Source organism: Musa acuminata, chromosome BXJ2-9 (genome assembly GCF_036884655.1).
Source record: "Musa acuminata AAA Group cultivar baxijiao chromosome BXJ2-9, Cavendish_Baxijiao_AAA, whole genome shotgun sequence".
Lineage (NCBI taxonomy): Eukaryota > Viridiplantae > Streptophyta > Magnoliopsida > Zingiberales > Musaceae > Musa > Musa acuminata.
In genome coordinates this window covers 6,585,390-6,706,465 of record NC_088346.1, presented here as the reverse complement: position 1 = coordinate 6,706,465, position 121,076 = coordinate 6,585,390, and the positions used below count along the sequence as shown (strand labels likewise).

Genomic DNA, 121,076 nt, shown 5'->3' with positions numbered 1-121,076 from the left:
GTCAAACAACCCAATCTAAAAGAGTTACCACACAAGCCTACTGTCCTCCATCTTAGCTCGTGGCTGTGTGTAAGGTCATGGTAACACCACAAAGCTTTGGTTTATGAGATCATGTTGAGCTCTCAGAGCAAGTCATTCTAATGTATTGTGTTGCCACGGATTGGAAGATGTATATATATATCACAAGATGTGCTAACCTTCAGCAAAAGTAGACCAGTGGTTGGTGAAAGAAGTTTAATGTACCAGCACAAATGCCAAAGGTCAGAGAGAAACAAACTTGTAAACCTTACAAATGTTAAATCCAGGCATGGTGTACCTGAAATAATAACAGGTTACTTGTAAACCTTACACAAACATTCATAGAACAGAGGGATGTAGAAAACATCATCGATAAGTATCCTCGCTGGAGGTTTATGAGGTACTTTTGGAAAAGTTCAAATGCTAAACATCATGCAGGAAAGGGCTACTCTTAATTTTTGGTTTTGTCTATTTCTATCAAACCCAACTAGGGATATGTAAAAGGAAATATGGCCAACTCAAAATTTATGGTCATTCATTATATATGGGGCATGTGTCATCTCTACAGCAATTCAGTATTCAAACAACCAGAGGCATGGGTGCTTCTGGATCTGTCCATACTAGATTCATGAGAGTATGCAATAAACATTGTCAAATGACTAGATCTGTTTATGCTTGTTAGTAGAGTGTCTAAATGGGAAGTTCCTCTCGATCAAAACAGAAAAATTTAGATCCTAGTCCTACACAATTAACATGCTCAAAGTGATAGATAACTTTATAGGTTCTGACCTTCATGCAACCCCCATAAAAATTTATAAGAAAACTTTGTCAAAGCAAGAGACAAGACATGTGAGATGGATTGCAAAGTAAGGGCCAAGGGCTAATCATGAATGACCTCACAGTAGTGTAGTTGTGGAATAGCAAGAAAGAGGAAACTGGAGTAGTAACTCCTGCTGCTATAAACAATCAAGCATTGTGTACTCGAGCTTGCAGTAACTTCACCTTTGCTTCTCGATCATATTGAATTGCTTGGCTGGACAGTGAAGTGACGCAATAACCGTACTGCTGCATGATCCTTGTCGTCTGATGCGGCATGATATGATCCACGCTGAACGTACTTTCTGCGAGAACTGTCGGTAGGAATTGACTAATCTTAGACTGATGTCATATAAATGCAACTTTCAATTTCCATGGCATTTGCATATATTCCTTCTCATAATATTTTCATCACATAATACAGTTATTATTGGTGACAAATAGAAATAGGATAGACATGTGATGGAACTTCCACTAGCAAAGTAAATGATGAAATTTTGGCAACAGATTAGAACAAGTTAGAGAGATAGGTCCAGGGGAAAAAGAAGCACTTTTATATTGCACTTGGAGCAGAAGACATGGCAAGAACAATAACTAGAGTTGGTGGTCCAGGATAAAGTGGTGTAGATATGATATCCTGAACACCCAACAACGACGTTAGGGGCACAAAAGCCAGTTTCTGCACACACTAATGCTACAGATGATGATAACCTTGATAATAACCCACCCACACTGATGCTTGCTCATGCAATAATTGTCATCAATTAGAAGAGATGTCACTTTTACTTCTTTATCAACTTAGAGTTGGGCATTCTCTACTTACTTTATGCAGAACAACAGAGCACTCTTCTTTGTATGCAAGCTAACATAGATCACTTTCAAAGAACATTTCTTCGGTATAAATAAATCACTAGAGGATGTCATGTTCATTGCATGCTTATGGTTGAAATCGAGTCAATAAAGTTCTCAAAGGCATTAATTTGAAGTATTTTTGATGAGGATAAGGTTAGACCATGCTGCACATGCATGCAACTTTCTATACTCTCTTTTGAATTAGCTAACATTTGCATGTTTATATATATATATATATATATATATATATATATATATATATATATATATATATATATATATATATATATATATATATATATATATATATATATATATATATATATGTTGTCATGCTAAAGAATGCTGTCATGCTCATGCCAACAATTATCATATTTGTTAAAGAAAAACATTATCATATTTTTCCTAGAAATCCCATGCATTCACCTTAATATTTTCATCCCAACCACAATGTTTTTTTTATGCATGTAATTTTAAACCACCAAACTCTTTGACCATATCTAGCCTAAAAAATATCTTCCAAAATTTTGCTTTTATTCTCAGGGGCACATGATGATCACATAAAAGCCTGATGTCTCCCTCTATTTTAACTATCTAGCTTTGAACAATATCTTCGTCAATGTCTCCTTATAAAAATAATATACCTAACATAGATAAAAAAATTTACTTTGTAGAAATTTATTTTTCATTCATCTTAATTATACTCATCCATTTTTATCATACTATTACCTAAATTATATTTTATTTACTTTGGCCAACAAAAAAATATCTATGTATGAAATGTGTAGAATTTTTCAAAATTTTGAAAATCTAACTAATTAGTAAATGAATCCAAGTCAAAGATTTACTTCCTTGGAGCTGTGTAGAAATACTAGGCCTGAAAACTGTACTTTATTTATTGAAAAGAAAAACACAAAAATCCATGTATTTATTTACCTCATATATCAAAAACTTCACAATCCATACAAAAAATATTATTAGATACATTAATAAGAAAAAATATGATTAAAATTATCTCTTTTAAGAATACAAGATGTAACAAAATTTAGAATAATATCGGCATCTATTAAGGTACACCTGGGATCAACTGGAAAGTAATTTTTTTCATCACTATGTTGCACAAAGTAATCGAATTGTTCTTGTACCTTTTGTCGTTTCTGTGGACTATATACTTGAATCTTTCATGTCAAGAAAGAAAAGATGGCATCTCAACGAGATTGCACGAGTTGTTGAAAGTGGAGATAAAGTATAAGTGTAATAAAGCATTCTTAATTACTAGAACTTGCTTCCCTTTTTTCTCAAGAATTATACACAATTTATATCAGCTTACCTCCACATATAACCCTCATGCCCCAAACCTCCTTAACTTTCATCTAATCGGATAATTGATAAGTCGAATAATAATAAAATTTTAAACCAACTAAAAACTTATGAGGAATCCAGTAGATAAGATCCCGATCAGTGCAGAATATACGGAGGATCAACCTATGCTCTCTTAATCTGTACTATCAACTGTCAATCTATGTTCCTATAAAGTTTACCATACGAAAAGTTCTGTTTTTTCTTCTCACTCACTCTTAGCAATATAGTAATGCTTATACTTACACCTCAAAAAGAACCTAACTTAGTGCTGCAAAATAAACCCCTCATAATTATGAGTTTATTTAATTATACACTGATGCGGTCTACACCTGCTCAAGCCGCAACCTCGGTGACGGTACGGCTTGGTTCAGGGGTTCGGATGACGAGGATCCATGGCAGAGCTTCTTGACGTCTTTTGGGAGAAGCGTTGCCGGCAGTCCGATCGGGGCGTTGTCTGGAGAAACGGCTCGACTCAGCGCCGAGGTGAAGTGATCGCTGTGTACCTGCACAAAGGTCAGACCGTATCTTCGGCCCGACCCCTCCGACGGTCTAATCAGTGGATGTGAATGGGATTTTTCGTCTCCAGCCCCCCCTAGCGCTTTAGGGCTCTCGACTCTTTATAGTTTGGGCCTGATACTACCTGATGTTCCCGCCTGTCAGAGCAGGGTCGTGCCTCTGACTGGACGTGACGTCGCCATTAGGGTCGCGTGGCGGACCATCCTATCACAGGGTATGGGCGGCCTCGATCGTCGCCTTCTGCATTTGGGTGAATCGTGCATGATATGGGCGACGGGGCGGTTGACTGAGAGCGGGTGACATTGGAGACGTCGGTTCGGCGTTAATGCCCGCTCACTCGGGCAGAGTGTGGGCCACGCGCGGGTGGCGCCGTGTCACGTCGTGTCACCATTACTGCCTGAGGGAAGTCACTTTGGTTGACCAGCCACAGGATGGCTGGCGTCATCGTCCATATCCCCGTTGACTCTGCAGTGACTCCCCTATCACTTCCCCCCCCCCCATGCGGAGGTGCGTTGCATCGGTTTTTCGGAGTTTCGTGGATGACGGGCGCCCTCGTGTAACGTTCGAACAGCCAATCCGTAAGTCAAGAAGCGAACTGGAGCGGCTCGGGGTATGTTTGAGCCGGCGAGTCGCGAGTCGGAGGTCGGACCGGAGCGACTTGTAACATGACTGGGTCGCCGAGCCGCAAGTCGGGAAATGAACTGGGGCGGCTCGGGGCGTGTTTGGACTGACGAGTCGCAAGTCGGAGATCGAACTGGAGCGACTCGTAACATGATGAGGTTGCCGAGCCGCAAGTCAAGAAATGAACTGGGGCGGCTCAGGGCATGTTTGGACTGACGAGTCGCAAGTCGGAGATTGAACTGGAGCGACTCGTAACATGACTGGGTTGCCGAGCCGCAAGTCGGGAAATGAACTGGGGCGGCTCGGGGCGTGTTTGGACTGACGAGTCGCAAGTCGGAGATTGAACTGGAGCGACTCGTAACATGACTGGGTTGCCGAGCTGCAAGTCGGGAAATGAACTGGGGCGGCTCGGGGCGTGTTTGGACTGACGAGTCGCAAGTCGGAGATTGAACTGAAGCGACTCGTAACATGACTGGGTTACCGAGCCGCAAGTCAGGAAATGAACTGGGGCGGCTCGGGGCGTGTTTGGACTGACGAGTCGCAAGCTGCCCCGCGTTAGCGCTGTGCTTAAGACGTAAGTTGGTTGGATCGCAGCATTGTACCTGGGAGACGTTTTGCTTTGTCGTCTTCCAAGGGCAGGGGCACGGATGCCTTAAGTTGTGGCAGTGGGTGTACGGCGCTGCACGCCACGTGGCGCTCCGAGGGTGGGGGGGTGGCGTAGCTCTTGGGGATCAGGTGCTTCTGGGCGGGATCTCCGAAATCGGTCAATCTGGGATTCTGAGGCGCGTTGCTGGCTTCGAGGGCCGTGATTTACTTTTCCTTCCTCGGGAAGCTCGACTGTCGCCCTTGGCCTATTATACATGAACTTTCCCCAGAGGGGTTCCCTTGTTATCGCTTGGTTGCTGTCATTTTGTTCGGCCGCCGCTGCTCTCTGTTTGCTCTATCCCTCGACTTAGGCCTTTCCCCATCGTATTGAGGTTAGGATGTCTCCGTCTTCCTCCTCCTCTTCTTCATCCTCTACCTCTTCTTCCGAGGGTCCCGGTGTTGGGCATCTGTCTCCGGGGAACGTCCCCCTAGAAGTGGGGGGGAGTTCTGCCCTGCTTGAGAGGCTCAAGCAGTGGCATGACGTGGACTCGGTGGTGACGGAGGAGCTTCTGGGAGAGCTTCAGGCTCGCTATTGTATCCCGGAGGGTTATAACCTATCCGCACCCCGTCCGGGTCAGCGCCCGTACGACCAGTTTCCCCATGGGTTCGGGCTGACTGCGGGTGCCCTAGAGGCGGGGTTATGGTTCCCGCTCCATCCCGTGATCGGGGACTGCCTCCGTAAGTGGGGTATATCGCCGTCTCAGATGGCGCCAAATTCCTGGCGTTATTTAGTCGCCTTCCTTGGTGAGTGTCGGGCGGCCGGGATAGAACCGTCCAGGGATCTATTTCTGGCCTGCTTTCGACTGTGTCGGGGTCGGGGCGGCTATTACTTGGCCGCGCATAGTGGGTTCAAGATCAGCGGCGCCCCTTCCAATAATAAAGGCTGGAAGAGCCGCTTTTTCTTCGTCAGTTGCGATCGGGGGTGGGGCTTCAGCACTGGGTGGACCTCCCGCTCTGTCGACAATGTCCTTCCGTTGCTTTCTGGCAGGGAGTCAACGGAGGTGGATCGTCTGAGGAGCATTCTGTCTTCTTCTCGGGCAATCGGAGAGATGACCGAGGAGTGGCTGGCCAACGCGGGGTTGAGCCCGGTTGCCGGGGATATGGTTGTCTTTATGCTGCATATAATTTTTTCTCGAGCCGTCTGACCAACCGGGTTTTCTTTTGCAAAAATGGTGGACCTTCAATCTGTGAAGAAGGCGTCTCAGACCCGATCCAGGGTGGCCCCGTCTCAGAGTGGCGACGGCTCGGGAGCCGTCCCGAAAAGGGGTGCATCGGAGGGCGACCCGGGTTCTCCGGACGCGAGGCGTCCTGCCAAGAAACTGAAGACCGCAGTCAGGAAGGTGTCCGCGAGGTCGGCTGCTCGTGAATGCAATCCTGCGGGAGGCGCTCCGCCGGGTGAGGCCTCAGAGGTTGCCAAAGGCAAGGAGGGGGTTGGGTCAGTTGGCGGGGATCCCGCCCCAAGGGCTTCTTTGCGCCCGAAATCGATGCGAGACCTATGCCGCGTCGGTGGGTCGGTCGGCGAGGAGTACCGGACTCCGGGCATGACCACCCTTCCTACTGGTGCGGCGGGAACTCCCTATGTTCCTCGGTGGTCCGCCCTTAAAGCGGACAGCCGTGTATGGGCTGATGGGTCGACGACCCCCAAGAGTTCATCCGGGGTGCGCTGCACCCGATGTTGGCCAAGGAGCTTTACGGCCTGACCTCGGAGGCGTTGGCGGATCGGGCGGCCAAATCCCTGGTCTGGGTGATTACCGGCACTTTCCTTCCGTTCCTTGGCTACCTCCTGTGGGTTTTGACGTTAGATCTTGGTGCAGGGCCAACATTATGCCATGGCTTTGATCGACCGGGCCCTTGATGCGGGGCGGGTGATCGAGCGACAATCGAGCGCCTTCGCCGCGCTGCGCCTCGAGAACGAAGAGATGAGGCGGTCGTCTGGCCCGGAGGTTGTAGCAGCCGCTGAACAGCGCGCCTCGGCTTTGGAGGAGGAGGTGAGGCGCCTGAAGGCTGAGTTGGAGGAGAGCCAGGCTCGCGCCCGAACGCTGGACGACGAACTGCAGACGCTCTCCAACGATATTGAGTCCGCTCGGTCTTCGGCTTGGGCGGCTGAGGAGGCCCTGAAGGAAGAGCAGCGAGCACTGCCCGAGCGGCTGGAGAGAGGGGTTGTCGAGTATAAGGCGTCCTCGGGGTTTGAGCGTGGCCTGGTAAGGTCAGGGCGGGTGACGTATGAATTCGGCTATCGGGTGGCCTGCGCTCGCGCCCGATCGATTCATCCGGAGTGGGAGCTGGAGCCGGACCCTTTTGCCGACCACCCTGCGGACGATGGTGTGGACATGCCGGCAAGCGTTCCCTTCGACGACGGGCCCGAGACGCCTCCTCCGTGTTGATCTGTATTTCACCTTTTTGCTTTTTGGTCGGGTCGGCTTTTGGTCTTTGTATTGCCTTCCCATTGTACGGACAGATCTCTTATATTGGAGATGGTTCATTATGTCAACCGTTGCATGAGTTTCTTGTGATACATGCCTTTGTTTGATTTTTCTTTACGGGTAGAACTTCTTCAGATTTGCCGCATTCCAGGTCCTCGGTAGGTGGTTTCCCTCCATAGTTTCGAGTCGGTAGGTTCCTTCTCGGACCATATCGTAGACTCTATATGGGCCTTCCCAGTTGGGTGCGAGCTTGCCTCCCGCTCGGGTCGGGTCAGTTACCTCTGCCTTACGGAGGACGAGGTCTCTGATCTTGATTGGTCGGGGGCGGACTCTTTGATTGTATATTCGCGCCACGGCCTTTTTATAGGCTAGGGTGCGCAGGTGGGCCCCGGCCCTCCTTTCTTCGAGGAGGTCTAAGTGCGCTCTCAGGCCTTCCTCAGAATCTTCTTGTTTGTAACTCGAGACACGAAAGGTTGGGAACACCATTTCGGGTGGGAGGACCGCCTCGGTCCTGAATGCAAGGCTGAATGGGGATTCACCTAAAGCCGTCTTCGGGGTTGTCCGCATTGCCCATAGAACGCTCGGCAACTCGTCTACCCAGGTTCCGTGCGCGCCCGAGATTCTCCTTCTGAGGCCCTCTAGAATCGCCCGATTCATTACCTCGGCTTGTTCGTTGGTCTGGGGGTGTGCTACCGAGATGAATCTCAATTGTATTCCATACGATGAGCAGTAAGCTTTAAACTTGGTGTTGTTGAATTGGGTCCCATTGTCGGTGATAATGGCTTTCGGGATCCCGAACCGAGTGATGATGATATTCCATGTAAAGCTTTGAATTTGCTTCTCAGTGATGGAGGCCAAGGGTTCGACTTCAACCCATTTTGTGAAATAATCGACCCCGACGATGAGAAAACGTCGTTGCCCTGAAGCCGGAGGAAAGGGGCCGAGGAGGTCGAGTCCCCATTGGGCGAAGGGCCAAGCGATTTCCATCGGGGTGAGAGGGACCGCCGGATGGTGTTGCAGCCGGGCGTGCTTTTGGCACTGTTGACATTGTTGCACGTATGATGCAGCGTCTCGGCGCATCGTTGGCCAGTAGTATCCTTGTCGGAGGGTCTTGAAGGCCAAGGTTCGACCTCCGATGTGTTCCCCACAACTTCCCTCGTGAAGCTCGGCGAGGACGGTGCTGGCCTCGGGCGGTGCGAGGCAGAGCAAGAGGGGCTGTGAGAAACCTCTGCAGGCATGTGTTCGCCTCAGTTGTCTTGCTGTCGTCGGGTCGTCGAGCTCCGTCCCATCCTTTTTGAGGCGGAGTATCTCCTCCATCCAGTTGGGCGGGGTTTGAATCTTGACGACTCCGCAGGATGGTATGGTTGGCGCCGCCATGGGCTCGGTCACGGAGGTTTCTTCTAAACCCCGTGCGGAGGCCGCTTTTGCTAGAGCGTCGGCCGATGCGTTCTGGGCCTGGGGTATTTGAGTGATCGAGAACCGACTGAAGAGACGGGCGAGCCGCTGCGTTTCTGCCAGGTATGATGCCATTGTGGGGTCCCGGGCCTCGTAGCTCCCATTCACGTGTCCTGTCACCAGTTGAGAGTCGTTGAATACCTCGAGGTTGTCTACCTGCATCTCCAGGGCGAGGCGTAGGCCATGTAGTAGCGCCTCGTACTCGACTTCGTTGTTAGTGGCTTGTAATTGCAGCCGGACGGACCTCTCGTAGGTTTCTCCGGTAGGGCTTCTGAGGACGAGTCTGACTCCGGCTGCGCCGATGATGGCCGAGCCGTCGACGTGCAGGGTCCACGCGAGGTTGGTATCTTTCGGCCCATCTGCACAATCCTCGGGCGTTAGTTCAGAGATGAAGTCGGCCAGTACCTGGGCTTTAATGGCGCTCCGAGGAGAGTATTGGATGTCGAACTCGCCGAGCTCGACCGACCACCGTAACATGCGGCCTGACACGTCGAACTTGGATAGGATTTGCTGCAGCGGCTGGTCAGTGATAACTTTGATTGTGTGGGACTGGAAGTATGGGCGCAGCTTTCGCGCTGTCTTTACTAACGCCAGAGCCAGCTTTTCGATTGGGGGGTACCGCGCCTCGGCTCCGGCGAGGACGTGGCTGACGTAATATATAGGCTGCTGCTTCCGCGGTGCTTCTCGGACCAGTACCGAGCTGACTACTCGTGTTGACGCCGCTAGGTAAAGGCCCAGGGTTTCTCCTGGCTCAGGGGAAGCGAGTCGGGGCAGGCGGGTAAGGTACGTCTTTAGGTCTTCAAAAGCTCCTTCGCACTCGGGGGTCCAGGCAAAGTTGTATTCTCCTGGTCTTTTGCTGCCATGTGGATTTGGTTGTAGCCCGAGTATGCATCCAAAAATGTGAGGAGTTCATAACCCGAGGTGGCGTCGACTAACGGATCTATCCTCGGGAGCGGGTAGTAGTCTTTGGGACACGCCCGGTTGAGATTAGTATAGTCAACGCACATTCGCCAGCTTCCATTAGGCTTCTTAACAAGGACTACATTCGACAGTCATTGGGGGTACTTTACTTCGGAAATGAATCCGACCTCTGTTAGTCGGTCGACTTCTTCGCTGATCGCCTTCTGTCAGTCAGGGGCGAACTTCCGTGGCCTCTGCTTCACAGGCTTGGCCTCGGGGTTGATGTTGAGCTGGTGTTCGGCTACCGCCCGATCGATCCCTGGCATTTCCTTAGGCGACCATGCGAATATGTCGGCGTTTTTCCTCAGGAACTCGATGAGCTGGAGCTGGTTTTCTTTGGGTTGGGCCGCGCCGATTTTCATAGTCTGACCTGGCCGGTCTCCCTTTAGTGGCACCTCGGTAAGCTGTTCCGGGGGTTCGAGGTGCGTTGGTGCTGAGGCCTCTTCTCGGGGATCTGGAATGTGGGGGCGTACCCTCTTCGGGAGGGAGATCGCGGTAAGGTAGCACCTTCTTGACTCCCCTGGGTCGCTTCGTGATTCTCCGACCCCTGCCGAGGTGGGAAACTTGATGGCTCGGTGGTAGGTTGAGACCACCGCCTTCAGCTTGTTAAGCGTTGGGCAGCCAAGGATGACGTTGTAAGCCGAGGGCAGGTTGACCACCATGAACGTAGTCATTATTGTCTTGGTCCTTGGTTCCTCCCCAATAGTGACAGGGAGTGTGGTGGTGCCGAGCAGGGAGATTGAGTCTCCGGTGAATCCCGTGAGTGCCGAGCTCATGGGGATGAGGTCCTCGGTGGGCAAGTCGAGCTTCTTGAAGGCGTCGAGGTACAGGATGTCGACGGAGCTCCCAGTGTTGACCATTACCCTCTTTACCCGAGCGTTGGCGATTTGGATGGAGATTACCAGAGCGTCGTCATGATGGGAACGTTCCTCTTCCCCGGTCCCAAAAGAGATTTCGGGCTCTAGCTCGGGTCGGGGGCGTTTCTCGATCAAGCTCCGGGCGTAGGATTTCCTTGCACTCGAGCTGCTGCCGCCCGCCGCCGGTCCTCCGATGATGACATCGATCTGCCTTTCGACGGACATCCGGGGACGCGGGGTTGCTTCTCGAGGTTCCTTGAGATAACGGCCGAGGTACCCCCTTCTGATCAGCTCCTCAATCTGGTTCTGGAGGTCGTGGCAGTCCTCTGTGTCGTGGCCATGGTCTCGGTGGAACCTGCAGTATTTCGACCGATTTTTGTAAGTAGCTTTCATGGGATTGGGAGGTCGCAAAAGACCTTTCTCCCTGATCTGGAGGAAGATCTCGGTACGAGGTGTGTTGAGTGGGAGGGGTGGAGGCCTCGGGAGCCTCTGCTCGGGGTGGTCGAGCCTCCGACGGGATTGCGGTTTGGCCGACGAGGTGGCGACTCGGGGTTGCTCGATCCGCGGTTTCTTCCCGACCGTGCGTCTTCCTGCCGCCAATGCTTCGCCGGCGACGTATTGGCTGGCACGATGGAGCATCTCGGGGATAGTGGCCGGCGGCTTCTCAATTAGTGACCAGAAGAATCTCGAGGGTTTCAGCCCCGTCAGGAATACCTGCATGATCAGAGAAGGGTGAGTAACCGGGTACCCGCGGATCTCCGTGGCGAAGCGCGTTACGAACTGCGCGAGTGTCTCCTCCTCGTGCTGCGATAGCGCGAACAGGGCGACTATGGAGGGTTGAGGTCGCACGCTGGTAAGGAAGTTTTGTTCGAACTCCTTGGCGAACTGGTCGAAAGATGCGATTGAGGATTGGCGCAGCCGGCTGAACCATGCGCGTGCTGGTCCTCTGAAGGTGGTCGGAAATGTACGGCACATTAGCGCGTCGGACGTGCCATAAAGGGCCATCTCAGTCCTGAACGCGGCGACGTGCTCCGCTGGGTCGGAGCTGCCATCGTATGTTTCCAAAGCCGGCACCCGAAAGTTGAGGGGAATTGGTTTTGCTTGTATTTCCTAGACAAAAGGGGATCCGCCCGAGGGGCCCTCGCCCGACTCGCCACGTGACTTCTGGAGTTCACGTCGGAATTCGTCCAGGCGGCGGTTGACTCGTGAGAATTGTACCTTAACGAAGCTGTCAGCTGAGTCGGATGATACGGTGTCGGGCTCGGAGTGGCGTCGCGTGGCTCGGGAGGGTGCGGGAGAATCGCGCGCGGGCGAACTCTCGCAGTGGGTGGCCCCGTCTCGGGTTTCACCGGTTGCGTCTTGTCCCGAGCTCAGCCTTTGTTGCATTGGGTCGGCGGGGGCGTCTGTCAGTCGCCTGACTTCCGGAATAAGTGGGACAACGGTCTGCATTATCTCCGCCATTTCCTGTACTTGCTTAGCGAGGGCGAAAAATGCCTCGGGCGGCACAGCCGGGGGGCCGACCGTGGGTAATGGGGGTGGCATCCCTAAGTCGTTGAACAGGCGCCAATAACGATCCGGCGTCGACGTTGGCATTTCTCTATCTCCGCGGGCAGCGGACTCGACGGGGTTATCATGAGGATCGCTCGACATTCGGGCCCTTCCTCTAGCGCCAAGCTGATGCGGTCTACACCTGCTCAAGCTGCAACCTCGGTGACGGTACGGCTCGGTTCAGGGGTCCGGATGTCGAGGATCCATGGCAGAGCTTCTTGACGTCTTTTGGAAGAAGCGTTGGTGGCAGTCCGGTCGGGGCGTTGTCTGGAGAAACGGCTCGACTCAGCGCCGAGGTGGAGTGATCGCCGTGTACCTGCACAAAGGTCGGACCGTATCTTCGGCCCGACCCCTCCGACGGTCTAATCAGTGGATGTGAAGGGGATTTTTCGTCTCCAGCCCCCCCTGGCGCTTTAGGGCTCTCGACTCTTTATAGTTTGGGCCTGATACTACCTGATGTTCCCGCCAGTCAGAGCAGGGTCATGCCTTTGACTGGACATGACGTTGCCATTAGGGTCGCGTGACGGACCATCCTGTCGCAGGGTATGGGCAGCCTCGGTTGTTGCCTTCTGCATTTGGGTGAATCGTGCAGGATATGGGCGACGGGGCGGTTGACTGAGAGCGGGTGACGTTGGAGATGTCGGTTCGGCGTTAATGCCCACTCACTCGGGCAGAGTGTGGGCCACGCGCGGGTGGCGTCGTGTCACGTCGTGTTACCATTCCTGCCTGAGGGAAGTTAATTTGGTTGACCTGCCACAGGATGGCTGGCGTCACCGTCCGTATCCCCGTTGACTCTACAGTGACTCCCCTATCATACACTCAACTCAATACTAAACATTACTTTCTATCACTTTACTGGCTCAGCTGCCATCAGTGCAAGTCGTAAGACTTCCTTCCTTATCGAAGTACACTAGTAATGCTCAACACCGACTTTTGCGTGAAAGAGTAGCTAAGCTTTTATTGAATGCGGGGAAGAACCTTAAATGACATCTGCCCTTCACCATGATATATATGAACAAAAGAGGAAGCAACATGTACACAACGAAAGCACTTTTTTATGAAACAAAGAAAGAGAGGTTGAATAGCCCATGGAAGCAAAAGCCAATAACATGAAGAGGCCAACGTGTAATGAAGACAAACATACCTGCATTATCTTGTGGAATTAAATAACAAGTTCATGCCCCCGTGTGCTGCCAAGACAAGTAGTCCTTCAAACCAGGAGGAATAAAGTGGTTTGTACCCATTTTTGTATTACACCATGCTTTGCAGCAACCCTTCATTCATCAAACAAGGACTCCAAGAGGAGCCTTCCGATACTTTAGTTGATCAGCATAAACCTAACACTCGAATCACATGAAAAAAGTTGATTGACAATATCAAAGCAATATAAAACAAGAAGTCTTTTTGAATGTCAATGTCTGGTTACTCTCTCGTTAAAAATGAAGCCTAGATATTTTGAACAATTTCGATGAAACAAAATTGATAAATCAATTAGTCCATCAAGCTCGAATCATGATATTTGATATCAAACTATTCCTAGTATTTATGTATGGTGAGAAGGCAGGAAAAAACTATTCGTTGATAAAATCAGATGATTTGTTATGATATGGAATCATCATTTGACTACGCGTACCACGTTAAGATTTGATATATTAGATATATCATTGATCTCGTATTCTTGTCTTGCTCCTCGTCAATCCCTCAACAAGTGAAACTTACCCGGCATCCAGAAACTTCCAATCTAATTAGAATAAACCTAACACCAACTTACGAGATTAATGCCAAACATTGGGATCAAGATTGGAAAATTTGATACAAAGTATACCAACAAGGTACGTGTTTTTACAGACAGATACATACATCATGCTGCAAAATTCCCTTTAAGCACACATTGGGACCACAAGTAAATAGAGTGTAATTTATGTAAAATTTTCTAATGATCATCTAAACAAATATACAGGCATAACTTAAAGCAAAACTAGCTATGGTTTGGAACTGAATTAATTAGATCATATATACTAATCTAACCAATTAATCATTTGCTATTTTATTTGATTTTTAATCCAATAAATTAACAAACTTATCCAGGCTTGCAAAAGATGAGAGTATTGGATAACTCTTTTAATCGTCAAATTCTTAATTCTTTTTAATATTTTGATTTGATTAATGTTAATTAGTCTTTAAAAAACCTGATTCTTATAAACAGGATGGTGTTTGTGTCATAACATCTTTGTAATCTAGTTAATAAGGATACGATTCACGAAAATAATTTATGAAGGACAAAGTGTAAAAAGGTGAAACCTTTATGTTAAAAAGGTGAAACCTTTATGTGACCTATCAAGTTAATAAATTGATCCCCTTTTGTAAGTAACTATTAAATCCATGTAATTAAAAGATATGGACAGTATTACCTCTATATTTTTCTTCCTTTTTCCGATCCCCGCGGGCCATAAAAAAAAAAAAGTGAAGCGTGGCGCAACCTGATTCGCCGCTGTCACTGTCTCGTCCGTCCCCGACACCGTCCTGGGATCCATGCGATCGCGTCCGATCCCCAGAAGCCGTCGGTGACCGCACGCACCGAGGTCCTCCCACACGTGCAAGCCCATCTGAACTCCCCGCCGAGTCGTCGCCGAATCCCCCTCCACCGACCCGACGCAACCCACGCCTCACCAGCCTTCGTCCCACTTTCCGCAGCGCATCTCCCCGCCTCCGATCTCGACCGTTTGCGGCTCATCCGACGGTTGCTGCGGCTCACGTACGGGTCAGGCCCACGTTCCGCTAACGTGCTCCGTGGTCGTGACCCTGACCTGCGCGCCTTTCCCCTTGGCTATTTAAGCTGGAAGAGCAGTTCGCCGCCTTCCAAGCTCGAGTCCTCCGTTCCGTTCCAGATAAATCCGGTTCGGTTCTTTTTCTCCGTGGGGCTCGACCGCTTCCATCACGCTCTCGGAAGGATGGCGTTCGTCGACGCCGACAAGCTCAGTTACGAGATCTTCTCCGTCCTCGAGAGCAAGTTCCTCTTCGGCCTCGACGACCCCAACAAGCTCTTCTTCCCCACCTCCTCCTACTCCTCAGCTGGCGCCTCCCCCCGGACCGCCGCAGGTGCCCGAGGAAGGATCCGGATCCTGTCCATCGACGGCGGCGGCAGCCCCTCCGATGCCCTCCTCGCCGCGGTCGCCCTCGCCCGGCTCGAGTCCTCCCTCCGTCACCGTTCCGGCGACCCATCCGCCCGCGTTGCCTACATGTTCGACGTCGCGGCCGGCTCCGGCGCCGGCGGCGTCCTCGTCGCGATGCTCTTTACCAGTGACCACGACGGTCGGCCCTTGTTCTCCGCAACCGACGCCCTGCACCTCCTCCTCTCCGAGAGCCGCCGCCGCGGGCGCGGCTTCTCCTCCGGGAGGGGCCTATTCCGTGGGATGTTCCGTCGACCCGGGAGATTCTTCCGTCGGATCTTCGGCGACGCGACGCTGAGGGACACCGTCAAGCCGGTGCTCATCCCGTGCTACGACCTCGCCACGGGGGCGCCGTTCCTCTTCTCGCGGGCTGACGCGGTAGAGGCAGACGGGTACGACTTCCGGATGTGGGAAGTGTGCGCGGCCACGTGCGCCGACGCATCCACCGCGGCGGTCGATCTGCGGTCGGTGGACGGGCGGACGCGCGTCACCGCGGTGGGCGCCGGGGTGGCGATGGCCAACCCTGTGGCCGCGGCCATCACGCACGTCCTCCACAACAAGCCGGAGTTCCCGTTCGCGGCCGGGGTGGAAGACCTCATGGTGGTGTCTCTCGGCGCTTCCGCCCCCGCGCCAGCCGCACCGGGTGCCGCTGAGCTCGTCAGGATCGCTGGCGAGGGCTTCGCCGACAAGGTACGGATTCCGGACTCCCCCATCTCCTTTCTCCCGCCCGCTGCTAAAAGTTTCTTTTCCTCTTTCTTCGAGACATTTTCTAGCCCTAATCAATTGTCGGTAGAAAACGTATCCTGACCGTACATTCTCACAATCATCTATGATCAAATATTTTGACGGTTCAGATTAACTCATCAAAAGCCGTGGCTTTTGTGATCATCGTCAGGTGGATCAAGCGGTGGCGACGGCATTCGGACACCGTAGAGCAAGCAATTACCTGCGCATACAGGTAAACCTTCGACTTCCGTGAGCAAACTATACCTACTGTTGGGGTAAACAACTTTATGTCGTGGCCTCGGGACTGACGTGGCTTGTTCTGGATCCGAATGGCGGGAATCCCCTGGGAGATTCCTCGGAACAGCAGAGGTCGCCGACCCGCTGGTCAATTTGGCCGAGGAGAGGGGTCGTCGTTTTCTCCGGGAAAGGGCTCCCCGCCTGTATGTCCGGCGAGACACGCCTCGTCTTCATTCCTGCACACAGGTCGGGTCGGAAGCTCGGCCCGACCCCTCCGACGATCAAGTTAGTGATGTGGAGGAGAGTGCTCTCTCCTTTTTTCCTTTTCTCCTGTATCTTTAGAACGCGAGGGTATTTATAAGGGGTTTGAGTGTTACCGGATGCACCTGCCCACTGGGAGCAGGGTCGTACCCCCTGATGACGTTTGACATTGTTGTTGGCATGTCATGAGGAGGCAAGTTTGAGCGGTCGTTGATGGGCCTCGGTTGGCGTTCCAGCCCATGCTAGCCAGGCGTTGTCAGCCTGTCAAAGACACGAGGCGTCAGCTGATGTCACGAGGGTCTTGTCGTAATTATTGCCCTTTATCACCTATAATAACGTGGTTATAGCCACAGCCGATGGATAGCCTCTACATGACACCGCATTCATGTCGGAAAATTGTACGCCAAAGACGACGAGCTCGAAGAGCTCGGTGGAGGCAGCAGAACGCGTTCTGTCATAGCGACACGTGGAGTCGCTGCTCTTCAGAGGGCGAGGAAAGATCTCGGAGCGGACCAACGGTGACGAGCTCGACCGGTTCACGGAGGAGCTCGTAAAGGAGGAGGAGTGGAGGAAGAAGGGCCCGATCCCGACGGTGGTGCTAAAGCAAGTGATGACGCCGCGAACGTCGTCAGCGACGACCGCGACTACGATCACCGTTACCACGACTATTTCTACGAGCACAACATCGACATGATGGAGACGGTGGAGTCGAGATAGCTGCTTGTGCATAGACTGTTGTGGGTTCTAAAATGTGTGTTTTCCTTAGCGGAGGGTATGACGTGGGAAATCAATTCAAGCTTGGAAATTGTTCGCTAAATTATTAACGCCGTAGAAATGTGAATTTGGATCTCTCATATTAATTGTGTTTGGAATTCAAGATGGACACTATTTTACCTTCGAACTTATGATTCCCAATTATATGTGATCATCTAAATGATTTTTGGAACATAATGGCTTTCTTTGGAAAAAATCAACATATGATAGCATTAAGAAGCAATCTAAAACCCAAGTATAATCGAGCGTTGGAGTCAAAATAGCACTCGTTTGACCAATGTGATGTAGTTGCATTATTGAAGGGTTTAACCTCTGAACTACGATGAGGCTGACTTCTCACTCGAGTTGATGATGAACACGTCACTGAGAGTGAAGTGACAAGACTGGTGCAACTCTAGGTTTGGCAAGACGAGCCACGGCCCACTGCATGAGCGCCAAGGAAACTTCCTCCGAGTTGCCTTTTACCTTTCGTCAACCTGTGGTCGTCTCAGATCCCACAGCGAATAAACCACAGGTGCAAATCCAACATGTAGAGGGGCATGAAACAAACAGTCCCAAGGAGAATCTGCATCTCTGATGATACTCTAATGAACCTCCCACTGGATACGGAGCAACAGCTCATCCTGTGTTGGCTCAACATGGCATAAGAAGAGCTCGGTGTCCGTGTTTAGTTTGTCACCCACTTGGAAGAAACAGTCTCCATGATTTACGGTTATGAAGATTACAAGGTGGCTGAAGCTTTTGGATTCCTTTGGTGTACTAATAGATTCACATCTTCCTGCAGCTATATAGTTTTTTTTGAGACAACTAATTTCCTTCTCCATTTCTGCACTGATCTTATACTGTAAACGTGTGATATATATATATATACAGAGAGAGAGAGAGAGAGAGAGCATGTACGAGATCTGTATCTTTCTACAGGTAATAGTGCTCTAACAATGTCTTCTTTGATAATATCTGTACGGGAGTTCATCATGCAGACAGATAGTGTGAGCTAGTGCTGCATGCATGGCAACGATAAATCAATATGGTGCTGCAAACTAATACTAGTTACTTATACATTTCCCAGAAGAGTTATTCTGAACATATGATGATTGCATTCATGTATCAGTGCTCATCAACTATATTTAAGCAAAAGAATAATAGTTGTTTTGCATATGGTCTCTTCTTGGACCATTATGGCTGCATGATATGGCTGGTCATCAGGTCATGACCTTCTCCAAGAACAACACCCATCTAAACTGCTAAACCATAAATCTGACAGCTTTTTTTTTTTTTCCTTTTTTGAGATCAAATCAAGGAATCAGCTGAAACATCAAAATTGAGTAGGTAATTGTTATCACACATCAATAAAGAATGGGAGGAGTAAGATGTGTGTGATTCAAGGGTCCACTAAGACATGAAGCAAGAGATATGCAGCAATGAAATGTGTGTGTGGGTGCGTTATGCGATTATGTTGTGTTTGATATTAGCACATCTGACCTAAACAGGAGTCTTAGTTAAAATATGAAACAGAGACCATGCACCATAAAAGTTTGGTGAATAGGACAAGGATGCATGGCTGCTCATCACATGGATAAATGTGTGTGAAACCTAACAAATCATAATCGATGAACTTGTTGGTGGCACCAGAGAAATAGTAAATTTGAGCTAATATAAAATATTTAGTTAAAAAATTTGTATTACTATAAGTCCACCTCCAAAAGGAGATTAACTGAATCTTTATATATATATATATATATATATATATATATATATATATATATATATATATATATATATATATATATATATTTATTTATTTATGAGTGTGATTAATATGAAATATGCTGTGCTAACAGCTCATGATGTGTTCTAAACAATGAAGTGCAGATAGCAATGACAGGTTGCTGCATCTGGGAAGTAGTAACCATCTATCTACATATACTTACAAACAAACACACAAATGTTATTAATCTGAATTATGTTGTGTTAATAGCTCATGATGTGTTCTCTAGAGTGATGCACAGACAAAAATAAGAGGTTGTTGAAGAAATTTCTTGGTAACTTACTTTAATTTCTTAACAGGTATTTGTTGCTGGCATCTGGAAAGTAGTAGTAACCTTATGCTAAAATAAAGATTCAGTCAGACAATGCTATTACTGTGGGTTAACCTCTTAAAAGAGGTGAAGACAGTGCTATTACTCCCATTGTTAACACAGCTCATGATGTGTAATAAAGAATGATGCACATATAACAATGGGAGTTTGCTCAAGAACATTCTTGGTAATTACTTTCTTAACTATATATATATAATGATGTGCAGATGACAATGGGAGGTTGCTGAAGAACTTTCTTGGTAACTTACCTTGAGTCAACTCTGGTCTCTAAGATTCCACAGCTGATACCCACAAGAGTAAGACAAATCTATTTGTGTGATCCAATGCACAAGAAAGGATCTGTACCTCTACTTGTTGGTTTTGTTTCTTCCTATGCTGTGGTAGCATCTCTGGGGATTTGCACTATTGTCCTTGGATGTGTAGTTTAACAGCTTAAGATTTAGTGCCAAAGGTAGGGTTAGGGATGAATGCAACCCTTGTCAGTCCCTTCCATAGTGGCTAATCAGAACACTAGTCATTGTTAGATTTTTGATGTTTTTTACATAATAAGTGTCATATTTTAGCATTGTCCTGTACAATTGTCTTCTTTGTCTTCATATACAGACAAATTTATTTATGACAAAAAAAATACTTTTTAGTCTGTCCCTAGTCAATCTGGTGTCAAGATAAGGGTTAGAAGTTCAAGTCCTATAAGAATCTAGCATGCATATTATATAATGTTTGAACGGAAGGAATAAATAAAAAAATAATAATCAAGTTCATTTCTAATTTTCTTTAAGAACTTGTACATGGCAATGAGAATTCATAATACCCCAACTATTTGGAGGTCAAAAGCTTTATACAAAACAATACACCACTGATTTCTGCTTTAAAAAAATAAGAGCATCAATGCATCATCCAAGAGTACAATAACGACAACAAAAATCATAAAGATCCATGTTCCATTGATTAACAGTAACCTAACACAACCCTTCATCTTTATCTTTTTCACTACGATCTTGGGAATTAAATCAACAAGAATAAACAAGCCAACAAAAATGCATCATCCAACAGTATGCAGATTAAATCAACAAAAATCAATGTGCAAACATAATACCTAGTCCATGCTAAATATTTGAGCATGTAACCCATTCCGGGTGATTAGTAGAATGTTGTACACTCGTTCAGTCTCATAAGAGCAAGCCAAATCTTGAATGAGCTTTACCTTTTGGCGCACACTCATTTCCCATAAGATATTTTACCTGAAAGGAGGAAATCTGCTAAGAGAATCAGATGCTTGTCTTTTACATCTTTGGATTCTACTAATTATCGTCAAATGTTGATTGTTGTGAATTTCTGTCTTAAATGAGGCCTGATTGTTTTTGGAGTATAGTCATGTTACTTTTTTGGATATATATTGGCAGTAAATATCTTAGGTGGTTTTCTGAGAAATTGGTGTCTATTACTTTCTGTACATTCAGAAAGTGTTCCTGGTATCATGTGTATCTTTATCTATGAGCACCAGTACTTTATCAATATGAATTACCTGAGAGACTCTTTTGAATAACTTAGTCTATAACTTGTCATGACAATCTTTGATTGTTAAAAATTCAAATGGCTTAAAAATGAGAAACAGAATAATTTTAAGTTTCACTTGGATGTTGTTGTTGCATTATTGGTGGTCACATGGGTTGTTTAAGTCGCCAGTGGAATTGAATTACTGATAGAGAATCCTTGTGCTTAGTCGGTGAACTGTAGGTTCTTTGCGGGTTATTGAAGTCAAACGTGTGGTTACTTATACCACTTATTACCCACCTTTAACATGTACATGTTAACCAAACTGCATAGCTATTGCTGAGTTGGGACACCATGGACATGTTAACCAAACTACACAGGTAATGCTTGGTTGGGACATCATTGTTATTATTGACTACTGAGAATGGTCATTAATGTAGTTTCAACAAGTTTCAACTTGCTTAACTGGAAGAAGAAGCTTGCCAAATCTAGACGATTGTCCACGACTTCCTAGGAAATGCAGACTCTGTGCATTGTTCTAGCATTAGAATGGAACTCTTTCTGGTTTGAATTTTGTCCGGCTAATGTGGTCCCAAGCTAAGAGGATTTCAATCTGTAACGGGGAAAATTGAAGTCATGTAAATTTTCTTCTCTGGATAGGGCTCAATTATATCTGCTTCTGTTGTTAGTCAGACAGGAACCTTTGGCCCTTTTCCTGTCTGATCAATTCCGAAGAGTTTCTTTGATGTGATGAAATATATTCCGATCTTTTAAGTCCATATATATGTACCTGTGATATGTTTTCTCTGGCTGCAATACAACCTACACAATCTTCTCTGGAACAAACATTTTTTCTCTAGAGGAATTGTTATTCCCTCCAACCTGGCCTTATTACATATTGTTGATTGCAACTATTAAGACATCACTGCATTCCATCAGAATATATATATATATATATATATATATATATAAAGATTCACTAGAAAAGGATGGCAGCAGAAGGCCTCTGTGTTGGATCGTACGACGACGCACAGTCACACCCGCACACTGGAGCTGCTCATTGAACTGGTCAAAGTACTCTGTGAAGCCAGCTTCAGAGGGCACACGCCGGGTGGCCTCAAGGGCGCTAAGACTCTCCATTCGGCATTGGCTCACAAAGCCGAGGGGGCGTGTGCACGGTTCCCCTATTCCTTGCTGGCCCAAGCCAAGTTGGGCTCGAGAGCTGTGGCAGAGGAGGAGCAAGCAAAGAGAGAAAGAGAGGACAATGGAGGTGGCCATGGCTTAGTGTTCTCCAGAAGGAACGGTGAGAGAGTGGTGAAGGGGAGTGCAGAAGTGGGAGGGCATTTATAATGGGTTCCTTTAGAGGGTTGTGTGGAGTTTGGTTGGGAGGTCACGAGGCTTCGCATGGGTTCTCGTGTCGCCGCATGCAAACGACTGGTTTGAAAGGGAAGCACAGATGCTTGGGTTTGGTAGGAAGGGGACGATTTCGGTTGAGAGGCCAACTGCATGCTGCGAAGAAAATGTGCAGCAGAGATATCTTACTTGGTTTCCAAAATGTGGAAATGATTAGTGGAACCTTTCATTTAATCTATTTCTCATTAGTTTATCGCTTAGCTATTCAATATTAATGTTTGATCTGAGATCATAAATGCTGTCATTAAAGCCAGCAGCTCTGCCACAGCTCTCGAGCCCAGCTTGGCTTGGGCTAGCAAGGAATAGGGGAACCTGGCGTGTGAGCCAATGCCGAATGGAGAGTCTTAGCGCCCTTGAGGCCACCCGGCGTGTGCCCTCTGAAGCTTCACAGAGTACTTTGACCAGTTCAATGAGCAGCTCCAGTGTGCGGGTGTGGCTGTGCGTCGTCGTACGATCCAACCCAGAGGCCTTCTGTTGTCATCCTTTTCTACTGAATCTTTATATATGTATGTATATATATATATACATATATATATATATATGTATATATATGTATATGTATGTATATGTACATATACATATACATACATATACATATATATATACATACATATACATATATATACATATATATACATATATATACATATATATACATATATATATATATACATATATATATATATATACATATATATATATATATATATATATATATATATATTCTGATGGATATATATATATATCCGTAACGTAACGGGAGAAGTCCTGTAGCAGAATGCACATCAAGAAAACTTTAGGTCATCGTTCAACAAATTGTTAACAGTAAAAGACAGGCACATCTTTATTACAAATTACAAAACATATTTCTTGTTTTTCCTTCAACAACAAAATCCTGTTTATATTAAGTGGGTAAAAGAGCAGCATAAGCAAAGTGAACTCATAAATGAATTCACACATTGGAATAACATATATTCATAAGAAAGTTTGTACATGGCTATTCATCATCCAATTAGATCCCATCTATATTGTTCTGTTTTCTAGCTTTGCACTTACTGTCATGATTTAAAAACATAGTTCGTGTATTGATTTAAATGTTCCGACATACTTTGTCTAAAAACTGTTCCATACTGCAACAATAACAAACAACGCTGTACTGGTGACTCTAACCCGACCCAATCTAAAAAATTCATCAATGCAAACACAGTTCACAGGTTTGTTTCAGCTTTAGGAAATTTCCAACAGAACAGAACTAGTTCAATTATTATAATTTAAAATCGAACTGTACAAACCATATAAAAGAAACTGAAGCCAAAATAAGGTTGTTCAGTTTAGTTGGGTTTATTTTAGTCAGTCTACAATGTACCTTATATCTTTTAGATAATATGCTATATAAAACCATGATAGAAATGAATTATGTTGCACTCATTATTATAGAATATATATTCAGTACATCACACAATATACCTATTACATTTATGAAATTGGAATATACCACTTTTACCTATTTTATTCAATGTTATTTGTGCAGTTTGGTTCAGTTGAACCATTTTCTAAACCAAAAAAGAGAATCAAACCAACAACTTGTCAGTCTCGGCTAAGCAAAACAGATCAAGCCCATCACCAAAGAGCTACATAACAGAACCTTATGGGTTGATTCATTCAGGGTTTTTGGTTTGACTATTTCGTTTGCACTTCCTTTATTAGTTTTCTAATTGCATATATATACACCAAGAAAGATTGTTTTGGCAAAGCTGTCTCTTTTTTTTTTAATTTTGAAAGAGAGAAAATCTAAAATATTTGAATACAACAAGAAAATGCATTATATGCAGAAGCGTTCAAACCGGTCAATTAAATCACCATGGCATTTGTCATTGGCTGCTCTATAATCGGCGAATAAGGATAGCGAAAAGCATCAGGTTTTCTTTCAAGGACGGCGCAGAATGATCGAACTCACGGACCTTCGGAATGAAGAGTGGCTCGGCAAACAGAATCTGCCCTTCGTCTCCGACCTCCCATCCAAGGTCAGTGTAAAGAACATGGCGAAGCAAGTCTTCCATCGCATCCCAGTCTCTGATGAATCCCCTCACCACCGGATCCACTGTCACCTCCTCAATCATAGACGCGTCACCCCCGTCTCCATCCTCCACCATGCGCTTCATCTTGGTCGGCATTATCTGTTAAAATTCGCAAAGCAGAGAGCAAAACAAGCAACGATCCTCAAGAAAAACCTACTGAAAGCCGCTAACAACAACGAATCAGAGTTCATCATAAAGAGGATTTTCTCGTTCATTTTTCTGTTACCAAGGCGGGATCTTGATCGGGTGAAGCGAAGCCAGCTTTAAGGAGCTTCGATCCGGCGTCGACCACCACTGCCTCCATGGATGGAGAAGAGGCGGAGCGCGGGAAATCCCAAACTCTGAGCCTGTTCGAAGCGTATCGATCTCAGCAGCGAAACCCTAAAGTCCTTAGCAGGTCTCCGACGTCTGTGAAACGCGCCCTCCCGGTGGCCGTGCGAGTGCATTTCCCCTTGACGCTATATTACCTGGACGAACCATTTTATATATATATCCTTGACAAGTTAGCAAATGGCATCCTTGCCCTGTAAATTTGAACATAAGTCCCTCTAAATCCTGAGGTCCCCTATATATTTCTAACATGGGTTGATGTTTGTATTCTTTACGTACGGTGGTATATATATATATATATATATATATATATATATAATAATAATAATTTTATTAAAAGTAAAATAATATATTACATTGCACGACATATACATGACATTGATTTGAGACATATTATGCACTAGTCAACTCGGATATCTGGAAAAAATATTTTATAATAAATTTTTAATAATTAAATTAATACGAATGTAATTGATATATTGAGAATAAATATAATATATTCCACTATTAATGATACTTGCTAATAAATTTAAAAAATATATTAAAGTCTAGTACTTCTAAAATATTATTTAATGCTTTCACAAAAAATATATATAAATAATAATTTATAAAATATATAAATATTTTTTTATAATTATTGTATCATTTGAATTTTTGAGAGTTTCTTTTTGGTTTAGCGTGTGTGTATATATATATATATACTTATTTATTTATTTTATTTATATTTATATATATATATAAGACGGCCTCTACATTATGGGCCGGATTGGTCCGGCCCAATGAATACCAAAACTGTTCCTGTCGTCATCTTTCCTTCTCGATCAACGCGTACGAAGACGAGGAGCGATAAATCTGCGTCGACTCCGTCTCTCCCACGAAATCCTCCCCATTCCACGCGCGGAAGAATTCCCGGTGCGTTCTAAACCGATCAAAGAAGGCGACGCATTGATTTGCTGATTTTCCGGCGATCGCTTCTCTCCGTTGGGGCCAGGTGCTTCGATGATTCTTCTTTTTTGTTTTGGTTCGTGTTTTGTCATCCTGTCCTGCAAAGGATTTAGGGTTTTTCTTGCGTTTATTTACTCTGTGCTGCTTAAGCGCACGGAATCCAGTCGGATTTGATATTAATCCGCGAAATTTGGAAGATAATCTCAGCTTTATCCGTTTGGTTGTTTCAGGAAAAGGAAAAACAGATGTTTTTGCTCGTTTTTAGCTCGGAGGAAGATTTTCGCGTCGTTTTCTACTCTGTTCTTCTAAAAATTGTGTTTTTTTTGTTGCTACGAAACCTTTATTTTACGTATCACGAGGGAGCAAAGAAAAACCCTCTCTAGTATAGATTTTATGAGCCAATATATGTTATAAGATATTTGATGCCATGAAAAGTTTCTAATTTATTTCCAAGCAGGATCCTTTCTTGATTTTTTTATGAATCTTTTGAATTGCTTTATACACTTAGTTATTAATCCTAAAACCCTAATAACAGTTCTTAATAAATAGAGATTAGTAGTGCTAAAATCTAAATAAGGACTATTATATGAAAACAGTGATTAACAATCTACTGTTAACAGTAGTTAAAGGAAAGAAAAGATACCGACAGTGAAAAGTGGGAAAGGAGAGGATGGAGGTGATGGAGGAACTTTTGAATGATGGTGAAGCCAGTGACGAAGGAAGCTATGGACGACGGCAGTGGAAGCTGCAGGCGGTGATGTCATCGGCAGAGGAAGCTATGGTCCTCTCCCTCGACGATGGAAGGAGTTGCACATGAAAGCAGCTGCTGCGGAGGGAATTGCACATGAAAGCTAGGCCTTCGGATCCGTCCTTCGGCGACAGAGGAAGCGTCGGTCCTGTGCAGCGGCAGAGGAGGTGGCGGCTATGCACGAAGTAGGGTTTATGGCTCAAGGTTGTGTGGGGGAGTGGGACAGGGGGGCGACGGATGGGGGCTTGCGTGCGTAACTTTAGTAACATTACGTAGCTTAGTTTAATCGAACCAAGTAATTTACTGTTCAACTGAACCAGACATAATATTCTAATTCGGTTACTTTGTTTCAACCAGGCGCTCGCTTGAGGTGTCTGGTGCCTGGGTTCAAGCGAGTGCCTAGGCGGCGCTTCATTGAAGCGTGCTGCATGATCGAGGCTTGAGGCGCTCGGGCCTCACCTCACCCGAGTGCTCGGGCGCCTATTTAAACCCTTGGATAGAGCTGCAACAACATTTCTAATGACAATGAATTAGGACCTTTAATTGATGGTGAATTTCTAAGACCAAAGGCTCGAGTGACGTAAACTTGCTCACTAGGGTAAGATGATCTACTTGAGAACCTAAATTGGCAGGAGCTCTGTGCACTGAACCACACTATTAGAAGATGAACCTTAGTATCATGATAAGGTTGTTTCTTTGCAATTTAGATTTATATTGATCCCCCACAATCCCTGTATTAGCCGGAGCCTTACGTATTGGGTTGCACATTTCATTTTTTTTATGCACTTAAGCTTCATCTGACATAGTTATGGATCCTTCGTGATTGCCCATGACGGACAGTGATCATAAGGGACTACCTTTAATTTGCTGATTCCATATTATCAGGTTCTAGATATGAAGGTGTGCTTAATATGCAGATATATTTAGTTAGTGTTCCCTTTTAGATTATTTGCAGATGGGCTCATCTTCTTGGTAGAGTAATTGCAATATGAGATTAATTTGAATATGACAGTTATGCTGTGTGCTTTTCTTTTATACTCTAGTTAAAGTAATTTTTTTTACCTGTTCTGTAAAACTAGGCCTATGGTTTTTGTAATTTGTTTTTCTATATTGTCATTTTACCATCATTTGCAGGATAAAGGTGTCTAATGGACAGTACAATTTTAACTTTTCCAAGGACTAACAGATTTGTTGGCACTCGTACCATTGACCATTCCCTGGGACTTTGTGCTCTTAATTTATCAAGATATAACATATGCTATTTGCCTAAAGGTACTTGTACCTCCTGTTTTTATGAATTCTCAGTTTCTATCAGTAGGAAAGTTTTTTGCTCGTGGTTACTGACATATTTCTTTGATTTGTTAAAACCTTTAAGAATAACTTGGATTTTTTAATATTTAAACAATTTCTGCATTTTAGTGAAATGAGGCTGTGAAGCAAGAATTTAAGTAAAATGATCACTTTATGTACTTGTCTTTTATAAGTTATGCAGTGCCTCTGACATTGACAATTGGTGATCATACAGGATTGAAAGGTTGAATTGTTAGGAGTGCAATGAAATCTTATAAGCTTTCTGAGCTTACTCATACTGAGGTTGATTCTCTCAAGGCTCGCCCTCGTATTGATTTCTCATCCATTTTTAGTGTGGTAAGTTTGATAATGAATTTGTTGGACCTTTAAGTGGTAAAGCTACTATGAAAATTATATTGCACTTTTTATGGGTAGGTAAACCCAATCGTGGATGATGTACGGTGCAGAGGAGATGCTGCAGTAATAGAGTCAGTGATTCCTACATATGCTTCTAAATATTGTATAGAATTTTTCATTTGAACAACTAATGAAGTTATCAGTTGTTCAGAAGTCCAAAATCTCTTTTTCTTTTCTTGATCCAGTTATACGGCAAAATTTGACAAAGTTGTACTTGACAAAGTAGTTGAGCTTGTTTCTGATCTTCCGGTTCCAGAGGTAGGTTGGTTTTAACAGTAATCCAATGAGAATTATAACATGCTGTGAATTCTTCTTTTTGAGCTGACTGTAGAATGATAAATTTTGTCTTCAAATTTAGTTGCTGTATTACTATTTTTGAACAAGTATGCATTTGACATTTTTGGTTGTGTCTATCACTTATCAACTTTAGGGCAGGTGATCATTGCTACCAGGGTTTTTCTTTCAGGTTATTTCCAAATTGTTAAAAGTCTTTTCAATTCAAATATGTTTCATAACTGTTATGTTGCATTTTCTCAGTAACCTTTTATGATACATTTGGTCTAGACGTTATCAGTTCAAGGGCTTTAGCATAATCATTGTGGTTAGTTATCTGTTATTGTGCCATTAAGTTTCTTAAGAGATTTCAGGATCTTTTTTATTAGAGACCATGTCAATATCAGACTTTGTAAAAAGTTGTGGGAAATTGCTCTCATTAGCAATGTGGTTGTATTAGTCATATCTTTAGTTAAAGAAAACTTGTATTTTTGTTGTCATCTATTTGTACTTGCGTCAACCAATACATGTTAATGTTTGTGTATTGTTGTGTGATTGTTAAGCTTGATCCAGCTGTAAGGAAAGCATTTGATGTGGCATATGCCAATATTTATGCATTTCATGATGCTCAAAGGGTTCCTGAGAAGGATATTGAGAATATGACAGTAAGCAAATGACTTGTAGTATTCTTTATTTTGTCACCAAGTTTTTCTTGCTCTCATTAACTGGTTTTGGATGTAATGATTATGCATAGGGAGTTCGGTGCAAAAGGATAGCAAGGTGCATCGGCGCTGTAGGGCTTTATGTTCCAGGGGGTACTGCAGTCTTACCCTCAACTGCTCTCATGCTTTCAGTGGTATGCTCATCTATTCCTAGGGATGGCTGTGGCGGTTCAGTCATGGTTATGTTGAGTTTTGATGCATGATGGTGAACAGATATGGTTGACTTTTGATTTCTTCCGTGCACCAGCCCGCACATATTGCCGGGTGCAAAACTATTGTTCTTGCAACTCCGCCAAGTCGTGATGGTAGCATTTGCAAGGTAGCCTTCTACAAGAACCTTGGCCCCACATTGAGATGTAGTTGAATCCATTATGTTTGCTGCAGGAAGTACTTTATTGTGCCAAGAAAGCCGGTGTAACTCACATTCTAAAAGCTGGGGGAGCTCAGGTTCAAGGATTTTGAGCACCCTTTTTTGCTCTGCAAATGGCTTTTCTTGTGCTTTGACTAATTTCTATCTGTTATATCTTCAGGCAGTCTCAGCAATGGCTTGGGGAACTCCATCTTGCCCAAAGGTACAAAATTCCAGTATGCAGTGGTGGTTACTTTATGAATTATTTTCTTTTATATGTTTGAGGAAAATATACCAACAGCAGTTGGTTGTCTTGTAAAATTAGTAACTGTAAATTCTAGGATTACTGGGCTTATGTTATTACAGCTTATCTTCTATTATTCTGTAATCATCCATGTGAGTACTTTTTTGCATCAAAGAGCAAACACTTCTTGTTGCATTCTTTGTATTTGTTAGGTGCACAATGCATAAATATTTCTTAATGAGCTCATTTTCCAGTATCTCTTTCGGTCATTGTGAGCTTCTTTTCATTTTGAATAAAAACTTTGTTGTGGGGCCTTCCATTATCTAACCATCATCTGCAATTACTCCAAATCCAAATGTCTGGTTTTGAATGAAACCAAAGACAGCTGTCAGTACTTATTCTACCATGCATAAATGATATCAAATGTGCTTAAATATATGTCATCTTCTTTTGATGGTTTATAATCTCCCTGTTGATGGTACCATAACTATCCATCAAAATCTCCTTATTTGACGTTGATCATCTGCTTCAACTCAATTTCAGTGTTGGTTACAATTGACTGGCCATATACTTAATATCTGAACCTTTAATGGTTTCTTGCAGGTTGAAAAAATTTTTGGCCCAGGAAATCAATATGTTACTGCTGCGAAAATGATTCTCCAGGTATGATTATGATTCCTTAGCTTCCCTTATGCTTTAATTCTTTACTCTCTGTCCTTGGTTCCACATATTTTTCCTCTTTTAATTTTACAATCTTTAGGTTGTATTTGCTTGCACTATGATGACTCTGTCCAGAGATACACCACGGAGATCAGGGCCCAATTAGAATAAGTAGAGAACTAGTCTTGGTCAAATGGGAAGAAAAGCCTGCTATATGTTTAATTGTATCAGCAGAAAAAGTACCTTTTAGTAAAAAGCCGAGATAGAACAAGAGTTAACTATGGAAAGAGAACAGAATATAGATGAGAAAGATGCGTAGGAACTAGGAACAACCATCATCTTTAGTATCATATGTACATGTCAAATGGAAAGAAAAGCTTGCTATATGGTTGCTCTCATTAGCAGAAAAAATAAATTTTAGGTAACAAGTCAAGATAGAACATATATATATATATATATATATATATATATATATATATATATATATATATATGTGTGTGTGTGTGTGTGTGTGTGTGTGTGTGTATACATATATATACACACACACTTATACAGAGTTGTAGAAGTTAAGAAATAAAATCACCACTAGAAATCTTCATTGTTTTCTTCAGCTAGATCCTTTTTTTCAATATTTTGAATCCTTAAGGACTCTTTCTAACTGAGGGCTGACATTTTGTGGACAAAGAACCACTAGAACCATATTGTAAATTTTTGTCAACTGTAACAGAATTCTTATTACTACCCAACTTTTTCTCATTTTAGAAGTCCTATTGTAACACTAATGCTTGTCATCTACTTTTTATAGATTTGACATCATTTTGACTCCTGGATACAATCAAAATATCATCTATTAGTTGTATTTAACATGGATTTTAAATAAAACTATTTTTTTCTTAATCTAAATTGCTAAAACTAGCCCTGACTAAGAACCTGGCAGCATCATACTATCACTGTTAATGAAAGGATTTGATTATGGAACACGTAAGAATTGTTGTGTAATAGTCTTCTTCTCCTGATTCTATTTTCAATCTATTTAGATAAACTTTTTTAAAATGTTGTAGCTTCTATTTTGATTTCCCAAGATATCGTGTTGTTTCTTCTCTTAAAATGGTTCTTTAGATTTGTGGTTGGACATATCCTCCTAATCATAAGAGCAGAGATTTGGTGCTACAATATTTCAGTTTCCGGTGGATCCGCAGAGCCTTCCAATTTGTTGGTCCGAGATTAACCTGCTTTTTGGTGTACTTCTCTTTTCCTGCAGAACAGTGAAGCAATGGTTTCCATTGACATGCCTGCTGGCCCTTCAGAGGTTCTGGTCATTGCTGACAAGCATGCCAATCCTGTTCATGTAGCTGCAGATCTCCTATCTCAGGTCTTTACTCTGTTTGCACTTGTATTGCTCAATTGATTAGCATGTGTTTGATGGAGAATATTCTTTTTATTTCTTGTGTTGTTACTTTCTTATGCGAGCTAATTAGGTAGTGGGCATCTATTATCTGGAATAAGGCTCCAGAAAATCCCAAGTCAAAGACGTTGACGAATGTAGTCAATTCTAAGACCAGCAAACCAAAAATATATTAAATTTATATGAATTCACTTTTCAAATTGATGCTCTGTAGGTCTTTAGTTGCAAGGTTTTAAGCATCAGTCAGATTAGCATATGCCGTCTAGTATTTTCCAACCTGACCAACTGCCAGTATCAAAACGCTTAGGTTGATACTAGTACATATGTTATTCATTTATCTATTATTTTATTTAATGATTCTGGGTTGTATAGGTCCATAAATAGCCTGGTTTACTGGTACTGTATGGTCCAATATGTTTCCAAAATAGGTATCAAACTGACATTTAAAACTTTCTTGGTTTGATGTTCTTATTTCTTTTTGTACTCTACTAAATTTACAGGCAGAACATGGTCCAGATAGTCAGGTGGTTCTTGTTGTTGCCGGAGATGGAGTGGATATTGATGCTATCCAGGCTGAAGTTAGCAACCAATGTGCTAGCCTTCCCAGAGGAGAGTATGCTTCAAAAGCACTGAGTCATAGCTTTGTTGTGTTTGCCAGAGACATGGTTGAGGTTGGTTCTGAATACCTGCTTGTGCATGCCACATGGTTTCAACCAGACTAGAGGTTCTAAATCCATTACTAATGCAACGACATATATATACTAAATTAAGTTAACTAGTCTACTTCATAGTGCCTATGGGCTTATTTCTAGGTGCAGTTGAAGTTTCAAGGATATTGCTGAAGTTTTTGGTATTATATTGAACCTATTAGTATTGAACTTATCATCTGAAGTGATTGGAAATATGGGCCTGAGCATATTTAGCTTAATACCAGAGTCCTGGCAATCCGCTGGATCTGTATACAATATTGTGCTCTATGCTCTGGGCTGTGGTTTATTTACAGCAGAAGCATCAGTTTACACTGGATTGCTAAATTGTGTAGTTCTAGCTCCTTTTGTTTGCTTGTGAAAGAACCAAAAAACATTGTATTTTGCAGGCAATTTCCTTCTCGAACTTGTATGCTCCTGAGCATTTGATCATCAACGTCAAGGATGCGGAAAGGTGGGAGGGTCTCATTGAGAATGCTGGTAATTTGCTATGGTTATAACCATTGTTTCAACATGTTAGAGACAGAAGTTCTGTTTTACTCTCTTTGGAGCGTATTGTTATTATCACACAGTCCTCCAATCAATTGAAACTCATCTGTTGGAAAGCATCATTTACAGTTAAAATTTGTTGAGGACAATAAATTCTTTGCTAAAATTGTCTAGTAACTTCTGTGGATCACTGCAGGCTCAGTCTTTTTAGGACAATGGACACCGGAGAGCGTTGGTGATTATGCTAGCGGCACCAACCATGTCCTTCCCACATATGGATATGCACGTATGTACAGTGGGGTGTCACTAAACTCATTTCTCAAATACATAACTGTGCAGTCCTTAACCGAGGAAGGTCTCAAAAACATTGGACCGCATGTGGCAAAGATGGCAGAAGTCGAAGGGCTGGAGGCTCACAAGAGAGCTGTTACCCTTCGGCTGCAGGAAATCGAAGCTGCCCCCCGCTTAGTTGACATAATGCAGGTCCAAAATGCTCTGGGAACTTATAAAATCATAGGCTCCTCCATTTGAGTTGGTACGTTGAAGCACAACTTATCTCGGTCAATGTTTGGGTTTCTGAACTGAGCAGGTTGTTTCTTGAAGACCTTTACCATTTTGCATCATTCATAATCTGCTAAAAGGTCAAGCTGTCGGGGGTCGTCTTTCTTCAGTGCCCACAAGCAGCTCAAAGTGGGGAGTGCATAAACCAGTCAGCTCATTTTTACGTGCAAAAACTACATCCTCAGATACATTCATCCTCCGGTTTATGCTTGCAGAACCTAATTAAGTTGTGTTCTCACTGTTGTGCAACATTTTGAAGTTCACAATCGCTTATCCCAACGAACAAATGGAAAAGACAAGCCAATAACCAAATGGATAGGGCATTGCTGCTCGTATTCACATCATCTTATGTGGCAGTAGACATGCTGTTGAACTTGTGGTGTTTGCTACGTAAGCCATCCTTTCATTTTACTGTTCTAATATGCAAGAAACTCTTTTCTGGTTGATATATGCAACATTGTTGATTGTTTTAGTCTAAAGTAATATTTGAACTTGTGCAGACCTCGAGTTTCTCATGAATTCATTGTTGTCCTGTACATCTTATTATATGTGTGATTTGTCACATGCTTAAGATTCGAGTCTATGGTTTGTTTATGGAGAAACATCATCGACAAAGAACTCATGTAGGAAAACCACAAAATTCTTGCTCTGGATATTGGATTTAATTGAACTAGACATAACTAGTCAAATTTGGTTAGAGGGTTGTGCCCACAGCTAGTAGTTTTTAATTTGAGATGTTGGATAGCCAGATCCTCCACTCCTGAAGGCTGCCATGAATCGGAGCTGCCATCGAGATCTCTTGGAGATTTGATAATGACTAATAAGAAAACTTAAAAAGTCTTGAATGCAAAAGGGTATCAGATTGAAGGTCAAACAACCCAATCTAAAAGTTTTACCACAGTAGCTTACCGTCCTCCATCTTAGCTCGTGGCTCTGTGTAAGATCATGGTAACACCACAAAGCTTTGTTTTATGAGATCATGTTGAGCTCTCAGAGCAAGTCATTATAATGTATTGTGTTGCCACGGATTGGAAGATGTATGATCAAGTTAAAATACAAAAGCATATATATATGTATGTATATATATATATATATGTATATATATATATATGTATATATATATATATATGTATATATATATATATATGTATATATATATATATGTATATATATATATATTTATATTTATATTTATATTTATATGTATGTATGTATCACAAGATGTGCTAACCTTCAGGAAAGTAGAGCAGTGGTAGGTGAATGAAGTTTAAAGTACCAGCACAAATGCCAAAGGTTAGTGAGAAACTCTTCTGATGCTTTGAACTGATGTTTACTGCAGGCATGGTGTACCTGAAATAATAACAGGTTACTTGTAAACCTTACACAAACATTCATAGAACAGAGGGATGTAGAAAACATCATCGATAAGTATCCTCGCTGGAGGTTTATGAGGTACTTTTGGAAAACTTCAAATGCTAAACATCATGCAGGAAAGGACTACTCTTAATTTTTGGTTTTGTCTATTTCTATCAAACCCAACTAGGGATATGTAAAACGAAATATGGCCAACTCAAAATTTATGGTCATTCATTATATATGGGGCATGTGTCATCTCTACAGCAATTCAGTATTCAAACAACCAGACGCATGGTGCTTCTGGATCTGTCCATACTAGTTTCATAAGAGTATGCAATAAACACTGTCAAATGACTAGATTTGTTTATGCTTGTTATTAGTAGAGTGTCTAAATGGGAAGTTCCTCTCGATCAAAACAGAAAAATCTAGATCCTAGTCCTACACAATTAACATGCTCAAAGTGATAGATAACTTTATAGGTTCTGACCTTCATGCAACCCCCATAAAAATTTATAAGAAAACTTTGTCAAAGCAAGAGACAAGACATGTGAGATGGATTGCAAAGGGCGAAGGGCTAATCATGAATGATCTCACAGTAGTGTAGTTGTGGAATAGCAAGAAAGAGGAAACTGGAGTAGTAACTCCTGCTGCTATAAACAATCAAGCATGGTGTACTCAAGCTTGCAGTAACCTCACCTTTGCTTCTCGATCATATTGAATTGCTTGGCTGGACAGTGAAGTGACGCAATAACTGTACTGCTGCATGATCCTTGTCGTCTGATGCGGCATGATATGATCCACGCTGAACGTACTTTCTGCGAGAACTGTCGGTAGGAATTGAATAATCTTAGACTGATGTCATATAAATGCAACTTTCAATTTCCATGGCATTTGCATATATTCCTTCTCATAATATTTTCATCACATAATACAGTTATTATTGGTGACAAATAGAAATAGGATAGACATGTGATTGAACTTCCACTAGCAAAGTAAATGATGAAATTTTGGCAACAGATTAGAACAAGTTAAAGAGATAGGTCCAGGGGAAAAAGAAGCACTTTTATATTGCACTTGGAGCAGAAGACATAGGAAGAACAATAACTAGAGTTGGTGGTCCAGGATAAAGTGGTGTAGATATGATATCCTGAACACCCAACAACGACGTTAGGGGCACAAAAGCCAGTTTCTGCACACACTAATGCTACAGATGATGATAACCTTGATAATAACCCACCCACACTGATGCTTGCTCATGCAACAATTGTCATCAATTAGAAGAGATGTCACTTTTACTTCTCAATCAACTTAGAGTTGGCCATTCTCTACTTACTTTATGCAGAACAACAGAGCACTCTTCTTTGTATGCAAGCTAACATAGATCACTTTCAAAGAACATTTCTTGGGTATAAATAAATCACTAGAGGATGTCATGTTCATTGCATGCTTATGGTTGAAATTGAGTCAATAAAGTTCTCAATGGCATTAATTTGAAGTATTTTTGATGAGGATAAGGTTAGACCATGCTGCACATGCATGCAACTTTCTATACTCTCTTTTGAATTATCTAACATTTGCATGTTTCTTTATATATATATATATATATATATATATATATATATATATATATATATATATATATATATATATATATATAAGAGAAAGTTGGGTTGCTGCAATTGTTATTCAACTATGTTCAAGTATATTTGAAGCCAACCCACTAAAGTTGATATCAGCCAGAGCTACTACCTACTTGACCTGATCAAGCTTGAAGCCTTTGGTACAGTTCACATCATAGAGAATAATAAAAGAGTAATCAAGTCACCGGCGCAAGCTGGTAATTAAGCTGATAACATTTATAAATGATGCTGTAACATAGCCAGGAAAATGCCAACTAAAGAATGCTGTCATGCTCATGCCAACAATTATCATATTTGTGAAAGAAAAAAATTATCATATTTTTCCTAGAAATCCCATGCATTCACCTTAATATTTTCATCCCAACCACAATGTTTTTTTTTATGCATATCATTTTAAACCACCTAACTCTTTGACCATATCTAGCCTAACAAATATCTTCCAAAATTTTACTTTTATTCTCAGGGGCACATGATGATCAAATAAAAGTCTAGTGTCTCCCTCTATTTTAACTATCTAGCTTTCATTTTATGAACAATATCTTCGTCAATGTCTCCTTATAAAAATAATATACCTAATATAGATAAAAAAAATTACTTTATAGGAATTTATTTTTCATTCATCTTAATTATACTCATTCATTTTTATCATACTATTACCTAAATTATATTTTATTTACTTTGGCCAACAAAAAATATCTATGTATGAAATGTGTAGAATTTTTCAAAATTTTGAAAATCTAACTAATTAGTAAATGAATACAAGTCAAAGATTTACTTCTTTGGAGCTGTGTAGAAATACTAGGCCTGGAAACTGTACTTTATTTATTGAAAAGAAAAACACAAAAATCCATGTCTTTATTTACCTCATATATCAAAAACTTCACAATCCATACAAACAATATTATCAGATACATTAATAAGAAAAAATATGGTTAAAATTATCTCTTTTAAGATGTAACAATATATGATGAAAAGTAATTTTTTTCATCACAATGTTGCACAAAGTAATCAAATTGTTCTTGTACCTTTTGTCGTTTCTGTGGACTATATAGTTGAATCTTTCGTGTCAAGAAAGAAAAGATGACATCTCAACGAGATTGCACGAGTTGTTGAAAGTAGAGATACAGTAAAGTGTAATAAAGCATTCTTAATTACTACAACTTGCTTCCCTTTTTTTCTCAAGAATTATACACAATTTATATCTGCTTACCTCCACATATAATCCTCATGCCCCAAACTCCTTAATTTTCATCTAATCGGATCATTGATACGCGGAATAATAATAAAAACTTATGAGGAATCCAGTAGATAAGATCCCGAACAGTGCAGAATATGAGGATCAACCTACGCTCTCGTACTATCAATTGTCAATCTATGTTCCTATAAAGTTTACCACACGAAAAGTTCTGTTTTTTCTTCTCACTTACTCTTGAGCAATATAGTAATACTTATACTTACACCTAAAAAAGAACCCAACTTAGTGCTGCAAAATAAGCCCCTCATAATTATGAGTTTATTTAATTCTACACTCAACTCAATACTAAACATTACTTTCTATCACTTTACTAGCTCAGCTGCCATCAGTGCAAGTCATAAGACTGACTTCCTTATCGAAGAACACTAGTAATGCTCAACACCGACCTTTGCGTGAAAGAGTAGCTAAGCTTTTATTGAATGCGGGGAAGAACCTTAAATGACATCTGCTCTTCACCATGATATATATGAACAAAAGAGGAAGCACAGTTTCATGTCAACATGTACACAACGAAAGCACTTTTTTATGAAAGAAAGAAAGAGAGGTTGAATAGCCCATGAAAGAAAAAGCCAATAACATAAAGAGGCCAACGTGTAATGAAGACAAACATACCTGCATTATCTTGTGGAATTAAATAACAAGTCCATGCCTCCGTGTGCTGCCAAGACAAGTAGTCCTTCAAACCAGGAGGAATAAAGTGGTTGGTACCCATTTTTGTATTACACCATGCTTTGCACCAACCCTTCATTCATCAAACAAGGACTCCACAAGAGTAGCCTTCCGAGACTTTAGTTGATCAGCATAAACCTAACACTCAGATGAAAAAAGTTGATTGACGGCATATAAAACAAGAAGTCTTTTTGAATAACTATGTCGGGTTAGTCTAACGTTAAAAATGAAGTTCAAATATTTTGATCAACGATTTCGATCAAACAAAATTAATAAATTAATTAGCACATTCGGATCATGATATTTGGTATCAAAACCATCCTGGTATTTAGGCATAGTGAAATCAAGGCTCGAGTAAGAAAGAACTATGCTGGATGAAATGAGATGATTTGTACCAAGTTACATGATTTGACTAAGTCTTACATGTACCAAGTTAAGGTTTGAGATTATAAATGTATCATTGATCTCGTATTCTTGTCTTGCTCCTCATCAATCCCTCAACAAGTGAAACTTACCCGCACCCAAAAACTTCCAATCTAATTAAAATAAACCTAACAACAACTTACATGATTAATGCCAAACTTTAGTATCAAGATAGAAAAATTTTAAGTATACCAACAAGGTATGTGTTTATATGCATATATCATACTGTATAATTCTCTTTTAGTACACATTCGAACCACAAGTAAATAGAACCACAAATAAATAGAGTCTAAAAATTTCCTAATAGTCATCTGAATAAATATGGTTTGGGACTGAATTAATTAATCTAACCAATTAATTATTTGTTATTTTATTTGATTTTTAATCCAATAAATTAACAAAGTTATTCAGGCTTGCAAAAGATGAGAGTATTTGCATTGTGATAAGGTATATTTTGGGTCCACGCCGCGTCACGAGCGACGCGAGACCGTATCAAGGCGTGGCTCGATACGTCCCATCCCGGAAAGTTCGGGACGACGCCGCATGGCGTCGTCCCGTGCATCTCGGAGCGATGGCCGCACAAAGGTATCACCTCATCTCCCGAGAATCGGTCGTTACGCCCGCGTACGATCGACCCTCATACAATAATATAAAAGCACCTGGTCGGTATCCGGCCAGTGGGGAAGAAAAAGAAACTCCAACCCGCCACTGACTCGATCGTCGGAGGAACCAAAGTCAGGAAACACTCGACGACGATCTTTTTTCCAGGAAAGTTATCATCGCAGGCAAGAAAGCACTCGTCAAATCTCCGCTGCCGACACTAAAAGTGGTGTTCGATCGATCTTCAAACTCGGCTCATCCGACCAGAGACTCCAGACATTGCCCAGTGGACAGGCCGTGCTGACTCTACCAACCACGGCATATCGATCCATCAACACATTGGATAACTCTTTTAATCGTCAAATTTTTAATTCTTTTTAATATTTTGATTTGATTAATGTTAATTAGTCTTCAAAAAAGCTGATTCTTATAAACAGGATGGTGTTTGTAATCTAGTTAATAAGGATACGATTCACGAAAATAATTTATGAAGGACAAAGTGTAAAAAGCTAAAACCTTTATGTGACCTATCAAGTTAATAAATTGATCACCTTTTGTAAGTAACTATTAAAGCCATGTAATTAAAAGATATGGACAGTATTACCTCTATTTTTTCTTCCTTTTTCTGATCCCCGCAGGCCATAAAAGAAAATTTGAAGCGTGGCGCAACCTGATTCGCCGCTGTCACTGTCTCGTCCGTCCCCGACACCGTCCTGGGATCCATGCGATCGCGTCCGATCCCCCAGTACCGAAGCCGTCGGTGACCGCACGCACCGAGGTCGTCCCACACGTGCAAGCCCATCTGAACTCCCCGCCGAGTACTCGCCGAATCACCCTCCACCGACCCGACGCGACCGACGCCCCATCAGCCTTCGTCCCACTTTCCGCAGCGCATCTCCCCGCCTCCGATCTCGACCGTTTGCGGCTCATCCGACGGTTGCTGCGGCTCACGTACGGGTTAGGCCCACGTTCTGCTAACGTGCTACGCGGTCGTGACCCTGACCTGCGCGCCTTTCCCCTTGGCTATTTAAGCTGGAAGAGCAGTTCGCCGCCTTCCAAGCTCGAGTCCTCCGTTCCGTTCCAGATAAATCCGTTTCGGTTCTTTTTCTCCGTGGGGTTCGACCGCTTCCATCACGCTCTCGGAAGGATGGCGTTCGTCGACGCCGACAAGCTCAGTTACGAGATCTTCTCCGTCCTCGAGAGCAAGTTCCTCTTCGGCCTCGACGACCCCAACAAGCTCTTCTTCCCCACTTCCTCCTACTCCTCAGCTGGCGCCTCCCCCCGGACCGCCGCAGGTGCCCGAGGAAGGATCCGGATCCTGTCCATCGACGGCGGCGGCAGCCCCTCCGATGCCCTCCTCGCCGCGGTCGCCCTCGCCCGGCTCGAGTCCTCCCTCCGTCACCTTTCCGGCGACCCATCCGCCCGCGTTACCGACATGTTCGACGTCGCGGCCGGCTCCGGCGCCGGCGGCGTCCTCGTCGCGATGCTCTTTACCAGGGACCACGACGGTCGGCCCCTGTTCTCCGCAACCGACGCCCTGCACCTCCTCCTCTCCGAGAGCCGCCGCCGCGGGCGCGGCTTCTCCTCCGGGAGGGGCCTATTCCGTGGGATGTTCCGTCGACCCGGGAGTTTCTTCCGTCGGATCTTCGGCGACGCGACGCTGAGGGACACCGTCAAGCCGGTGCTCATCCCGTGCTACGACCTCGCCACGGGGGCGCCGTTCCTGTTCTCGCGGGCTGACGCGGTAGAGGCAGACGGGTACGACTTCCGGATGTGGGAAGTGTGCGCGGCCACGTGCGCCGACGCATCCAACGCGGCGGTCGACCTGCGGTCGGTCGACGGGCGGACGCGCGTCACCGCGGTGGGCGCCGCGGTGGCGATGGCCAACCCTGTGGCCGCGGCCATCACGCACGTCCTCCACAACAAGCCAGAGTTCCCCTTCGCGGCCGGGGTGCAAGACCTCATGGTGGTGTCTCTCGGCGCTTCCGCCCCCGCGCCAGCCGCACCGGGTGCCGCCGAGCTCGTCAGGATCGCTGGCGAGGGCTTCGCCGACATGGTACGGATTCCGGACTGCCCCGTCTCCTTTCTCCCGCCCGCTGCTTTCAGTTTCTTTTCCTCTTTCTTCGAGACATTTTCTAGCCCTAACAAATTGTCGGTAGAAAACGTATCCTGACCGTACATTCTCACAATCATCTATGATCAAATATTTTGACGGTTCAGATTAACTCATCAAAAGCCGTGGCTTTTGTGATCATCGTCAGGTGGATCAAGCGGTGGCGACGGCATTCGGACACGGTAGAGCAAGCAATTACCTACGCATACAGGTAAACCTTCAACTTCCGTGAGCAAACTGTACCTACAATGACGTAGTTATAGCCACGGCCGATGGATAGCCTCTGCAGGACACCGCACTCATGTCGGGGAATTGCACGCCAAAGACGACGAGCTCGAAGAGCTCGGTGGAGGCAGCAGAACGCGTGCTGTCACAGCGACACGTGGAGTCGCTGCTCTTCAGAGGGCGAGGAAAGATCTCGGAGCGGACCAACGGCGACGAGCTCGACCGGTTCGCGGAGGAGCTCGTGAAGGAGGAGGAGTGGAGGAAGAAGGGCCCGATCCCGACGGTGGTGCTAAAGCAAGTGATGACGCCGCGAACGTCGTCGGCGACGACCGCGACCACGGTCACCGTTACCACGACTATTTCTACGAGCACGACATCAACATGATGGAGACGGTAGAGTCGAGATAGCGGGTTGTGGATAGACTGTTGTGGGGTTCTAAAATGAGCGTTTTCCCAAGTGGAGGATATGACGTGGGAAATCAATTCAAGCTTGGAAATTGTTCGATAAATTATTAACCCGTAGAAATGTGAATTTGGATCTCTCATACTAATTGTGTTTGGAATTCAAGATGGACACTATTTTACCTTCGAACTTATGATTCCCAGTTATATGTGATCATCTAAATGATTTTTGGAAGATAATGTCTTTCTTTCGAAAAAATCAAAGTCGTAAAATAAAAACATATGATAGCATTAAGAAGCAATCTAAAACCCAAGTATAATCGAGCGTTGGAGTCAGAATAGCACTCGTTTGACCAAAGTGATGTAGTTGCATTATTGAAGGGTTTAACCTCTGAACTATAACGAGGCTGGCTTCTCACTCGAGTTGATGATGAACACATCACTGAGAGTGAAGTGACAACACTGGTGCAACTCTAGGTTTGGAAAGACAAGACACGGCCCACTGCATGAGAGCCAAGGAAACTTCTTCCAAGTTGCCTTTGCCTTTCGTCAACCCTGTGGTCGTCTCAGATCCCACAGCGAATACACCACAGGTGCAAATCCAACATGTCGAGAGGGGCATCAAACAAACAGTCCCAAGGAGAATCTGCATCTCTGTTGATACTCTAATTTACCTCCCACTAGATACGGAGCAACAGCTCATCATGTGTTGGCTCAACATGGCATAAGAAGAGCTCAGTGTCCATGTTTAGTTTGTCACCCACTTGGATGATACAGTCTCCATGATTTACAGTTATGAAGATTAGAAGGTGGTTGAAGCTTTTGGATTCCTTTGGTGTACGATTAGTAATAGATTCACATCTTTCTGCAGCTATATAGTTTTTTGTTAGACAACTAATTTCCTTCTCCATTTCTGCACTAGTCTTATACGGTAAACGTGTGATATATATATATATATATATATATATATATATATATATATATATATATATATATATATAGAGAGAGAGAGAGAGAGAGAGAGAGAGCATGCAAGAGTTCTGTATCTTTCTACAGGCAATCAGTGCTCTAACAATGTCTTCTTCGATAATATCTGCACGGGAGTTCTTCATGCAGACAGATACTGTGAGCTCGTGCTGAATGCATGCAACGATAAATCAATATGGTGTAGCATACTAATACTAGTTACTTATACAATTCCCAGCGGAGTTATTCAGAACATATGATGATTGCATTCATGTATCAGTGCTCATCATCTATATTTAAGCAAAAGAATAATAGTTCTTTTGCATATGGTCTCTTCTTGCACCGTTATGGCTGAATGATATGGCTGGTCATCAGGTCATGACCTTCTCCAAGAACAACACCCATCTAAACTTCTAAACCATAAATCTGACTGTTTTTTTTTTCCCCTTTTTTGAGATCAAATCAAGAAATCAGCTGAAACATGACAATTGAGTAGGTTATTGTTATCACCCATCAATAAAGAATGGGAGGAATAAGATGTGTGTGATACAAGGGTCCACTAAGACATGAAGCAGGAGACATGCAGCAATGAAATGTGTGTGATACAAGGGTCCACTAGCACAGCTGACCTAAACAGGAGTCTTAGTTAAAATATGAAACAGAGACCATGCACCATAAAAGTTTGGTGAATAGGACAAGGATGCATGGCTGCTCATCACATGGATAAATGTGTGTGAAACCTCTCAATCGTAATCAATGAACTTGTTGGTGGCACCAGGGAAATAGTAAATTTGAGCTAATACAAAAGATTTAGTCAAAAATATTGTATTACTTTAAGTCCACCTCCAAAAGGAGATTAACTGAATCTCTAAATATATACATATGAATGTGATTAATCTGAAATATGCTGTGTTAACAGCTCATGATGTGTTCTAAACAATGATGTGCAGATAGCAATGACAGGTTGCAGAATCTGGGAAGTAGTAACCATCTATCTACATATACTTACAAACAAACACACACAAATGTTATTAATCTGAAGTATGTTGTGTTAATAGCTCATGATGTGTTCTCAAGAGTGATGCACAGACAAAAATGAGAGGTTGTTGAAGAACTTTCTTGGTAACTTTAATTTCTTAACAGGTATTTGTTGCTGGCATCTGGAAAAGTAGTAGTAACCTTAAGCTAAAATAAAGATTCAGTCAGACAATGCTATTACTGTGGGTTCACCTCTTAAAGGAGGTGAAGACAGTGCTATTACTCCCATTGTTAACACAGCTCATGATGTGTTCTAAAGAATGATGCACATATAACAATGGGAGTTTGCTCAAGAACTTTCTTGGTAATTACCTTCTTAACTATATATATATATATATAATGATGTGCAGATAGCAATGGGAGGTTGCTGAAGAACTTTCTTGGTAACTTACCTTGAGTCAACTCTGGTCTCTAAGATTCCACAGCTGATACCCACAAGAGTAAGACAAATATATTTGTGTGATCCAATGCACAAGAAAGGATCTGTACCTCTACTGCTTGGTTTTGTTTCTTCCTATGCTTTGAGCCTGGTTGATGCTGTGGTAGCATCTCTGGGGATTTGCACCATTGTCCTTGGAGCTTAAGATTTAGTGCCAAAGGAAGGATTAGGGATGAATGCAACCCTTGTCAGTCCCTTTCATAGTGGCTAATCAGAACACTAGTCATTGTTAAATTTTTGATGTTTTTTACATCACAAGTGTCATATTGTAGCATTGTCCTGTATAATTATGTCTTCTTTGTCTTCATATACATACACATTTATTTATGACAAAAAATACTTTTAGTCTGTCCCCCTAGTCAATCTGGTGTCAAGATAGGGGTTAGAAGTTCAAGTCCTACTGTGAGAATCTAGCATGCATATTATATAATGTTTGAACGGAAGGAATAAATTAAAAAAAGTAATAAAGTTCATTTCTAATTTTCTTTAAGAACTTGAACATGCAGACCATTGAAATTATTCCCATATGATCAACGCACACAAAAACATAGAACTGGCCATCAATTTCTCCTAAAAGCAATGATAATTCATAATATCCCAACTATTTGGAGGTCAAAAGCTTTATACAAAACAATACAACCACTTATTTCTGTTTTAAAAAATAAGAGAATCAATGCATCATCGAAAAGTACAACGATAACAAAAATAAAAAAGATCCATGTTCATTAAATTTGACTGACATAATTTTCCATTGATTAACAGTAACCGAACACAACCCTTCATCTTTATCTTTTTCAATACGATCTTGGGAATTAAATCAACAAGAATAAACAAGCCAACAAAAATGCATCATCCAACAGTATGCAGATTAAATCAACAAAAATCAATGTGCAAACATAATACCTAGTCCATGCTAAATATTTGAGCATGTAACCCATTCCGGGTGATTAGTAGAATGTCGTACACTCATTCAGTCTCATAAGAGCAAGCCAAATCTTGAATGAGCTTTACCTTTTGGCACACAGTCATTTCCCATAAGATATTTTACCTGAAAGGAGGAAAACGGCATAAGAGAATCAGATGCTTGTCTCTACTTTCTAGAATTGCCAAAGTAATTGCGAAAACATAAGTGCTACAAATAGAATAATCATGATTAGCACGTATGCGGATTAGTAGATAGCAGCCTATACTATGCTGGCAATTTACAACTAGAAGCACTTCTTGTGAACAATTGCCGGTCCCGTCTCATCATAATCTCCCTTGGTGACATGCTGGTTTTGAGGGAAAACAACTTTAGCCAATATAGCACCACCCATCCAGGCTGAATTCTTGGATAAGTTCTCTGGCATGTATTCTGGTTGCTGAAAGAACAACAAAGGATTAGAAGAAGGTAGTCTGTCATGGAATTTTGAAATTTTGCCTCATTAAAGGTGGAAACAGAGAACAAAGGTGTAGCAGATACCTTAATAAGTGATGGTCGAATGGATGAAGAGCATAGATTAGCTTCCTTTTGGAACCGCTCTTCAAAACCTGAGGAAGTAAACATGTTAGCCTTTGTTCATTCTGAGGCAACTGGGCTTCATGATCACATGATAATTGGAGTATAAGTACCCTGACTCCAAGATAACACTCATAGGGCACTGCATGTTGCATTGGTAATGTTAGAGCTACAACTTCAGAATCAGTTCTCAAGTATAAAGAAAGGATGATGTAGAACATTTTAATTTATTTCTCACTTGAATAGATTACACTAGTTTAAGGGTTACTTTTTTTTATTTTTCTTTTCTTCTTATAATTGAGGAGTCTATAAAAAGAGGGAAAGAGATGGTAACGAAAATCATAGATAGATTGAATGAATTGAAGTTCTTTTCCCATATTATACATGTTGAGTCAAGCCACATTACTTTCACTGATGATATGATTAGGGTCACCCATGGACAAATAATTATTCTATTTGTAGTGCTTCTTGTGTCAAGACTAGAAGCACCGAAATTGTAAGAACAAAAAAGAAGGTTAAAAATGTTCTAATTTTCATTCTTCAATTATGTAGAATCAAGCATTTTGCAAGAATGAACAAAGAGAAATTTTGCAAGAATGGACAAGTTATCTGAAGAGCTACTATTACACCAATACTAATATCATGAGAAAAAAATTCCGAAAATAGAACATCCATAGAGTACAAATTCATACCAGACATAGATGCTGTACCACCACAAAGCATGGTATTTTCAAGTAGTTGACGAAGGTTCTCAGAAGAAACGCTTGAGATGCTGCGAACCAGCTGCTCAACTATCCCATACTCCTCTAAGCCCAAAATTGATGGTTGAAATAGAGCTTCCCCAACAATATAGCCCTCCCGTCCAATAGTTATAGTCTGCAAATACCTTTGTGAAAAACAACTTTAATGGAGAGAGACATTTATAGACAGGAGTATATGTAACCGTGCACACCATGCAACACATGACAAACACTACATGTGAAAACATAATCCTAAGGTGGGACGGAGAGAAAGGGGAGATAGTGAAGAAGATGAAACTTAAGGTGCAGATTCATGACAGTAAGATTGGAGATCAGCTAACAACAAACCTGACCATCAGGAAGGGTGTGCGTCTCTTTAGGCCATGTTCTTTGCGTCTCTTCAAAGGCAACTTGATCTTCTGCACACCGTGCATATTGCTCCTTCAACTTCTCAACCTCAGAAATGTCGGTGTTCATTAAGGGATTGGATTTGCGAAGTTCTTGTGTTAGTAAGTTAGTCAAATCAATTCCCCCAATTTGAAACCTTTTTGAGGCTATGTGCTGAACAGCACCTTCACAAACTGGTGCAATATCTGTCAAAATCAGATGGAACATGTCAAAATAACTTTTGACATATGTACAGTTCTGTATAAAGAATTAATCAACTCCAGTAGATAGGCAGTACTATAAGATCTTATGAGCACAAACGACCCACCAAGTCTAGCAAGAAGACTTAAGACCTTTAATATGTAAAAAAAACATATAAAGAGTTGCTGCATCAGCTTAAAAGTGAGGAATCTATAACAAGACTTCCAAACTCTACTCAGCCATTTAAGAGGCCTCACTACAAAAATACCTAATGTATTTCAAGATTGAAAAGAAATAAAGAGGGAAAAACATTTCAGTCTTCTCCAATTATCATTTCATGTGTATTGAGAAGTTAGGCCAAGATTGAAAAGACCCCACCAATGCTGGATATGGGATGGGCAATATGCAGATTTATCCATGCAAAGCGAGTAGTTCCATGATCTAAATCATAACACGCATGTTGGAATGGAGTAGGCACAGCACTGAACAAATGTCCACTCTAACAGTCTCTAAAGTGTTATAAAGAAGGAAACACATCTTTCTATAAATTGTTACTTCAGATCAAGTTATCCCAGCGGAAAAGACATGTCCAGTAATAGTTTGAGATCAACCTATATGATGATAAATTTTGGAACACTGGGTATTGAAACTTCTTCGCTAAGACGATTTAGTCAATACAAACATCAATTAGCTAGAATCATTTTTCAAGTAGATAAATTATAACTACATTAATAAATTCATTAGAAGGTTAATTTAAACCAGAAAAATCTCCTAAGAATGGCCAATGCATGGAAGGCTCACATGTTCCTATATCTGAAACACGTTGGAATGATTATCAAAAGAATGGTTTGAAGTAGAGCAATGGCTAAAAAATTATTTCCTCATTTCATTGTTCTGGCATCAGTTTACTACACAATGAAGGTTAGTTATAATCTTATTGGCTAAAATGCATACCTATTTTCCCATGTCCAATGTCAACAGTGCATCCTGAGATACGTCCTACCGCATAGAGTGATAAAACTGCTTGTTCAGAGGCATAAAAGCCTGAAACATTGAACGTTTCAAACATTAGTTGCACTAGTTGTTCTCTTATAGCCTGCAAAATAGTAATACCAATAGGTACATGAGCAACAAACGTAGTGAAACCAAATAACCAGCCACTATATTTCGTAAGCCACATGTACGTAACAGATGAAGTCCTGTAGCAGAATGCACATCAAGAAAACTTTAGGTCATTGTTCAACAAATTGTGAACAGTAAAAGACAGGCACATCTTTATTACAAATTACAAAACATATTTCTTGTTTTTCCTTTGACAACAAAATCCTGTTTATATTAAGTGGGTAAAAGAGCAGCATAAGCAAAGTGAACACATAAATGAATTCACATATTGGAATAACATATATTCATAAGAAAGTTTGTATATGGCTATTCATCATCCAATTAGATTCCATCTATATTGTTCTGTTTTCTAGCTTTGCACTTACTATCCTGATTTTAAAACATAGTTCGTGTATTGATTTAAATATTCCGACATACTTTGTCTAAAAACCGTTCCATACTGTAACAATAACAAACAACGCTGTACTGGTGACTCTAACCCGACCCAATCTAAAAAATTCATCAATGCAAACACAGTTCACAGGTTTGTTTCAGCTTTAGGAAATTTCCAACAGACCAGAACTAGTTCAATTATTATAATTTAAAACCGAACTGTACAAACCATATAAAAGAAACTGAAGCCAAAATAAGGTTGTTCAGTTTAGTTGGGTTTATTTTAGTCAGTCTCCAATGTACCTTATATCTTTTAGATAATATGCTATATAAAACCATGATAGAAATGAATTATGTTGCACTCATTATTATAGAATATATATTCAACACATCACACAATATACCTACCACATTGATGAAATTGGAATATACCACTTTTACCTATTTTATTCAATATTATTTGTGCAGTTTGGTTCAGTTTAACCATTTTCTAAACCAAAAAAGAGAATCAAACCAACAACTTGTCAGTCTCGGCTAAGCAAAACAGATCAAGCCCATCACCAAAGAGCTACCTAACAGAACCTTATGGGTCGATTCATTCGGGGTTTTTGGTTTGACTATTTCGTTTGCACTTCCTTTATTAGTTTTCTAATTGCATATATATACACCAAGAAAGATTGTTTTGGCAAAGCTGTCTCTTTTTTTTTTTTTTTTTGAAAGAGAGAAAATCTAAAATATTTGAATACAAAAATGAAAATGCATTATATGCAGAAGGGTTCAAACCAGTCAATTAAATCACCATGGCATTTGCCATTAGCTGCTCTATAATCAGCGAACAAGGATAGTGAAAAGCATCAGTTTTTCTTTCAAGGACGGCGCAGAATGATCGCACTCACGGACCTTCGGAGTGAAGAGTGGCTCGGCAAACAGAATCTGCCCTTCGTCGCCGACCTCCCATCCAAGGTCGGTGTAAAGAACATGGCGAAGCAAGTCTTCCATCGCATCCCAGTCTCTGATGAATCCCCTCACCACCGGATCCACTGTCACCTCCTCAATCATAGACGCGTCACCCCCGTCTCCATCCTCCACCACGCGCTTCATCTTGGTCGGCATTATCTGTTAAAATTCGCGAAGCAGAGGGTAAAATAAACAACGATCCTCAAGAAAGACCTACTGAAAGCCGCTAACAAGAACGAATCAGAGTTCATAATAAAGAGGGTTTTCTCGTTCATTTTTCTGTTACCAAGGCGGGATCTTGATCGGGTGAAGCGAAGCCAGCTTTAAGGAGCTTCGACCCGGCGTCGACCACCACTGCCTCCATGGATGGAGAAGAGGCGGAGCGCGGGAAATCCCAAACTCTGAGCCTGTTCGAAGCGTATCGATCTCAGCAGCGAAACCCTAAAGTCCTTAGCAGGGCTCCGACGTCTGTGAAACGCGCCCTCCCGGTGGCCCTGCGAGTCCGTTTCCCCTTGACGCTGTATTAATTGTACGAATCATTTTATATATATATCCTTGACAAGTTAGCGAATGGCATCTTTACCCTGTCAAAGCATCTGATGCTATGATCATTAAGTGACTTGTGTTAACGCTAGGATCATCAATTGTTAGTGAGACAGCAAATTGTTCTTGCCAACGATGAGTTGATATCTTATCATCGTAGGTCAAAAGGTTCAGCTAAGAAATTGGTTAGACATGTCATTTGATTGCCTCCATGTCAAAAATCTCAATAAATTAACTTATGAAAATTTGTTATAATGCTTGGAATATCAAAGATAAAAAATTTATATATTTACATAGTTTTGTTTAATGATCAAATTGGAATAACAATAGGATAAGATTATATATATATATATATATATATATATATATATATATATATTGATTTTCTTGTAGTAATGAAAACGGAGTGTCAAATTTATTTATTTTTTATGTTTTCCAAATGTTACATTGTTGATGAATACGAATGTAATTGATATATTGAGAATAAATATAATATATACCACTATTAATGATACATGCTAATAAATTTTTAAAAATATATTACAGTCTAATACATCTAAAATATTATTTAATGCTTTCACAAAAAAATAAAAGATCAATAATAATTTATAAAATATATAAATATTTTTTTTGAATTATAGTGACATTTGAATTTTTGAGAGTTTCTTTTTGGTTTAGAATATATATATATATATATATATATATATATATATATATATATATATATAAGATGGGCTCTACATTATGGGCCGTATTGGCCCGGCCCAATGAATACCAAAACTGTTCGCTGTCGTCGTCTTTCCGTCTCCATCAACGCGTACGAAAACGAGGAGAGATAAATCTGCGTCGGCTCCGTCTCTCCCACGAAATCCTCCCCATTCCACGCGCGGAAGAATTCCTGGTGCGTTCTAAACCGATCAAAGAAGGCGACACATTGATTTGCTGATTTTCCGGCGATCGCTTCTCTCCGTTGGGGCCAGGTGCTTCGATGATTCTTCTTCTTTGTTTTGGTTCGTGTTTTGTCATCCTGTCCTGCAAAGGATTTAGGGTTTTTCTTGCGTTTAGTTACTCTGCGTTGCTTAAGCGCGCGGAATCCAGTCGGATTTGATAATCCGCGGAATTCGGCAGATAATCTTAGCTTTATCCGTTTGGTTGTTTCAGGAAAAGGAAAAACAGATGTTTTTGCTCGTTTTTAGCTCGGAGGAAGATTTTCGCGTCTTTTTCTATTATGTTCTTCTAAAAATTATGTTTTTACGTATCATGTGGGAGAAAAGAAAAACTCTCTCTAGTCCAGATTTTATCCGCCAATGTATGTGATAAGATATTTGATGCTATGAAAAGTTTCTAATTTAGCATATTCTTATGATGATTTGTATTGGTAGAATTCTGTTAGCAAATTATTGTTTTTGGATGAATGACTTCCTTTTGCAATTGTATAATGTAACTGTATATGATACTGTTGGATTAGATACAGTTCAGCTATGCAGAGTCAACTTGTTTGCAGCGGTTGCAGGAGCATTCTTCTTTACCCGAGGGGAGCCACCGACGTGCGTTGTGCAATATGCAGCACAATAACTGCAGCTGCCTCTCCAGGTACCTCTTTTACATCTTTGGATTCTACTAATTATCGTCAAATGTTGATTGTTGTGAATTTCTGTCTTAAATGAGGCCTGATTGTTTCTGAAGTATAGTCATGTTACTTTTTTGGATATATATTGGCATTAAATATCTTAGGTGGTTTTCTGTGAAATTGGGTGTCTATTACTTTCTGTGCATTCAAAAAGTGTTCCTGTTATCATGTGTATCTTTATCTATGAGCACCAGTACTTTATCAATATGAATTACCTGAGAGACTCTTTTGAATAACTTAGTCTATAGCTTGTCATAACAATCTTTGATTGTTAAAAATTCAAATGGCTTATAAATGAGAAACGGAATAATTGTAAGTTTCACTAGGATGTTGTTATTGCATTATTGGTGGCCTCATGGGTTGTTTAAGTCGTCAGTGGAATTGAATTACTGATAGAGAATCCTTGTGCTTAGTCGGTGAACTAAGTCATTTTGAACATCACCTAGGTAACCAATAACGAAATGGATGCTTATCAAATATGGAGATTCACGGATATTTCTTATTTTATTTTTTTGTAATTTGTTTTCGTTTTTCTTTTTTGAAGTATTGAGATGGTTAGGCGGAAAACTCAGATTTTTGTCTTTCAATTTGCATATTTTCCTCTCATTTAAGATATGTAGGTTCTTTGTGGGTTCTTGAAGTCAAGCGTGTGGTTACTTATACCACTTATTACCCACCTTTAACATGTACATGTTAACCAAACTGCGTAGCTATTGCTGAGTTGGGACACCGTGGACATGTTAACCAAACTACACAGGTAATGCTTGGTTGGGACATCATTGTTATTATTGACTACTGAGAATGGTCATTAATGTAGTGTTAACAAGTTTCAACTTGCTTAACTGGAAGAAGAAGCTTGCCAAATCTAGATGATTGTCCACAACTTCTTAGGAAATGCAGACTCTATGCATTGTTCTAGCATTAGAATGGAACTCTTTCTGGTTTGGTTTTTGTCCAGCTAATGTGGTCCCAAGCTAAGAGGATTTTAATCTGTAACGGGGAAAATTGAAGTCATGTAAATTTTCTTCTCTGGATAGGGCTCAATTATATCTGCTTCTGTTGTTAGTCAGACAGGAACCTTTGGCCCTTTTCCTGTCTGATCAATTCCGGAGAGTTTCTTTGATGTGATGAAATATATTCCGATCTTTTAAGTCCATATATATGTACCTGTGATATGTTTTCTCTGGCTGCAATACAACCTACACAATCTTCTCTGGAACAAACATTTTTTCTCTAGAGGAATTGTTATTCCCTCCAACCTGGCCTTATTACATATTGTTGATTGCAACTATTAAGACATCTGAGAACAATTATCATTCTTTTCTGACTTAAACAGATGTATTTTTTAATTTTATTTGGCTTTGTAAAGTTTGGATAATGAAATTTGCAGGAATGGAGATGGCTCAGCTTGTGTGTGGAGGTTGTCGAACATTGTTGATGTACTCTCGTGGTGCTACAAGCGTAAGGTGCTCCTGTTGTAACACAATCAATATCACAGGAGCAGGTATCCATTATTATTTTCTATAATTAATTGTTGTGAAAGTTCACTATGCAATTTGATACAGCTTAAAATAGTCACACAGTAGTTCTTTAATGCTTGTGTTGTTTAACATGAGATGCAATGTTCTTCTAGTACATTTATTGCTTCATGCTGTTCATATCATCCATTCTTGCATCATAATCTGAGAACAATTGACCGTACATGTCAGTTGTTCTGCATCTTACATGGTGCAGGATAAACTGAGAAAAATGAAACTAAAATAGGGAGAAAAATTGATCAAAGAGAGGAACATGAAGACGTCATTGTCCCAGGTAAAACCAATATGTCATACATGGTATATATCACAGCTGTGTATTCTTCATTGATGTACAAAAACATGGATTAAGTCTGATTGTATAATCCATGATATCTGTGCATTATCAGATGTGTTCTTATATTTCGTAGTTAAATGGACTATATTCTTACTGACAAATTTCTAGGATCATTATAATACAAACCACAAATACGAAACTGTCAGTGTTAACGATAAAAAGAGACATTGCTGCTTTTTGATCTTGAATTAGTTCTTTTATTCTGATGGAATGCAGCGATGCCAGCGAATCAGGTTGCTCATGTGAACTGTGGCCAATGTCATACAAGGCTGATGTACCCTTATGGAGCACCATCTGTCAAATGTGCAATTTGCCAGTATATTACAAACGTTGGGGTATAATTTTTTGTTTTTCTCTTTTGCTTTTAATTCACCATCTTCTTGTAATGATTTACTTTACCTATTATCGAAGATGCCTAATACGAGAGTTCCAGGCCCTGCTGCACACAGGCCTAATGAGAGTGCTCCTGTCCTGCCATCAACTTCGGTTGTATGCTCAAATTCCAAAGTCTTTTTTCGGTTGACCAAGTTTATTCATGTTGACATTATGCCTTTTCTGTTTTCTTTTGGGTTATGTAGCACTCTTCTCAACCATCAAACATGACTGTAGTTGTTGAGAATCCGATGTCACTGAATGAGAGCGGCAAACTGGTAAGCGTTGATGTTCCATTTTGTCTGAGTTCAGCTGTATTGAAATTTTTATAATGTTTATGATGTAGGTGAGCAATGTTGTGGTTGGAGTTAACAAAGGAAAGAAATGACATCAGGCCAGTTGCAGAGGTCACCTTGGTTGGTATGCAAGTCAAATGAGGATCAAGTCTCTCCTTCCTGGGGATCAGAGTTTTACTGGTGATCACACTATGCCAGGGAACTGCATTCTTTTTGTTTTGTGCATGATAATGGAATTTGATGTAGTTCCATTTTTCTTGGAATACCTACTATTTAATGTACATTTCTCATTGGAAGTTCATGTTAATGAAGCTTTAAAATGGATCTGGAAATGTGCTGGCCAGGTCAAAATTTAGGAATAAGTGTATTTTTACATTGATTTGGGAACCTTGTGATTGTTGTTGGATTGCGAACAGATTAAGAAGATTGTGCCTCACTGGGATCCAGCTTCTGTGATCTATGGTTAGAGGGTCACTCAGTTTTGCGGCCTACCCATTTGCAACATCTTGATGATTGTATGCTTTTGGTAACTATTTATTTCCTTGGAGAACTTTCGGAATTTAGAGCAGGAATAAAGAAAGCAATGGTTGCAGGACCTCAATCTACCTTGAATGTTAGGAAAATCTAACGACTGTAATCTGTGTGTGGTTTGTTACTCTCAGAATTTTGACAATAAATTGGTGCCTCCTCAGTGTTTCATACTTCCAATTCTGTTGATTTAGATGAAAAAAGTATCAGAAGGGATTGGTTAGATCTTTGATGTAAAAATGGATGAGGTTAGGTATTTGTGAACCAAATATATATATATATATATATATATACTTATTTATTTTTTCTTGGTATAACGTTGGGAATTTTTTATGTTTAAAATAAGGTAAAATCATCTCTATGGTTGAGAACAACAGTTTGTGTATTGTATTATAAATTAAGTCTACATAATTAAAAAGATGTGATGATTTACTTCAAAAAAAATGAGCAATTAAAAATAGTGAATATTTGACACGATTGGATACAAAAAGGAATGATGATTTACTGATTTACTGAAAAAAAAAGAGCAATTAAAAATAGTGATTAATAGACACAATTGGATATAAAAAAATATTATACAAAAATAAATAAATAAAACTCAAATACACCTGTATTATCTAATAGATATCAAATGGTTGTGATAGACAAAAGGCTTCAACTCTTGACCTCAGGATCACAAATAATCCATTACATCTATGCCATCACCTCATTATTATATGATTAGTATGCTATTTCATAATTAAATTCAATAAGTAACTTAAAAAATAAATAAAATAGACACAATTGGATAGAAAAATCATTAGGCAAAAAAGAACAAAGCTCGGATGAGCCTATGTCATCTTATAAATATCAAGCGATTGTGATGGATCCAAATCTATCATCAAACAATAAATATCTTTATTGTTTTATTTTATTTAATAGGGTGAGACTAATATGCAAGCCAACTATGCAACCAACCAATTATCGTATAATTAGTATACTGCTTCAGAGGGCATACTGTTTTCTATTGCCTACAGAAGAAGTTGGCGTTCAGCTGCTTCGAGTGATCTCAGTGATGTGGGTGTCACCTGTTCGACATATCAACCTACATCTGAGTTTGTAGTAGATGGTTTAACTGTAAACGAATGGATTGTCGAGGCCTTAATGACAGTATTTCTGATCTCAGATCAATCATTAATATTGAATAGCTAAGCAATAAACTAATGAGAAATAGATTAAACGAAAGGTTCCACTAATCATTTCCACATTTTGGTTGCTTAGAAAGAGCATAGCGTCATCAACAACACTATGAAGCATAGAAACCAAGTAAGATATCTCTGCTGCACATTTTCTTCGCACCATGCAGTTGGCCTCTCAACCGAAATCGTCCCCTTCCTACCAAACCCATGCATCTGTGCTTCCCTTTCAAACCAGTCGTTTGCATGCGGCGACACGAGAACCCATGCGAAGCCTCGTGACCTCCCAACCAAACTCCACACAACCCTCTATATGAACCCATTATAAATGCCCTCCCACATCTGCACTTCCCCTTCACCACTCTCTCCCCGTTCCTACTGCAGAACACTAAGGCATGGCAACCTCCATTCTCCTCTCTTTCTCTCTTTGCTTGCTCCTCCTCTGCCACAACTCTCGAGCGCAGCTTGGCTTGGGCCAGCAAGGAATAGGGGAATCGTGCGAACGCCCCCTCGGCTTTGTGAGCCAATGCCGAATCGAGAGGCTTAGCGCCCTTGAGGCCACCCGGCGTGTGTCCTCTGAAGCCGGCTTCACGGAGTACTTTGACCAGTACAATGAGCAGCTCCAGTGTGCGGGTGTGGCTGTGCATCGTCGTACCATCCAACCGAGAGGCCTTCTGTTGCCATCCTTTTCTAGTGCACCACGCCTCGTCTACATCATGCAAGGTTCGTTCATGCACGTTCATCGTGCTCTTCGAAGATATTGATTCCATTCCATGGCATTAGTTATAAGGATATATTTTGTGTAAAAGCTCCAAGATGATCCATGGTGAATGCAGGAAGGGGTATCATTGGAACCGTGATCCCTGGCTGCCCAGAGACGTTCCAATCCTTCCAGCAAACCGAACAGCAGTGGGAGCAGGCGACAGGTGAATGCCAGAGGTTCCGTGATGAGCACCAGAGGATCCACTACTTCCGTGAGGGGGACATCATCGCGTTGCCCGCTGGAGTTTCTTATTGGGGCTACAACAATGGCGAAGTAGCTGTCGTCGCGATTACCACCTTCGACACAAGCAGCAGCGCCAATCAATTGGATCGCCAGCATAGGGTGAGCCTTAATGAATCCATCCATCTAATTTTCTGACGCAACACAGTTTTCAAGGTAATTTAATTGAGAAATATATGATGCTAGGAATTTCTACTTGCTGGGAGGGAGAGACTAGTCGAGCAAGGTTCCCAAATAGAAGTGAGATTACAGCAGATAAAGGGAAACAACCTGCTCAGCGGTTTTGAGCTCGATCCACTGGCAGAGGCACTCGGTGTCGACAGGGAATTAGTGAGAAAAATCCAGAATCCCGACGACAGGAGGGGTGAGATAGTCCTTGTCGCGAGTGGGCTTCAGGTGCTACAAGCATCACGGCAGAGTGAGCAGCTGGTACGAGAAAGAGAGGTGAGACAAGAATGCCAAGAGGGAAGGGGATGTCAATCTAATGTATTAGAGGCTTTCTGCACCATGAAGATAAGGCAGAACATTGGAGACCCCTTGCGTGCTGACTACTTCAATCCGCGCGCTGGAAGGATCACCACCCTCAACAGCCAGAAGCTCCCGATTCTAAGATTCGTTCAAATGAGTGCCGTGAGGGCACTTCTCCGCCCGGTATGATAAAAGCGTTATCTATGATCATCAACCGTCCATCTATGGTCTCAAAAATTTTGATCAAATATGATGATCATGTGTGCTTGCAGAATGCCATAGTGTCGCCACATTGGAATGTCAATGCTCACAGCATAATGTACGCCTTGAGAGGATGCAGCCGGGTGCAGGTGGTGGGACATCGAGGCCGAACCGTCTTCAATGGCGAGCTCCGTCAGGGTCAACTACTGGTAGTTCCGCAGTACTACGCGGTGACGATTCAGGCACAACGTGAGAGCTTCGAATGGGTCTCCGTCAAGACCAACGACAACGCCATAGTCAACCATTTCGCGGGGAAGACATCGGCTCTCCGTGGCACGCCGGTGGAGGTGTTGATGAACTCATACCGCATCTCCAGAGAAGAGGCCATGCAGCTAAAGTTTAACCGTGGAAATGAATTGGCCCTCTTCGCTCCCAAGATCGAGAGGGAAGCGATCAGAACTTCGGTGTAATGTAACGAAGAGTGTGGCTAGAGGCGAATAAGGCTGGGGTTCGATGGATAGAAACCTTGGAACATGACTGGTTTGAAGGGAATAAACGTTGTGGGCGACAAAGATGATGCATTAGATGTGTGTCGTATCAGCTCTCAACTCAAATAAATAACGTTCCATGTTTGGAGCTTTCTTTCTTCTTTGCGTGTTTCTTTGTTCCTTCTCAGTATGGTGATTTGATTATATAGTTTTTTCAACAAAAAAAATATTTACGGTTAAAAAACTGTAAAATAAAATGGACCCTCTTACAACTCTAAACATCTTTTCCAAAAATGGATACTTTATATATATATATATATATATATATATAGTATCAGGTAAAATGAGCTAAATACCCTCTAAAGAACAGCACTTCCCTGTTTGGCTGATGATTTTTGAGAAATTTTTACCATCATATTCTTTTTATTTTTATTTTTTTATATTCGCTCTCTACCATTGTGGTGTTTTTGAGAAATGTCTATATACACCTTTTATTATTTATTGTATGATATCTAGTTTCATATCGGATAGGAGAGAAAGATCGAGAAAAAAGTTTTTACATTTACCTATCGAATCTTCTTGTATAGTATCAAACTTGTTGCTAAATCGAGAAGCTTATCCAAGTGGAGAAGAAATAGAAAGCTAAACATTGATCGACTAGAGCATGACATGTCATGAACATTGATCTACGAGTCATCCCAAGTCATATGAGTAAAGGCTTTGACATCTGTGTTAGCAATTTAAGATGAATGAGTCGTATTGATTTAATAGCATCATGGAATCTCATTATATATGTAGATTTAATGGAATATGATAAGTTGATGGCTAGTTTATAGGACTATATAATCTGTCACATATCAGATTTATCCTAATATGTCTTTTACACTTTACTACGTAAGAAAATAAAGAGATGTGGGGAACTCATTTACAAACAAAGGAATGTGGAAAGACGACTATTGAAGAAGCAGACTAATATACTATTTTGTAATATGCAAATCAACTATCGCCCCATTATGATATGAGTAGTATTATTTTTTCATCATTAACTTGAATAATTAATTTGAGAAAATAATTAATATAAAAATAAAATATAAATACACAATTGGATCAAAAAATATATTATATATTATATAATAAAGCTCGAATGAACCCATATCATCTCATCTGATGGATATATGATGATTGTGATGTACCCAAATCTATCATATTTGTTGTAAATATATATTCATTGTTTTATTTTATTGAATGAATGGGGGTGATAGATAGAGGTTTGAAAAAATCATTAGACAAATAAAGCTTAGAGGGGCCCATATCAGATATATTTCATCATATGATAATGATGGATATAAATCTGTCACAGTTGGTCACAGATATATCTTCGTTACTTTACTTTGTTTTATTGAATGAGGTGGGAGAGGCTCAAACTCTTGACCTTAGAATCTTACCTCAGCTATAAACAAGCGTTGACCTTGGGATCGTACCGTAATAGCAAACTATGCCATCACACCAGTTAATGAATAAATGTACATGGCTGATGAGTTAGCATGGTTTGATCTATGGGTTGATATTGAGAGCCTCCTATTGATTAAGCAGGATGACGAGATGGTCGTGCCCTCGGGAAGGGTTGCTTATCGTTATTTGTTGACCTCCGGGCCGGTTGATAGCTTGCCCTTGCACGCCGGACAAAAATCCCCGAGTTGCGATGCTCACGACTCATGTGGTCGTTCGCTTGCAAAAACGGCCCTCGTCGGGTGATCCCCGACTTTGGCTCCTCCGACGAGCAAGTCGGTAGTGGATTAAATTACTTTCTTTTTCGCTCCTCCTTTGGTCGGATATCAACCAGGGGCTTTTATATTATTGTGCGAGGGTTGATTGTGCATCGATTCGACCGCTGACCCTCGAGGGATGGGACGACGCTTCTAACCGGTCGTCGTCTCGGGGCATGCAAAGCGGCATCAGACGGCATCGCCCTGAGCACTCAGGACGAGACGTGTCACACAACGTCTCGATATGAATTCTGACTTAGCGTGTGACCTCGGATTCTGACTTGGTGCGTGACATCGGTTGTGACTTGGCATGTGACATCGGCTATAACGCGTCTGAGACCCAAAATATGCATTAATACCAATATCATTTGATTTGTATGATGTTTCATAATTAACTATAATAACCAACTTAAAAAATAATTAATTCAAAAAATAAATATTACACATAATTGGATAGAGAAAACCATTATTAAAAAAAAAAAAGCTTGAACGTGCTCATGTCATCTGATAGGATAGTATGTGCTAGCCAATTGTGTCACCTCCCCATTATTATACTATTTTTATCATTAACATTAATAATTAATTTAAAATAAATAATAAACACAATTGGGTAGAAAAAAATCATTAGGCAAACAAAATAAAACTCAACTATACCCATGTCATGTGATAGACATGAAACGATTGTGATGATCTCAAATCTATCACATTTGGTATATATTTATCTTATTATTTTATTTTTTTGAACGATAGATATCAAACGATTGTTATATTTTATTTATCTCATTTTATTTAGAATCACCAATCAACTATGAGACCTATGCATTATTAACCAACTACACCACCACCCCATTATTATATGATTTGTATAATATTTCATAATTAATTTTATTAACTAACTTAAAAAATGATTAATATAAAAATAAATATACCACATAATTGGTTAACTATTATGCAAAAAAAAAAAGCTTGGATATACCCATGTCATGGGATGACACAAGAGGCTCAAACTCTCGATCTCATGATCACCAATCAACTAAGAGACCTATGCGTTAACCAACTATGCCACCACCCCATTCTTATATGATTTATATACTGTTTTCTAATTAACTTTAATAACTTACTTGAAAAATAATTAATATAAAAATAAATATAACACACAATTGGATTAAAAAAACTATTACGCAAAAAGAAAAAGCTCAAATGCATTCAAATCATCTTATAGATATCATACGATTATGATGGACCCAAATACATCATATTTGGTGCATATTTATCTTCATTACCTTTTTTTATTGGATAGACCCAAATCTATCACATTTGGTATATATTTATCTTCATTTCTTTATTTTATTGAATGGGATGACAAAAGGCTTAAACCTTCGATCTCATGCTCACCAATCAATTATGAGACCTACTCATTAACCAACTACACCACCACCCCATTATTATACGATTTGTACACTGTTTCCTAATTAACTTTAATAACATACTTGAGAAAATAATTAATATAAAAATAAATATAATACATAATTAGATAAAAATTATTATGTAAAAAAAAATAAAGCTCAGATGCTCCCATGTCATCCGATAGATATTAGATGATTATGATGGACCTAAATCTATCACATTTGGTGTATATTTATCTTCATTGTCTTATTTTATTGAATGGGGTGATAAAGGCTCAAACTCTTAGGATAACTAATCACAGACCTACGCGATAATCATCTACACCACCACCACATTATTATATAATTTATATATTTATTCTTAATTAACTTTAATAACTAACTTGAGAAAATGATTAATATAAAATAAATATAACACTAAGTTGGATAAAAAAAAATTGTTATGCAAAAAAGAATAAAGCTCACTCAAATCTATATTTATCTTCATTGCTTTATTTTATTGAATGGGGTGACAAAAGCTCGAAATCTCAGGATCAAATATCAATTATGAGACTAAGCCACCATCCCATTATTGTACAATTAATATATTATTTTGTAATTAATTTTAATAACTAATTTAAAAATAAAAATAAAATACAATTGGGTAGAAAAAATAATTCGTTAAAAACAAAAAAAAAAACTCAAATGTGCTCATCTCATCGAATAGATAATAGATATTAGACGATTGTAATGGATTCAAATCTAACACGTTTGATGCATATTTATCTTGATTATTTTATTTTATTAATTGGAGTGAAATAGGCTCCAACTCTCAACCTCATTGGATGGTTAGTATATTCTTTCCTAGTTAACTTTGATAACTAGAAAATATGATTAATTTAAAAATAAATAATATTTAAAATTGGATAGGAAAAATCATTAGGCAAAAAGGAATAATGCTTGAACACGCCAATGTCATTTGATAGATATTAGACAATTGTGCCACCACCTCATTATTGTATGGTTAGTATATTTTTTGGTAGTTAACTTTGATAACTAACTTGAGAAAATAATTACTTTAAAAATAAATATAACTCACAGTTGGTTAAAAAACACTCAAAGGCACAAATATATTTTTTATTTATTTTATTAAATATGGTGAGAGAGTATCAAACTCTCGATCTTAGGATCACACATCAACTATAAGACTTGCGTACTAACCAACTATCCAACCACCTTATTATATTATAATTATTATACTATTTAATAGGTAAAGGATCACACATCAACTATAAGACTTACGGGTAGAAAGAACCATTAGTCACGAAAGTAAGGCTCCGATGCATCCGTGTGATTTGATCGATATCAAACGGTTGTGATAAACTGAAATGTATTATATTTGGCACGGATATATCTTTGTTGTTTTATTTTAATGAATGGGGTAAGAGAAGTTTGATCATACATCTGTTACGGTAAGTAACTTTTTAGGGTTGGTTCAGCGCTCCAAATGACTCGAATCAGACGTGACTCCCTTTGAAGTCCCGGGGCGGTGGATGCGGGGGATCTCGCTGGGAAATTCCACATTGTCGAGCAGGCTTAACAGCGGTCGGGTGCCTGCACACAGGTCGGGTCGGTAGCTCGGCCCGACCCCTCCGACGATCAAGTCAGTGGGGAGAAGTATAGTATTGAGAGATCGATTCCCTTCCCCCCCTTCGGTTGGGAGCCGGGGGGTATTTATACAAGGGGTTTGATGTTACCTGATGGGCCATCCTGCAGGAGGAGGGTCGTACCTCTGATGGCGTCTATCGTCGTCGCGGGCGTTGCGCGGAGAGCCGAGCTTCGGTAGGGTGAGGGGAGCGTCGGTCAGCCGAGGGGGTTGGGTACGGTGGGTGTGGGCGTATGTCGTGTCGTCATTAACGTTCGTTTTGGGGCAGTGTGCCGCACAGGGTGTTCGACGTGGGGGGATGTATTACGTCAAATCCGGGGTGTTATGTCAGGTCAGTTTTTTACCCCTATCATATGCCCCATCCGAAAGGAGCTATGCGTCGGTTTTGCATGTGGGGAGTCCGATGCATGGCTTCCTGCTCCAGGCGTGCTGTTCGTGTGGGTCTGAGAGGCGCGCCGTAGACGGATCGATCGCGTGAATACTTCTTGAGCAGCGCTAGGCCGAGACACGCAACTCTATCGGGAGGCCGAGCAGGGTTGGACTCGGGGCCAATAGAGCCGATGAGGATCGAGAGCCGAGGACCGAGGAGCACAACGCAGGTGGGGTGACCGCGCAGGTGTGGCTCGGGATGGCGTAAAGCCGAGGGCCGAGGAGCACAACGCAGGCGGGGTGACCGCGCAGGTGTGGCTCGGAATACCGTAAAGCCGAGGGCCGAGGAGCACAACACAGGCGGGGTGACCGCGCAGTTGTGGCTCGGGATGTCGTAAAGCCGAGGGCCGAGGAGCACAACGCAGGCGGGGTGACCGCAGGTGTGGCTCGGGATGGCGTAAAGCCGAGGGCCGAGGAGCACAACGTAGGCGGGGTGACCGCGCAGGTGTGGCTCGGGATGACGTAAAGCCGAGGGCCGAGTAACACGACCAAGTGGGCAGGACGCGAGGAGGCGGCCTCGGGCACCACACAGCTGAGGAACACGGCAGGTGGTTGGGCCGCGCCGCGATGAGTCTCGGCAGAGATTCGACCGAGGCGCTTGGTGCAGGTAGGCTATAACCGAGGTGATGGACTCGGGCGTAACACGACCGAGGCGATACTTGGCTTTTGATCAGTGTTTGGTCGTTTTGACCGTTGTGCGAACGCGGGCAGCCGGGTTGCCTTTTGCCTGGGGGAAGATCAAAGGGCCACGCCTTTTGGGCGTCGTCGGTTTTCGAGGTTGATATGATTAGGGGCTTCGTACTTCGCACTGCGCTGTGATTAAGAGCCGTGCCAGCCGAAGTTATGGCGATGTGGCTTTTGCGTCTTCGCAGCACATCTCAGGAGGGGAAGGGTCGCCGCTTCGGCGGTAAACAAGCTATAAATAGCGCTCCGTCGATCTTTTCCACTTCCTAGTACCTGCATTCGCTTCAACCCCCTCTTTGGGTGACTTAGCCTAGCACTCTTCAGCCGCCCTGCCTTCCCAAAAGCTCGGTAAGGATGGCTTCCCCTCCGTCGTCGTCTCCTTCTTCGCCTCCTCTTTCCGGTGCCGCCGGTGAGGAGGTTGCTAGTCATAGGTGCCCAGCAAGCCAATCACGTGAGTGATGGCACGTGTGACTTGATACAGAATCTTTTTTGCTTATTATATTTTGGCGTATATCACTTTATAACTATTGCATAAATGCATATATATTGTGATGTCCTTGGATTTGTGCAATAGGAATCGGATCGTGATGAGATTACGATAATGAAATCGATTCACCTTTAAACACATATCCTAAATAATCTCGGTCATAGGTTACTCGAAAGGGACATCGTGATAACCGGATAGACTGGTGTGCTGTATACCCGTCCATATGATGGATGCAGCTGGTCTCATAGCTGCTCGTGTAGGGACACTAGGGATACAGTACAGGTGCTCATTGGAGAATGAGTTCATTGATTGATCCGTTTACGGAATGCTGGATGGTTGATGATGCCTTATTGTCAGACAGCGATTCCGTAGTCCTAGTGGTGGATCTGGTCCTTAGACTTGAGACACCAAGGATGTCCTGTATGAGTGCTCCACTCTTTGATACCAAACTGATAGGTTTGGCTGTCCCAGATATAGTACAGCTGGTCATTGGGAGTGGTAGTCGACCTTACGAGGGCTATTGAGTGTCGATAAAGGATCATCCACTCTCGGCGTCATGAGAGGAATATCCCATGTGTTCTTGCTAAGGCAAATCCCTGGCCAGGGTCATTCGGGTTGAGAGAGAAAGAGTTCTCCGGGAGAATCCGATTAGAGCGAGACTCGAGTAGAAACCGTATGGGTCTGACAGCACCATGCTCGATATATGGTCTCTGGGATATTAGATGGATGAGGGACTATAGGTACATGGTAACTGAGGACAAACAGGTCCAATGGATTGGATTCCCCTGTATCGTCTGGGGACTACGGCGTAGTGGCCTAGTACGTCCGTAGTCGATGAGTCGAGTGAATTATTACAGAGATAATGATTCACTGAGTTAGAAGGAGTTCTGACAGGTATAACTCACGGCCAACTCGATATTGGGCCTAGAGGGTCTCACACATATGGTAGGCATTGCGATGAGTAGAGGTTCAGATATGAGATATCCGACGGAGCCCTTGTCTTATTGGATGCAGATCCAATACCCACTAGGGAAGGACCTATTAGGTTTTTGACACGGGATCTCTATAAATATGAGGGATTCATAGCCTCATAGGCTAGAGTCTTTGCTTGCCCTTCATATTCTTCTCTCCCTCTCCACCTCAGAGTAGGCTTTGAGTTTTGAGGAGCGTCATCGCAACCCTACTGTGTGGATCATCGCTAGAGAGGACGACGCTTGACCTCCTTCACCCTCTCCTAAGGATCTGCAAGGAAACAGGGATATACGATCTCCCTAGGTAACACAATCTCTATACGCAGTTTTGTGTTTTGCGGATTTTTGCGCACCAATCTTCGCACAACGACGAACATCCTTTTGGGAATCGGGGATTTTTGTTTTCTTGTTCTTCCGCTGCACATATGATGTCGCCCCCTTGATTTCCCAACAGTGGTATCAGAGCCAGGTTGTTCGTGCGAATGATTGGTTTTGAACTGCGTGTGTTGTGTTTATGAAGAATTTTGACGTCAAAATCATTGACGCAAAAGCGAGAAAGGGCAGCAACAGTTGCTGCCCTCGATCTGCATGCGTGAAACGCAACCGAAGACGGGCAGCACAGGGGCTGCGTCTGCAGTAGCCGGTCGGCGGCCTGCTTGCAGCAGCCTTGCTGCCGGCGGGGCTGGCAGCCCACGGGCAGAGGCGCCGCTGCTCCCACGGCGTCTGCCGCCGCAGGACAGCGACGCCTGCCGCCGCTGCTCCCGCTAGCGAAACCCCCCCCCCCCCCCCCCCCCCCCCCCCCACACAGGGGCGGCCGCCCGGCGGGATAGCACCGCCTGCAGAGGCAACGGCGCCCGCGGGGGAGCCCACCTCAGCGGCAGCGTCGCCAGCGGGCGTGCCGCCTACAGGCGAGGGCAGTGCCCTCGCCCCGCCGCACAGGCCGCCGCCAGCAGCAGCAAAGGATAGTAGGGCATTAGGGTTTTTCTGGAAAAAGACAGTTTTACCCCCTCGGAATTTGAGAAATTTCAGTTTCTGTCTTTTGTCCAAATTACGAAAATACCCTTATGAATTGAGAAATTCCCTACATGTCTCTGATTTCAGAAAAATATTAATTAATTAAAAGGTTTAGTTGATTATTATTTTTATTATTATCTAGTAGTCCTACATGATGATGATTATTTATCAATGTGATGTATGATGTGTGGCCGGATGATCATGGACCGTGTGATGTGTGTACTTGTGATTATTATTATTGAGGTCTGCGAGCCTCCATTATATTTCTCGTTTATTGTCGGGCCTGCGTGCCTATGATTAAGTTGTAATCACATGAGAAGGCGCAGCGGGAGCTTGGATGTGATAGCGGGACCCACTAGACGGACGATCGTGATGCATGGAGATGCATCAAGATGTTGACGAAATCGACGAGGACGAGATGGACGATCACAGGGCATGGAGATGCACCGTTGCACACCAAAGCCCTTGAATCGCTGATGTGGCCGCACGACCTCGACTCCACCGTGAGCGAGTCGTCGCTGGACCTCCTTCGGGACCGTTATGGTATCCCGACGGAGTTCACGCTCCTTGCCCCTGAGCCGGGGCAACGGGCGTATGATCCCATTCCTAGGGGCTTTGCCCTAACCGTAGATACCTTCGAAGCCGGACTACGCCTACCGTTCCACCCGGTCATAACCTCCTGTGTCGCGTGGTGGTGCATTTCTCCTTCTCATATGACACCGAATTCTTGGCGCTACCTGGTGGCGTTCCTCGGAGAATGCTACTACGCCCGAATCACCCCGAGTCGGTCCCTTTTTCTTTCCTGTTTTCGCCTGTCCAGGGGGTCGGGGGGCTATTACTTGTCCGCCCCACCTGGTTTCCGGGTCAGCGGGGCTCCTTCCAACAACAAGGGGTGGAAGGAGCGCTTCTTCTATGTCTGCCATCCGGAGAGTTGGAGCTTCGGGCTCCGGTAGGCGGCGCACGCAGTTGATAACACTGCCCCGTCCTTGGATGAGGGGGAGCTCCGAGCCCTTCGAAGATTGAAGGAGATCCTCCCGTCTTCCAGAGTCATCCGAAAGATGACCGAGGCGTGGTTGGTCGAGGCGGGCTTGAGCCCGGTACCTCGAGGTATGCCTTGAGAAGGTGACGGTCGGCCCTAATGTTTTATTTTCCTCTTTCGGGGTGCTCACCGAGGCCGATGTGTTTTCGCAGAGATGGTGAACCTTGCTGCGGTGCGCGGAGGACGCGCCCCGTCCGCAGTATCTCCACGGCGTCAGGTCGGCCTGGGCGCCGACACAAGAGAGGCGCCAATGGAGCTCGAGGATGCCCGCCCTCGGAAGAAGGCCAAGGTCAGTGCTTCGAAGAAACCGACTCCCCCGTGGGCTCAGGAGAGCGTGGGGGCGGCGGAGTTGGGCTCGCACGACAGGCGACGGCGAGGTCGGGGCGAGGCAGGCCCGAGCAACGAGGCGGGGAAGGCGCCGCGGGAGCCCTCGATCCGGGACTTGTGCCGTCTGCCCGTAGGGCCGCCGAACGACTTCTACCAAGCACGCCTGATGGGCGAGCTTTCCGAAGGCCAACCCTCTGAACCTCGGGGGGCTACTTTTACGCAGGACCAGCGTCGGTCGGTCGCCTGTTTCTTTCCTGTTTTCACGTGAACCTCGGGGGGCTATTTTTAAAATACGCAGGAAGGCCAACCCTCTGAAGATCCAACTCTCTGAATGGCAGACATAAAAGAAGCGCTCCTTCCACCCCTTGTTGCTGGAAGGAGCCCCGCTGACCCGGAAACCAGGTCGGGCGGACAAGTAATAGCCCCCTGACCCCCTGGACAGGCGAAAACAAGAAAGAAAAAGGGATCGGCTCGGGGTGATTCGGGCGTAGTAGCATTCCCCGAGGAACGCCACCAGGTAGCGCCAAGAATTCGGCGCCATCTAAGAAGGAGAAATGCGCCACCACGCTTCACAGGAGGTTATGACCGGGTGGAACGGTAGGCGTAGTCCGACTTCGAAGGCATCTACGGTTAGGGGTAGTCCGGCTTCGAAGGCATCTACGGTTCGGGTCCGGAAGGCGGGGATCTCCCTGGGGGCGCTCCTCGGGGTCACCCCGCCTGCGTTGTGCTCCTCGGCCCTTGGCTTTATGCCATCCCGAGCCACACTTGCGCGGTCACCCCGCCTGCGTTGTGCTCCTCGTCCCTCGGCTTTACGCCATCCCGAGCCACACCTGCGCGGTCACCCCGCCTGCGTTGTGCTCGTCGGCTCTCGGCTTTACGCCATCCCGAGTCACACCTGCGCGGTCACCCCGCATGCGTTGTGCTCCTCGGCCCTCGGCTCTCGATCCTCATCGGCTCTATTGGTCCTGAGTCCAACCCTGCTCGGCCTCCCGATAGAGTTACGTGTCTCGGCCTAGCGCTGCTCAAGAAGCGTTCACGCGACCGATCCGTCTACGGCAAGCCTCTCAGACCCACACGAACAGCACGCCTGGAGCAGGAAGCCATGCATCGGACTCCCCATATGCAAAACCGACGCATAGCTCCTTTCGGATGGGGCATATGATAGGAGTAAAAAACTGACATGACATAACACCCCGGATTTGACGTAATACATCCCCCCACGTCGAACACCCTGTGCGGCACACTGCCCCAGAACGAACGTTAATGACGACAAGACATACGCCCACACCCACCGTACCCAACCCCCTCGGCTGAACGACCCTCTCCTCACCCTGCCGAAGCTCGGCTCTCCGTGCAACGCCCGCGATGACGACAGACGCCATCAGAGGTACGACCCTCCTCCTGCAGGATGGCCCATCAGGTAACATCAAACCCCTTGTATAAATACCCCCCGGCTCCCAACCGAACGGGGGGGAGGGAATCGATCTCTCAATACTATACTTCTCCCCACTGACTTGATCGTCGGAGGGGTCGGGTCGAGCTACCGAGGCTGAGGTCGACGATCAAGTTAGCGACCAGATACCTTACCGCCGGGAGGTAAGTTCAAGTTAGCGACCAGCTACCTTACGCCGAGGCCGAGCTATGTCCAAGGGCCCGCTTCCTCGCTCATTCGGGTCCGGAAGGCGGTGATCTCCCTGGGGGCGCTCCTCTGGGTCTCCCGGCGGCCATGCACGACGGTTCAGGTCGGTTGCTCGGGTCGGCTGATCGGTTCGACTGGTCGGGTCGGGAGGAAGCTCCGCCACAGCGCCGGGAAGAGACGACTCCGTCTCGCACCTGCACACAGGTCGGGCCGGGGGCTCGGCCCGATTCTGTTACGGTAAGTAACTTTTTTAGCCGTGGCCTTGGGGGCCGACGCGGCTCGGTTCGGGTCTGGAAGCCGGCACAGCTTCGGCGGGGTGCCGCTAAGGGCTCCAAATGTAGCCTGGGGATACTTGGACAACCCCGAAGATCACTTTCCCAACCGGAGCTGCTGAGCGACCCGACCACGACGACGCCTTGGTAATATCGGCCAGGGTAGCCAACGCGCAAATGAGGAGAATCATGGACGACACAGGAAGCTCGGCCGACATACTCTACTTCGGTGCCTTCCAGAAGCTGGGCCTGGCCAGGGAAAATTTAAGCCCAATCTGCTCGGCGCTCACCGGCTTCACGGGAGATTTAATATCGCCCATGGGAGCCATTACCTTGGCTCTGACTGTATGGACCCCGCCGAGATCGAAGACCGTAATGACCACTTTCCTGGTGGTCGACCTTCCCACCGCTTACAATGCCATACTCGGTCGACCGACCCTCAACAAGGTCAGAGCCGTCGTCTCAACCTACTACCGGACCGTCAAATTCCCGACTCGCGAGGGGGTCGGGGAAGTCACCGGAAGCCCCCGAGATTACAGGCGCTGCTACCTTACCTCCGTCTCATTGGGCAAGAGAACTAGGGCCGAGGCGCCCCTGGAAGATCCGCGGGAAGCGAAGAAACTGGCTCCTCACCCCGAGCCGAGGGGATCCACTATTGATGTTCCTTTGCAGGAAGCGCGGCCGAACCAAACGGTTAGGGTCGGATCGGAACTACCCGAACGGGAACAGGAACAGCTCGTCGGTCTTCTGCGGGAAAATGCCGACATCTTCGCCTGGTCCCCATCGGACATGCGGGGGGTCGACCCAGAGGTCGCAGAGCATCATCTCAATATCCCACCTGACGCTCGCCCAGTGAAGCAAAAGCCCCGGTGCCACCCCCCTGACCGACAACGCGCCATACAAGAGGAGGTGGACCGACTCTTACCAGCATGCTTCATAGAAGAAGACAAGTATCCCCAGTGGTTTTCCAATGTAGTTCTCGTGAAAAAACACAATGGAAGCTGGAGGATGTGCGTTGACTACACCAGTCTCAATAGTGCGTGTCCTAAAGACTGCTATCCCCTTCCGAAGATCGACCAGCTAGTCGACGCGACGGTAGAGCACACACGCCTCTCTTTCATGGACGCCTATTCAGGGTACAACCAGATCAGGATGGCGCCCGAAGACAGAAAACATACGGCTTTCCTCACCGATCAAGGAATATACTTCTACAAGGTCATGCCGTTCGGGTTAAAAAAATGCCGAGGCCACATACCAGAGGACGGTAAACAAGATGTTTGCCCACCAAATCGGCTGAAACATGGAAGTCTACGTGGACGACATGATTGTGAAAAGTCGAGAGGCCGGAATGCACCTTGCCGACCTGGCCGAGTCCTTCGCCACGCTGCGCAAGTTCGGCATGCGGCTCAACCCCACAAAGTGCGCTTTCGGCGTCACCTCCGAGAAGTTCCTAGGATTCATTGTACACCAGAGAGGAATCGACGCTGACCCGGAGAAGGTACAGGCAATAATTGATATGCAGTCCCCCCGGACGGTTAAGGACCTGCAGCGATTCAACGGAAGACTTGTCGCCCTGTCCTGCTTCCTCGCCCGATCGGGCGATCGCTGGTTTTCATTCTTCAAGGCGCTCAAAAACCCGAAGAATTTCCAATGGACATCGGAATGCGAGGAGGCTTTAAAGCAGCACTTGGCCAGCCTCCCTCGGCTCGCCTCTGTCTCCCCCAGCGAGAAGCTGGGACTCTACCTAGCAGCCTCCCCGCATGCGGTCAGCTCCGTCCTTGTCAAGGAAAGCTCCGGCCCGCAACTCCCAATCTACTACGTCAGCCACGTCCTGAGTGAACCTGAAGAGAGCTACCCGCCGATAGAAAAACTCGCACTCGCCCTGGTGCTCTCGGCTCGCAAGTTGCGCCCTTACTTCCAGGTGCACCCGGTGGAAGTCATCACCGACCAGCCTCTCCGACAGGTCTTAACAAAATTCGATGTTGCAGGTCGGCTCCTCCGATGGGCGGTGGAGCTCAGTGAACATGATATCAGTTACGTACCCAGGACCGCCATGAAGGCCCAGGCGGTCATGGCATTCAACTAAGGTTCAGCTCGGTGGCCCCCCCTCAGACGAACGGGTTAGCCGAGGTAACCAACCGGTCCATCTTGGATGGCCTAAAAAGAAGAGTGTTTGCGGCCCGATCTACCTGGACGGACGAGCTCCCCAGTGTGTTATGGTCGCTGCGCACCACTCCCAAGACTGCGACCGGAGAATCCCCATACAGCTTGACGTTCGGAACCGATGCCATCCTACCACCCGAGATGGCTATCGCCACGCTTCGGACGAGGAGCTACGACGAGGAAGCCTCGAACCAGGGACTTCGCACCAGCCTCGACATGCTCGAGGAGCGACGTGCTGACGCGCACCTAAAGGCCCTCTCTCACCAGAGAGCCGTCACCAGGGTCTACAACAGAAAGGTACAACCCCGGCCGATCAAGTTAGGCGATCTAGTCCTACGAAGGGCCGAGGTCAGCGACCCGACCCGAACGAGGGGGAAGCTAGCCCCCAAGTGGGAGGGACCATATCGGGTCACCGGCGTGGTCCGATCGGGTACGGTTGTCCAATGTAGCTACTGAGCGTTGGCTAATGTTCCGTGATCGTTCGGGTACAGTTGTCCAAGTAAGGGAATCTGAGGGCGCTAGACTACTTCACAAAGTGGGTACGGTTGTCCAAGTAAGGGAATCTCGGGCTCGGGCTCGTGTCCCGATGCTTCGTCGGGAGCGGCCCGGGCGTACGCCTTCCTGCCCGACATGGAACTTCCTCCGGATGCGGGGCCTTCGGCTATGACATCGATGTGTTGCTCGATAGGGCCCTTTGGGCGAGGTGACTGCTCCTTGTTTGGCCGGAGGTACTGGCCGAGATGACCTCTGAGGATGAGCTCCTCGATTTGTCTCTTCAACTCGTAGCACTGCTCAGTGTCGTGCCCGTGTTGTCGATGGAATCGGCAATACTTTGAACGGTCTGCGAGCTCCCGCGGGTTCTTCATCGGGTGAGGGTCCCTGAACAGCCCCTTCCCTCTCTCGTGTAGGAATATTTCAGTCCGGGAAGAATTCAAGGCGGGAAGAGGATGCCTCGGGTCACGTCTGTCCAACTTTCGCCGGGAGGTGGTAGATTGTTGCTGTCAGGGTGGTTCTGACTTGACCTTTTTGTGCTCCTCCCGCTTTCCAACCATCCAGGTTTCCGCTACGATAAACTGATTGGCACGTTGGAGCATCTCGGGGACCGCGACGGGGGGCCGCTCCACGAGCGACCAGAAGAACCTGGAGGGTCGCAGGCTAGTCATGAAGGCCTGGATCAAGAGAGAGGGGTGAGCATCCGATAATCCACGGATTTGTGTTGTAAATCGATTCACAAATTGGGAGAGGGGCTCGTCCTCCTTCTGGTTGAGCCTCAAGAGCAACGCCATGGACGGCTTTGGTCGGGCGTATGCCAGAAAGTTAAGCTCGAAATCCTTGGCGAGCTGGTCGAAGGAGGCGATGGTCCCTGGCTTCAGGCCGTTGTACCACGCGCGGGCTGGTCCCTGCAGAGTCGTCGGGAACGCCCTGCACATCAGGACGTCTGAAGTCCCGAATAGCGCCATATGGGCCCAAAAAGCAGCCACGTGATCCGCCGGGTCGGCTGCGCCGTCATACGCATCCAGTGAGGGGAGGCGGAAGTGCGGCGGGATCGCCTAGTCCTGTATCTTGGGGATGAACGGAGATCCTTGGTGTCCGTCCGTCCCGAGCTCTCCCTTTGACTTACGAACTTCCTGTTGTACCTCGTCAAGCCTTTGACTGACGAGGCGCAGCTGAGCTCATAGAGCGTTCGTCGAATCGGCAGTCAGAGCCTCATGTTCGGGACGGCTCACCGTGTCCTCTGCTTCCCGACTCCCAGGACGAGTTGTGGGGTTTCGAGGCGAGCCAGGAAGCTCTGGGAGTGGCACGTGGGTCCGGGCGAGGGGCTCCTGTTGCTGCGAAGGCGGCGCCGCATGCGGAGAGGTTCGCTGGGAGATGATAGTCTGCACCATGCTTGTCAAAGCTCGGACCTGGTGGGCGAGGTCATGAAAGGCCTCGGGTGACACTTGCGACGGGTCGACGGGTGCACCGCTAGGGGGCGACAAGCCCGGGTCGTTGAACAGTCGCCAGTAGCGTTCTGATACCGCCGCGGGGCGTTCGTCGTGGGTCTCGTCACGCCGTTCCCCTAAGGCGGGGAGCTCCGCATTTGAGGATCTGCCGAGGTGGATTCGCTGGTCGCCTGACATTTGGATGCCCGCCCTCCTTCTAGCGCCAATCTGTTACGGTAAGTAACTTTTTAGCCGTGACTTCGGGGTCGACGCGACTGGTTCAGGGCTCCAAATGACTTGGATCAGACGTGACTCCCTTTGAAGTCCCGGGGCGACGGATGCGGGGGATCTCGCTGGGAAATTCCACCTTGTCGAGCAGGCTTAACAGCGGTCGGGTGCCTGCACACAGGTCGGGTCGGTAGCTCGGCCCGACCCTTCCGACGATCAAGTCAGTGCGGAGAAGTATAGTATTGAGAGATCGATTCCCTTCCCCCCCTTCGGTTGGGAGCCGGGGGGTATTTATACAAGGGGTTTGATGTTACCTAATGGGCCATCATGCAGGAGGAGGGCCGTACCTCTGATGGCGTCTGTCGTCGTCGCGGGCGTTGTGCGGAGAGCCGAGCTTCGGCAGGGTGAGGGGAGCGTCGGTCAGCCGAGGGGGTTGGGTACGGTGGGTGTGGGCGTATGTCGTGTCGTCATTAACGTTCGTTCTGGGGCAGTGTGCTGCACAGGGTGTTCGACGTGGGGGGATGTATTACGTCAAATCCGGGGTGTTATGTCATGTCAGTTTTTTACCCCTATCAATTGTCTTTGAGACCCGTTCATTCTCTTGCCATCATCATCGACCAATAAATAGCAAGTTAGTCGGCGGCGCTTCTTGGGCGGCATCATGCTTTGGGCAAGTTAGTGAGTGGCATCAAGATCCGTGTATGGCCCCGTGAACGGCGGGATTTCCCTCCCTTTGCGCTGAGCTGAACACCCATTGTTCCGTAGAAAAAGCTAAGTTGGTTCTTTGTTGTTGCTGCTGAATGGTACAATTAGCAGCTCTGTTGCATGGAAATTCTATAGACTCTGTACGCATGTCCTCCTCATATACACACAGTATGTTAGTAGGTGTGGTGGCCTGTCTCACAGAAGAGAAGCGACCTTATCATCATTTTGATTCAGGAAAAAGCTGTGGAATTTCCTTGGATGATTGGTATCTTCTGCTATAAACTATTTATTTCATGGTCAATCTTCTGGAAGAGATTTAGATGTTCGTTGAGGTGTTTTTCATTGCCTGCAGAAGGAGTCCACAGCTTATAAGTTGGCCTTCAGCTGCTTTGAGTGATCTCAGTGATGTGGGTGTCACCTGTTCGACATATCAACCTACATCTGAGCTTGTAGTAGATGGTTTAACTGTAAACGAATGGATTGTTGAAGGAGGACCAGCTTATGTGTGGCTTTAATGACAGCATTTCTGATCTCAGATCAAACATTAATATTGAATAGCGAAGCGATAAACTAATGAGAAATAGATTAAATGAAAGGTTCCACTAATCATTTCCACATTTTGGTAGCTTAGAGAGGGCGTAGCGTCATCAACAACACTATGAAGCATAGAAACCAAGTAAGATATCTCTGCTGCACATTTTCTTCGCAGCATGCAGTTGGCCTCTCAACCGAAATCGTCCCCTTCCTACCAAACCCATGCATCTGTGCTTCCCTTTCAAACCAGTCGTATGCATGCGGCGACACGAGAACCCATGCGAAGCCTCGTGACCTCCCAACCAAACTCCACACAACCCTCTAAAGGAACCCATTATAAATGCCCTCCCACTTCTGCACTCCCCTTCACCACTCTCTCACCGTTCCTTCTGGAGAACACTAAGCCATGGCCACCTCCACCTCCATTCTCCTCTCTTTCTCTCTTTGCTTGCTCCTCTTCTGCCACATCTCTCGAGCCCAGCTTGGCCTCGGCCAGCAGGGAGCAGGTGAACCATGGATGAGTGCGCGTCGCTACAGCCGCGTGAGCCAATGCAGAATCGAGAAGCTAAGCACCCTTGAGCTCACCCGACGTGTGCCCTCGGAAGCTGGCTACACAGAGTACTTCGACCAGTACAATGAGCAGCTCCAGTGTGTGGGCGTGGCTGCATGTCGTCGTACCATCCAACCGAGAGGCCTTCTCCTGCCATCCTTTTCCAGTGCACCACGCCTCGTCTATATTGTGCAAGGCTCGTTCATGCATAGACACCGTGCTCTTTGAATGTGGGGACTTAATTCCATGTCATATATATTGTATTAAAGCTCGACGATGGTCCATGGTGGATGCAGGAAGGGGAATCATCGGAACAGTGTTCCCTGGATGCCCAGAGACGTTCCAATCCTTCCAGCAAACCGAACAACAATGGGAGCAGACGGCAGGAGGATGTCAGAGGTTCCGAGACGAGCACCAGAGGATCCACTACGTCCGTGAGGGAGACATCATCGCGTTGCCCGCTGGAGTTTCTTATTGGGGTTACAACAATGGCGAAGTAGCTGTCGTCGCGATTACCACCTTCGACACAAGCAGCAGTGCCAATCAATTGGATCGCCAGCATAGGGTGAGCCTTAATGAATCCATCCATTTAATTTTCTGACGCAACACAGTTTTCAAGGTAATTTAATTGAGAAATATATGATGCTAGGAATTTCTACTTGCTGGGAGGGAGAGACTAGTCGAGCAAGGTTCCCAAATAGAAGTGAGATTACAGCAGATAAAGGGGAACAGCCTGCTCAGCGGTTTTGAGCTCGATCCACTGGCAGAGGCACTCGGTGTCGATAGGGAATTGGTGAGAAAAATCCAGAATCCCGACGACAGGAGGGGTGAGATAGTCCTTGTCACGAGTGGGCTTCAGGTGCTACGAGCATCACGGCAGAGTGAGCAGCTGGTACGAGAAAGAGAGGTGAGACAAGAATGCCAACAGGGAAGGGGATGTCAATCTAATGTATTAGAGGCTTTCTGCACCATGAAGATAAGGCAGAACATTGGAGACCCCTTGCGTGCTGACTACTTCAATCCACGCGCCGGAAGGATCACCACCCTCAACAGTCAGAAGCTCCCCATTCTAAGATTCGTCCAAATGAGTGCTGTAAGGGGACTCCTCCGCCCGGTACGACAAGAACATTATCTCTGATCTACCTTCCATTTACGATCTCGAAAGTTTAAATTAAATATGATGATTATGTCTCCGTGCAGAATGCCATCAGATCACCGCACTGGAATGTCAATGCTCACAGCATCGTGTACGCCTTGAGGGGATACAGTCGGGTGCAAGTGGTGGGACATCGAGGTCAGACCGTATTCGTTGGAGAGTTCCGTCAGGGTCAACTACTAGTCGTTCCACAGTACTATGCTATGATGTTCCAAGCGCAACGCGAGACCTTCGAATGGGTCTCCATCAAGACCAACGACAATGCCATGGTCAACCATTTCGTGGGGAAGACGTCGGCTCTCCGTGGCATGCCGGTGGAGGTGCTGATGAACTCGTATTGCATCTCTAGAGAGGAGGCCATGCAGCTAAAGTTTAACCGTGGAAATGAATTGGCCCTCTTCACTTCTAAGATCGAGAGGGAAGCGATCAGAACTTCGGCGTAATGTAATGGAGAGTGTGGCTCGAGGCGAATAAGGCTCGGGTTTCATGGATAGAAACCTTGGAGCATGACTAGTTTGAAGTGAACAAAGGTTGTGGGCAACAAGATGTGTGTAGCATCAGCTCTCAACTCAAATAAATGGAGCTTTCTTCCTTCTTTGTTTCTTTCTTTGATCCACTGACTCAAATAAATTCCCTTCTCAAAAGGGTAATACATAATTAATTTTAAAATAAATATAAAACATAATTATATAGAAAAGATCATTATGTATCATTAGATAGATATCAAACGACTGTGATGATCCCAAATATATTACATTTGAAGTAGATGTATTTTTATTGTAATATTTTATTGAATGGGGTGAGGGAGACTCAAACTCTCGACCTGATGATCACACATCAATTGTGAGATCTACGAGTCAATTAATTGTGCCACAACTCAATTATTTTACTATTTGGTAATTAACATTAATAATGAACTTAAGAAAAAAAATACTTTAAAAATAGATAATAGACTCAATTAGGGAGAAAAAACTATTAGGCAAAAAAAAAAAACTTGGATGCACCCCATTATTGTATGAGTAGTATACTTTTTCATAATTAATGTTAATAACTAATTTAAGAAAATAATTAATATAAAAATAAATATAACATGCACTTGGGTAGAAAAAATTATTATGCAAAAAAGAATAAATCTCGGATGAACCCATGTCATCTAATGGATATTAGACAATCGTGATGGACTCAAATCTATAATATTTGGTATAAATATAATATTAGACAATTATGATGGACTTAAATTTATAACATTTGATATATATATATATATATATATATATATATATATATATATATATATATATATATATATATATATATATATATATATATATATATATATATATATATATATATATATATATGTGTGTGTGTGTATATATATATGTATATATATATATATATGTATATATATATATGTATATATATGTATATATATATATGTATATATATATATGTATATATATATATACATATATATATATACATATATATATATACATATATATATATATATACATATATATATATATATATACATATATATATATATATATACATATATATATATATATATACATATACATATATATATATATATATATATATATATATATATATATACATATATATATATATATACATATATATATATATATACATATATATATATATACATATATATATATATATACATATACATATATATATATATATATATATATATATATATATATATATATATATATATATATATATATATATATATATATATATATATATATATATATATATATATATATATATATATATATATATATATATATATATATATATATATATATATATATATATGGTTATGATGGATACTAATCTATAACATTTGGCTCAGATGTATCTTCATTGTTTTATTTTACTGTGAAAGAGACTCGAACTCTTACCTTAGCAAACTGCATCACCTCATAATTATATGATTAGTATGATGTTTTATAATTAACTTTAACAACTAGCTTGAGAAAATAGTTAATTCAAAAACTAAATATGACACATAATTGGGTAAAAAAATCATTATGCAAAAAAAAAAACATAAAGCTGGCTCATGTCATCTAATAGATATCAGAAAATCTATTACAGATGTCTTAATTGTTTTATTTTATTGAATGGGGGTAAGAGAGGCTCGAACTCTTAAACCTCATGATCACGCAAAAATTATGCTATGCCACCATCCTATTATTGTACATATATCATAGTATTTCGTAATTAACTTTAATAACTAATTTGATAAAAAAAATAATTAAAAATAAAAATAAATAATAAACACAATTAGCAAAAAAGAATAAAGATCAAATACACCCATATTATTTAATAGATATGGGATGATTGTGACGGACCAAATCTAACACATTTGAGGCAGATATATCTTCATTGCTTTATGTATATATATATTAAATGACCTACCATCACTCTATTATTGTACGATTTGTATACTGTTTCATAATTAACTTTAATAACTAACTCGAGAAAATAATTAATATAAAAATAAATATAATACACAATTGGATAAAAAAACTATTATGCAAAAAATAATAAAGCTCGAATGCACCTATGTCATCTGATAGATATCAGACGGTTCTAATGAACCCAAATCTATCACATTTGATGCAAATATATCTTCATTATTTTATTTTATTGAATTGGGGTGATAGAAGCTCAAACTCTCGATCTCAGGATCAGACATCACCTACGAGACCCATGCGCTCGCTAACATACTATTTTGTAATTAACTTTAATAACTAACTTGAGAAAAATAATTAATTTAAAGATAAATAAAAGACACAATTAGGTAGAAAAAATAATTCGACAAAGAAAAAAAAAATAAAAAAGCTCGAATGAACTCGAATCATCTGATAGATATTGGACAATTGTAATAGATCTAAATCTGTCACATTTGACTTATTACATTCGATCCTAGTTGTTCGGAATCCACAAACCATTCCGATCGGTGATCAGAATTTCTTCTTCTAATATATCCTTAAATTTATTCGAGACTTGAGCAAAACCCAGAAGAATATAATCCTTGGGTTCCTTTTATTGGAACTATATGTTCCTATTTATTTTTGTTTCAAACTGGTCAGGTGCTCTTTTATGTCAGTCGCATATTTTTATGCGGGTCTTAGCAAAAGACAAGGATTGGGTTATATATATATATATATATATATCTCTTGATTGTTTTATTTTATTAAATAAGGTGAAAGAGAATTGAACTCTTAACCTCCTTATCACAACATAGCTATGAGACATGCACGCTAGCTAGCTGTACCACCACCCCATCATTGGATGGTTAGTATACTATTTTTTGTATTTACCTTTAATAACTAAAATACGAAAATAATTATTTTAAAAAATAAATAATAGACAAAATTAGGTAGAATAAATCATTAGGCAAAAAAAATAAACCCTGAATGAACCAATGTCAATTACTGTGTGATTCAAGGTCTGTCATACCGAAACGTATCGTCCGGTACGTACCGGTCTGACAGATTATCGATACGCGGATCATCCGGTATTGTTACAGTGCTACAGTACTATATTGTACCGCTGCTACAGTATGAAAAAAAAATAAAAAAATTATTCGGTACACCAGGGTGTACCGCTCGGTACGTCCTGATGTACCGCCCGATACACCGGTACCGTACCGTACCGAGCCCAGGTTGAAACGCCGATACGATATGGTATAGCGAACCTTGATGTGATTATGATTAATATATTGTTTGGTAGTTAACTTTGATAACTTCTTGATAAAATAATTATTTTAAAAATAAACATAACACACAATTAGGTAAAAAAAACCATTAGACAGAAAAAAGAAGCTTGGATGCGTCGGAGTAATCTGATAGATATCGAACTACTGTAATTGACCTAAATCTATCACATTTGGCACGAATATATTTTTATTACTTTACTTTATTAAATGGGGTGAGAGAGGGATCACTTATGTGCTGACCAACTATGGCACCACCCCATTAGTATATAGTTAGTATCCTAATTCGTAGTAAACTTTGACACTGGACTTTGAGAAAAAAATAATTAATTTAAAAATAAATATAACACACAATTGGGTAGAAAAAATCATTAGTAAAAAAAAGTAAGGCTCGGTAATCTGATAGATATCAAAGAGTTGTGATAAACCCAAATCTATTATATTTGGCATAGAATTACCTTTGTTGTTTTATTTTATTGAATGGGCTTTGAGAAGTTGGAACTCTCAATCTTAGCCAACTGCTTCATCACCTCATTATTATTATGTGATTAGTATCTCTGTTTCAAAATTAACTTTAATAACGACCATAAGAAAATAATTAATTTTAAAATAAATAATAGATATAATTAGATAGAAAAAGCCAAAAAGGCAAAATATAATATAGTTTGGTTTGTATGCAATCAGACCAAATCTATCACATTTGAAATCGATACGCCGATCTCTCGAACACAGCATCACACATCAGACGGTACAAACCAACTACGCCACAAACCCTTCTTTGATGGTTCGGCTTAAAGATAAATAGATATTATGAGGTTACCCTTCTCAATAGAACAGAATTGCATAACAGGATTGGTCAGCTAAAGGGACCCATTCTCTGGCCATCATCATCGACCAATAGCAGTCGGCGTTTCATGGGCGTCATCATGTTCCGTAGAAAAAGCTAAGTTGATACAATTAGCAGCTCTGTTGCATCACAGTATGCCTTGTTTTGGATGTAGCTGCTGACATGGAAATTCTATACTCTGTACCCATGTCCTCATACACACACAGACAGTATATTAGTAGGTGTGGTGGCTTGTCTCACGGAAGAGAAGCAACCTTATCATCATTTTGATTCAAGGGAAAGCTGTGGAATTTCCTTCGATGATTGGTACCTTCTTCATCATTGCTTCAAACTATTTTATGGTCAATCTTCTGAAAGAGATTTAGATGTTAGTTGTGGTGTTTTTTTATTGCCCACAGAAGAAGTTGGCCTTCAGCTGCTTTGAGTGATCTCAGTGATATGGGTGTCACCCGTTCATCATATCAACCTACATCTGAGCTTCTGATGTGGATGGTTTAACTGTAAGCAAATGGATTGTTGAAGGAGGACCAGCTTATGTGCGGCTTTAATGACAGCATTTCTGATCTCAGATCAAACATTAATATTGAATAGCTAAGCGATAAACTAATGAGAAATAGATTAAATGAAAGGTTCCACTAATCATTTCCACATTTTGGTAGCTTAGAAAGGGCGTAGCGTCATCAACAACACTATGAAGCATAGAAACCAAGTAAGATATCTCTGCTGCACATTTTCTTCGCAGTATGCAGTTGGCCTCTCAACCGAAATCGTCCCCTTCCTACCAAACCCAAGCATCTGTGCTTCCCTTTCAAACCAGTCGTTTGCATGCGGCGACACGAGAACCCATGCGAAGCCTCGTGACCTCCCAACCAAACTCCACACAACCCTCTAAAGGAACCCATTATAAATACCCTCCCAGTTCTGCACTCCCCTTCACCACTCTCTCCCCGTTCCTTCTGCAGAACACTAAGCCATGGCGACCTCCACCTCCATTCTCCTCTCTTTCTCTCTTTGCTTGCTCCTCTTCTGCCACATCTCTCGAGCCCAGCTTGGCCTCGGCCAGCAGGGAGCAGGTGAACCATGGATGAATGTGCATCGCTACAGCCGCGTGAGCCAATGCAAAATCGAGAAGCTAAGCACCCTTGAGCTCACCCGACGTGTGCCCTCGGAAGCTGGCTACACAGAGTACTTCGACCAGTACAATGAGCAGCTCCAGTGTGTGGGCGTGTCTGCATGTCGTCATACCATCCAACCGAGAGGCCTTCTCCTGCCATCCTTTTCCAGTGCACCACGCCTCGTCTATATTGTGCAAGGCTCGTTCATGCATAGACACCGTGCTCTTTGAATATGGTGACTTAATTCCATGTCATATATATTGTCTTAAAGCTCGACGATGGTCCATGGTGGATGCAGGAAGGGGAATCATTGGAACAGTGTTCCCTGGTTGCCCAGAGACGTTCCAATCCTTCCAGCAAACCGAACAACAATGGGAGCAGGTGGCAGGCGGATGTCAGAGGTTCCGAGACGAGCACCAGAGGATCCACTACTTCCGTGAGGGAGACATCATCGCGTTGCCCGCTGGCGTTTCTTATTGGGGCTACAACAATGGCGAAGTAGCTGTCGTCACGATTACCACCTTCGACACAAGCAGCAGCGCCAATCAATTGGATCGCCAGCATAGGGTGAGCCTTAATGAATCCATCCATATAATTTTCTGACGCAACACAGTTTTCAAGGTAATTTAATTGAGAAATATATGATGCTAGGAATTTCTACTTGCTGGGAGGGAGAGACTAGTCGAGCAAGGTTCCCAAATAGAAGTGAGATTACAGCAGATAAAGGGGAACAACCTGCTCAGCGGTTTCGAGCTTGATCCACTAGCAGAGGCACTCGGTGTCGATAGGGAATTGGTGAGAAAAATCCAGAATCCCGACGACAGGAGGGGTGAGATAGTCCTTGTCACGAGTGGGCTTCAGGTGCTACAAGCATCACGGCAGAGTGAGCAGCTGGTACGAGAAAGAGAGGTGAGACAGGAATGCCAAGAGGGAAGGGGATGTCAATCTAATGTATTAGAGGCTTTCTGCACCATGAAGATAAGGCAGAACATTGGAGACCCCTTGCGTGCTGACTACTTCAATCCGCGCGCTGGAAGGATCACCACCCTCAACAGCCAGAAGCTCCCAATTCTAAGATTCGTCCAGATGAGTGCCGTGAGGGCACTTCTCCGCCCGGTATGATAAAAGCATTATCTATGATCATCAACCGTCCATCTATGGTCTCAAAAATTTTGATCAAATATGATGATCATGTGTGCTTGCAGAATGCCATAGTGTCGCCACATTGGAATGTCAATGCTCACAGCATCGTGTACGCCTTGAGGGGATGTAGCCGGGTGCAGGTGGTGGGACACCGAGGCCAAACAGTATTCATCGGCGAACTCCGTCAGGGTCAACTACTGGTAGTTCCGCAGTACTTTGCGGTGACGATTCAGGCACAACGTGAGAGCTTCGAATGGGTCTCCATCAAGACCAACGACAACGCCATAGTCAACCATTTCGTGGGGAAGACATCGGCTTTCCGTGGCATGCCGGTGGAGGTGTTGATGAACTCATACCGCATCTCTAGAGAAGAGGCCATGCAGCTAAAGTTTAACCGTGGAAATGAATTGGCCCTCTTCGCTTCCAAGATCGAGAGGGAATCGATCAGAACTTCGGTGTAACGTAATGAAGAGTGTGGCTAGAGGCGAATAAGGTAATGACTGGTTTGAAGTGAATAAAAGTTGTGGGCAACAAAATGATGCATTAGATATGTGTCGTATCAGCTCACAACACAAATAAACAACGTTCCATGTTTGGAGCTTTCTTCTTTGCGTGTTTCTTTTCTCCACTATGAAACCAATGCGTTAGTCATATGATTATTATACTGTTATGGGTGAAATTAACTTTAGTAACTAGTTTGAGAAAATAATTTATTTAAAAATAAATAATAGACATAATTGGGTGGAAAAATATTATTAGGAAAAAAAAAAAACTCGAATGTGACGTCGTCATATGATAGATTTCCCACCACCCATTATTACATGATTAGTATACTATTTCATAGTTAACTTTCATAGCTATGTGAAAATAATTATTTTAGAAATAAATATAAAGATAAAGTGACATTATGAAGTTGCCCTTCTCATTACAACAGAATGGCATAATAGGATTGGTCAGTTAAAGGGACCCATTCTCTGGCCATCATCATCGACCAATAGCAGTCGGCGCTTCTTTGGCGGCATCATGTTTTGGACAGTTAGTGGCATTAAGATCCGTGCATGACCCCATGAACGGCGGGATTTCCCTCCCTTTGCGCTGCGCTGAACACCCTAAGTTGGTTCTTTGTTGTTGCCGCTGAATGATACAATTAGCAGATCTGTTGCATCACAGTATGCCTTGTTTTGGTTGTAGCTGCTGACATGGAAACTCTATGTCCTCATGCACACACAGTGTATTAGTAGGCATGGTGGCTTGTCCCACGGAAGAGAAGCAACCTTATCCTCATTTTGATTCAAGGGAGGGAAAGCTGTGGAATTTTCTTCAATGATTGGTACCTTCTTCATCATTGCTATAAACTATGTTATGGTCAATCTTCAGAAAAAAGAGATTTAGATGTTAGTTGTGGTGTTTTTTATTGCCTACAGAAGAAGTTGGTCTGCAGCTGCTTTGAGTGATCTCAGTCCATTTAAAATGAGACAAGTAGGATGTGGGTGTCACCTGTTCAACATATCAACCTACAACATCTGAGCTTGTAGTTGATGGTTTAACTGTAAACAAATGGATTGTTGAAGGAGGACCAGCTTATCTGTGGCTTTAATGACTGCATTTCTGATCTCAGATCAAACATTAATATTGAATAGCTAAGCTATAAACTAATGAGAAATAGATTAAATGAAAGGTTCCACCAATCATTTCCACAATATACTTGACATGTGCTGGCAGCTATGTTCTTTGTTAGAAAGTATTTGTGCTGTAGAAGGCTGACTGGTACTATGAACTATTCTGTAGATTAGAATCTAAAAACATAGCAATACTTGACACTGCCAATGGCACAAGCAATGACCAGATCCAGTAGTGTTTTCTGCAATAGTGAGGGGAATATTTAAGATGCACAGTTCTTGATGTGCAGTTTGAATTCTGCAATCAAGCATAATTGATCACACTAAATTTTACATGAGAAGACAAATTAAACAGATCTACAGAGCATGTGATATAGACCAGAGATTATCCTTCAACATTAATCTTTTTCTGAAATGCCCATTAAACTTGTCCACCCAAAAAATAATAATAATAAAATCCCATAATAGGATATAGAAGATTATGCAGTGCCTATGAATACAGTCAAGTCATCAAACTATACATGTAGACAACTTTAATGAGTGACTACAAGTAGGTGATATCTTGTGGCACCACCAACCTCACCAACCTCAAGGATTCCAAGTTGATGGCAGACGACTCTGTGTCAAGTAATCCTCATAACCCCCTTGTGGCACCACCTTTCCCTTTGGATCACCCTCGAACTTGGTGAAGTAGTTCAGAACTGTTCTCGAGTCCCTTCTGTCACCAGTGAGCTGATTCAATCCAGAGTTCAACTCAGGCAAACCACCAGTTTGAGCTAAGCATTTTGTTAGGACAAAGTCTTGGCACTGGGATACATAGTTTGGAGATAGGCTGGAGAAGCAGGGCACCTGCTCAAACCCCTCTGAGAAGAAAGGGGTTTGGCCAAAGGTGATGCAGTTGTCCATTAGAGCTGGGAGGGACTGTGAACCTGAGCTTTCATGGCTTGACTCCATGCTTGGCATGGTGGAGATCCTTCTGTTGTTGCAGAAGACTCTACATAGGGCCCAGTCTGGCTGCATGGACTAAGAAAAAAGTGTCACTGTCCTTGTGATGAGAGGATTAGCAGAAACATCAGGACAAGTACTTTGAATTAATTATTATTATGACAGTTGAGTGATTGAGATGACTACTTAGCATTCACACATTAGCTTAAAGATCACTGTATAGGAGTTGAGATAATTTTTTATACATACAAAACCAATCAAATATATAGTCAAATAAGGATACAGCAATTGCTTGAAGAAGATTTCAAGAGTCTATCTCATGGAAGGAAAATGACATATACTTAACAAAGAACTTTATCCAGGATATAATCTGCTATAAATTGTCATGTATAAGCACTAGCTGTTCTTTAACTCCGCTAATCTATCAAGATATCTTCTGTCTGCAGTTATAAGTGTTATCAGACCTCACTGTGTCCACAGTTAAACATGTTTCATAAATAGTTCTATCTCTGCATAGAGATTTATGATTTAATCTAAATTAACAACTTTTACCATGTTGTCTTTAAATTTATGTACTTATGCATCTGGATTTATGTGGCCAAGAATTTAAGTTCCTTGCAGAACTTCCGACAAAGATCTAATATAAGCCTTAAATCTGCTCGTAGATCTGAGATCTAATATAAGAAAAAAGGTAAGAAAAGACAGTGATAATAGAACAGAGTATGCAGCAAAAAAGATGATCTTCTTCTCAGTCTGTGATCTATAAGAATTGAGTTCACAGGGATACCTTGAAAGGCAACTTTGGAGCACCATCGGATCCTTCCATGCGGAATTCATGCATGACCCACTTTGTCTTCTTCCCCTTGGGAGCTCTTCCTTGATAGAACACCAAAGTCTTCCTCATCCCAACCAGCAATCCTTTTCGAGTCACTGGTTTATCCTTCCCTGTGGCCTTCCAGTAGCCTGACATGGTCGCCCGGTTGGTCCGCTGCCCGGTCGCGTACTTCAGATCTCGAAGGCTGAAGAGGTACCACTCGTTGCCTCCAACACATGCAGCAGCTGATCCACGGAAACAATTTACTTCAGTGGAAACTGAACAGTTTTCATAAGTTTATCATCATTACCATCAAGTCTATCAGAATCTTGGTACTGTTTAGCAGAGAAAATGATCTGATGGACTTTGATGCAAGATGAATTTGTCTCGAGTTTGATGGAGATTGTGAGAGACAAGGCAAGCACTCCACGGCTTCTTTGGCATCAGCAATGAACCTAACTCCATGATAGAGATTGCTTAAAACCAGAGTGATGAACTCTCCAGCAACATGACTTTAGAGAAGATGACAAGCAATAATCTTTGGCTTGAGGAGGCTAAAAAGTTTTCCTTCTGGATTTTGGTTCATTTCAGATAGACATGGGCAGCAGGAATACAATCCACGGAATTCTGGCAGTCAATCATGCAGGAACAGAACACATGAAGAGGTTAGAAAGTGGCCAAGTTTGGTAGAAGCATATTTTCCTCTGTTGGGAAAGCCAGAAAGGGGAAGCATGGAGATTGAGCTGAAGAGATAAGATAGACATAAAAGAAGAAATGTACCTTCTTCTGGGATTAGTAGAAGGAAAAATGAAAGGAAGCACACAAAAATTTCTGTATGTTCTCAGAAATCATACGAATTAAAGGATATGGCAGCCATGGCAGGGTGCAGCAAACTCAATATTGTCTACAGAATGCTTTTTGATGGATCAAACCGTGCGCTTTCAAGAACAAACACCAGCTGGTTCATGTGAAATCAAGCGGAAACAACACTATGCTACACCAGCAAATGATGTTATACGGGGGAAAGAAATCATACCAGGGAGATCCCATGGCTCACACTTGTTGAGATCAACATCCACCATCATCATGGAACTGCTCTCGGTGCTGCCTCCGGCGGCCTTCGCGGCGAGGTAGTCGCAGACGAGCTCGTCGTCCCTCGGGTGGAACCTGAAACCTGGAGGCAGATTCGCCTCCACCATGCTCAACATGCTCATGGTGGCGTTCATGAGAGCCGCCAAGCCACAGAATGGAAGCAAGGATGTGATGGGATGTATTAAGACTAGGGGGGGATTAGGTGTTGTATGAATAGGTTCGCCAAGTCAACTTTAAAGGGGAGCAATAGCATGGGATAGATTGGAGGTTGGAAGGGAGAGGGGATGAATCATGCCACATTCTTTTTCCCGCTCCTATCATCCTTCCCACGTTGCTTGTTGACGTTGATGGCGACATGCAGATTTGTTCTCGAGTCGTTCTTCTTGCTAAGTCGAGTAAGAAGGATTTATCTGCAAGGAAGTATGGCATGGTCACATCTCATCCACCAATCGAAGCAGATGAAGATGAACCTAAACAGTTTGCAGTCTTTGATGCTCAGTGTCGAGTTTCAGATCACTCCATTTATAACCAGTATCAATCTGGAAGACAGCAAGAACAGTGTCTACCTCATCAGGATCCACATACCGAGGGATAAGGTTTGAGGTGAAGAGGGTTCTCGTAGACAGTGTGAGTAATGTCCACAGCCACAGCCACAGCCGCCTGTCCTTTCTGCCATCAGTCTGAAAGCTCCGTTGTTGTCATGCACGAAGTCGAGATGGTAGTGTTGCCAATCCCACTCGGCCAAGAACGCCATGGAAACAGCGAAAGATAAAGTCTGATGCATCTCGTCAGGCGAGCAACTCATGCCACACACAACTCAACATACGGCGAGAACGGAGACGACAAGCCATCCGCCATTAGATGTCACGTCCCGTTGCATAGTGTACGATGGTCATTTACCTTCCTTTCGATTATTATTTTCGTCTCTACTGAGACATCCAAATCATCTTTTCAGACTAAAAGATGATTTAGGAATAGCCACACATTGCAAAAAATTGAAATGCACAGATGACAGATATTATTTGAATTTAAATAAGGGATCAACTTCAATTTTTCACAAAGAAAACATAGTAGATGCGTTGAATATGGTGTCAAAGTTCAAAAGTTCTTCAATGGATTAGATAGAATCTGGTCTTCAATGTCATCCATTAGCTGTGAAGAAAAGTGATCGGTAACTGGACATAGGAGTCACTCTCATCATACCCAAGTTGTGACTTTAAATAAGAGCTCTATTGGGATCACAGTTTCCATTTAAAGAGAGACAAAGGCCTAGTCAATTGCTGTGGATTGTTCATGGTGATGAACATTGAAATCTACAGGTGCATTGAACTAATCATATTCACTCAGTTTATACTTTACTGACTTAATCCAGTCATTTATCTACTGCTGCAACAACAATCAAACAACCAGTTTCAAGTTTGAATGGAGGGTTGGAGCAGGTGGCCTGCCAAGTCAAGCAAGCAGATCTTTCAGAATTGCTACTTCAAGAACTCTTTCACTTGAATGCAGTTGTCAAAATGGAGCAGAAAGCAATAATGACCGTAACATCGAAGATCTCCTTCCATGTTTCTGGCTATTTGCTTGTGTGTAGAAAATTTGCTACTATCATCTGCATGTGTTCAAATCTTGAACTTCTGGGCTCTGGAGAATGCATGAACAGAGGAGACAGTCCATGCTAACTTTCACTATGCAGATTACCTGTGAAATTGGTTATATTCATTTGCCTGGCTGTGCCACTAAAATGCTTCAGCATGCTGAGAAGTTTTGGGAGAATCAATGCAGTGCAGCATTGTGTTTGTTAAGGCTTTTGTCAGATCACAGGTAAGCAGAGAGCAGTGCTGGTTTTTATGATAAAAAAGAGTATTAATTTAGAAACCAAAAACCTCCAAACTTTGATCATTGAGATTAAGCATCAACAAAGAATGCTCAATGAGACATTTAGAATGCATCGGAATTGACCTAAAGAACATCATGCTCTGTTTGCATAATTGCTTGACAACCAGTTGGGATATCAGAAACCAGCATTCAGTGGCAAAAAGACTATGCACAGAATTGCTGCTGTTGTGTTCACAGTAGTGGTGGAGGTTTTCATCTTTATTTGACAGCAATACAGCATGTCGATCACACAATAAAAGACAAGATGAACCAAAGAAGGATGGACTCTAGTCATTCTTCTTTGATCTGAGATTTCCTTTGGATAGTTTACTCAGCACACTCACATCCAGCTTGCTATAGTGATTCTGGAACTGCCCGAGGAGGTTATATAGAAAGTCATCAATTTGATCTTCATATTTCTCATACACTATTGGCAGCGTATGAGCGCAAACAAATCCTGCACCAATTAAACAATATATAGCATTAAGGATATAACAAGCTTTCTTCATTTAGTTAAATTGTTTCTGTTTAATCTGCTTCGGCAATTATTGTGAACAATTTTGCTCATAAAATTACTCATTGTAGAACATCAATGGTTGTATGTTTTTACTGTATTCCAACTTGTTTAGATAAATGATTTATTTATCACAGACTAGTATAGTATCGGTACACAGGGATTATATCGACATCATTGAATAATATACTAGAAAGTTAGAAATCAATGTTATTACCTCGGTGTTGAGCCATATGATTCAGTATGGACATTTCGTCAAACTGGTAAACACTAGTTGATACATATGGGCCAATCAGTATTTTAAGTCAATGGTTTATTTTATATATTAAAAAAATGAAAATGAGTATCCTCACATATTATATGCAGTAGAAAATCAAAATTCATATGCTTCTTATTTTCCCTATCAATGAATAAGCATTTCCCTACATCATCAGACATGAAATACAAAACCAGACAAAACAAATGAGACAAAATTAATGTCTTGAAGCAGTTAAAGAAAGGAATAGTTTCTCACCGACATAAACAACAGTGAGGAGATTGCACCATGTCCCTATAATAGCAGCAGCCCACAAGCTTGCTACAACCTGACATGAAGGACTTGAGTTTCACTTTATTTTGAAGTATTACTTGAAAACAAACATAGAAAAAATCTTATAATATTATGATCTTGTCAGAGAGTGAGGGTTGGCATACTTGACTACTAAATTGTAATGAGAACAGAAATAGTATCACAAACACATTTCTTGGCATAAAATTAATGAGGCGCTATGAGTTATGACCCATTCTTCATCATCTAGCTTGCCATCTACTCTTGTGTTGTTGACTGAACTGCACCTGTAATTATGTTATATGACCAGTCTCAGCATCCAATGCCACCATGCAATTTATTTGTAATTCTGGTTGCAAGCTTGTGGTAATATATAATTATATATGTCCTTTGAAAGGACCATCATGTATGGCAAGAAAAGGAGCCCGTTCACAACAGAACCACCAAATCGACGACTACAGCAACTCAAAAAATTCACACGAAGGCCATGGTGTTATGTTATTCTAGCAATTCAAACATTCATGGAATGCAAGTGGCAGACATAATATGATATGACATACATACCAAAAATTTCCTCAGGAGGAAGAAAATACATACCACAAGAAATCGCTTCAAGTTTCTTTCACATGCAACATCTTGAATGAATCCCAAGAATTGATTGATTTGGGCACCAAGAGAAACAGCAACATTAGCAAATAGGTCATCGGGTATAACAAGTCGAGGCACTTGAGATGTCGATCTGTCAGAATCGATAGGTCAGCAATCAACTTTTAACATACATTTGGATAGAACATTTGAGCAGAACCGATACCTGTTTAGTACAACAGAGGCAGAAGACCAAGCAAACTGAATAAGCATTCCGAGAAATAGTGCAAAGGCTATCAGAGTCAAGAAATGGTAATTAAGCCATTCAAAGAGAACCCAGATAACTGTTGCACATGTCAAGACACTAGAAGAGATTTTCTTGTTCCTCCATAGCAGCACATCAGCAGCTAAAAGGTCAAACAAAAAAAAATTATGCTTCATTTGTGCCAACAAAATATTCAAAAACAAGAAATATGAAAATGGATTAAAAAGAGGCATACATTGTCCACCACCCAAGATCTTATGAATGGTTTTCTGGCGTCCAAATAGTTTTCTCACCCGGGCAGAGGCTGTATTTTGTTCTTCAATCTCAGGCTTATGCTGTTGGACACCATCAGCTATTGTTTCCATTATATTGTTGAGAATATTTCCAGCTGCATGCTCCATCTTTTCAGGCGTATCTTTTTTTCCTGCGTCGATATGTTCATCAAAACTAACATAGGCAATTTATCACAAGCAATTTGCCCTTGAAAGCCAATTAGATTTTCAGGAAAAGCATCATATTACATAGTAAATAATGTTTCAGAACCAAATAATCACCTGATGTGATCTAACAAAGACCATTAACATTGGCCATTCAAATCTTGTTTTGCCTATTACATTTAGCTCATAGCATTGTTGGCAGACAAGTCAGAAGTTATATGACAGAGAACAAATTAATGGGGCAGACAGGAAACAAGCTAAAGGGAAATAACAATCTTACAACAATCATATTTTTCTGAGTGCATATGCATCATATGACATTTAAAGTGTACTTTTCTTTCAAGACAGGGTATATGGCTCGGTAGCATAGGCCATAAGACCTTGCAAGGTTATCCTACATCACGAGTAGATATGACTCGTGAAGTCTGTTCAAGCCCACAACATCATGGTGGAGAAAATGGACAGTTTGCATTAGATATGGATCAAACTCAAACCATTTGCTAAGGCAGATAGATGTTCTACCTTACAGAAAATGAGGGACGGTGGCTTGAAGTGTCCAAGTGAATCAGATGTTCTGAAAATAGAAGCTTCTCAGTAGCAAATCTGCATGCACTTTTCCAAGTAAGACTCCAGTGCAGGTACATGGATTTGGAAGTAATAGGGAAATCAAACAACAAATTGAGAAAAGAACCAATAATAACTATTTGAGTCGATATATCTTCATCTATTGACTTGTGGAAGCTTAGAAAGTAGTAGTTCATAGAGCAAACTTAGAACTGAAAGTTCCAAGTGATTAGGATCATTCTTTTGTTGTCAACATTGCTCTTATGGTGATCTCATGAAGACACACCAAAATGAAGGTGACAAAAAAAGAGGCATCATGAGAACAGCTATCATTATAGTCTCACAAGACCACAAACCAAACAAACAAGGTAAAAAAGTTCCAAGCAAGAAGGAAGCCATCAAAGAGTGATACTGAAGGCCAAAACAAACAAACAGAAATAATCAGTTCCAAGACAGTCTAAATCAAGAAGCTTCAAGTCTGACTCAGTGAAAAGATCATATTCAGTCTAGTGTTCTCGTTAAATCACTCCTGAAACAAAGAACCAAAAACAGAGACCAATAGAGAACTTAGATGTATAATCCACCATTCCCATATATGTTCCAAGCGATCAGAACCACTCCTATTCTCTAAACTTTGTTCTTATGTTGGTCCCAAAAAGAGACACCAAAATGAAGGGGAAAAAAGAGGCATCTTCAGAACAACCACTACTCATAGCCTCACAAAATCACACACCAACCGAAGAAGAAACAAAGTCCCAAGCAAAAAAGAAAACCTTCACAAGAGTGATGCTACAGGCCAAAACAACTAAACAGAAACACATCCTCAGTTCCAAGACGGACTTAATCAAGAAATTCTATCTTATATAGTCTAAAATCCCACTGAAATCACTCCTGAAATAAGTGAACCAAGAAAAGAGAGACCGATCATATTGACAACAACAGTAAAGAAAGCCCAGAAGATGAAAGGAAGGAAGACTCACCAGAAGAAGAAGAAGAAGAAGAAGGTGAGGAGCGAACCAGTGGAAAATGGATTCAATGGTGTGGTTGAAGATGACGAAGCCTCAGCAGAGCACTGGTGGGTTGCTGCCCATCATCAATCATTAATGGGAAACGTGTGGTGGCATTTGGCCCTCCTTTCCAAAGATTTTTTTTCTCTTCATTCTTTACCCTTTTCTTCCTATTAAGCTCACAGGATGAAAAGGTGAGCACGTGCTACATTTAATAGTCTGCAACTTACCAAGATCTGCTGCAGTTGGGACTGCAATCTCCATGGATTCTCTCCTCATTTCAATCTGAAAACACACAACTGTTGTGGATAAAATGAAGACACTGACCCAACTTTTGTTCTTGTCCATGAGGTTCTCCATCAAAATCAATATAATATAATACAGTGGCTGAATTCACCATCATGTCTTGAAGATAGTGACCCAAACTTGTTCTCTTTTACAAATGATAAATGATAATAAAACTAATATGTAAAATTAGATACAAGTCCTATCAAAAACAATATGTGACTGAATAGAATTAACTAAAAATATTCAATAAATGATGGTAATCCAATATTTAAATTGATAAATGTAGAATTAAAGTATGAATAGTCACATCCAACTAAGGGATATAAAGAGTCAAATTATATTTTTATTGGAATATTCAGACTGATTAATATATATTTTTTATACGGATTTAACACTTGATAATATATTTTATTTAATATAATATATATTTTTTATTAAAAAAAAGAGAGTCAAATTATAAAATTTAAGATTGAATCACTTAATGAGATGATTAATTGGACTTGGACTCGAATATAATATATGCTATTTGATCGACATATATTATATTTACATACAACTTAATTGCGTATTATGTCACTTTAAAAATAAAAATAAAAAAAATATTATTTAAGCTTATTTGTAGGCACTTATTTTTTATTTTGTTACAATTCATTTTTCCGTAAATTATAAAATTTATGTTGGTATTCATAGCATTTCTTTTTTTACTTGCTATTTAGATTGTATTTTTGGGGCTACGTTCGAGTGTCGAATGTGAAGCGGCGAGGAAGGTGCCGACTATGTCGAGCGTTCGTACCTTCGTCTATTCTCTCCCTCTGCCACCCGATTCTGCGCTTTGAACCCGTCTTGATCCGTGCAAAGACTAGGTCCTTCCGCCGTCTCTTACCACCGAACTCTTCATCCCACCTCGATTCCTTGGTTCTGGGTATTTGCCCTTCCGGGGACCCTTCGAGGCTTGATACTTCCCGATCTGTCCGGAAAGCTGCAAACTTTTCTTCTAGAATTCGACTTGCATTTTGGTTTTCTTTTGAATCTTTTTGGGAAAGTTGGGATCTTTCAGTCGAACGTTGGATTCTTGCTCGAAGCCGAGAGCTTTTGGGGTGCTTGATTTGTTGGTGCTCCTGTTATGGAACTGCTCTCTGATGATACGGCAGCAGAGGGAGAAGAGGAGGGGAGGGAACCCTCGGGCGAGCCGCTCGTCAGAGAGCCTCGACACTGTCGGGTCCATTTCCCCGGTGCCGTGCGGCAGAAAGCCTATCTTTTCGATGGATTGGGAAACTACTTCAACAAAGAATGGGATCTGAAGGAAGGCAGTGGAAAAGAATTCTGCTGGTATCATGCGGAGCTCCCAAAGGGAAACCAGAAGCTGGCATTGTCTGCTCAGTATCTCATCGATGTCCTGTGTCCCCCGCTTAAGCTTCAGGACATTCTCACTCTCGTCAGCAACGGCCCCTTTTGCGGGCATGTGGACGGCGCCCTCGTGTTCCGCGTGAACTCTCCGGGTCCTGCGGCAAGTAGTTTCACCCTGAGGCTGGCCGCGAGGGTGACTGAGAACTCGGTCATCACGGTAAGCCTCGGACGGATCCCAAGATTGGATTTTTCGCCCACAGGGCAGTCGCTTCTGTCGGAAATCCCAAGCATTGAGAGCACAGGTTTGGTGAGGGATGCAGAGGAGGAGGAGGAGGAGGGGGGACGTAGCGGCATTATCATTCGGGAACATGTTCTTGAATTTTTGCTTACGATGAACCACTCAGAGGAGGCAGATAATCCCGTGCCAGTAAAAGTTTCGAACCTTGTTGTGCACATTATTGACACGCATGTTGATCATGTTCAAGATATAGTGACTAAGCTTGAGATGGAATTGGATGCAGTAGAGCTGGAACTAGACAAAGGTAATCACATCTTACATCTTTGGCTTTGATAATCTATGATCACCAAACTGGGTGGATTATATAATCTTTTTGGTGTATGCGATTATCTTTCTTCGGAATGCACATAATTCTGCTATTAATCAATGAAGGTTTTGGTTGTGTGCTTATGTAATAAAGAGCATATCAGTATATTTATTGCCTATGAATCACTTATTCTGCGAGAAATGGTTGTGAGGTTTGAGATGGGATCAGGGAAAAATGAAGCTCTAGATGCATTCGTTTGTGTATCAACCTGTTGGATGGGGACATCTATACAGGACTGACTCCTACTCGAACCCCTCTTGCTCCAATTGAATGCCCTGCCTCAACTCAGGTCGGGAATTGAATTCTTCCAGTCCTATTTATGTAGTGGCAGAGGTTTGTTAACTGATTAGGACATGCATGATATATGTTAGTTTAGATAGATGTGGAAGAGTCTCAGCCATTAGCCTTCTTTTCATTTGGGAACAGTCAGGAACTATTTTCAGGCAACTGGAAACTCTAAACTACCTATTTCGTCAAAAAATGTGAAAGCCCACGAATCTTTTTAACCTCTTTTTGGTTATATTGCAAGTTACTCTTAGTTTAATAAGCATTGGCATCAGGTTTTTACCCTTCCGTAGTCTTTGAAGTGTTCTATATCATTCATGTGTTTCTTTTAATTCAATCTCTCCTTGCCACAACATATTCCCATTGGTGTAGCAAACATGTTCTTTTTGGCAAAACTTTATGCAACTAGTGTGGATGTCACGGTGTGGCACTTTTATTTTTATGAACAATTTACACTGATCTAACTGCAATTTTTTGCAAGGATGCTTGTGGATTAACTTATTATGTTATATTATATGCTACCTCCTTCTAATGATTGCAGGTGGTTCCACATTAAAGAAACAAATGCTGGATGACAGAAGATTTCCCAAACTGCATTTGAATTTGCAACGCCTGCTTCAAGTGAGTTCCTCATATATATTAGTTTGAGTTACACAAGGTTGGATGATTGATTTTTGTTTACAAGTGGCATCTTTTCTGCTCTGCCTATATGTAATCAATCAATTGTAGAAATGTTTGCAGTTATTGTAGAAGTTAAGCTCTTGTGTTGCTAGTTTATAGTTTTTTTCTTCCTTATCATGCCAGGTTGTTGCTCATGGCGAGCAAGTATTCCCACGTGTAAAGGAGAAATGTTCAGCCAAAAGTTGGTTTGCAAATGAAGATATCATTGCTCTTGAAGAACTAATAGGTCGCCTCAGGAGGCTAAAAGATAATTTGGGATTTATAGTAAACCGGGTTACTGCAATTCAAGCTGGTCTTCACAGCTGGCAGTCAGAGCAAATAAATAAGAAGCTTTATTACCTTTCTTTTCTCTCTTTGACATTCCTTCCTCTATCCATTGTTACAGGAAGTAAGTTCTCTTTTTTATTTTTTAAGGTCTGCTTTTTTGGAATTCTTGACAATAATTCTTCTTTTCGGTTCATTTAACAGTATTCGGAATGAATGTTGGTGGTGTGCCATGGACAGCACAAAAGGATCCTGCTCTGCAAGATGGTTTTCGCAATGTTATGGTTCTGTGTGCTATGATATTGTTTCTGCTTCTAGTTTCCTTCTCATTTCCTTCTCTTTATGCTCGGCTAACTTCTTGGCGTAGACGTTATGCTATGAGAAGGAGTTGGTCAATTAATAGAAAGTCTTTCTTGAGTAGAACCTTTCAGCGAGGTGGATTTCAGGGAGGTTACATGCGCATCTGAAAGTTTGTGGTGCATATCTCTTGGAACTAAATTTCACCATCATATGTTCTATGACTTCTGTTGGCACAAGATTCTCCTGAGAAATGCCTTCTTTTCTATCTTCCCCTGTATAGATTCTATTGTTACTGCCCTAATCATTTTAGGTCCTTTGCACCCCTTTTTGTGTCAGAGAACACAGATTTCTTTAGAAGGCTATTATTGGCATGGAGTATATTCTCTGTACCAACCATTTCATTCAACCTCTCTCACATTATAAGTTTGAAATCTGCTGACCTTCAATGTAGCAGTTGGAACTTGATGAATGTTTCTTGGTATATCTTCAGTTTTGTCATTTCTTTCCACACACAGTCCTCTCTGCAATTTTGGTTACTAACAGTTGAAAGCATAGAGATAGCCACAGATATGATTCAGCCTGTAATAACTCTTTGATGTATCTGTTGGGAAGAAAGAACTTTTCTATTGTGGGATGTCAATGTGTGATGAAGAATGAGATATATATTCTTGTTTTCCTGTAACATCTATAATGTCTCACTGTAGAATAAAATCAGTACAATGTGGCAGGCATTTTACATTTGTTTATGGCCTATCATTCATATAATTCCAGATTCATGCTATGAAAAGTAGCTAATTGGTTTATATGATTACTTGCTTGTAGGTTGGTTGACTTGTTTCATCTTATAATTGTTTCTCTTGCCAAATTACCTTGTGCTAATGGGCTGCACTCACCAAAGTTGCATTTGTGGTGTCATCAATAAACATTTTTTTGGTCAAGAGAAGTTTCTGGCCATTTAAGTTTAGTTCTTATATTTGGGCATTTAAACTATAGTTACTGTAGGTGAACAAATGTGTCGTGGCTGGTGAGTCAGTACGGCCTGGTCCATGGGTTAACGTCGAGAGTCTTCTGTCGACTGGGCTGGATACCGAGGTTGATCGGGCCCTCGTGACGGGGTATTGATCAGCGTTCTTTGTGTGTCGATCCGGACGTCGTGTATGTCGAGCTACGTTTCTCATTCTCCGGGGTGGTTGGCAGCTCGTCTTTGTGAGGTGGTCGGGTTTTCCTGCAAAAATAGCTCTCGTCGGGATCACCCGACGAGCAAGTTATTGGAGTGATCAATTGATCTTTTTTTCCCCCCTTTACCAGATGCTAGCTAGATGTCTTTATAGTATTACACATGAGTCGATCGTACGCGGGTTGGCGTGGTAGACATGCCAAACAGTGTTTTGGTACGGATTCTGACTTGACGTGTCTCGGGAGCAGCTCTGCTTAGGGATTCCCAAGATATGACGTGCCGAGCAATGTCCTAGTATGGATTCTGACTGTGGTCGATGGCGTCGGACTCTGACGTGTCTTGGGCCAAAATATACCGTATCAGTTACCATATAATATTTTTAGTAGAAGTCAATAGTTTGCAATCACACATCATTTATTTGAGTTAAAAAAATATAAAAAAAATATGAAATGCTTAAAATATTCTAATAATTATTGCATAATGACTTTGGACCCATCTGGTCCTAAATTTGGGCAAAAACCAACTCACCGGCCCGCCCAATCACGTAGATGGGTCGGGCCCAATTCGAGCCATGACCCAATTGTTATCCTCGATTAGGGTTTCTGAAGCCGTGAGCTCCATAAATACCCGACGAAAGCCTCCCTCCTATTGTTCCGGAAAGCGCAGCGGCTTGAAGCGCGAGAGAGAGGGTTCGGAGATCGGAGAAGGCTCGAGAGCGTCACCTCGACAATGAGAGCGAAGGTTCGAATTTTCGTTCTGCACTTCAACCTTTCCTTTCTGCGTCAGTTCTTCCGCCTGATTCCTTTTTTTCGCGTACCGTTGCTGGATCCGAATCGTGCCCCAAAACGGCCTCTTTTTGTTTTCTCATACGGAGTCATAGTATCAGAAATGGGTTATTGATGGTTATAGTTGATTCTGGCTTTTGAGATTCGGGTTGCTTAGGTCGATTTGAAATCTTTGGATATCTTCTTGACTAAACTGTTGAAATGTGTCTCCGTCTGGGTCATCTTACCTTGGGATCGAGGGGTTTCCGCGTTATTTGATTCCTTGTATGTATATGATTTTTGCTTGTAGAAGTGGTTATCTTTCTGAATTCTTCATATTCCAAGTGTTATTTTGTCACAGTTGAAGGTTACGTCTTTTTTTGTGCGATGAATAGGAATACATGTTAACAAATCATGATTGCATGATTACAGTGACAAATAAGTGATGTTCTTGTGGTTTGACATGGGGATTTGTCGTGGTAATTAACATTTTATCATGTTTGAATCATAAGTTGATATAACCTAAGAATGAAGAGCACTTCAGAATGAATCATTCGAGAATAGATATAGTGGACTAACAATAAACTGTTTCTGTAATTTCTGACAGTGAGCTGGTGAGTTCATACATATATACCTATACATCTAACCCGAATATATATGAAGTATTAGTATATGGAACTTTAGAGCCAAATGCTGATGGAGAATAATATGCTGTTGGAAACAGGACAGTTAGGGTACCTGTGCTGAAGTAAGCAATTCTTCTTACATGTTAAAATAGCCAACTCAGTGCATGACTTTTTCCAACTTCAGTGTATGTAGCCTCACCTCGATAAGTAGAGAGTGTTTTTAAGACTCAAACCTTGGTCATCCATGTTGTAGAGTAACCTTACTGTAGCATCTAAGCCTTTCCCTAATATTTCTAAAATATCAAACAGATGAGTTAGCAACCAGACCTCTACTGGGTGCAAGAGGTGCACATAGATGTATTTTTTATGCTATTATTTTGGGAAAGATAGGGCTAGAGATAACGTATGACAATGACACCATGGATGGAGATGATTGAACCCTCAGGACTCGTATCAATACTCCAGTTCTCAGATTGACTCTTGTGGCCTCTCGGACATCAAACTTCACCTTTCTTTTATTTGTGTCATGGCAATAAGGGGTTATTTCATGTGATTTTCCATCATTTCTTACCTCATTCTATGAGCTAGGATTATAGCTTTGCAGTTAGCAACATATTCATCGAGGCATATCACATTGGCGCTCGGGTTGTGCAAAGTAGTCTGGAGTTTTCATATTGTTTTGGATTTCATGTGATTTTCCATCAGTGCTTACCTCATTCTATGAGCTAGGATTACAGCTTAGCAGTTAGCAACATATTAGTCAAGGCATATCACATCGGTGCTTGGGTAGTGCAAAGTAGGCAAGAGTTTTCATATTATTTTGGATCTATTCGAGCAAAGAAATTAAAAAATGACGGAAAGATTCAGTTGGTAACTTGGATTATAGAAACACTTCCATGAAAGAGGTTAGAATTGGGAGATGTAATAATTAGAAGAAGAATTAACGTTATTTGTTTATAGGAAACTAAGTGGTTAAGGGCGAAATTTAGAGAGATTGATAATACTGATTAAAATTTGGGACACTGGAAAATCTAGCCAAAAGCAAAAGGTTGCTTTGGTTTGGTTGATGTCTTGGTGAAGTTGACTTTCGGGTTTGTTTGGAAAATCTAGCCAAAAGCAAAATCTAGCCATAGTGAGGGTTTGTTTGGAAATTTCCTGCATTCTCCCCAAGTACTATATGGCGTGGTCACTGCTGTATCGTTTACAAGTTCATCTTTGTCTTGCTATTCGCAGCATTTTTCTCTACTTAATAACTCGTTTATTACTTCTGCCTTAAAACCATTGGAATGAAATTTAATCAAAAAGCTCATGCTGACTGAATTTGACATCGTATTCAACTGTTACAACTTAAACTCAACCAGGCGACTGTTTTTGCTTCTCTTGAGCATGGCTCTCTTGCTCAAATTATGGTTTTAACTATCATGTCTACTTTGTCCAGTGGAAGAAGAAGCGAATGAGGCGACTCAAGAGGAAACGCAGAAAGATGAGGCAGAGATCCAAGTAGCTGGACCAAAGCAAGTACCACCACCTCTGGAGTTGTAGTTGTAGTAATTTGACTCTGCCATTAGTTCCTTTTAGTTTATCAGGATAATTGAGTTTGATAAAGACATTTTTGTCTTGCAATGCGAACCTTACATTTGGAACTTACACTGGTGTCTTTTATTTTGCCGAGCTATGTTTTGTTATTGCTAATACTCAGAGCTATGTTTTGTCAAACTCCTCAACAAGACGTACTAACGACATTAACGCTGCCTTCACCGTTGTTGTCTGCTGGTTCTAGCAATAATAAGTGAACACTTGTGGAACAATGCCCCCTGCAATGAAACCCTTTGTGGGGAGAGGGAGAGGGAGAGAAAGAGAGGAGAGCCTTTCAATTAAATATATTTTATTTTTGTGACCAGAAGAAGAAGATAAAATGTTAGTAGTCATGTTTCTCTAATTGCTGAGGTTATCAGTCGTATTATTATAGATAATAAGGTTATATATGATTGCAGTTTTCCTGATTTCTATAGATCCCTTTGGATAGGGATGATCAAACTAAGAGAGTGATCGCCTCTGGCTTATGGTTTACTTATCCAAGATCAATCCTATTCATAAAGATAATTTTATTAGACCCTTCACTATTAAGAAAATTAAAAAAAATTAAAATATACAAATAAGGTTAAAAGTCTGGTGTTGATGATTTTGAGTTTTGCAGAACTCATTGGCACATAATTGAATTGTTGACTCCTTCCTATTTGTTATGAAGAATTTTCATAATTTAATGTGTGAAAACAAATCTTCATTGTTTTTATCCTCAAATGTAAACTTTCTATAGAGAATAAGGTGTATTTTGGAGGATTTTGTTATGCAGTATTTGTTATAGAATTTAAGCTAAAGTCTTAGGTTGAACCTTTGCTTCAATCGATCATAACTAAAGAGAAATCAGCTTTTATTCTCAAAGACTTATTTTATTAAGAATTTGTTAGGGGACAAAGGTGATATTCATAAGTTGTTGCACCTACTTGTCAAAGACTTACATATTACCTAAAAATGCCTTGTCTTGCAAAATCAAAGCATTAAGAGCTTTTTGAACTATGAATATACTATTTAGAACAAGTCTGCTGGTGAGTTCAGTTCTCTTTGGAACATTCAATTTTCTAAACGGGATAATTAGAGTTTGAATTTTTTCTTGAATGTTGTTGGACAACTTGGAACGGCCTATCTATCTATATATGATGTTCATTGGGGATGGAAACTCTACTCATATATGGGAGGACAGTTGGTTTTTGACATCCCATTATGTTAAAACCAACTTTCATCTATTATCTTGTAGATGGCATTTTCCTGGGGAGGGAAAAGATGGCATTTTTGGGGAGAATGACGATGCTTGTGGAGGACGGATGCGATGAGGTTTCGAGACGGAACAAGTAGCATCGCTTGCCTGTGGTGGTGTTCCAGGGCTGAGATGTCGGGACGAAGCGACGATGACGCACACTGCCTCGCGGGTTCCTGTAGCTTTTTGTGGAAAACCGTCATGGGAGGGCTTCCGCGACAGGTGGCAGCGCTGGTGTGTTGCGTCAAGTCATGAGAGCGGGAATTAACGGCCCAATAGGCTCGGGTTCGATGAATCTGAACCCGGTTGGACCACGACAAGTCATATTCTTCTTATAAGCAATGCTCGATTCCCCCTCGTCGTTTCCCGTGGAATTCTTTTTAAGCGCCTCTCCTCCCTCGTAAATCGGCGCCTCGCCTTGCGCTCGTCGGCCGTACCATCGCTGCTCCTCCCCCGCGCACTCGTCCTCTTGAACCCTAACTTAAATTCCCCTCCCTTCGATCGCCTGCGAGCGGCCTCCTTCCGGATGGCGTCCTCTTCCTCCTCTGGGAGCGACCGGGACGACGCCTTTGACGCGGACATGGAGGCACTGCGCAGGGCCTGCATGCTCACCGGCGCTGACCCCTCCAACGTAGGCGGTGCTGGATCCGATTCCGAATCAGAATCCGGACCGGAGAGCGGCGGGACCGACGATGCCGGCCTCCTCCTTCGCCTGCGGGAGCGGTTCTCTTCGCCCTCCCCGGCTCTGAATTCCTTGCCTTCTAACAAGCCCTCGAGTAATCTCCCGCAGGAGTCTAATTGTGAGGATGATTTCGAAACCCTTCGTGCAGTCCAGAAGAGGTTTAAGCAGTTCGAGAGCGGTACGCTTCCTGCCCTTCTGATCGTTTGTGGCTGGATTGCTTGTGTTCTATCTTTGAAGTCTTGAATATTTGATACTTGAATGAATGCGTTGGTGCATAGCTGAGCTTTTTTTTAATCTGATTATTATAGTAGGGTTTTTTTTTAACAAATTTTACATGCGTTTGCCCGATGGCACAATATAATATGTAGATTTTCTACGAGTAAGGACAAGTATTAAGGAGAACGGGGATTGGAATCCACCCCATCAAATGAATGCTTTTAGTATGAGAACCAAATGAACTACTGACAATTATTCTTTTGTTAATTTCAGTACAACTCTGACCAATTAGACTAAACAAATGTATTATGATGAATTTTAAGATAGATGTATCTTTCAACATTTTACACGATAGAATTATTCAAAGGAATGCTAACTTCCTGTTAGGGGTGTAAAATGATATGAAATGGGCCGAATTCAGCATTGATCTTTCTGATTGGTAATTGGATTTGCTGGATTGAAAATACAATTCCTAATTTTTTTTTCTTGAGTTTTCATTTTGCTAGCTAATTGGTGCTATTCTCAGTTTTCATCCTCTCTTTAGAAGCCCAAATGTCTATGCTTGATCCTTAATAATTCTATTGCAATCATTGCTTCTTTATTGAAGTAGCTGCAAATTTTGTTCAATTTGAGCCAACATGGATGGGTCTTTTTATAATTCTGGAGTAACTAGATTCAAGAAGATCCATCTTCTTTCATCTATCGACCCTTTGTGACACCCTAAGGTTAGTCCCACATCGGAAGCAAGTGCTTAATCGGTCTACTATCGTTAATTTGGGTTTAGGTATTTTGGACCAGTAATTCGGTCTCAACAGGTTAATGGGTCAGAACCTATCTGATCAGGACTTAACAAATGGTATTAGAGGTGACTTAGTATTTAGTATAGTGAGGGCCCCAAGTAGGAAAGTCCTATCCATAGACAAGGTTAGAGGATATTTTATAATGCGGAGCCACCAAATTTAGTTCCACATCTTAAGTTGATGAAGAATTGGATAGACTTATTGTGGGTTTCATTTGATTATGGACAGCTGGTCCTCGACGAGAATAGATTGGAATGCCCCCAATTTAATCCCACATCTTAAGTTGATGAATTGAATGGATTAATAAGGGTTTGATTCTGGGCTTGTAATGCGCTAATTTAGTCCCACATCTTAAGTTGATGAAGAATTGAATGGACTTATATGGGTTTTATTTGATTACTAACAGCTGGTCCTCGATGAGGATGGATTGTAATGCCCCAATTTAATCCCATATTAAGTTGATGAAGAATTGAATGGATTTATAAGGGTTTGATTCTGAACTTGTAATGCCCTAATTTAGTCCCACATCTTAAGTGGGTGAAGAATTGAATGGATCTATAAGGGTTTAATAAATGTACTGACACCCTTGATCATATACCTTCCAGGGTACTAGATAGGTAGGCCTTATTGTTTTCTACTCTCTTCTAGGTGTTTATGATTTATTTAGATTTGTTAATGCCTGGTTCATTAAAATGAAAAAAAGAGCTTGATGAAAAATAAACCTTGTTTTGAATGAAATGATTCTCTTGAGCTGTTTGGACACTGACCTAGCAGACACTTGGCTGTAATAAATGTACTGACACACTTGGCTGTTTGGACACTTATAGAATTGAATGGATCTATAAGGGTTTAATAAATGTACTGACACCCTTGATCATATACCTTCCAGGGTACTAGATAGGTAGGCCTTATTGTTTTCTACTCTCTTCTAGGTGTTTATGATTTATTTAGATTTGTTAATGCCTGGTTCATTAAAATGAAAAAAAGAGCTTGATGAAAAATAAACCTTGTTTTGAATGAAATGATTCTCTTGAGCTGTTTGGACACTGACCTAGCAGACACTTGGCTGTAAACTCTGCAACTTAGACCATCAATTAAAAAAAAAAAAACTTCAATCTGATTCAACATAATTCAGGAGGATATCAGTTAGTGCAAACTCTGATAAATTAGAAGCATCTGACACTGGACATGTTCCGCATATGACACTACATGATGCGGCACATATGTTTGGCATCATATTGTCAAAACTTTAATCCCTCTGGTAACAAACTGTTTCTCATTATCAAGAAAATAACTCATTGCCAACTGTCTTGAGGACAAGAGATGCCAACTGTCTTGAGGACAAGAGATGGGAAATTAACTATTTGGTTATTAGCTTATGATTGCGGTCTCTTTGAAAATTCCTGGTGTCACCAATCAGTTCCGCTCGTACTTATATAAGATTTAGTTACATCGAACAAATAAAATAATGTTGGTTATGAGGCAGTCATTTCCAAGCTACTATTAAAGAACAAGTTTTGTTAGATTGATTACAAAACAGGTGGCTCGAACTCCACCTGAAGTGGAAAACTTTCTTATTGATCCTTCTTATTGTTTTTTCTAATTTTCTTCTGTTATGTTCTTCTTTTCTTGTCTCTCTTGGCTTGATAATCAATTTTCCACTTTATGGTTGTTAGCGTTGATAGTTTTTTTTTCGTTCTTGTTAGACATGTCATTAATTCTTCCTTTAGATCTTTCCAGGCTTCCATACAATATGTTAAGAGATCTTTACATGTTTTATACTGGAGTCACTGTTATTTTTATTTGTTCTTGCAGATTCTCTGAGGAAGAAGCCTGGAAAACTTCTAGAAGAACCTGAGATAGCTGTTGGTATTGATGTGTGTGGGCCTGAAACTCCTAATAGATCCACAGAATTGAGCAAAGAGCTTGGCTACAGTTATAATGAATCACACACCCTAGACAATGAAGAATGCAATTCAATTGTTAGGGATTTGATGCCTCCTAAGTTCCCAAAGTCTGCTCAGAATTTTGTTGATGCTCTCAAGAAGAACAGGTCATGTCAGAAACTTATTAGGAGGAAGCTGATAGAAATCGAAGCAAAGATTGAAAAAAATAAAGAACTGAAAGAACGTATCAAATGTCTTATGAACTTTCAGGTTGCCTGCAAAAGGAAAGTGATGAATGTTTTATGTCAAAGGAAGGACCCTCGTGTTAAGTTAATATCTGTGAAGAAACCTACATCTGAAAATTCTTCAAAGGTATAGAGATTCTTATATTTGATACTTCAACTCTCTGTTTTGAAACAAATTGAAAATTACTTAGACTTGTGTACATATATGTACATGTTTGGTTTATATATTCCTCATGTATTATATCTATAACATGTGCCTATGTACACTCTTAGATTTTATATGGGACCTTACAGTGCACATCTGCATATACAGAGTTATGCCTATCTGTTTAGGGTCATTCAAAAAGCTCTGTTTTCATGAAGAGTTTGTATTCAAGCTCAGGCCCAGCTCAGGCTAGGCCCATTGAAAAGATTAAAGAGGCAAATTTGAACGAGAATTATATATTTGTATGGTTAACGAGCCAATTTACACAAGCCCATGATTACTTGGTCTCACTCAAGTTGGCCTTGATCCAACAATATTTGTATCTCATGTATATGGGATCTAACTATGGCTGCTTCTTAGGGCTCATGACTTAGTTCTACTTCAATTTTGCTTGATGAGTTTGATTCAATGATTAGAATTTCCCCTCAGACCAGTATAAAATGATGAACTTTAAGACATTTGCTGTCTTCTATTTCTGAGGAGTGCTTGTGGTGGCTCTAATGGCTCTCTTCTTCCAATGTGGGAGAGTAAGTTGGCTTATTGTGCACTCCACCAGTAAGACCTCTTGACCATCATCTTCAAGCCCCCTTCCTTGGACACTGGTATAATTGTAGCTCTAACCTCGATTGCAATGTCATCTGACCTTAAAACAACATTGTCACCATGGATGATTGGTCCTTCCTTCCCTCCTTTTGCTATCCTGATCCTTGCTTTCTTGATCTAAGTTTTGGTCCTCTTTAAATGAAAGCTGCTCTGTTCCTTTGCAACGGTGCTTGCCAATGAAAGGAAAGCTGTTTAATATACTTTCTCTATTTTTCTTTCATCATGCTAAGAAGGATATGTGTGTTTCTGCATGAATGATTACTGTTGAGTACATCTTGAACTTGAGTTGTGAATCTTTGATGATTTTGGTTGATCATAATTATCTGTGATATATATTTGGATTATGCTTTACTTTGCTCATTGTTTGGCTCGTTTACACCCTATATGTTCATGTACAAGCACATGGAAACACACTTTTATTTTTCAGATTTATCTCTCCTTTTTAAGCATTACATAACATGCACACTAGACTCTTACAATGGGACTTGAACCCCTGATCTATTGAACTGTGCAAACGCTTTGAACACTTGGATGTCTCCTCACTGACAATGAAACATTTATGGGCCCGAATTCCAATGTATGCACATTAAAACCAAAGTAATCATGCAAAGCAGAGATCTAATCTACTATTGGCTGTTTTAGTGTGATAGGAATGAACAAGCACACTTCATGTTCATTTGCAATATTTATGGTTATTTGCTTCACAAAGAAGTTATATGGTGGTTATAACCGATGTACATGCAAGGCAGATATCTAATCTACTATTGGCTGTTTTAATGAGATAGGAGTGAACAAGCATACTTCATGTTCATTTGCAATATTTATGGTTATTTGCTTCACAAAGAAGTTATATGGTGGTTATAACTGATGTACATATCCGTAAAAAACCTCAATATATATAATTCAGTTGAGTGAAAGACATGATCATCAGTGTGAAATTCTAATATGTATGAGTTGGTAAATGTTAGAGTTAAATATAGAGTCTTTTGTTATAGAGCTTCATAAATATTTTGGCATAATTGCATGTATCTTCTTCTTTTGTACCGGTTCAAGTTCTGGTGCGTGCATGTTCAAGAGGTTGTGTTAACTAGCTGACAGCATAAGCTTTGGCATATCTTTTATGAAAATGGATCTCTTCTGATTTTGGCTAAATCATCATTCAGAATGTGAGGTATCTTCATCCATATTTCTGAAAATCAATGTAATTTATGCTTAGAAGGTCAACAACAAAAGCTTATATATATATTTTTTCACAGAAAGGGAATATATTGAGATATAGAGAGGAGGACCTGCACATGTTTTTCTGACTAACACATGAAATCTTCAAAATGTTTGTTACATAGTTCAAGGAGATTTGCGTTTTTTAGTACCCAAAGCCATTTGTTGGTTTACAGTTTTATATGTGGGCTGCCATTGGCATTGTTGGTTATGTAGATTGTTAAAAAGTTGACCAGTGCATTATAAGTTTGTGATTTCAATTTTAGATGACTGTTTCTTACTTATGCTGTCTGTTTAAATCTGCGTAGGTGCAGAATTTGCATAATAGGAGAAGTATGATAAAAACATTGCTTAGAATAGTTACTGGTAGGTATTTAAGTACCAGCTGGACTGGTATGCCTTGAATGGTAGTCACCAGTCCAACTAAGTATCTATATTGAAATATATATCAATCTGAAATCTGTTTAAATTCTTGGTTACTGGTAACTTATATATATGAGTGCATTTCTATGATTATTTTTGGGACCTCTTCCATTAAGATTAAAATGATGTATCCTTTTTTTTTTTATGAAATGAAAAGTGTCCTTTCAGAAATTAATAAGCATTTTCTTTTTGTAAATAAAAAAATTTCTGAGGAACACTATGGTTATGATTATTGCTTTTTGTGTGCTGTCACAAATGAATGAAAAAAAAATGCTTGAAACCTTAAGCAGAGATTAGACAGAACTGGACTGTATTGTCATTAATTATCCTGCATATATCTTGTTTTATCTTATATTGATTTCTTATTTATAAAACATAAATTACCACAACTTCCATGAAGTTGTGGTATAGGTGCTACTGTAATAAATTTCTGATGTACTGGTTTATGCACCATTGTGTTTTATCCATGTGAATGTTTATTTGGTCAATCTTCATGCAGTCAGTTCTTTCTCTGGTTACTAGTCTTTTCTTTTACATCATTATTGGTTTTGTAGAATTTAATAGAACCCAATGCCCATTAGCTAAGAGAGCATTTGGCTATTTGCAGACTACTTTGAAGAAGCTTCCTGCCTTACATTTTGGTCCAGGTGAAAACTCTCATATTTTAAGATGTAGAATGGTACTTGAAAGATTCCCTGTCTCACTATGTAAGCAACCATGGTCAAAGATTGAGAAAGAAAATCTTGCAAAGGGAATAAAGCAACAGTACCAAGAGATGTTGATTTTGAACTCGATGAATATGGAAAGGTATGTATTTGCTTTGTGGAAGTCTTTCTTCCTATTTTCGTTATATGCTTTATGCTTTGGTGATTTCCAAGCTACAAGAAGGCTTTTAACCAAAGTATTATGCTGGTTAAAAGTTTACTGATAAATTTTCATCTGAATAACTTTATTTTTTAAGGCTTATTTTACCTGATTTTTTTTTTATTCTTATGCCACATGCAGTGATGAAGAGGGTATTACAGACTCAAGCATAATGTCTGCAACAACATTAAGTGATCTTGAGTTCACGCCTGAAAAAATTCGATCTTTCATGCCTTTGGTAAATTGGAATCGGCTGGCTTCCATGTATGTCATGGGCCGTTCTGGTACAGAATGTGAAGCAAGGTAAAGTTTTATTTAAATGTGTTTTATAATATCACTTATACATATTAATTTTTATCCTTTTGTTATGCCAATCATAATTTACCTTTCTGTTGATTAGTGTTTCTGCGTCCTTCTAGGTTATTTGTTTGTTACTTGTACAATTTGCTAATCTTATTTAGACAACTTAATAGCTTCAAACTATGGAATCAAATTTTGATTGTATCAGTTGGTGCAGACCAATATTTTCTGGTTCGCTTAAGAACAGGACCAGACCGGACATGAATAGCACAGCTTAGGATACCATCCATTATATTGGTATCGTATCAGCCAGTTCTTGATAAAGGTTGCACTCCTTGCTTTGAACATTGTTTTTCTTCACACTGCATAGGGCAGTCTGACTTGAAAATATTTACCATAGTTGATTTTTCCATTCTATTTCATTCCCTTGCCTCAACACATTCCACTATCAAACTCAAGTAGAAATGTGACTGACAACTACCTGCATTAATTTACTTAAAGTTGTAATTCCTTTACATCTACTTATTGATGGTATTTAACCACCAAGACTGTATCAATAAGCTTCTTGTATTAATTTATTTGATATCTGACATGATTTTTTCGGAAACAGGTAAAGAAACTAAGGTCAATATTTAAAAATTGAACATATATATAAGAATTGTTGTACCATCCAAAATGGTGTGAAATGGGCAGTACGTAGCGGTCCGGGCTTGGGCTGGTATACAGACCACCCCCATTTTTGACAATATTGTCCAATTCGACAAAAATAAAAAATTGAAAATAGCAGTGGGGCTCGTCCAACTCGATATTAAGAAAAGGAAAAACCTAAAATAGGAATCACAAGCTCTCTTCTCACGGTTAAGCTGCTGTCACCATTGCTATCACTATTTCATGGCGTCGTTGCTGCCGCTGCTATTTCTCAATGCTGTTGCTTCATGATGCCGATGCCGATGCCACCGCCATTGCTTCGCGATGCCGTGATCACAGTGTTCCTCCTTCCTAGGTACACTCCCACCTCTGCTGCTCCTCTTCTATCTTTTTCTTCCTTTGCCTCCTCCACTGCTTCTTCCTTCTTCTTCCTCCTCCACCGCTTCCTCCTCTTCCTCGAGGCGAGGGGAAGGTGGCATGGACAACAAATGCTGGTATGATCACAGTGCAAATGAGCAACAACCTCCTAGCTCCCCTTCCTCCTTCGATCTTTCCACCTCATTTTATTCTCCTTCTCTGAAATTGGCTCATGGCTACAATTCCATCAATATTGATTGATAAAATTAGATTTCAGAATTGGATGGAATCAACTTTGAATCATCAGAATGGGCTGATTTTTTCCTCAAAAATTGGCTAATGCCTGCAAATTCTGATTAACTCCAACCATTTTTCAGTGATTTGGTATTATACTGAGAATTAGGATTCTTTGACTTGGTGTAGCTTATCCCAGTCCAATTGGCTTAGTCTGGATTGAAATTGATTTGCTTTGTAATTTATTGGAAAGCTTGAACATCTAAGTTGGCGGAGAGGGTTAATCGCCATCCTTGAGTTCATTTCCTATTTGTGCTCTTTCTTCCGTATGCATGTCTAACTTAAGACAGTCTAAGTGTTATGCAATCAAGTACAACACTGGCCTGAACTTGAAATTAGATGAAGGTCTGATACATGAATAATTATTTTCCCCGTGTAACATTGTTCAATGGATTGTTATGACAGTAGATTAGTCTTTCTTTTTTCAAAGAATTTTACTTGCAGCAATCCTTATTACTTGTTACAAAAATTTATCCACTAAATGGTATTGACATTTTGTTGAATATTGATTTATGTGATGTTGGTTTTGGATCATGACGACATTGTTCACTAGTATATCAAGTTAGTTTAATTACAATTAGTGAAGGGCCAATCTTTGTAAAAGTCAGATGCATGTGTATCAATTTGGCCCTCATGACATTGTAAATAAGGTGGACTTGGGTTCCATAGCCGGGAATTGACACTATAAATTTTGAGACAGATTCATTATTGCTATGATTTTGGATTAGTGGGTTGTAATGGTTGCTAAATGAAGCTAAGTAGACCCAAGAATTCTTTTACCGGACTTCATTGTACATCATGTTTGAATCTGAAACTCTTTGATCTGTAGCTGATCGACCATTCCAATTCATAGTTTTTTATGGTGACGTCTTTATTTTTGGGTGCCTGTTTTATTTCTCAGAATTGCCTCGTCATTCTCAAGAGTGAAGGCACTTTAATCTTTCTCATTCATTTTATCTTTTCCTTAGGTGGTTAAACTGTGAAGATCCGATGATTAATCACAGTCCTTGGACAGTAATGGAGGATAAGAAGCTTTTGTTTATTGTTCAACAAAGGGGCATTTACAATTGGATAGATATTTCAATTCTATTGGGCACACACAGAACACCATTTCAATGTTTATTACGTTATCAACGGAGTCTAAATCCTCATATTCTGAAAAAGGAGTGGACAGAAGAAGATGATGTGAAGCTTTCTGCGGCTGTCGAGAACTATGGTGATAATAAGTGGCAGTTCATAGCTTCTTGTCTAGAAGGCCGTACAGGTCCTCAGTGTTCTAATAGGTAAAGTCAAAATTTTCGTTTAAAATTTTTCTAAATCTCTTATTCTTTTTTAGTTTTGCTTATAGGAGAACCATAAACTACTATTTGATCATTCTTAAATTTGTTTTTTTTATGTATTATTTATTATGCACCGGATTTTTTTAGCAATTTGTCCTAAGTTTTTGCGTTTAATTGATGCTCTTTTGTTGATTATTTGGATAGCTAGTTAACTTGTTAGAGAAACAATGTCTTGTAGACCGTTAACAAATGACATTTACAAACTTGTTGATCCAAAAACATTAGCCTAGGAGCCTAAGACGATAAGTGAAATATTATATTCTCAAAGTATTTTAATATATGCATATAGAGGAAACATTAAGAAATATTAATGGCATAGGTATGCTGTATTTGATCAGTAATATAAAGCTATCAAAGCAGGTGAACTTTTTGTATATTAATCTAATATCATCTGTTTCAAGTTTCACCCATTTAATGACTAGTGAAGTAGTCTAGTTTGTACTTTCATGTATCAATGCTTTTTATACTGTTATTTTGTGTTAATTTGGTGGACACACAAAATATATCTGAATATTTTTTATTTAACATAGTAGATCATATATTATTGAGTTGATCACTAGTTTGGAGCCTCTGTGAATGATTTTTATATGGTAGGATTGAGACCTCAATTCTCCCGATAGTACTCCAGATTAATTCTATAATATAACATAAGTTGAATAAATTCTGATAATCTGATGTTAAATATGATCTACTATGTATTAGTTGAGCGGAAGATCTTTAAGATAAGTATACACAATATCAGCATAAACAAGGTAATAGTATCTGTCAGTCTGGCAATTCCATCTTATGATTCATGCCTTGCATATGCAATGACAAAGTTGTTTTTTTTCTTGCAGTTGCTGATACTTGATAGCATACTAACAGTTTGTATTCTAAGAATGCTGCTTCCTGTAAGAGGATGGTATATGCATTAAATACTTATTTACTGGATTGCTGCAACAGCTCCTATATCCACTAGGAGGGTTACTAGCATGGTTCACCTTATCAGTCTGTATCGGTGTACTAATCAGCTGTCAGTACGGTACGTACCGAGCTATATCAAGCCATATTGAGTGTACCAACATATAGTACATGAGGGTGTACTGATGTACTACCCATACCAGTCTCCTGTTGGATTAGTGTATACCACCTGTACCAAGTGGTATGTCGCAGTACGGTGAACCTTGGTTACTAGTGCTTTGAGCATACTCTTGGTAGTTACAACTTACAATAATAACAACAACAAAGTCATAAGTCCCAACTATTTGGGGTTGACTATATGGATATTTTGCCTTGGTAGTTATGAAAATTGTTGTTGATCTAGATGGTTGACGTGGTTAGGTTAGGCACACTAAGTGCTTTTTTCTGTGCTGTTTGGCACTAATGCTTTTATTGGGGGCTGGTGATGATACAACTGGAATATGATTTTCCAGCAAGTGCAGTAGTGACAGAGTGGGTACCAAGAGTTTATAAGGATGCAACTATTGATAGAACAGTATGATATATGATTTAATTACCTGAATTTAACTTCTGTTTTGAATAGCATTAAAAGGAAAATGAATCAAATTGGAAATTTTACTGGAGTCTGCTGAAAGAACCTCTTATAAATGTATTGTTGTTTAAATAAAAACTGTGATAAAAAATCAAAATTTTTATTCATCATTCTGGAAATGTATGTTGTTTGGTTTTGGTAGAGTTCTTGTTATTAGTCTATTACTCAATCACTTTTACATGATAATTTTCTTTCTTGATGCCTCATAACATATGGGCTTGATTTTTTTAGAAGGAATAACCAGGTCAATCAAGCCTCCTCACTAAATCCTAGTGGTAATAGGTGTAGATTTTTTTTTATTTCTTTTTTTCTAATTTTGGATTTATCATAATTAGACAGTCCCATTAATCTGAATAAGAATTCAAAGAATTGACAACAAAACCACATACCAGCAGCTGGTTAATCCTGTACATTCTCTCCCTTTATTTGTTCCTCTTTTTAGATAGCAACATTTGATAACTCAGTTTTTGGAGCACGAGCAAATGAGGCTGTTGTGCCCACCACATCAACATTTTTGTCTTTGGTGTTTGAAGATAAACATGGAAAGCTGTGCATGACAGCTTTCTACTCTTCTTGAGGTTCAAGATTGATTTCATGGGGGCCAATGTGTTTGTTGTTGACAAGTTATGAATGATGAAGCCTATCATGATTTATTTTCCTACAATGACATCAGCATCTTTCCCCAAAATGTTCAAAAGGAAAGGTGTCGCAAAGTTAAAGAACATGAGTGAGGCAACATGGTCTGTGTCCACCTTGGAGACAACTTGGATTAGAGGGGTGTAAAAATGGAGCAACTGGAGCTTGCTTAACCCAGTCCTAATCAAGTTCAAAAGGAAGAGGGCAAATCAAGCTTCTTTACTTTAAATGGTCACTATTTTTGGTTGATCATTTGGGAAGTCTTGGGAGTCCAGTTTTGTCTATGTATTTCCTAATATGATTGTGATATAGGTTAGAAAAGATTTTTAAGAAGTCATATTAGGAGAGTCATAGAGGTCTCTTTTATTGATGGGATTTTGGAAGACACAAGTTTATCGTAAAAGGCAAGTTCCCCACAAGTTATCTAGCAGTTGTAAGCTCTTGAAGCAAGCTTGAGAACTTAATCAATATGCAATTAAAATAAGATCCATTTGAAGTATTTAACCTTTTCTTTATTATTTAACTTAATCTATTATTGATTTGGGAGATCTTTTCTCCTTGTATTATAGAGTAAACTACATGCATTATTTTTAGTCACTGAAAGAGAGATTTTTTTACTAGAACTTATTAAGAGGATTTCACTATTTGACTCAAGGGTTGGTGTTGTTTTCCTTTTCTTTATGATAACACCACTTCTCCATCTCAGCCACATTAACTTTTTGTAAAGATTATAATTGTTGTATACTTGTATACTCATCTGCAGACTTCAAATGGTTGAACACTACAGATTGTAGTTGGTGTCTTATTTTCATCTGTTTAAACAAAATTTATGATCACACTGTTGCAGGTGGAAAAAAACCCTTAACCCTGAGAGGAAGAAAGTAGGTAGGTGGTCTGTGGACGAGGATAAACAGCTAAAAGTAGCAGTTATGCTCTTTGGGGCCAAGAACTGGAACAAGATAGCTTGGTTTGCACCGGGTCGGACACAAGTCCAATGTCGAGAAAGGTAGCAGTGTTGTTGTTTTTACCTGCAGATAAGTATAATTTATTATGTCAAGGTGATTCCAAGTAGCTTTATTCTGGTGGCAGGTGGCTTAACTGTTTAGATCCAGCTTTAAATTTAAATCCATGGACTGCAGAAGAGGATGCCAAGTTGTTGGATGCAATAGCAGTTCATGGAAATTGTTGGTCTAAAATTGCTGCTTGCATACCTCCACGCACTGATAACCAATGCAGGAGGTATTGTCACCATCATTTATTGCTTAAAAGAGTTTTTATGTTTGGGCAGCCCATGGCTGTGATGTGTATCTTTAGTAATTAATTTACTTCTGAGTTTAAGATAATACTTCAAACTGTGGGTGTACAGGAGATGGAAGATTCTGCTTCCAGAAGAAGTGAAATTGCTTCAAGCTGTGGCACAGATAAAGAAGACTGCACTTATATCCAACTTTGTAGACCGAGAAAGTGAGCGACCAGCAATTGGTCCAAATGACTTTACATCAATCGTTAATTCTACTATATCTGAAAAAACTGATTATGTGGAAGCTAGGAAGAAAAAGCTAAGGTACTATTCTTTAGATATACATAAGTATTCTTTGAATTTTGTCGCCATTCCTTTGTGCTTAGTCCTTGATCATATATTATTAAGCCTTGATGATTTTGGGTAAATTCACCTTGAAGATCTTATTATCTGACTGAGTTCTCATTTTTAACCTTTTTTTTCTAATGCCCACCTTGACAGTGATCATCAGCCAAAGAAGTCCAAAGCTAAGTCCAGAAGAGTCATTAAAGAAAATTCAATGGAGGATCAGGATATAAATAATTTTACTGATACTGTTCCTGCTGACTTGGCTCATCTACCAAGCACAGAATCTAATTCCACTGAGCATCTTGGTATCTGCAGATCAGGGAATAAAAGATCAAGGTATTATCAATTAAGACACTGGACTCTATGGTCACAATTTGTATATGATTCCGTTTGTACTTATATATTATTCTAGATCCTCATCCTGTATTTATCTTTTGTTTATTTTATCAAGGTCTAGTGATAAAAGACCAAGAAAATCAAGAGTTAAATCCGGAAGTCATCTTAAAGAAAATTCAACAAAGGATTGCATGATAAATACTTCATCCGATATAGCTCCAGCCGGCATGTCACTTACAACTGCTGTAAACTCGGCTTCTACAGAAGGTGTGCGCATTGGCGGGACAACGGATATAACATTGAGGTTTGTGGATCAAAATACTGAACATCAGGTGGTGGAGTCAAATTATCATCCTTTAAGTTGTGGAATTTATATGTTACATTGTCCTTTTTACAGTGAAAATCAACAAAGTACTGACAGACATTTAGTACCGGATACAAGTGCTGACAATTCTGCTACAGAGAGCATCAGTTGCTGGAGTAAAAGAGCCAAAAGGTGACGAGGATAAAATATTTAGCAATAATTTCTGATGTAGCATCTTGTATAGTTTTAACTTTTAACTACATTAATTTTCCAAAAAAGGTCTCTGGCATAACTGAGTATTGCTCAACATCTTGAATGCTCTAGTATTAATGAAAAAGGGGTTCATTTCTGATTTTGAGTCATTTTGTTTTCAATGACTTGCAAAAAGGAAGCACGAACAATTAAAAAGTGGGGCATTAGAAACTACTGCTGGTGGAACTGTTGGTGACAGTCTACTGGTTTCTGAGACAGATTATTCTGCCATCATGACTAATCACAGTCAGAGGGCAAGAAATACCAAATCAAGGTAGTTTTCTCTAAGCATTCCTAGCTTTCTGTTTTTCATTGATAAATATTAAATTTAGCTTATCATCTTCTCGGCTATAACCTCCTAAAATGCAGAGGACCTGGAGCAAATGATCAAAGGGGGAATTCTTGGTAAGTAATCCTCAAATATCATTTTCTTCTCGGAAGATTGTTGTTAGATTGCCACTCAAATCTTTTTGGTGCATCAATTGTCTTGTCCAGTGAAAACGTAAGAAGAAAAAATAAGATGCAGTGCAAAGGAACTCCCAGAACTATGTATGTTGGTGATGTTGACGATTCATCTCTTCTCATGGCATTTAATAAGAAAGAAAAAAGAAAAGGAGAAAATATGGTGTTTGAAGAGAACACACAAGCTGCTGAGGATCCATTTAAGACGATAGCTATATGTTGTGGTGGTGGTGATGATGATGATGATGATTCATCTCTTCTTGCCACATTTTATAAGAAAGCAAAAAGAAAACAGAAATGTATAGTTACTAAAGAGAACACACAGGCTGCCAAATAAATTGCAGCAACCAAGTGAAAACACAGAGATGTTAGGACATTTTGAAAGAGATGAATGCAAGTATTCATTCAGCTGTGCATCCATTAATTGCTTAATAATATTTTATGGTCAGCCGAGGCAGCTTTGGTGAAGCCTGCTAGTCTTTGATAAGAGGAGTGTTTCTGTTTATAAATGAAATGGATAAGATGGCATTGGATGAAGTGCTAACTTTTTGCTGATGAGAATTGGTCCTAGATTATCTGCAATTTTGTACTGACATGATACCAGGATTAAATGATCTCGGCTACTTGACGATCATGCCCACCGTAGCAGAATCTTATTCAGTATCATCACAGAAATGACCAAGATTATTCTTTTCTGTGCCCTCTCAGGTATGGCAAACCTTAAGCCTTCTCCTTTGGCCCTTTGCATATAAATGATGCAAAGCTTCAGCCTAATCCATGTCATTGCAGGTCTACTGATATTAGTTGTGCTGTCTTAAACAAATGGGAAACCAGGTGGGAATTTCCCACTTGCCAGTTGAAATTGTCTAATCGGCTTTGGGCTTTGGATAGAAGATGATGCTTCCGTGAGTTTTATCTTCATTGGCTTCACGTTTATGAAGTGTATGCACCTCAAACAGGTAATTGTCGTGAGTTTCATGCAGCCAGGAACGTGACCCGCTGTGCATTGTCCTCAATTCGCTATTGTATAATACATTGGCGCAATGGAGATCAACTCAGAGAACGTTCGATCTCAAATTTTTTGTTCTACTAAGGATTTTTGTTTTCGACTTTCTTTAACCAATATTTATGTATGAAAAGCAAAACGAAGATGTTTGCATTAATTTTTTTCTGATTCTTTGTTGTACATTCGGTCATAATTGTCACTTCACAGTTAAGTTTTTAACTTTTTATTTGGTCTTTTGCGAAAGTTGTGCCTTTTACCCTTTTTTTTTTTATTACAGTGGTGTTTGTATGGGCATCTCAAGATTTTTTTCACATATTAGATTTACAGCTTATGGTTGCAAGTAGGAATTGAGTGGGATCAAAAGCTAAGAATTGGTCCAGTTACAAGTATAAAATACTGTTTGATTATTTTTAAATAATGTGTTACAAAAAGTAAGACTGATTCTAAGAATTGGTCCAGTTACAAGCATTTACTTGGAAACCGATTGAAACTATAATAAAAAGAAATGGTTACTCTATTATAACTCTTAAAACAACTCTAGCTATATATATATATATATATACACTTACCGTGGGACAATTTTATACATCAAGTAATTTTATGCGGCTGCTTCGTTAGTGCTCTAAGCTTGACACGTGCAGGATTCGGCATAGCGAGTCACTCTCGCTTCGCGTTAAGACTTGTGACGGGGAATCAGGGGCTAATTTTATGTTTGTAGTTAGATTATCTTAATTTTTAGATTTAAAAAAATTATATTAAGATCCTGAATATTTATTTTTATTTATTCAGATATCATCACTTTATTGATGAAAGATATAGCACGTCCATAAATAACACAAAAATTATATGTAAAAAAAAATTTAATATTAGTGACAAAAGTAAAAAAGTAATTTTAATGTTGGTGACAAATGGTGACGATATGAGTAGCTATTGTAGCGATGATCAGCGATAACAATATGATAGTCGATCTTACCAATGTCCATTCGAACAACAACAATGAGGAGAAAGATGAGGTAGTGGTGAGGCAACTGTGTCGATGGTGGAAGAGGAAGAGAGGGGAGGCGAGGCATCTACGTCGATGTCGTATCGCTCTGTCTCTTCTTCCTCTTCCAATGTCGCTCTGCATTTACATCGGTGCCAAAGGACGAAGAGAAAGTAGGTGAGGTCATCACCACGGTGTCGCGCTCAAATCCTCAGACGGTCTCTTCCAATGAGGTCATC

At 41.6% G+C, this 121,076-nt stretch overlaps 15 protein-coding genes, 2 long non-coding RNA genes and 1 other non-coding gene across 40 annotated transcripts; 11 read left to right on the top strand and 7 right to left on the bottom strand.

Moving 5' to 3' along the window:
• Positions 1-9,835: 9,835 nt before the first annotated feature.
• On the bottom strand, positions 9,836-11,530 carry LOC135624013 (uncharacterized). Its single transcript, XM_065127482.1, has one exon. The coding sequence runs from the start codon at positions 11,528-11,530 to the stop codon at positions 9,836-9,838; it is 1,695 nt and encodes a 564-aa protein (XP_064983554.1).
• Positions 11,531-14,663: 3,133 nt separating this feature from the next.
• LOC135622868 (patatin-like protein 3) lies at positions 14,664-19,885 on the top strand. 6 transcript variants are annotated; one of them, XM_065125145.1, is made up of 3 exons: positions 14,664-15,933; positions 16,098-16,201; positions 16,334-18,312. In XM_065125145.1, the coding sequence occupies exons 1-3, from the start codon at positions 15,025-15,027 to the stop codon at positions 16,494-16,496; spliced, it is 1,176 nt and encodes a 391-aa protein (XP_064981217.1). In that variant the 5' UTR covers positions 14,664-15,024; the 3' UTR covers positions 16,497-18,312. The 6 variants fall into 6 exon arrangements, with proteins under 6 accessions (XP_064981217.1, XP_064981216.1, XP_064981218.1 ...); XM_065125144.1 differs by having other exon boundaries at positions 14,665-15,933; positions 16,139-16,201; XM_065125146.1 differs by lacking the exon at positions 16,334-18,312 and adding an exon at positions 19,309-19,498 and having other exon boundaries at positions 14,667-15,933.
• Positions 19,886-25,488: 5,603 nt separating this feature from the next.
• On the top strand, positions 25,489-34,001 carry LOC135622860 (histidinol dehydrogenase, chloroplastic-like). 4 transcript variants are annotated; one of them, XM_065125124.1, is made up of 16 exons: positions 25,489-25,646; positions 27,483-27,620; positions 27,874-27,995; positions 28,074-28,126; positions 28,241-28,313; positions 28,892-28,993; positions 29,083-29,184; positions 29,298-29,369; positions 29,435-29,497; positions 29,581-29,622; positions 30,247-30,306; positions 31,565-31,675; positions 32,209-32,379; positions 32,805-32,895; positions 33,101-33,387; positions 33,494-34,001. In XM_065125124.1, exons 3-16 carry the CDS (start codon positions 27,903-27,905, stop codon positions 33,503-33,505), a joined length of 1,332 nt encoding a protein of 443 aa, XP_064981196.1. In that variant the 5' UTR covers positions 25,489-25,646; positions 27,483-27,620; positions 27,874-27,902; the 3' UTR covers positions 33,506-34,001. The 4 variants fall into 4 exon arrangements, with proteins under 4 accessions (XP_064981196.1, XP_064981195.1, XP_064981193.1 ...); XM_065125123.1 differs by having other exon boundaries at positions 33,101-33,439; positions 33,546-34,001; XM_065125121.1 differs by having other exon boundaries at positions 33,101-34,001.
• Positions 34,002-35,521: 1,520 nt separating this feature from the next.
• LOC108952046 (uncharacterized) lies at positions 35,522-40,462 on the bottom strand. Its single transcript, XR_010491184.1, has 3 exons — positions 40,013-40,462; positions 38,329-38,523; positions 35,522-35,645 (listed from the first exon to the last, which is right to left on the bottom strand). It is a non-coding gene; the product is annotated as an uncharacterized LOC108952046 (long non-coding RNA).
• On the top strand, positions 40,458-42,313 carry LOC135622858 (patatin-like protein 3). 4 transcript variants are annotated; one of them, XM_065125116.1, is made up of 3 exons: positions 40,458-41,464; positions 41,670-41,732; positions 41,802-42,313. In XM_065125116.1, exons 1-3 carry the CDS (start codon positions 40,556-40,558, stop codon positions 42,129-42,131), a joined length of 1,302 nt encoding a protein of 433 aa, XP_064981188.1. In that variant the 5' UTR covers positions 40,458-40,555; the 3' UTR covers positions 42,132-42,313. The 4 variants fall into 4 exon arrangements, with proteins under 4 accessions (XP_064981188.1, XP_064981189.1, XP_064981191.1 ...); XM_065125117.1 differs by having other exon boundaries at positions 41,811-42,312; XM_065125119.1 differs by having other exon boundaries at positions 41,629-41,732; positions 41,811-42,126.
• A 3,123-nt stretch (positions 42,314-45,436) lies between these two features.
• LOC135622861 (actin-related protein 7-like) lies at positions 45,437-50,394 on the bottom strand. Of its 2 annotated transcripts, XM_065125126.1 has the most exons (8): positions 50,155-50,394; positions 49,812-50,027; positions 48,372-48,513; positions 47,178-47,422; positions 46,782-46,965; positions 46,054-46,121; positions 45,798-45,952; positions 45,437-45,639 (listed from the first exon to the last, which is right to left on the bottom strand). In XM_065125126.1, exons 1-7 carry the CDS (start codon positions 50,230-50,232, stop codon positions 45,800-45,802), a joined length of 1,086 nt encoding a protein of 361 aa, XP_064981198.1. In that variant the 5' UTR covers positions 50,233-50,394; the 3' UTR covers positions 45,437-45,639; positions 45,798-45,799. The 2 variants fall into 2 exon arrangements, with proteins under 2 accessions (XP_064981198.1, XP_064981197.1); XM_065125125.1 differs by having other exon boundaries at positions 45,437-45,952.
• Positions 50,395-51,232: 838 nt separating this feature from the next.
• Positions 51,233-54,968, top strand: LOC135622862 (protein LOL2-like). Of its 5 annotated transcripts, none has more exons than XM_065125131.1 (7): positions 51,233-51,391; positions 51,880-52,004; positions 53,432-53,545; positions 54,130-54,248; positions 54,325-54,399; positions 54,492-54,563; positions 54,632-54,968. In XM_065125131.1, the coding sequence occupies exons 2-7, from the start codon at positions 51,893-51,895 to the stop codon at positions 54,671-54,673; spliced, it is 534 nt and encodes a 177-aa protein (XP_064981203.1). In that variant the 5' UTR covers positions 51,233-51,391; positions 51,880-51,892; the 3' UTR covers positions 54,674-54,968. The 5 variants fall into 5 exon arrangements, 4 of the variants coding, with proteins under 4 accessions (XP_064981203.1, XP_064981200.1, XP_064981199.1 ...); XM_065125128.1 differs by having other exon boundaries at positions 54,325-54,402; XR_010491185.1 differs by having other exon boundaries at positions 54,347-54,563.
• A 1,494-nt stretch (positions 54,969-56,462) lies between these two features.
• LOC135623099 (cocosin 1-like) lies at positions 56,463-57,483 on the top strand. The gene is made up of 2 exons (XM_065125643.1): positions 56,463-57,007; positions 57,121-57,483. Exons 1-2 carry the CDS (start codon positions 56,680-56,682, stop codon positions 57,423-57,425), a joined length of 633 nt encoding a protein of 210 aa, XP_064981715.1. The 5' UTR covers positions 56,463-56,679; the 3' UTR covers positions 57,426-57,483.
• On the top strand, positions 57,480-58,444 carry LOC135624012 (cocosin 1-like; the record flags this gene model as incomplete). The annotated part of the gene is made up of 2 exons (XM_065127481.1): positions 57,480-57,938; positions 58,028-58,444. Coding segments are annotated over 2 exons (858 nt in total), but the record flags the coding sequence as incomplete, so codon positions are not given.
• A 2,958-nt stretch (positions 58,445-61,402) lies between these two features.
• Positions 61,403-61,495, bottom strand: LOC135624093 (small nucleolar RNA snoR114). Its single transcript, XR_010491595.1, has one exon. It is a non-coding gene; the product is annotated as a small nucleolar RNA snoR114 (small nucleolar RNA).
• Positions 61,496-73,287: 11,792 nt separating this feature from the next.
• On the bottom strand, positions 73,288-73,746 carry LOC135624011 (uncharacterized). Its single transcript, XM_065127480.1, has one exon. It carries the CDS (start codon positions 73,744-73,746, stop codon positions 73,288-73,290), a length of 459 nt encoding a protein of 152 aa, XP_064983552.1.
• A 2,335-nt stretch (positions 73,747-76,081) lies between these two features.
• Positions 76,082-77,891, top strand: LOC135624010 (cocosin 1-like). The gene is made up of 4 exons (XM_065127479.1): positions 76,082-76,421; positions 76,522-76,790; positions 76,875-77,339; positions 77,426-77,891. The coding sequence occupies exons 1-4, from the start codon at positions 76,082-76,084 to the stop codon at positions 77,822-77,824; spliced, it is 1,473 nt and encodes a 490-aa protein (XP_064983551.1). The 3' UTR covers positions 77,825-77,891.
• A 4,981-nt stretch (positions 77,892-82,872) lies between these two features.
• Positions 82,873-84,854, top strand: LOC103997496 (cocosin 1-like). Its single transcript, XM_009418743.3, has 4 exons — positions 82,873-83,298; positions 83,399-83,667; positions 83,752-84,216; positions 84,306-84,854. Exons 1-4 carry the CDS (start codon positions 82,959-82,961, stop codon positions 84,702-84,704), a joined length of 1,473 nt encoding a protein of 490 aa, XP_009417018.2. The 5' UTR covers positions 82,873-82,958; the 3' UTR covers positions 84,705-84,854.
• Positions 84,855-86,247: 1,393 nt separating this feature from the next.
• LOC103997306 (NAC domain-containing protein 21/22) lies at positions 86,248-89,148 on the bottom strand. 2 transcript variants are annotated; one of them, XM_018818331.2, is made up of 3 exons: positions 88,658-89,148; positions 87,595-87,866; positions 86,248-86,885 (listed from the first exon to the last, which is right to left on the bottom strand). In XM_018818331.2, exons 1-3 carry the CDS (start codon positions 88,845-88,847, stop codon positions 86,451-86,453), a joined length of 897 nt encoding a protein of 298 aa, XP_018673876.2. In that variant the 5' UTR covers positions 88,848-89,148; the 3' UTR covers positions 86,248-86,450. The 2 variants fall into 2 exon arrangements, with proteins under 2 accessions (XP_018673876.2, XP_009416748.2); XM_009418473.3 differs by having other exon boundaries at positions 86,248-86,876; positions 88,658-89,136.
• A 1,519-nt stretch (positions 89,149-90,667) lies between these two features.
• LOC135586087 (reticulon-like protein B8) lies at positions 90,668-94,726 on the bottom strand. 5 transcript variants are annotated; one of them, XM_065125111.1, is made up of 7 exons: positions 94,518-94,725; positions 93,459-93,539; positions 92,735-92,923; positions 92,461-92,641; positions 92,247-92,388; positions 91,617-91,686; positions 90,668-91,045 (listed from the first exon to the last, which is right to left on the bottom strand). In XM_065125111.1, the coding sequence occupies exons 3-7, from the start codon at positions 92,898-92,900 to the stop codon at positions 90,876-90,878; spliced, it is 729 nt and encodes a 242-aa protein (XP_064981183.1). In that variant the 5' UTR covers positions 92,901-92,923; positions 93,459-93,539; positions 94,518-94,725; the 3' UTR covers positions 90,668-90,875. The 5 variants fall into 5 exon arrangements, with proteins under 5 accessions (XP_064981183.1, XP_064981182.1, XP_064981185.1 ...); XM_065125110.1 differs by having other exon boundaries at positions 94,481-94,699; XM_065125114.1 differs by having other exon boundaries at positions 90,901-91,045; positions 91,617-91,699; positions 94,481-94,721.
• A 784-nt stretch (positions 94,727-95,510) lies between these two features.
• Positions 95,511-98,917, top strand: LOC135623895 (uncharacterized). The gene is made up of 4 exons (XM_065127355.1): positions 95,511-96,684; positions 97,574-97,653; positions 97,837-98,101; positions 98,182-98,917. The coding sequence occupies exons 1-4, from the start codon at positions 95,919-95,921 to the stop codon at positions 98,442-98,444; spliced, it is 1,374 nt and encodes a 457-aa protein (XP_064983427.1). The 5' UTR covers positions 95,511-95,918; the 3' UTR covers positions 98,445-98,917.
• A 1,161-nt stretch (positions 98,918-100,078) lies between these two features.
• Positions 100,079-102,491, top strand: LOC135623322 (uncharacterized). The gene is made up of 2 exons (XR_010491337.1): positions 100,079-100,195; positions 102,283-102,491. It is a non-coding gene; the product is annotated as an uncharacterized LOC135623322 (long non-coding RNA).
• Positions 102,492-103,701: 1,210 nt separating this feature from the next.
• LOC135582744 (uncharacterized) lies at positions 103,702-120,088 on the top strand. 2 transcript variants are annotated; one of them, XM_065126185.1, is made up of 15 exons: positions 103,702-104,519; positions 107,173-107,615; positions 110,545-110,744; positions 110,943-111,104; positions 113,369-113,683; positions 116,755-116,913; positions 116,997-117,146; positions 117,274-117,471; positions 117,649-117,831; positions 117,947-118,135; positions 118,229-118,327; positions 118,524-118,661; positions 118,757-118,792; positions 118,883-119,557; positions 119,639-120,088. In XM_065126185.1, the coding sequence occupies exons 1-14, from the start codon at positions 104,186-104,188 to the stop codon at positions 119,184-119,186; spliced, it is 2,910 nt and encodes a 969-aa protein (XP_064982257.1). In that variant the 5' UTR covers positions 103,702-104,185; the 3' UTR covers positions 119,187-119,557; positions 119,639-120,088. The 2 variants fall into 2 exon arrangements, with proteins under 2 accessions (XP_064982257.1, XP_064982258.1); XM_065126186.1 differs by lacking the exons at positions 118,883-119,557; positions 119,639-120,088 and having other exon boundaries at positions 103,707-104,519; positions 118,528-118,661.
• Positions 120,089-121,076: the final 988 nt, after the last annotated feature.

Excerpts from the sequence above, each read along its gene's own strand:
- LOC135624013 (XM_065127482.1), bottom strand. The coding sequence starts at position 11,530 with ATGGCCCTTTATGGCACGTCCGACGCGCTAATGTGCCGTACATTTCCG.
- LOC135622868 (XM_065125144.1), top strand. The coding sequence starts at position 15,025 with ATGGCGTTCGTCGACGCCGACAAGCTCAGTTACGAGATCTTCTCCGTC. Across the intron at positions 15,934-16,138 it reads GCGAGGGCTTCGCCGACAAG|GTGGATCAAGCGGTGGCGAC; the intron begins GTACGGATTCCG and ends GATCATCGTCAG. Across the intron at positions 16,202-16,333 it reads GCAATTACCTGCGCATACAG|CAGAGGTCGCCGACCCGCTG; the intron begins GTAAACCTTCGA and ends TCCTCGGAACAG.
- LOC135622860 (XM_065125123.1), top strand. The coding sequence starts at position 27,903 with ATGAAATCTTATAAGCTTTCTGAGCTTACTCATACTGAGGTTGATTCT. Across the intron at positions 28,994-29,082 it reads AGGATATTGAGAATATGACA|GGAGTTCGGTGCAAAAGGAT; the intron begins GTAAGCAAATGA and ends GATTATGCATAG. Across the intron at positions 29,498-29,580 it reads TAAAAGCTGGGGGAGCTCAG|GCAGTCTCAGCAATGGCTTG; the intron begins GTTCAAGGATTT and ends TTATATCTTCAG.
- LOC135622858 (XM_065125116.1), top strand. The coding sequence starts at position 40,556 with ATGGCGTTCGTCGACGCCGACAAGCTCAGTTACGAGATCTTCTCCGTC. Across the intron at positions 41,465-41,669 it reads GCGAGGGCTTCGCCGACATG|GTGGATCAAGCGGTGGCGAC; the intron begins GTACGGATTCCG and ends GATCATCGTCAG. Across the intron at positions 41,733-41,801 it reads GCAATTACCTACGCATACAG|CCTCTGCAGGACACCGCACT; the intron begins GTAAACCTTCAA and ends GCCGATGGATAG.
- LOC135622861 (XM_065125125.1), bottom strand. The coding sequence starts at position 50,232 with ATGGAGGCAGTGGTGGTCGACGCCGGGTCGAAGCTCCTTAAAGCTGGC. Across the intron at positions 50,028-50,154 it reads CCGATCAAGATCCCGCCTTG|ATAATGCCGACCAAGATGAA; the intron begins GTAACAGAAAAA and ends GAATTTTAACAG. Across the intron at positions 48,514-49,811 it reads AGCCACTCTTCACTCCGAAG|GCTATAAGAGAACAACTAGT; the intron begins GTCCGTGAGTGC and ends ACTATTTTGCAG.
- LOC135622862 (XM_065125128.1), top strand. The coding sequence starts at position 51,893 with ATGCAGAGTCAACTTGTTTGCAGCGGTTGCAGGAGCATTCTTCTTTAC. Across the intron at positions 53,546-54,129 it reads AATCAATATCACAGGAGCAG|CGATGCCAGCGAATCAGGTT; the intron begins GTATCCATTATT and ends GATGGAATGCAG. Across the intron at positions 54,403-54,491 it reads TCCTGCCATCAACTTCGGTT|CACTCTTCTCAACCATCAAA; the intron begins GTATGCTCAAAT and ends TGGGTTATGTAG.
- LOC135623099 (XM_065125643.1), top strand. The coding sequence starts at position 56,680 with ATGGCAACCTCCATTCTCCTCTCTTTCTCTCTTTGCTTGCTCCTCCTC. Across the intron at positions 57,008-57,120 it reads CCTCGTCTACATCATGCAAG|GAAGGGGTATCATTGGAACC; the intron begins GTTCGTTCATGC and ends TGGTGAATGCAG.
- LOC135624011 (XM_065127480.1), bottom strand. The coding sequence starts at position 73,746 with ATGGCGCTATTCGGGACTTCAGACGTCCTGATGTGCAGGGCGTTCCCG.
- LOC135624010 (XM_065127479.1), top strand. The coding sequence starts at position 76,082 with ATGGCCACCTCCACCTCCATTCTCCTCTCTTTCTCTCTTTGCTTGCTC. Across the intron at positions 76,422-76,521 it reads CCTCGTCTATATTGTGCAAG|GAAGGGGAATCATCGGAACA; the intron begins GCTCGTTCATGC and ends TGGTGGATGCAG. Across the intron at positions 76,791-76,874 it reads AATTGGATCGCCAGCATAGG|GAATTTCTACTTGCTGGGAG; the intron begins GTGAGCCTTAAT and ends ATATGATGCTAG.
- LOC103997496 (XM_009418743.3), top strand. The coding sequence starts at position 82,959 with ATGGCGACCTCCACCTCCATTCTCCTCTCTTTCTCTCTTTGCTTGCTC. Across the intron at positions 83,299-83,398 it reads CCTCGTCTATATTGTGCAAG|GAAGGGGAATCATTGGAACA; the intron begins GCTCGTTCATGC and ends TGGTGGATGCAG. Across the intron at positions 84,217-84,305 it reads TGAGGGCACTTCTCCGCCCG|AATGCCATAGTGTCGCCACA; the intron begins GTATGATAAAAG and ends GTGTGCTTGCAG.
- LOC103997306 (XM_018818331.2), bottom strand. The coding sequence starts at position 88,847 with ATGAACGCCACCATGAGCATGTTGAGCATGGTGGAGGCGAATCTGCCT. Across the intron at positions 87,867-88,657 it reads TGAGCCATGGGATCTCCCTG|CTGCTGCATGTGTTGGAGGC; the intron begins GTATGATTTCTT and ends TCCGTGGATCAG. Across the intron at positions 86,886-87,594 it reads CTCCAAAGTTGCCTTTCAAG|TCCATGCAGCCAGACTGGGC; the intron begins GTATCCCTGTGA and ends CTTTTTTCTTAG.
- LOC135586087 (XM_065125113.1), bottom strand. The coding sequence starts at position 92,900 with ATGGAGCATGCAGCTGGAAATATTCTCAACAATATAATGGAAACAATA. Across the intron at positions 92,389-92,460 it reads GCCTCTGTTGTACTAAACAG|ATCGACATCTCAAGTGCCTC; the intron begins GTATCGGTTCTG and ends CGATTCTGACAG. Across the intron at positions 91,687-92,246 it reads ACTTGAAGCGATTTCTTGTG|GTTGTAGCAAGCTTGTGGGC; the intron begins GTATGTATTTTC and ends CCTTCATGTCAG.
- LOC135623895 (XM_065127355.1), top strand. The coding sequence starts at position 95,919 with ATGGAACTGCTCTCTGATGATACGGCAGCAGAGGGAGAAGAGGAGGGG. Across the intron at positions 97,654-97,836 it reads ATTTGCAACGCCTGCTTCAA|GTTGTTGCTCATGGCGAGCA; the intron begins GTGAGTTCCTCA and ends TTATCATGCCAG. Across the intron at positions 98,102-98,181 it reads TCTATCCATTGTTACAGGAA|TATTCGGAATGAATGTTGGT; the intron begins GTAAGTTCTCTT and ends TTCATTTAACAG.
- LOC135582744 (XM_065126185.1), top strand. The coding sequence starts at position 104,186 with ATGGCGTCCTCTTCCTCCTCTGGGAGCGACCGGGACGACGCCTTTGAC. Across the intron at positions 117,147-117,273 it reads ACTGATAACCAATGCAGGAG|GAGATGGAAGATTCTGCTTC; the intron begins GTATTGTCACCA and ends GTGGGTGTACAG. Across the intron at positions 117,472-117,648 it reads GCTAGGAAGAAAAAGCTAAG|TGATCATCAGCCAAAGAAGT; the intron begins GTACTATTCTTT and ends CCACCTTGACAG.